This window comes from Channa argus, chromosome 2 (assembly GCF_033026475.1).
Source record: "Channa argus isolate prfri chromosome 2, Channa argus male v1.0, whole genome shotgun sequence".
NCBI classification, from domain to species: Eukaryota; Metazoa; Chordata; class Actinopteri; order Anabantiformes; family Channidae; genus Channa; species Channa argus.
This window is the reverse complement of record NC_090198.1, coordinates 20934847-21079025: the sequence shown is the minus strand read 5'-3', so window position 1 is coordinate 21079025 and position 144179 is coordinate 20934847. Positions and strand designations below refer to the sequence as shown.

Here is a 144179-nt window from a genome sequence, read left to right as displayed (position 1 = left end):
GTAAAATCACTTTTCTTCATTTGTTTTTTCCCTTTCAAAACATCTCCATTTATACTGTGTTATATGATTATTAATTATCCTCACCATGATATGATAATTTTGTGACATAACAAATAATTTTTTATACTACTACTTTTCCTTTTTAAATAATTTATTTTTCTTTTATTATTTTTTTTATTGGTCTTGAGTTTTAAACCTTCAGGGGGCAATTGATACTCATAACATGAATTTTGCATATGCCTTTGATAGTTTCCCTCCCCTCTACCTCTCTCCTGTTAAAGATACAGGAGGTGTTGGTGTGTCGCGCAAGTTTCACATCAGTACTATTTGTTAAAGAGCTGTTGTACTAATATTGCAATACAGTTTGAGGAGGTTTATCTTTTCTGTAATTAATGTGTTTTCGAAAAAACCTACCTAAAAAGTTAAGTGAGATACTTAATTTTTTTAAACACTTATATGAATCCTTAAGTATTGCTTTAACGTATATTGCCCTTCACTGTAGCAGTTACTAAAGAAATGTCACATTAAATGCCACCTGTATGTTCTGGAAAGCTTCAAGGCAAACCTGTTCCCCTTGGTTTTCCTGTTTTTACTGGTCACGCTGTCTACTAATTAGATAAGCCTGTTGCACAATTTAGTCACACAAGCATGGCAACTCTAACTTCACTTTTATTGAGCTGATTTGTAAGTGTAGGGGAGTGAAAAATGTATGTGGCCTTTAGTTGAACCTAGTTTTTCTCCTTTCTGTGCAGATGAAGCTGCAGGGAGATGTCACAGCACAGATGACAGAAATCCAGAGGCTTAAAGGTGGGTGTTTGGCCAGAACAGGGAACACTTCAACACACTAGAAATATTTGATCAATATTAGATTTGTAAAGATAGAAAGTCTCTTTCTATTTAAGAGACAAAAACTAACCTCCAAAATGTTGTGTGCTTGTTCTGTTTTACCACAAACAGAGCAGCTAAAGGAATTGAAGCAGGAATTCATGAAACAGGAAGAGCAGCTCAGAGAAGTCAAGAGGAATAGCACAACATTGGAAAGAAAACTGGAGTATGAAAGGTATGCTTAGACCTTTACAATTTCCCATCAGCTGTAATACCTGCCACTCTAATTTACCTATTTCAGAGAACTAATATTTGGTGTCTAAAAGACTTCCCATGTGCATTTTTGCAACTTAAACTAGCCACCAATAGACAGTTATTTTTCCCTTAAATATTTAGATGAGATTTTTTTTAATGTTCTTTCGTCATTCTTCATCAATTAAGGTGTGATTTTGATTCCCCAGTTTTTAGAACAGAATTACAGTATACCTTGCCCAGCTTTGTATTGTAATTAGACATCATTGGCACAGTTTCATGATGTGGTGGTAAAAAAATCCCAAAGAACGTGTAATATGATTATGTGTTATCTAGTTTACAGTGTGGACGTCAGATTGCACAACTAAAAGACGAATATGAAGAATCCAAAAAAACACTGTTGGAAGAAGCATCAAAGCTAAGACAGGTTAGTATTAATACAATCTCACCATAGAAGATTGCTAGAGATTGTGCTGGATATCCCTCTGACACACATATTTAGGATTGAAACATTTATTACTTTATTACTGTGATTTTAAAATGCTGATTAACTGATAATGCCAGCAATGCTCACTAAATTCTCCTTGGTGGCTCTATTAAAACCTAAAAAAATTGAAAGTCCCTAGTCTCCTCTCCATTAACTACTTGCTTCTTTTTGTGATTCAATTTGGTCATTTTTCAGAGTGTAATGGATGGCCAAAAGGGAGCAGTAGCAGGTAGACGTGCAGATGGAGCACCTGCTGTGGAGATTGGTGGAGAACGCCATACAGTGGCCACTCACCGACATGACAGTCCAGATTTAAAAGGTAAAATTGATGCAGTGGTGTCAAAGCTTTTACTGGCTCTCTTCTTATTTTATGTACTTACACGCTAAATACAGTATTTGATTACCAAAAGAAAATGTAAAACTTTCAGATATTCATATAGTAATTTTGTTCTGTTTCACCTCTTGTTATTCATCTCTATAAAATGTGTAACATGGACATAGTGACTTCACTGTTAATGAATTAAGTTATATTCCTTCTGTTTTGTTACAGATGAGATGGGTAAGCCTGGCAGTGATGCAGGCATGCCTGGTATTGAAGACAGTGAGGTGGGAAAAATCGATGATGTACAGTTTGGTAAGCAAACGACCTAAAGTTTCAAGGGCGGTTTTTACATTGACAAACCCAAAGGGAGTATAGGAAGAGATAAGTCACATAGAGCAGTAACTAGCATATTTATATTTTAAATATGGACCTGTACACATTTATTTATAGATTTTCTGTAATAATGAAATGAGATATGAGAGAAATGGCAACCCATGGGAAAATACATTTGATTACCAGGTACTTATAACACTGCAGGCTGGATGTAGGAACATGCCACAACATGTCACTCAATGTGATGTCTCATTAAATACTTTTTGGGGTCATGGCTTCAAATTCATACTGTATTTCTGGCATTATTTTCTAGTGGTGTGGGCAATCCACCTAAAAGATCACATCACAGCCTTATTAATCGCAATCATTATTTAAATTGCAATCTTTATTTACAGTTTTGAATGCTAGTTTCAAAATATACTGTAAAATACAGCCTGAGTAGAACTTGCATAGCTGCATATTAGACTATATCATTCTGTTGGTTTGTTGATGTTGTAGCGAGGATCTATTTGCATGAAGTTATCATGACATTTGCAAAACAGGAGTAGGAAATTATACAATGAAACAATGTCTACACTTAAATTGAAATAAAAGCTTGTGGACATCTTAAAGACAGCTCACAATATAAGCCTGTCAGACTTTACACTTCTACTTTTGAAGCTTTGTGACATGGCTGTTCCAATTTTTTACAGCTTTGAAGAAACCAGCCATCACTCAAAAGCATGACGAGCCCTCTGAGTTAGTTGTCGGAGCTGGTGCTGGACCTGGTGTTGGAGCAGCTGATGGCCCTGGGGGCCAGGCCCTGTCCCTGGACCAGCCTAAGCTGCAGCAGGAACGACTAGAGGTCAGAGAGGCAGCGGTTGCACCTCCAGGCATCATTAAACAGGCAGATAAACCAATTGTGTTTGAAGAAGACAATAAGGCGGGTATCAAGGCAGATGAGCTGGGAGAACAGCAAAGACAACTTCAAGGTATAGTGGGAAAATTATTATCATCTGACCCTATATACATCACTAAAACATAGCTTTATTTAATGCTTTTATATATGATCTGAACATAAGTTAAGGCAATAGCAGAAGGCTAATCTAGGCTAGCCCTTGAAGGCTAGTCTTTCAAATCTAAATCAAGAAACTGTACTTAGTGAAAGGACAGTTTGGTATGCATTTATTTATTGTTTGATTTTGGTCATAATTGAAACTGTACCTAAGTGTCTTTTGTTTGTTTGTCAGCTCCTGATAATGTTAAAGGTGGAAGTGAACACTTGAAAGAGATTCCTTTGGTACCCAACCCTGCCCAGGTTCCCAACCCCATCCAGCCTCTCCCTGCCAAAGACCTAATTCAAGCAGAAGCAGTACATCACCGCCAAAGTGAGTTACCCCAGAACACTTAGAAAAAAGGAATTCTAAAATTGGGGCTGGAGGTGGAGGTTAAGTGGTGTAGTTATATTTATTTTATTTTCTTTATTAGCTCATTTAGTAATTTAAGGCAGGGGAACAATAACAGGTAAATGACAGATATTCTTGTTAGTTCCACCGTTGTGCTTATGTGCCAACTCCAAGTACAGAGTAAATACAGTTGGTGTCAGTTTCCCTTTGCTGACTGGTTACAATCCTACTTCTACTTATTTTTTTTAATTTTATTTTTTAATGAAAGTTACAACTTCTAACTGAACTATATCAGACTATGGGCACTGTCAGGAAGTAAAAGAGTGCAGAATTACAGAGAAGCCAAAAGCCACACAGGTGATAGTTTTCTTGCTCCCTGGCTTCTGGTCTGCTCTGCTGCTCGTTTTTCAAATGTTCTGTTCTTTTGTTTTGCTTGCCCATCTAATATGTCACCCTCAGTAGTCCTGCTGCTTAAAAAAGTCAAGGTATTCTGTTCATTTTTTTCTTTTTCTAACTTTCTGCTTCTGATCTCTACATATTCGCTTCTTATTATGGGAAATAATACCCGACATGCACCAGATGTCTCTGTTTTGGCAGTGGTGCTTACTAGATATGAGCAATCTGAAGATGTTATCTGGCTCTATGCATCTAGAGTCCCACTCACTCATGTAATGGTGAACAATGTGTTGGTCTAGATGGGAACATAAACTAGCCTTAACTGTTTGTGGGAAAGAGGCCAGACAGCGATTATAGATTGAACATATTTTATTGTGGTTAATTTATACATTGTACATATATTATAATTGGCAAAGAAAACTGTGATTAAGTCATTCTGAGTGGCCTAGTTGGTGCTTATTCTATTTGTTTATTTAAACATCCATGAGGGACGGCATTAAAACAGCCTGGTGGTTTTAATGTTGTTGTGGACAGGGGTCAGTTTGGGTACTCTCACTCGTCTGCAGTTACGCAGCAAGCTACCATGCACACCAGTTGGTTTCCTTGTGGTGGCAGATCAGTTTATCTAACATGAGCAACCTTTGACAATATCCTAATCTTCCATATTAAAACTCCAAAACTATTGACTTGTATTACAAGATTGGAGAGATGTTAACAGGTTGGCGCTGTAGAATCCAGGTTTTTCAAAAGATGATGTAATGTGCACATGGCCAAAATCAAATGTAACAACTCCTTGCCTTCTCCTTTGTCTTCTCTTTAAAGACATTTGTTTGCTTATAGCTTTAAAACTGTTGTTATCCTTCTCCAATACTTCAAGTTAAACTCAACATTTTTAATCAGGCCTTACCAACTGTAATTAATACAGTTACCCTGGAGTTGAATCAACACTACAACACAATTTTTGGATTGTATAAATTTTTAAACTGATTATTCAGTTAGGACGCTTTCCAGAGTTTGCTCATTACAAGGGAACCACATGTATTTCAAATCGGCTCCACAATCGACAATATAAGTAGCGTTTCTTATACTCTTCATGGGTTCACTCAATCCTACATGCATTCATTATGCAGTATTTCACCCATTCCTCCCTGTCTTCCCACAACTGCCTTCGCTACCCTCCCTTCCTGATGGGGCCCTTCTCTGCCTCCTGCAGGCCGGTTCTTTGATGAGAACGAGTCCCCAGTAGATCCGCAACACGGCTCTAAGCTAGCGGACTACAATGGGGATGATGGGAACGTGGGTGAGTATGAGGCCGACAAGCAGGCTGAGCTGGCCTACAATGAGGAAGAGGATGGTGATGGTGGGGAGGAAGACGTACAAGGTGAGCCAGGCCTGGGGGACTGGACTGTCTGTCCAGATGCATATCCACCATTCCTCCCTTGCTCCTTCCCTCCACCCTTGTCCTGCTGCCATCCCCTGCATTTGTCACAACAGTTAGAGTAGCTCACAGTAACCGAAGTTTTGTTCCTGAATCCAGTGTAAACTACAGATATTGAAGAATTATGACAAATATCTTCATGGTCAGAGCAGGACTGCTGTATATGTAGTTCAGGATGAATAAATGATATGTGATTAGAGATCTTTAATGTACAGGACTGTCAGATATATATTGCATCTCATTCTCCCATGAATAGGGAAAACTTGGCCTAAGGACTTGCAGTTCTGCGAGAGTAATTCTGTTTCCATCTAGTATTTTCTGTCCTGCTTGTGCTTCTTTTTAACCATGCCACCTGTCTATGCCCACCAAACATCTGACCCACATCTAGACCAGTAGATAAATATAGCTCACTGTGTTGTGAATGTCTGTGTTCTTATGTTTGTTGGGAAATTCTGATTGACCATTACATTAGAATTTTAGTATTTGATTTGAGTGTGACGGGGGCAACTATTTCTTTTAATCCTTCTAACAACAATTACCTCCTTAGTGATTAGAGTGTGGCTGTGATTTGTCATTTATTGAGTTTGTACATAAATACAGGATGTATCTTTAATGACCAACAAGGAAGCTCATAATATGCTAGACAAATGTTTCCTCCCAAAATTCTATCTATACTATTTTTTTTTTCTGTTACATTAATACATTGTTTATGCCAGTACTACATTAGTACAAAGAGTGAACCCTCTCAAGGTGAAACTTGACACTATAGCTTTGAGTTATTGTTTCAAATTGCATTTATGCTGGAGTAAATCCAAACAATCCAACTGATGGCACTGTACCATTACTATAAAATACACTGTTAAAGACGAGACCCATGCTACTGATGTGATTGGACTCATGGCATTGGCACAGATCTAGTTAAGATAAATTATCCAATAATGGAGTTTGGTTAAAGCCCTTTAGTGTATTGTCTTTTACCAAATTGCTAATATTTGTGTTGCTTTCCTTTTTTTCAGATGATGACGATCGAGACATGCAGGGGGATCGGGCTGTGGATTATGGGAAAAGACATCAAGCTATTGACATTCTTTGAATGGAAACTCAAATGGCTGTTATTCATTAAAATATTTCAGACCTTCCTCTACAACCAAGGTCTCTCTTGATAAATAGTTTGAACATCATTGTGTTTAAGAATTTACAGGATGCATCCTCAATGTCATGGACTCTTGAAAGACCGGCATTGCACCTTTTTATAAATTAATTTTGAACAACACAACATAATACAAAGGAAAAAAATATGGCATTGTCCTGGCTGCTGTTGATTTGCTAATGACTAAGTTATAACAGTTGATATGATATACAGAGTTTTGTTATTTGATAGCTGCCCCAGTTGATAATGGAGTCATCAAATGGGCCCTGTTGACTGACATCAGAAATTTAGGGTTGAAAAGTTTTTTCTTTTTGCTACTTTTGTTTTCAGGTTGCTATTGCTTGATACAAACTGTTCACCAGATGATTAGGGAAGTCACTAATTCAACATTCTGCCTTTCTAACATAGTTTTGGGACTCTTATATAGATTTTGTTTTTTAACAGCAGTGGGAATGCTTTACAAATGCCAAGGATTCTTCTAATGGCCTATTAAACAAATTTCTTTTCTTTGTGACAGATACTCAAAATTGCTCCTCATTCTGTTTTTAATGATGCTATTGCATGCAATTTGAAACTTTTTATTAATCAAACTGAGCAAAATAATGATGCTTAAGCAATACTTAGAGCAAAGTCGGTATTCATCAGTGTGCAAAAATTAACAGCACATATGGAACTGACGTACTGTACACATGCTTCCATTAATATGATCTCTTGTACATAAAGTAGTTGAAGTCTTTATCATTTGTACTGAGGAAATCTTACTACTTTACCTTTTAGGGAAATAAGTGAACATGAAATCCATTGTTTGTGCAGCCAGGAAAATTGATTTCTCATGGAAAGGCACAGTGAATGTAATGTTATTTTATTAAAGGTGATGCTTCATGTCATTTGTCAGTTGTGACAGTGTTTTAGACTCGATATAGAAAATAATGGTCTTTTTAATTGCAAAGATTTATGTGTAAAGTGCCTTTAGTTTCTTTTCAGTCAGTGTTGAAATAGAAAATGCAGTAGAAAAAAAACTTTATATAAACACCGCTGCACGTATCAAAAAAAACACCACAAAGACAGCTGTGCATCTACTGTACCTGTGTCAGAGCTGGCAAGTGCTACACTTCGCCACGGACTGGTGTTTTTGAGAGGTAAGGGGGTGTGTCTGTGTCCCATACGGGTATCTGCCTTGGAGAGCCTGAGCAGAGGCGGGAAATGGCGCCTGGTAACACAACGGAGTGTCATTTCGGAGGAGACGGCCCTTGAGTAGCGAGATACGGAGTGTAAACCACGGAACTCACGAAAACAATCAACGCTTCTGCTGTGATGGATCAGCGGCCTTAAGTCGTTATTCCCAGATACTGCAGATCACTGTAAAGTAAGTCGGTAACGCTAACGTTAACCAACTCTGTTAACTAACGTTAAAAATACAATTTTGTGTTTTCTTTGGTGTTGCGGTTTATGTAATGTTGGCAAACGATAGGACTTACATTTTCCTTCCCTCCCTGTGCAAATCTGATGGAGTGAAGCAGGTTTTTAGAAGGCTAGGCAGGGTTTAGGGTGCGCTAGCTGTGGGAAGCGACGTTACATGGTTGAGTAATGTAAAGGCAGCTAAAACACGGCCTTCCGTGGACCTGGCTAATTCCTGGTCAAGTCGCTATTTTAGCTGCCTGCTAGTGCTAGTATCTAACGCCAACGTTAGATTAATAAATACTTTAAAAACTACGTGTCATCTAAAATACAACGCATACATTTTGTTAATAACGTTACACAACGTTAGTGAGCTGCCAACCAACTATTTACCGATTTCAGATTTAGCGTTAGTCCTTTCTTTCCTCGAGGCTAACATCGCTCATTGGCATAACGCATAACTGACTTTAGCTTGCTTTGCATTAGCAAGCTGATTGTATTTTTTTTTTTTTAACTCTTGCATCATCCGAGTGAGGTAGCTAGACCAATTCGTATAACGTTAGCGTTAACCCCGCCACAACTGAAGAATTAAATGCCCTCGGCACGATTAGCAATTGATAATGCCGACTGTAATAACCAAGTGGTCATGAGTTATGTCTATAAAGTGCTAGCTAGATGTAATGATTAAAGACGTCTGACGCGTTTCGCTGTCAAATACCGTTATCGTAAATGTCTAATTGGATCAGACAGTTGAGTCAAGCTTGTCTGCAAACTTTAATGCCGGTTAGCAAACTCTTGCTCCTCTCTATACTTAATCATATTATTTGCCAATCTCGTGATGGCACAGTCTCTTGCTAGCAGTCTGTTAGCATCATTTGGGCTTTGGAAATGGAGATGTTAACGTTTGCACACCAACGTACCCCTGGTGTCGGGCTGTATTCGCGGTCCACCGTTAAGCTGCCCGTGCCGCTGGCACGATGTGACACCTTTTAGAAACCGTATGCCTATGTTAAACCTCTTCATAGCCCCTGACGACCTTTTAGACGTTAGCCTAAGCGAGCTAGCCGTTTCATTAGTTAGCCGCAAAGGTTGGTAAAGTTAGTCGTGGTCATTTACAAACGTTGTCTTCCGAATGGTTGTGCCAACTGGACCAGATGTGTCATATGGCTAAATGTATTATTTTATTTTCATATATGCTTTGTCAGTTCTTTAAGGCAGTTGGCTAACCTTAGCCGCGGAATAACTTAACTGTTCGCTGGGTGGACGCGCTGTCGGAAGGGCCTCGCTTGTTTTTCCACGGTTTCCATCGTTAGCACTTGCTAGCTCGCTCATACAGTCTCCGTCGTATGGATGTTCTTATTTCCCGCTCACTTTCTCGTACCTAGCTGTGTGCACGATCCTTGGTTAGTGGCTAATTACTGATTAAGGTGGATGTTCAGCAAACGTGCAGCGCTACCAAGCCAGGCATGGGACGGTTTCAAAATACAGTTACAGTAACTTATGTGTGCATAGAAATATGGCACTACATTTTTTATTTTTTTTATTTTGCAGAAACTGGGAAACCAAATGTGACACCATGTACAAAACAAGTCAGGGAAGGCAAAAAGATAATGTTATTATAGCTCAAACTACATTAATTTTACTGTGACGACAACAACACATCTGTAAAATGTCCATGGCTTCATTTCTTACTTTACTCAGTCTTATACCTTAGACCACCTGTGGATTATTGGGATTTGTTAGTTTCTTAATACTGCAACATCAAATATTCATGTAGATTGATTAGTGATATTCACTGTCTCTCCATACATTTATAACCAGCATATTTATTGCAACATTTTGGAAAGTGTCCCTGGTATATAGTTCACTCACTATGCTTTGCTAAAGAAAATTGAAAAAACATTTTTTATGTCACTGCATTGTTGAATTGCATCATTTGAGCAAATCAGTTAGAGAGTTAGCAGGACAGTAAATACATTATTTTCTACACTTTAGTTGTAGTTGTCTCTATCCAAATGATAAAATTACTTTGGTTATGTCGGCAAATATGCAACTTAACCACTAATAGAGGGCTTTTCCTATAGTAGTCTAAATAAGGAAGAAGTGAAATGGTATTCCTAAACTGTTAACAAATTACAGTGTACAGAGTTTTTCACTCAAGAACTTCATTATTGATAATCATGATCTGCTAATTTCTTTTATACTCTAAGCAGTCACAACTTTGTGGCTCACCCCACTTTAGTGTTTCAATGTTACTTTAATGTTACCATGTGCTTTTTTTTCCTAATACACCCCTATGTAAATGTAAAGCAGATGTAGGGCTTCTCATTTACAGTAGGTGACATGTACAGTATGTATTCGAAAGGTGCTGTGTTTGTGTTCGGGGTTTTAAACAGGTTGTGGATATGGTTAGACACATTTAACTGTTATGTAAGTATAAGGGACTGGCTTGCCTGACTGACCTGTGAATAGTTAATGTTTTTGTTTTTTTTTATCATTATTATTCTGCACTGACCAGTGAAATCTCTGTTATAGTGTTTTTTTTTGTTTTTTGTTTTTTACTGTAAGGATAAAAGTAAACCCAGCTGTGGCTGCTGTGATCCACTGTGATGTAAGCGAAAAGGGATCTTGAATGCAACCAGATGTTTGCAGAAAATACACCAATAATATTCCTCAACACATAACTACACTCCACAAACTTATGCATTTCGAAAGATAAGTAGTTGAGATAGTTAGATCAACATGTTTGTCCACTAGAACAATAGAAAAAAAAACAGTTTGTTTTCTTGCCTGAGGACATGTGTATTGCTTTTCTTACCTTCTTCTGGTGACTTATCACTATGTCTAATTTTCCTAAACAGCTTTACATGCGACTGCGAAAACGATGAGGCTGAGAATGCGCAAAGCGTCTCAGCAACCAAACCCAAGTCTGGCCAGCCGTCCATTGCGGACCAAGCGGAGGCATTCAGAAGTAGAAGAGGACACTCCTACCAGTGGAGGGAGAGGCTTGTTTTCCACCATCAAGAAGTTAATCAGAGGAAATGCTGTTAAGGTAATTATTTCTTTAATCACATGAAATTACTTTAGTTGAATTTAAGTGGTGCCGCTTCTGAAAGCATAGAAAATACTGTAGCTGGTCAAGTTGTCTTCCGTGAGCAGGTTTCTTTTACCAGTGTTGCCTAGGCGTTTTGTTATTTGTCTGTTTCTGAAAATTATATTTTAGCAATGTGCTCTCCATAGCAATGCCTAGGCCATCTATGTGAATTGTGTGAATCCGGGGTGGATTATGAGATGTAAGAAGTATCACACTGTAACACTGGACTGAGTGGTTCTGTATTTCCAACAAGAGTGAGATTTCTTCTATTGTAAAACCACCTGATCTCACACCAGTTTCAGCAATTGGTATCTCAATATAAAACGTTATTCCTATCATGTCAGTAAACTTAGCATCCACGTTTAGTTCTAAATCAGGAGCTTCGGTGATTAAATCATGTAGTGGGAAATAAGTTGTGCAAAAGTCATGTAATTTGTACAACATGTTTAATTGAACGTAAAATTGAATGTCTGTAGCTGTATATACAGTATAGTTTTTGCTATGTATACTGACAGACATTTATTTGATGAGTAACCAAGTCTGATTACATTGTCAGGTTGTAGCTGCAGTTTTGGAATATTAGTAAAGCTCATACTCAAAACTCTTCCGAAGCTACAGATTTGGGTTTTACTAATAATTTTGTAGTTTAATTAATTAGTTAACATTAAGAGTGCTAAAAATAGATTTCCCAGGCAAATTCAATAATTGATTTAGACCTGATAAATACTACTTTATAATAATATTTTATAATAATTTATTTTTTAATGGGGAAAAAAATAGCCAGTGTAGTAGCCAGAACTCTCAAAAACTTGAATTGTTGTAAGTTATGCCATTGTGCCGTATGCCATATTTATTTAAAAAAAAGTCTGGTGAGTCTTTGGTGAGAGAAATCCCGTTATCTTTTTTTTTTTTAATTTTAAACTTTTTGCGCCTCTGTCCTTAGTCTGTGTTAAATACAGTGTTTCTTATGCAGAGTGTCATGTTTCCTAGGAAATGTCTAGTGGAATGCAGCAGCTTGTCGGAGAACTCAGAATAAGGTCTAATTTTAGCCTCTGGCTCATGGAGTTGGTGTGCGGAGACAGGAGGTAGTAACAAGTGGAAAAGTCAACTCTGAAAGGAGCTCTTCCTCTGGAAGGAGCTGGGGCTTTAAGCTTTTTTGTAATGGTGGCATTTTATGGAACATTTTATGTTCCTCTTTGCAGGTTCTCAAAGTCCTAATATAGGTCTAGTAGGATACCTTTTCTCTTGTTTACCTTTTTAGTCTTAAACAGCTGATTAAAAAAGTAACTTTTTAGAGTTCTCTGCCCTTTTGGCAATTTTAATCTTGAGGCCTTCAAAGACTGTGTCAGAACAGTGATCAACATTAGGACCATGCTGGATAGGTGTACAGTACTTTTTCCAGGTCATAATGAATAAAAATTAATAGCTTTAAACTTTTATTTTCATTTTATTTTTTTAATTTGACTTTGGTTTTACTTTATACGGTAGAAATCAAGCCAGTGTTTCAATTCTCATGGTCTCATTGATTCACTCAAAATGTGTGTCATAGTACAATCTTGGAACTGTTTTATAGAAGATTTTACTGTTTCACATTTAGTTGTTGAGGGACTTTTTTAAATTTCATAAATGTAACAGTTGGTAGGTGTTATTTACAACTTTATACTTGTCTTCCATAGCCGCAGGAAGAAAGTCCACCCAAGCAGACACGCCTCCACTGTGATGTGGACAACAATCTGATCACCTCTACAACCCCAAACACAAATGCCCCCCGGCGGGCTGTAAGCAGGGTTAACAGGAGAGACTCCATCAATGGACGTGAGTGGCACTCCGTTTAAAGTCATACTACACCATTGTCAAACTTCTTCATTTTGGATGTATAACTTAAAAATGGCCATTAGTTACTATTTACTATTAGCTTAGATTCAACTTTTTTCAACTTTTATTTATATAACGCCAATTCACAACAAAGTCATCTCAAGCCACTTTACATAACAAAGTCAAGATCATATAAGTATGTAGAGGAAACCCAACAAAGCAAACCATGCAACATTGAACACTCTAAACTGCCAGCATCATAACTAAGCAGGTTCAGGTTGACTGAGCACCTTTAACTATAAGCTTTATCAAAAAGGAAGGTTTTAAGCCTAGTCTTAAAAGTCCCAAATCTGGATTGGGAGCTGGTTCCACAGTAGAGGGGCTTGATAGCTAAAGGCTCTGGCTACCATTCTACTTTTGGAAACTCTGAAAATCACAAGTAGGTAGTAGTTATGCCATCTAAACTATATTGTTAGACAGCACATTTCTCATATTTCTAGGCCCAAATACAATAATTTTACTTTTGTCTTAATTTAGAAGTAGGAAACTATAGGACATCCAGTCCTTTATGTCTTTCAGGCATGCTTGAAGTTTGAGTTATTAGTTAGTGTCTTCTGGTTTCATGGATAAATATAGCTTGGTATTCTCTGCATAGCAGTGGAAGTTTATGAAAAGTTTCCTAATAATGTTGCCTAGAAGTGACATACAGAGTGAAGTGTGTTGCTCCTAACACAGAACCGTGTGGAACTCCATAACTAACTTTCATGCATCTAAAAGATTCACCATTCATTATTAACATGAACAAATTGCAAATGCGGCACTAAGGTCTAGAAAGACGAGTAAAGACACAACTCCATTATCTGAATCCAAGAGAAGGTCGTTGGTGACTTTCACCAGTGCTGTTTCTGTATGGTGATGTACTCTAAATTCTGAATGAAAATCTTCAGACACGTTATACCTGTCTAGGTGGTGACATAAATGTGAGATTAAATATCTGTCTATTATTGGCTAAATCACCTGAATCAAGACAAGGTTTTTTTTTTTGTTTTTGTTTTTTTTTAGAAGTTTGATTACAGCAACTTTATATGCCTTTTGATAGATCAAAACTAATATGAACGTGTCTATTAAAGATACATCTTCAAGCAATTTGGTTAGAACAGGGAAGTGTTAGTTTTGAAGAAGCATTGTTGAAGTTAGCTCAGCAAGGTCAATGGGTAAAAAGCTGTATATGAGGGAATGAGTCTTTTTTTCTTTTTTTTTTTTTTTTTTTGATGATTCTAGAATTATACATGAAGATCTATCTGTAATATTTGTGGGGAGGATCTAGTGAATTTATTACCCTAATAGATAAAATTTTATTCATGAAGTTATTGCTGCAGAGAGTTAAGGGAATACTAGGCTCAACAGAACTATGGCTCTTAGTCATCCTGGCTACAGTGCTTAAAGAAACCGGGGGTGGTTGTTATTGTGCTTATTTGAGACAAATAACATGCTGTTCTGGCGTTACAGAAGGCTTTTTTTTTTTAAATATACATTATTAAACGTTTTTCCAGGCTACATGGGATTCTGCTTAATTAGTAGAGAGCCACTTCCTTTTACCTTTAATGATGCCTGCTTTAAGCTGCGCATCTGTGAATTGTTCCATGGAAGTCGTCTCCTCTGATTCACTGGTTTCTTTTTTAGAAGGGCGACAGTATATAGTATCAGATGCAGTGAGGCTGCGGAATCATCAACAGGTTAATCCACTTGTACAGGAGCAAAATAAAAGTAGCTACTTACCATTGTATTTACAAATGGTGGTAAAAATGATGAAGAAATCTTTTTTTTTTTTTCATTTGTTCACAGAGTTTTCAGATTAACATTTGTTGCAGTGGAATTCTTTTCTAACTGCCGCTTAGCCCAGTATTGTCAATTCAAATGTTAGAAAATGGTCAGACAAAAGGGAAAAGAGAATCATGAGGAAATCATCTTCTTCTTTTTATGTGCCTCATGTGCCTCCATCTAACACTGTCCTCTGCATCCTCATCTCTCACACAAACTAACTTCATGTCCTCTCTCATTACATCCATAAATCTCCTCTTTGGTCTTCCTCTAGACCTCCTGCCTGGCAGCTCCAACCTCAGCCTCCTTCTAGCGATATATTCAGAGTTTGTCCTCTGAACATGTCCAAACCACCTCAGTCTGGCCTCTCTGACTTATCTTAAACACATCTAACATGAGCTGTCCCTCTGATGTCCTCAGTCCTGAATCATGAGGAAATACTATTAAATAATCAATTTCAATGCCGTATGTAAGGACAAAGTCTAGGGTGTGACAGTGAGGTTTATTTACACTTTGGGAAAAACTGAAAATTGAATTGAATAATTAAATGCAGTTGAGGCAGTTATTGTCGTGAATGTTAAAGTCACCCACTATTGCTATCGGTACTAAGCACTAAATCAGATAGAAAATCTGAAAATTCAGTCAAAACTCTGAATAAGGGACTGGAGGACAACACACAATAACAGAAGTGATTTTTGGGTTTTCCAGTAAGGGTGTGAAAGGTTAAGAGTGAGGCTCTCCAATGAGTTATAACATTGTTTTGGTCTAGGGGGTGGGGACTGGGACTGATGCATTCTTCCTGCTGGAACCAAGTTTTAGTAAGACAAAATAAGTCAATTTGATTATTATTTATTAAGGCATTCACTCACAGGGCTTTAGACGAGAGATCTGATATTTAATATTTAAAAAGAGTTTCAGTTCTGTATAAGTAGTAGACTTTTATTAGGTTAAATATGATTAACTCCCCTTGTGTTAATTTTTTGTTTAAATGGTTTAGGTGGTCGGGGAACAGACATAGTCTATTGGGCAAAGAGCAGTGTAGTTAAGATCATAAAATTCATTAAAATATAAAAATTCCCTGGGTAAAAATTTTAAATCCATAAGCGCAGCATATTGTCTGTTGGTAACGTCAGATTCCATAAACTTCTCAGGCTGCTCATACCTGTTGATGTTGTTGGGGGTAAGAGCAGAGCATGCAGGAGAGGTGACCACATCCAAGCCACAGGTGTTTCCAATGGTTAGTTGGAGACGGAGACACTGTGGAGAATGTTCTCAGTCAACATCCGTGATCCCAGAAAGTTTGGGTGCATATAACCCTTTGTTCTTTTTATTCTGCAGAGGCAACTAATCATGACAGGAGTAAGGAAAAACCCAATGGCAGTCTAGAGGAGACTATGGCTGTTGAGGTGACGACCAGTCCTCCCAGAACCACCCTTCTTGGGACCATCTTCTCCCCTGTTTTTAACTTTTTCTCACAGGCTAAAAATGGTAAACACACCCTTACACAGCCTGCACTTACTTGAGGATTAAATAATTCGTATTTAGATACAGTGAATGTTGTCATGCTGCAATCTCTATGACATAGTCTGATGTGCATTTTTGTCTTTTCTTTTCTTGATATTAAATAAATAAATAAGCAAGCAGAAATGTTTATTTTTGTTTTTCAGCCTCTTCAGGCTCAGACTCTCCAGATCAGGCATTGGAGGCGGAGGAGATAGTCAGGCAGCTGGACATGGAGCAAACTGTAGAGATGTCCACTAGCACAGCCACATCCACACAGGAACTGTGTGCCACCACTAACTTTTACTCTAGTGTATCACAGCTACGACCTCTGCGACCTCCCCACATCCCAGAGGCATCATCCACAGAAGAGGAGGGAGAGCTTGATGCTGATTCTGATCTTCCACCCCTTACAGGTTGATACTAAAACTAAATGGCTGCTTTATATAGCGCCTTTATCCAAACCTATGAAAACATTAAAAATTTTAGTTCACGCTGAGGTAAAAATGAAGTGACAACTGCTGATTATCAGTTCTCTAGTATCTTGAGTTGTTTTGTTACCGTTTTGTCATGTTGGTGTTTTTAACATTTTGTTATTGTTATGGTACCAGCTCCAGGCTCCAGTCCAGATTTGGCATATGTTGAGTCTCCTCCTACCACTGTACCACCAGAGGCATCCTATGAGGAAGAGTGGGAAGTCTTTGATCCGTGAGTCAAACACATTTTTAATTAGATAATTATTATACTTAAATTAGTGTTTGTATTGACTCCACGTGTTTCTGATGTATTGATTTTGTAGGTATTTTTTCATCAAGCATGTCCCTCCACTGACAGAAGAGCAGCTCACCCGTAAGCCCGCCTTGCCACTGAAGACACGCAGCACACCTGAATTCTCTCTGGTCTTAGACCTGGTCAGTTTCATATACAAGAACTTCTTTTTTTGGTTTAATTATTGAATCTCTGATGAAGCTTTGAAAGTGTTCACAAATGTATATAAATCTTTTTTCTTTTTCTTTAGGATGAAACGTTGGTTCACTGCAGTTTAAATGAGTTAGAGGATGCAGCACTTACCTTCCCTGTTCTTTTTCAAGATGTCATTTACCAGGTAACTACTACCTCTGCAGAAATCTTTATTTATTTCGGCTTATCCCGTGAGTTCAGGGTTGCCACAGCGGATCATGGTCCGCATGTTGATTTGGCACAGTTTTTATGCCGGATGCCCTTCCTGACCCAACCCTCCCCTATTTCTACCGGGTTTGGACCGGCACTGCACAGCTGGGAAGGGAAACGGGCTGTTAGGGGTTCAGTGTCTTGCCCAGAGACACTTTGACAGCTGGGCCCGGGGATCGAACCACTGACCCTGGGGTCTGTGGACAACTGCCTTTACCAACTGTGCTGCAGAAATGTTTTACTTATTTATTTCTTTGCATTATGCCTGTAGAGGGGGCTAAAGTCATGGAAGTTGCCAAATAGACAAACTAGTTTTAGGACTGTGCAATGACTGGCATACTGAAACATACATTTTTTTGCTGTATTACATGTTACAGCCCTTTATTTCCTTCACAGCGCTGAACTGCATGATAATTTTTCACACACATTGTTGATGATAAATGTTGGCTTTACCTGTGGTCATATGTCATGTGCAGGTGTATGTGCGCCTGAGGCCGTTTTTTAGAGAGTTTCTGGAACGCATGTCCCAAATATATGAGGTAATTATAACCTGGCTACTCGTATTCATACATCATACATCATGCGTACATCATTAAATCACATTTGTCACACATCACTTTCTTTAAATGTTTTTCCTTTCTAGATTATTCTTTTTACAGCCTCTAAAAAGGTGTATGCAGACAAACTGCTCAACATCTTGGATCCCAAAAAGCAGCTTGTGAGGTAGAGTGCGTTTTATGTTCCTTAGTTGTAATTGCCCAGCAAACTTATGCAGATTTGAATAAAATTAGGTTTTCTCAAAGTATCACCTAAAGTGCTGGTGTGTGCTGCTTTTGAGGTGGCAATGTTGTGTTTATTCTGAATTATTAATTTCTCTGTTCTTATCCTTGATTAATTTTTCCCCTCCCCCCTTCTTTCTTTTCATTACCTGCTGAAACTGTAGACACAGGTTGTTCCGTGAGCATTGTGTCTGTGTCCAGGGAAACTACATCAAGGACCTCAACATCTTAGGCAGAGATCTGTCAAAGACGATCATCATCGACAATTCACCACAAGCCTTCGCATATCAGGTGAACTTTTAAAAAAAAGTTTTACAATGTTTTTGTGTCAACTTGGTAATAAATACATTCTTTACAATGTAAAAGCAAAACAATTTTTTTCCAATATCTCTATTAAGAGTTTTGCTAAGGAAAGATTTTGGCCATGTGATGAGGTAGAGCTATTTTTTTAATAACTTTGATCAGTTATTGATGCACACAGCATGGACCCACTGAACATTGAAGAAACACAGAATCCTCTGATTTATTTCTGCAAAGTAAACATAGGATGATGTTGAGTAATTATTGTAACTTGCTCTGCTTATCCAAGCAGATAATGGCAAGTTTCTTTTTGTGATCAACTTGATTTTTAGACATAGTGGAGGTTTTTATTTCAGTCCACTGTATGCATCGTGTACTCAAGAGCACCTTTTTCCTGTCCCATCAGTTGTCCAATGGGATTCCCATAGAGAGCTGGTTCATGGACAAGAATGACAGTGAGCTGCTAAAACTGGTGCCCTTCTTGGAGAAGTTGGTTGAGATGGTAAGATGTACCAAGTACTTCTAATGATTGTATTACACAACAGCTACATTAATGAAATTGTATAAATTCAGTAAAAATAATCTAAGTTCTTTTATTCCTTCTTGGTATGGTTTTCTTGTCCACTAAACTTGTCAGAATGAGGATGTGCGGCCACATGTTCGAGAGCGGTTTCGGCTCCATGACCTGTTGCCCCCTGATTGAACTCAACCATGGCATCTTAGACCGGGACAACATGAAAAGACTCAACAAAATGCCTGTAAAAAGGCCCTCTTGGGGTTACAAACTACAACATTGCCATTACTGTCAAATTTTAGCCTTTTTTAGTTTTTTTTTTTTTTGTTGTTGTTGTTGTTTGTTTTTATTTTTACAATTCGTTTTTAATCCACCATTGCTTTTTAAAAAATACTTCAAAAGAAAAACATTTTTAAAAATCTGGGTGACATTTTTTAAATATCTAAATGTATAGATGAAATTGCGCACTATGAACAAGCCCATATAGACTCCTCTTTTTGACTGACTCTGGCTGTGGAACCTGGATATCTTCTCCACACTAAATTTGAGAACTTGGTGCTGGTGTAGTGGTTATGAAAGTGCCACCTGGTAAAGAGGAACTCCACCGTGACTGAGTCCCGGAAACACAAACCAACCCTGGTGCTCACCCTGTTGACAAATACCAACACTCTGTGGCTACAGACCATTTTCAGCCTGAAAAAACTGGTCTAGTGTGTATGTTTACTCCTAGCCACACACGCACACTCACACACTCACTCACTTATTTGGTGTTTGGCAAACGTACAATCTGTAGCCTTTAAAACCATATGCATTCCTTTGTAGCGAAGTCCACTTTCTATCGTTGGTTGCAGTTTTTTTCTGGTAAAACTGGTGTTCTTGTGTTTTGGGGAAAATAAGTTTTAAGAAGTTTTACTTCTGTTGGTAAATATATTTTGAAAGGGGTCATGTATGTTTAATTGTTTGCATTTTTTAATGTTAGAACACAGGTGCATATTAATGAGTCCATTGCATAGTCAAATGAAATGCAATTAATCCAGGACTTAAGTATAGTTCCTAAATCAGTGTGTTGACTTCAATGTTCAACTCAACATGGCTCCCTAATTAAATGTTAGGATTAAGAATCTTCTTAACTGTAAATCTGACATATTGTAAAGGTTTGAGGGCATTCATTTGCAAAGTGATATGTGTCATCATTAACCTTTCTTTAATAATAGTATTTGATTTGTTACTTGTCTATAACCAGTATTGTCTTTTACTCCTAATCAAGTATTCTGGCTAAATCTGAACTCTGTTTCTTTTAGTTGTAATGTGTAACTTGATGGCTAATATCAGTAGCATTATGACTAATGTAGCACATGTCTGCCTGTGTATCATAAAGTCTACCCATGGTAGAAATATATGGCCAGACCATGTACCAGCCATTTCTGGCACCAGCAACATACGGTTTTACCAGTCAGCTTCAGTGACTGCTCCTCAATCCGTCTGTCTCATACTTTTTACTTTGTACTTTAAGCTTTTGTATTGTTTTGATGTTTAGCACAGTTTAAACACGTGTTTAAGAATGGTAACTAAATGAATGTGTCTCTGCCCAACACTCAAGCCAAACTGACATTGAACTTTTTTTTTCTCTCCCCAGCCTAATTTATTGAGTAGGGAGATAAACAGTAGGCGGAGGTTGTGATGGCATATTTACAAACGAGCCTTCGAGGCAAAGTCTAAAAGATTAAACACCTTTCAGTGGAACAAGGCTGTCTTCTGTCATGGGTGTAACCCTCAACTGTTAACTTGAATATTCGTGACAATTTGACATGCATTGTTGACCTTTTTATTCATTTGTTTGGTTTGAATCGAAGTGCATTTTATGTTAAAGCAAATGTGTGGATTTGTCTGGGTTAGCTGTGCAGTGCCATACAGTTCCTCTCCTCACAAGCCCCCCTCACCCCCAAAAATGCTTACATGGAAAGTGACAATCAGACCTCAAAGCTCTGCCGACACCTGGAGACACCCACACTTTCTCTCTTCCCCCAGCCCACCCCCCAGTGAGCAGTATGTGTTGTGTATTGTGACTCAATTGAGTTGTAGTCCCCTCGGCTGACTACATGTGCTAGGTGAATCCCACTGTGCCCTGCTCGGACACTCCCTGCTGCTCATTTAAAACACAGTTAGTAGCTCTGCAGAGATCAGAGTTAGTTTGTACAGGGCACAGTGGTGCATTCTTAAATGCAATGTTATGAGTGAATATGCTCAGACTATGAATGTAAATTGTACATGGGGTTAGGTGTCTTTCTGAATTCCTTGTTATGTTCTTTTCTTTCCAACTAGAAGTTGAGGAGGGATGTTGAGTAAGAGAGAGAACCGCATGGAAGAGAGAACTTCCAATTGTGGTAGTCCCCTCCCTCTCATCCTCCTAACTGCCATTTGTAGTATGGAAGCCTCACCTAGAGTGTGTGCTGTAGCCCCGGTGCGTTTGTCACCTCAGTGGGCTGTGTGATGATCATAGCTCGTTCCTGAAGAATTGGTGGGAGGTATTTGATACTTTTCATCCAGCTCATTTTTATGTGCATTACCAGTTTATTGTACACCTAGTGTTGTACAATACATGCAGCTTCATGTTTGAAAAAATCCTTAAAATAAGGAAAATCTTTTGTATTTTTGATTTCAAAAGGCATGTCATATCTACTTTTTAAATGTATCTATGAAGATTTAACTTTACATCAGATGGAGTGTTTTTTTTTTCCCTTTCTTATAAATAACTGTGTTTAGTTTAGCGCAATGTCACTGAACTGTTAAACTTAGCATGTAGAGAATACAGCTTGCTTTGTGGGAAAGTCCGGAATTAAATTTTAATCATGGCACTTTTTCTGCAGAAAAGACCAATTGTGTTTTGTTTTTTTTTTTGTTTTTATATATATATTTTGTTTGTTTGTTTGGGACATCCGTTAAGCCATTTTATTTGCAAGAACTGCTATTTGTGCTTAAGATGTATTTAAAATGTTTTAAGACATCTTTGTTAGCCACCAGGCTACATGCTGTTGTAAAGTGTGTACATATACAGTTACCTTGACTTTCTGAACAAAGTTTTAAAGTTAAAAACCTCTTGCATGCTCTTTGTTTTTATTTCTCTCTATAGTTAGAGGTTAATCTGAAAATTTGTCAGGAGAAGAGGTTTAGTGTTTAAGAAAAGGGAAATTTAAATGTATGTTCCTGAGTGACGCATTAGTTGTAGCACAGTTTGTCACATGTTTGACTAAACAATGGGGTCAGACACTTTTTGATAGTGGTGAATACCCCCCTCCCCCAACAGGATCTGCTGTCATGTGTTGATCTCACCAGAATGCACTGCAATTTTTATTGATAGTAAAAACTTACATGATTATTCTTTGTCCAGATGTAAAAGTAAATACAATTCCTTTCACCTTATCCTGCGGGTTCAGGGTTAATTGGAGTTCTGTGGTTTGAATGGTTTTCTAAATGTTACCATTTTTGCCTCAGCTACCTTCTGTTTCGGGCATCTCTAACAATTTCCTCTTATCTAAATGGTTCTTTAGCACCAGTAAGTAAGCTTTATTTATATTGCACTTTTCACAGATAAAATCACGAAGTGCTTTACAAGGTGCAGTGATATAGGTTATATACTATAGAAGTTATAGGTTGTCCACCAGTGTGTTTGCAGCAGATGTTATAGAAATCCTCCAGTGGTCAGTCTGGTGTCTTGTGGATCCTCTGACAGGACTCAGGTTTCACACGGAGGAGTTCATCTACACACTTAGTTAATAATTCAGCGCCACTGGCCGTGCTTGTCGAAACTCCGAAACACTGCCTTCTTTTCGCACCCACCTTTTCCTCTTTACCGGTGTCTTTCATTACGCGGCTTCCAGACCAGGTGTCGAGTTGCAGGTGGACACGGAGGCGGGGCCCAACACGGCGTTTGCACGCAGAGGGATTATCACCTGGTCCTGATGAACAGAGATGAAGTGTTAAAGCATAACCCACGGCCTGCTAAAGGATGAGTCTGTGCTCAGTCCGGTTTTTCTATCTCAGCTGATTTTCTTTTTCCATCAACATAATAGAACAAAGGAGTATTTTCAGTGCGTGCCTGCTTGCGTTTGACGTGAGACTGACAATGTGGTTGACACCAGCAGCTTGCATGGTGTGCGTCCTATTTGGTAAGTACAAAATAGGATTTCACATATTTGTTTTAAGACTGATCTTTAGTAATGTAGCAAATTAAATTGTCAATAAGAATTTAGTGTTGCAAAATGCTTCAACGGAGAAACCTCTATGGTGTTTATCCATGTTTTTAAGCATAATATAAATGGTTTTAATAACTATTATGAGAAATAAGTAATTGTAGCAAACGATGTTTTGTTTTTCCTTCTTAATAGTGTGTTCTGCCTATATGTGCGTAAAATGAAAACTTAACGCTTTTTCATATTTCCGAAATGTTTATATCTCATTGGGAATTAACCTAATACAATATGTAATACAAATAAATCTCAGTCTTTGTTGTGTTGTGAATTTCGCAAAGTGTAGCTATGCCTTCTGTGTTTCTGATGTTCTCCATATCAACAGGGATCACAAGTGATGTCAAGCAAGTTTATTCACAACCTGAATTAATACAAAGAGATGCACCTGATGAGGACACAAAATTGCAGGAGGACATCCAGGAAATCATCAATCAAATCCACTCTTTGTCCAGTGAAAATAAAAATAACCGAGCCTTCACATTCTTTTCCACGGTTGACAGTTTTAACATAGATGGATACTATAGTGTATTGAATAACTTGTATACCATCTTCCAACCATTGCTGAAACAGAAATTCATAAATGACCTTCCTAAAACTTTAGTGTGTCTTCTGTCGGGGAGACAAGACTGTGGACTGGAGGCAGAGCTGACAAAGACTGTGTCTCTGGAGTTAGGAAAGCCACTTCTGACATTTGTGTCATCTCTGAGATCCCAGACATGCACTTCAAACAGCGATGCGCAGTCAGACAGCTTCTTCGGGTACTACCTCGGGATGGGGAGATCTACTGCGCCATCAGATGGATTTCAGCAAACTTTGATTAACATTTTCTCAAGCATCCCCCTTTCTGGGAATTTGATAAATGCTGTGAGCAACCTTGTGGATTCAGCTGTAGCGTACATCTCAGAGATTTTGGCAACATTTCTTCAAATACCAATGGACTACATCAAAATAGCTTTACAGTTTGGAATACGAATACCATCTTTAGATGGACAAGAGACATGTGAGGAAGGTAACACCCCTCCTCCCCCCAAATGTGTTGTGTAAATATAGTATATAGTACATTACAATGTCTTTATGCCGATTTGAATGTTTCCAACTTGTTTCACAGGAGATCTCAAGCAGCTCATTATGTGGTAAGTCATTACTGAAAATTACAAACACCTTTTGTCTATATTAACAAATAGTCAAGATTTTTCTCAGGTGTCCATATGTGAGCAAGGTATTGCTTGCTACAATCATTGCTCCTGTTAATTCAAGCCTTCAACAGATCACTTTAGTGTAAGTGATGTCATTCCTCTCTCCATAAAGAGATTTAAAAGTTATTCTGAAGAGAATATAAGGTGGCAGCCTTTCAAATTATTCACATTATGTGGATTTCTAGCTACCAACAACCTAAACCTACTTGGCTAAAATAGGTGATTTCTGATTCTGATAATTAAAACTAAAGATAAGCCGACAAGCTGACAACAGCCTCCTCTTAATATTTTATGAGAAGTTTAACAATGTTGTACAGACACTCCACTTCATTAAGAGGCACTGAAAGTAAAGATAATTTGCGGGTTTACAAGGACACTGTCCCAGGGCACCTTGAGTTAGGATTTTCCTTCACGTCTCATAGCAGTAAAATAAATGTCAGTTTCTGTGTTTTATAATTATCACTCCGTCACCGCTATTTAAATGCCTCTGTTGTTTAGGGGAGTAAACAACAATGTGAGCTGGTCCTTCGCTAACTCCATCATTGACATCCTGCTGGAAATCTTCTTGGCTTCAGATCAACCCTTGTGTACGTATCCCGGTCCAGGTTGCCAGAATCCTTCGAGAGTCCCCTTCCAACGCAGCTTCTCGCAGTTAAAAAATGATACTAAGAACAACCAGGACATCCTTCTAAGCTGTGACCGTCACAATCTGGCCAGGTTCAATGACACACTGTGTGCTAACATCCTCAACGGATCAAAAGTGGGATTCTCTACATCGGTGCACATCCTCTGCCAGGCGCTAAGCTCCCTCAGCCCTGCCCAGACACAGCAGGTGTGGAGCAACACGTGTTATGTTATACAAGCACTGATGTCTCCACTCCTCAGCCTGTCATCTGACTGCAGTGATGGGGACACACCTTTTTCCCCTGCTTTCACTCCTGCCTCTAAGACAATTTCGGCACCTAATCGAGTTGCCAGAGAAGCACCTAACCTCAAACAGCTTGCCTGTAACTACAGCAACTGGTTGGAAAACAAGGTGGTGGACACCATCCTTGTGACAGTGTGCAGCGACAATGAGCGTGAGAAATTTGTGGAGCAGGTGTGTAACAATGCTTTGCTGATGAGGAAGTTGCTCTCAGACCAGGTGAACAGTTGGCTGTATGTGTTCTGCGCCAACTACTCTAAAAATCCTGCGCATCTGGTGAGTGAGTTCTGCGTCTATGATCAGTGGATTGAGCAGCCCACAGTCCCGGTAGGCCCGTCCCTACTGGAGTTCTGCATGATCCTGGACAGTGTGAAACTCACTGAACTTATGTGCGAGTACACTGGATTCTTCATGCTTCTCTTCTCCAACCCTGACAATCTTAGGTTTATGCCAAACTGCACGTACTTGCCCTTTCCATCACCGCTCCCTGACATCAATTCTTTCATGCTAGAGTCTTGTCGCTACTCAGAGTGGAATCTGATGCACGTTTCCACAGACGTTTTGTTACAATGCATCCACCTTGATCAGAATGGTTTTGTTAAAGAAGTTTGCTCTAACAAAACCTTTCTCTACAGCCTGCTGCAAAATAAGGCAAATAGCTGGCTTGAGAATCATTGCAATGCTTCTGTTACCTCTTTGACCCCTGAGCCAGTCTTACCCTTCAGCATCACAGACTGGTGTGACTACTACACATGGGGAGACCGACTGGTCGATGATTCAGTCGTCGGCCTCTGTTGGCAGTATGATCAGCTCGCTTTTCAGAAGTATGTATGCTGCAAATCATCTGTTTTTGAGAAGCTGTTGCAAAACCCTCAGAACAAATGGTTGATGTCAGTCTGCACGGAGACAGTGGACACAGAGGTGTTACCACAGGTGAGTATTTTTACCTGGATCACATGGGTTTGTGCATCCCAATTATACAAGTCAACTTGTATGCAAAAAACCTTAAACTTAAAATTTCTAATAACATTCTTAAGATGCAAAAAAGACACAAATGTGACAAAAAGTGAATTTTTGGCCAAATCCATTTTACCAGTAGATCTTATTCTAGAGACATAGGTAGGTTATTGGACCAACAATGACTAATTAGAAGAAGGAACAAAAGAGACCAAAAGGAAATGACAACCTATTTCTGATGACTCTGATAACGTTTGGTCTGCCTGTTCATGCTTTGGATACAACTGACTCAATTTCCACAGTGCGTGTAAGTGTGCCATGCATTGCCCCCTTAGAAACCTTCAATCTAGCCATTAATGGATGCTGAGAAAGCCCGTCTTTGCGTAGAATAACAATTTGACTTCTAGCACTTTTTCTTCGTTCGGTTGCCATGTGCCCTATTTATGTAGTCGGCAACATTCAGCTGGAAACTCTATGACAGGTGAACATGGCTGTAAGTTGAGGCCTCTGATCAGTAGGCCAAATCTGACCATCATTTGAACACATGCTTCAGCGAAAGGGATGAGTAGATCTGACCTTTTGTACAAGAGCATTAACAGGGGGCTAAACACTTTTTACTTTGAACGCGGACCTTTAAAATGGTGTGAAATCTTAAATATTTCAGTCCTCAGCCTTTATGGTTATTTTCAGGTTTAAATAAAAAACTAAATACAATATTTGTGATGCAGTCATATATATGTTCTATATACACAATGTTAACCCATGTTAACAGTTGGAGGATGGGGAAGCCATCTTATGAGGCATATGTTTAGCCTGATACTGTGATAACAATGCATTATCTGCTTACCTTTTTTATTTTTTTCGCTGTTCAGATTCGATAGAGATGCAGCAAACGTTAGACAGCACTGACCTACTGTGACGATTTTCAGAAACATGGCAGAAAGTTAAAACACAGACTTCACCTCACCAACAGAAACACATAAGGATCCATACAACTTGTTGTACAAAAACAATAAGACAATGTGACGTCAATTTCACATTCTCTATACACTAAAAACTTAATCATTAGGTAGAAAACAATTACGTTAAAGTCTTACTTTAAAACAACACAGTAATAAAGAATTTGATGTTGTCTGTGCTTTAGGTTTGCAGATACTCTGAGTGGTCCCGTCCCATCATCGTGGACATGACTGAGCTGGCTCTCTGTGCTGAGATTGACGCCGTTAACTTCACCTCCAAAGTGTGCAACAATAATACCGTCCTTCAGAATCTGTTAGCTAATCCGGACAACACCTGGTTGATACAGCACTGTATCAACATTTCAAATCCCACAGTATCTCCTGGTGGTGGTGACGGGGGACAGGGTGGTGGCTCGACTGGTTTTAATCCCGCCGAGCAGTGCCAGTACCCCAGCTGGAGTATATCTGTTCCTGATGCTGCGCTCCTGACTCTCTGCTGGGAACACGACCAGGCCAATTTTGTGTCTTCTCTCTGCCCTAACGCTGCGCTTCTCAATCTGCTGTCCCAAGAGCTGTCTAGCAAGTGGGTGAGCCGCATGTGTACCACATACACTAACTACACAACTACCAATAACAGCACCAGCACCACTGCGGAGCCAAATTTTTGCCTGGCAAGAAACCTGGTGAGGCGTTTCAACTGGACCTGCTCCGCTGATTTCAGCTCAGTCTGTCAACCTGGGGCCAGCCAGAACATGGCCCTGCAGATGATACTTCGCTGCTGGGCAGACAGGATGAAGTCCAGGGTGGAAGAGCTGTTGACTCCAACTGTGGCCACAGTGTTGGAGCAGGCAGCCAGCACCACTGTTGTAATCCTGTTGGCCCTGGAGGAGGTCCAGAACGCCTCTCTGCATGTCATAGAGAACATAAGACTCGGTGTGTTAACGTCTACAGTCCGTTATCTTGACAGAGAAGACAACTTTGACAAAAAGAGGGTCCTGCTGCAGTGCTTTGGGGTAGGCAGTAATTCTTGTAAAGTACCAGAGGTATCAAAAGAAAAATTAGTGGGGGTTATGCAAGAACCCCAAACTCTACTTCAGTAAATGTACTTGAATGCAGTACTTCCCACCACTGTTTATGCTTTAATATTACTGGATGTATTATTACTGATATAATCATGTTACCATGTTACCATTTCATGTTACCATATATGTATATGTGCAAGTTCAATTAGTTTCCATCTTGAACAGTTTATTTGACTTCATAGTTTATAAAATGGCTCATTTGTACAAGTCACCGTTATTGTCTTTGCATAATGGCTGTACGTGAGTCTACAGCTGGTGTATGGTTACACTCCTGTCATCAACAGGATGAATCTCTTCCTCCGGGTGTAATCTCTTCTGCCTCACACTTGATTCGGCAATGATACAAAAAATCTGTACTAAATATTATGTTTCCATTAATACTCATAGCGTGACCATGTTAAATGTATTTCCCTTTTAAAGCGAGTACTAACCAGCTTGATGCAGACAGCAAGAGATGTGACCAGCGAGGAATTCTTTGTGATTAAAGTAAGATTCAGTACATCATATCCTAAATGTGTGATTATTATGGGATAATTCTCTTATATTGTAATGTTTCCAGGAGTACTTCAAAATACCACTGGGCAGCCTCAGACCAGTGCTCAGTGCAGCTCACATCACCACCATCAGGCTGATCCTTCAGTACTACGGCATAAACAAGGATGCGCTGCAGGTGAATCAACATGTGACATTATACGCTAACCACACATGACAATCTTTTCTGTTTGTTGCCAGTGTACTCAGTTTTCTTTTTCACTTCTGTTTGCCAGTTGCCCAATAAGTACCTGTCCACAATGATCACAGTGCTGCTTCAGACCCAGCTGGTAAAAGATGTCAGTCTGTTCCCTGACCTGGCTCCTCTGCTGGTTTCAGCTAGCCCATCTGACATCCAAGCTTTGGCGTCAGTGCAGAACAACATCAATGTGTAAGTGGCAGTATCAGCTAGTCATTTGTTAATGATGCAAACTCATTTGTATGGAGGCCAGTATAGAGTGATTACTGGAACAACCAACGTCAATAGTATTTACAATGTTTTTAAGTTTGTTGTATGAACTTTAGTCATGGAAGACACACAGATAAACCTCTAGAGTAAATCGGGTTAATGCACGACGTCATATTTCTTTTCAAGTTGAGACATTTAACAAAAGCTTGAATATAGTTTATTCTAATAGCCTGCTTACATCTAAATGTTCTGCCAAATACCTGTGAAAGGCATACAGACGGAGAGCCAAAAAAGAGAAGCACTCATTTCATCTGTGTCAAACTAAATGTTTACAATTTATGTCTGTGATAAGTCTGCCAAGATGATCAGGATTTATTTCAATGGTGCGCAATCGTGTAATTTCACTTTCCTACACACATTATGCTTCCATCTGATGACAGCTCTGGTATCAGGCTTCTGTGAGAAGTGATGTGTCATTGCACCTTGAGGTGCCAGGAGCATGCATTATGCATAGCAAGTAAAGGAAACTGGTTCACTTACTAGATTTCAATCTAGAAAGAGCTTATGTGTGTGTAGGTATTTGCAATTGATTAACCAAGACAAACAGCTACAGTGCCAGCCACGGCTCTCAGTCAAACATAAACATATATCCATCTGAGATTAAACAAAATCAATCGGGTGCAAAACAAGAGTCTTGAAATATCACAAATACCCACAATGTTACTTTTTGTATTAATGAATGAGTCTATTGTTTTAGTTGTTTCCACTGGGGATTTTATGCTGCAAAATATTGATACAATACATCATTTTATACAACTGTTCTTTAGACAGAACTGATATGATTGTCCTTTTTTGCCCCATCAAAATTGAAGAAATTATTTGCAGTAATAGCCAGTGTTGGAATGTTTTGGGTTTACTCCCTTTATTCTGAAGGTAGATAACACAATGGCATTTTTCCAGTAAGTTTTCATCACCGGCCCACAGCAGAAACACGAGCATAGAAACCCAGTTGCAGAGGTAATAAGCAATAAAGTATATTTACTCAAGTAATGTTTGACAATTCAGAGAAGATATTGTATTTTTACTCCTCTACATTTATTTCAGAGCTGCAGTTACTAGCTGCATTTAGCAGATTTTGCTTCCTTTACAAATTGATAAACTAATAAATGCTGATGGATTATTATGGATTAACTACCTGTTAGTAGTAAATCAGCCCCACCTTTACCAAATCTTTTGGTTTCCCATGTGTTTTCCCATGAACCTGGACAAGACTTTGACATGTTATTAACAGCATTAATTCAAAACTGTTTCAAAAACATTGTCTTCGTAGTGGAGCGCTTTTACTTTTGTACAAAAATCAAATTTAAACCATTTATTTAGTACTTGACTAAAAAATATGAAGTGGTGCTACTACTTGTGGTGGTGTATTTCTTTTTTGGGGGGAGGTCAAGTACATGTACTAAGTTAGACTTTTACCACCTTCACATCTGCCATTCTGTGACTTTTTAATTTTATATTTATGTTTGGTTTTCTTGAATTCAATACGCAAAGTTTGCAAATAAATGGGTATATCACAAAAGTAACTTCTTTTTTAGGAGGGAGACCATTAACAGAAACTTGGGTCGCATGACCGTGGACCAGCGGGAAGCTTTTGGCTTGTGGTACAGCAAAGCTTTGTCCCTGTCCAACTTCGCCACAGGTGATCCGTTCCTTATCAGGGACACTGGAAACCTGATCGCCTACCTGCCCTTCCACTACTTCCAACACCTCACATCTGCTCAGGTAATGTTCGGAGCTCTGACACCTGGCTGGGAAACCCGAGCAGTCACAACCCTTTGAGTTCGATTAGCCCCAGGGCACAGCAGCGCTTCACAAACTGGTCTAAAAAAAAGCACAGACTACATCTTCTGTCTCTGTGACCACCAGTGTGTGTCATAGATGCTCGTAGGCAATGTTCAATAAGTAAAGACAGGAATACATGCATGGTTACTGACCTTTTCAGCACCCAAACATTAATATGAAAGAAGGTTTTAATAAAATAGGTTGATGTTTTAGTAAATACGCTTTCTTGCCTGCTTATCAAGAGAAACTTGGTTACCATTCTATTGACTGTTTGGTAAATATGAAGCAGCCTGGCTGCTCAGCACAATAAAATACTGTTTTTACATTTCAGTTTTTGCATGTGGCAAAAAAATAAAACATCAGTCAGCTAGCCCCCACTTTCCCCAGTCTTGATGCTAAGCTATGCTAACAGACTGCTAGTATTTTTGGTCTTTTCATGAACCTCTTAATAGCAAAGTAAATTAGCGTAAGGCCAAATATGCTTGAAATTTTTTTGATCTATCTGACTATATGTAATCCATCTTAATTTGAAAAAAGTGGATATAATAAATTTTAAAACATATTTAATTTCAGCAAATTTCTATCATCTTATTTATCCACAGCTACTAAATGGGCTGGAAGTGCTGCAGAGAAACACCCTCACTCCACTAAAACAGGAATTCCTAGCTCAGAGTCTCATCAGTGCCTACAAAAACCTGACGGCCAATGATTTTATCAGGTTTGGAATGATTGTACCGTCCTGTGCAATGTCGACTGTTAATTTCACATTAGCTCAATACATGAAACAGTAGGTTTAACTAATAATTTGTTGCATGAACAGATCATGTGCATTTTTTTTTCACAATTGGATATTTTTCAGCTGAATGCATTTTCAATCTGTCACAACTCACTGTCTGCCTGGTCCACAGTGGTGTTGAAATTACATGTGCTGCTAGTAATAAACATGTAATATGCAGTATTTATTGACAAATTTGACTCTGTAATTAGGATCAAATTTAAACAGATACTGGAACATAAATATGATGTCTTGTGGGCAGTAGTGTTGGTGTCTTTAATAGTCACTGGCAGCAACAGATTTTTAAAGGATAAATATGAAGTAGTTTTGATTCAGTGACTAAATAATAAATAAATAAATAAACAATTATTATTTAATACTACTGCTATAATACTGCTTAACATCTACTGAGGTTATCTTGTTAACTACTGCACTAGTAGTATGACTATGTCCTGGGTTTTTGTGGACTTGATTATCTTACAAATATGTGTTGTGTAGATCATAGTTATTGAATTTTAAGGCGTTACTTTTACAAATGTTATACAGACTTTTTGTCAAAATGAATATTTGGCTTTTTAGAATGAAACCTCTTGTCTGCTCCCAGATGTGTGTTGTTAAACATTGTTGTGTATTTTAGGCTCGGTAATCTCTCGTGCCTGGCCGACCCCAAGGACCTTCTGGTGTACAAAGGCACTGAGGCCTTCAGCGTCATCCAGGACATCGTAATGAACTGTTCTCGTAAGGGAGCCAGTCTGCCCAGCTACCTGGTAGGAACACAAATTTAAGTAGTTAATTTATTGTTTTTCATATTAGTGCTTTCATTTGATCATTTCATGAATATTTATCATTTATATACCATCTCTGTTCTTGTCCAGATTTCAAATGTATTACTCAACAGCACAGAATTAAAGGTCCCCTCCTCGCTCAGCCCTGATCGACTGGCAGAGCTTGCCCACCTCCTGCCCTTGCTGGGTGTGACTTTCCTGCAGGGTCTCTCACCGTCACAGCTGCTTGCAGTCCTCCCTGTCATCAACTCTGTTTCATTCAGTCCAGCACAGGTAGAGGAGCAATATGCAACCTCAAATGTACAGAGGATGATATGGGAAGTTGCAACCACAAGCACAATAAGCAAAGACATTATTTAGTGCAGTCAGACATAGTGACATGTTATTTTCTAAGATAAATGTCAAGATCCTCTTCACAAGCCCTTTGTTGTTCATGGTTGAGTTTCTTGGCAGCTGGTTGGGCTGAGAAATAGAAGACAAGCAGACCCCAGCACACTGATCACTGATGGGATTAAAGACCTGAATTTTACTACACCGTCAGCTGTCATCTGACCCAGAGCCTTTCACTTACTCCTCGGCCTCACAGCTGTTGCTTTTACAGGTCATAAGGAGTTTTAAAGATGGTTTGACAGGTCCATGATGACAAAAAAAGTCCACAAAACAATGGGGCCAAACCAAACACAAACATCAGAAGCATTATATTAAATTCTTATAGATGATGAAGCAACGGTGACAAAAGCATCAAAGATTTGAATATATAATTGTGAATGTAATACAGCACTGGAGCAAGTGGATGCAGAATATATGACAGTTATGTTGTTTACTTTGTTTATTTGCTGTCATTCTGTATGTTTTTCCAGGCTTCCATAATTATAGACAAGCTGTCTTCACTCACCACAGTGAGTTATTTTATGAACAAATCACAACATGAAGTTATTATGGAGATGCTCTTTGTATTTTGCACCTCACACCTTGCCCTTCCCTGCCCAGCTTACTGCTCCAGGCCAGCTGCAGGAGTTTGGTTCCCTCGTCGTGGGAATTAAGACAGAGAGCTTGTTGACCCTCACCTCTGACAGGCTGCTATCTTTGCTGCCAGCCGTGGCCCAACAAACAGCAGGCCTCAGCCCGCCACAAGCCAATGCAATCTCCACCAAACTATGGGTACAGTATGAGTGGAGAGACATTCAAATTGTATGGCTTTGTTAGAAAACAAGTTTCGATATGAAATGTCAAAATGGATTAAATAAATAAACTGAATTGAAAAGCATTTTAAAGACATTATAATATGATTAAAATGTTGCTGCTACATACTGTTCTTTGTGTTATTTTACCTCTGGCCTGAACAGGGCTTCCCAGAAGTGGTCAGTTGGCTGGATAATGTGGATCCTTTGCTGTATTGCACACCGCTGGTCAGTGTCCTGCCCAGGACCCGTTTGCTTGTGAACAACATCACCAATACGTCCACAAAACACTGGAACACACAGCAGGTATCACACAGCCCTTGCAGGATCAGCACATTTTGTTATTATTTGTCAAAGAAGAAAAGCGGAAATATATTAAATACCATTCTGTAAAAAATTGTCACAATGCATCTTTTGACTTAAAGCACCAGTAAAAAGTAAAAGTAAAATTAGGTATGAATGTAGAAGAAACGTGCTTACAGTGTTTGAATATGTAAAAGAATCAGCCTGACCTCTTGACTATGATCACTCTAATTAAATATGCATCTGCTGTTCCTGAGATCCTGAGAAGATTTGTATGAAGGCTTAATAATTAGCTGCTGAATTATTAATCGAAGAAGGAAAAACAAAAATGTTTTCATCACTGACACTGTGAATGGAGTTGTGAACCCAGCACAGACATACACTCTACGTGTCGGATTGCCCTGTGTCTGATATTTCAAAGCTGAGAGAGAAATGGCTTAGATTTACTGTAACTGTAACAACATAATACAACAGACTTTTCCACTTTTTTGTTTCTGCAGGCTAAGGCCATTTTCAGAGAGGTCCTTAATATCAAACAAAACCTAGTCAAAGAGAATGTTCTGTAAGTACTGTGATAAATGTGTTTTCCTTGTGCTAATTCCTTGTCTGTGTATCCAAATGTACAAGAAACCCTTGCAGCAGATGCTTCACACTCAGCAATATTTAACAGCTACATTTACTTTTGTATCTCACCAGGAGTTTGGGAACCCTGGGTCAGGGTATGAGCTGCAAGGTCTTACAGGAATACATTCAGGCAAATTCCTCACCTTCTTCTTTGAGAAGGATCCTGACTTTCCTAAGGCAGCAGCCCACCCTTCTTCACACCTCACTGGTAAAATGACCCATATGATTTCAGTAAATAGTTTTTTCTTTTAATAATACACGGGATTTATACCACTATGACTTTTTTACGTGTCTCTGTCCGTCTCTACAGAAAAAGTGTGTGATCGACGCGCTGTATAAGTTTGATTTCTTTGCTGAACTGCTTAAAGATCTTGGAGCTGAGATTGCCCTGTCCCTACCGTGAGTTTGAAGTTAGCATTAATCACGCTGCCATTATTGTGTTACCATCAGTTTTAAATGCAGGAAATCGATCATCAATGTAAATTAAAAATGTTTATTAAAAAAGTATAGAGCCCAGAAATAGTGGTAAAGTTCATTGTGAAGTTACCTTTATTAAAACAAACATACAGCAAAGACATATTCCTTTTCATTGACAGTAAATGGCTGCACAAAAAAAATGTTTTTTGTATCAAACCTGACTAAAGGATTGAGGAACTCATCGTACAATTTATTATTTGACATGAAAACTGGTTTTCAAAGGTTTCTACAGCAGTTCATGAATCCTATTGTTCCTGTGTGTTTGTGGGGCTGCTTACAGGGTGAGCAATATTAAGAAGTTTACCAGTGATATGATGGACACTCTAAGGAAGATGATTGTTCAGGACCCTCGCCACTTTCTTATGCTGCCTAGGACGAAACAGGAGATCCTTGTGGACAAAGTGGTGCAGAGGATGGTTAGTGCACCTACGCTGTGAACCCATAGTGAAGTAAAAAGGCAAGGAAACAGGAAAAGAGTTTGTGTCTGAAAACAACCTTTATCAGTGTGGTGCTGGTTTTTTTTCTGCAGGGCATATACACAGGGGTGTTCACAGAGGACGAGTTTCGTTCACTGGGCGTTATGGCATCGTTTGTAGTGGACGAGGTTTTCAACCAACTGGACCGTAACTTCTTCATCAACAATCTGGATTTCCTCAGAGGATTCTGCTACAGCAGCAGCAAGATGGACATCATGGCTCGCATCTTGCAAGAACCTGCCACATTTGGGTAACGTTACCTAAAACTATTGATATTATTGAAGAATATTATTGTTCCGAAGTTTAAATTGAAAGCTTAATACAGGTTATACAGTTCAGCCAGAACTTTTGTATGGGATTTTATACTGAGATGCAAGTTAAACCTTGAAACCTCATAATTAACCTCATAATTAAATGAGAGAGGTTTCATGTGACCAAAAGCTCTTTGCATATCAGTTTACACACAGCAGGAAACCTTGGAAATATAATGATTTGTTCTCCCCACAGTGAAGTCAAGAACTGGAACCAAACAACACTCAGTCAGGTGGATCGGTTTCTGTTCTTCCTGCCTACAGACAAGCTCCAGGAGATTTCTCTGGTAGGTTGTCTGTGTTTTTTTGTTTCTTTGTATTTAGTGTTAAATTTAATGTCTTCTGAGATTAAGCAGTTTGTACCTCAGATTGAGGAAGATTTGAAATTCACTCCTTCATGTAACAGATTTATTATAGTCCAGAGATTGTTACTTGATCCTATGACCGGTGAGGCCAAAGACAATGTAAATAAATCCCTCTGAAGTCGTATCTACAGTGGGTGTCAGGATCTGATAGCGAGGTTCCTCTTTTCGAGTGAACAGCTAGTATGAACAGCTAGTTTTCATATGTGTGTTGTTTGTTTTCCCACAGGCAGTGATGACTGTGGGGCGAATAGAGAAGCTGTTCATGAGCCAGCGTCAGTGGGAACATGGGTTTGCGGGGAGCCGCTGCCTGGACAGGAGCGAGAAGCCGAAAGTTTTTGAAAAGCAGCAGTTTATTCTTCAGTTTTTTTTGGGCTTCCTCAAAATAAACATTCAATCATGTGAGCAGCTTTTTGTTCAATATAAGTTTACAGGCAGCAACTATCTAGCGTAGTTTAGTATAAAGACATAAAAAACAAACACTGTATATACCCATATAGTTTTTTTTACAACTATATATATATGTATATAAAATACATACTACATACTGTAGACACTGTACATTTTGCACTTATTGCATATCTGGTTAAATACTAAACTGTGTTCCATTGCCTTTTAATTGTACATGTGTAAAGACAATAAATTTGAATTGCTCTAATGTAGCTATAGACTTTTTGTTGGTCGGGATCAGAAAAATAGTACAGTTAAACCATATGTTTTACTTATAAATTCAAGTTGTTTATGTTATATGCTGTACATACAGCCATACGCTGTAGTTCAGCAACATTTCCTGATAAAGTATTTGTGTCTGTTTCCTTTGTTCAGCGACTCCTATGGTTCCGACCTGTGAGATTCTGCAGACAACAGCTCCTGCTGCCTGGGCATCCAACAGTCTGACAAGCATGTCTTCATCGGCCTTCACCAACTGTCTCGAGCTGATGGGTCAAGACCTGTACCTTGCATCCTACCAACGCAACCAGGTGCTCAAGAAAGTCAAACAGGTGGGTTTTATCTGTAGTCTAAATCAGTTTATTTAACAGGTGTTATTTTCCATATCTCAGTCCAGGTCGTAATACTGTGTCTGCTCTGTCTTTTTTGGGTCCCTCTAAACGACTTGTGAAGATGTATGGCCCTGTGTCCTCCTTCTCCCAGTCTCTGATCGCTCAGATGGGAATGATAGCTGTAGACTTGACTGTGGATGAGCTGAGTAGCCTCCGACTGACTGAGCGGAGGAGCATCGCTGCTATGGGTGCCATCAGTGCCTGGACCAACAGACAGGTAGAGTCCACTTTAATATATTACGTACATATATTTTACTACCCTAACATACCAAAACACATGTCCATTTAAGCATTTTTTATTTATGTTGTCTGAAATCACAAATCAATAATAAATATTTTTAAAATTCTGTGTTTTATGTGTGTGTGTGTGTGTGTGTGTGTGTGTGTGTGTATGTGTGTATATATATATATATATATATATATATATATATATATATATATATATATATATATATATATATATATATATATATATATATATATATATATATATATATATATATATATATATATATATATATATATATATATATAATATATATATATATATAATATATATATAATATATATATATATATATAATATATATATATATATAATATATATATATATATATATATATATATATATATATATATAATATATATATAATATATATATATATATATATATATATAATATATATATATATATATGTGTGTGTGTATATGTGTATTTAAAAAAAGCTTTACGATATTAACAGTATGCAGTCCTTCATCCTATAGTTTAAGCAACAGCTGTCAGCTTGTCAGGGGTCTTTTTGCTGGCATGTGCCTATTAATTCCCAATTGCTGATTAGATCCATCTGATGTTGTGCTGTCCTGAATACATGAAATCCAAACACAGATAAAAAATTGTTTTTTATATTGTAACCAGTAAAAATAAAAAATATTACTTACAGCTAGGTGTACCTAATAAACTGTCAGTTTAGTGCACGTTAATGAGCATGTCTGGATCATTACTGTGGTTTTTATTCTAGCTGGCTGCACTGTTTACCACAGTCTTGAACTCCACCAAGCAGAGTCCGAGCCAGCTCGACTCCAGCACACTGGTGGCAATGGGACACATCGTGTGTGGAGCTAAATCCACAGAGATGAGTTTATTCAATGCCGTAGAGTTCAGGTGAGCAAATAACAGCAGATAAAAGCTTATTCTTAGCATCTTCTGTCTGAGCCCTGATGTTTACTCCATGCCATGCTGTGTCTCCGCCTGGTGGCTGCAGTAAGGCGGTGCTCTGGCTGGGACAGTTGCCACTCTCATGTTCAGAAGAACAGCTGACTGTTCTTGTTGGGCTGCTGACACACAGCTTGGCTTTTGGACCCATAAGTTCATGGGGAACTGATGTCTTTATTGAGATTGGAATTCTGGCAGGTACGGTTCAGTCACTGTCTTTAGCTGAAAGTTTATAAATCAGCCTCCTGCAATATGTGCTCACTACTGACATTTTACATATTACTGCTTTTCCTTGTTTTTTCTGGTCAGAATGATGCATGTGCAGGGTTTGACACTAAAAGGAAAGTTTATCTGAGCTCGCTTTGAAATTTGAATATGTACAAACCTGAAAACATGATCAGTACAAAAACTAATTCTAGAAAAATATAATAAAGTGTAATGCTTAAAGAGGCATGGATTTTAGGAGTATAACTTCTAGCACAAGTACAGTAAGAAGTGGCATCCTGTTTTGAGATGTATTGAGCGGTTAAATTAATTAATTTAACTAAAGCAGTTAAAAATAGCTGATGTGCTACTAAAACGGGTGTGGACTTGTAAATTAAAACCATCTTTTTTCTTTTATTGGCTGCTTTACTCTCTTTTTGCACTTTTTATAGCTGGTCTCCCAGACATGGCCATGTCTGCTGTGGTGAAAGAGCAAATTGAGGGAATCACACCTACGGCTATCTCAATGATACCACCTAATAAGTTTGCTGTAAGTCCACAAATTAGGATGAATTAATTGGAATAGAAGTAATTGAAATTAATAAGTTATGGTAAGACCTGTCAAAGCATAAGATATGAGAGAAAACCAGTAGAGATTATATGACCTAGAATGATTTATTAATATCATATGATGATTAATCGATATTTGTAAGAATACAGTTAATTACATTATACCCGATAAGCAACTGAATATTTATGGAAAGATAAACCAATCAAAATAATTCATAGATTTACCTTAAGAATATGCTAAAATTGAAACAATCTCATTAAGAGTCTAGGAGCTTTCTGCTAGAACAGACGTGACGGAGCGTGCTGGTGTCACTTTGTCTTGTCTTTGTCCACCTGCTCCTCTGCTTCTTCATTTCCTTAAGGTGGTCTTTACCCAGAGACAGATCAACATGTTCTCCTATGAGCAGGCTACCGCAGTAACTAAGGAGCAGCTCAATGTTCTGTCAGATGTCCAAAAGACAGCTTTGGATATGGTGCTGACACCGTGGGAGGACAGGCCTGTAGACTTCAGAGGTAAACCACTGACCCCTGACATCTCTGAAACTCTGTCATCCACTTTTCCTGTTAACACACATTTTAGTTTAAGTTAATATTGCAAGAAATGGAGTATTAAAGCTACAGTATGCAACTTTTTTCAAAATGTTTTCTAGAGATATGTTCTGAAGCCTATCTCATTGTGGAGAGGTGCTGTTAATGAAGTCTGACTTTCATTACAGAAGTGGCAGAGATACTGTGATCACTTCTAAAGTTACATAAAGGGTTAAGCAAAGTACGGTGGAGCATAGAAGAAAGTAGAAGAGCAGAGCAGCAAGAGGAGGGCTGGGTAAAGCAGAAGGGTTTGATTTCGAGTCTAATGATAGCTCTAGCTTAAGTTGCATTTTAATAGCTTTAATTTTTGCTTCTTCTTCTTCTTCTTTTCCTTTCGGCTGCTCCCTTTCAGGGGTCGCCTCAGCGAATCATGTGCCTCCATCTAACTCTGTCCTCTGCATCCTCTTCACTCACACCAACTAACTTCATGTCCTCCCTCACTACATCCATAAATCTCCTCTTTGGTCTTCCTCTAGACCTCCTGCCTGGCAGCTCCAACCTCAGCATCCTTCTACCGATATATTCACAGTTTCTCCTCTGAACATGTCCAAACCACCTCAGTCTGGCCTCTCTGACTTTATCTCCAAAACATCTAACATGAGCTGTCCCTCTGATGTACTCATTCCTGATCCTGTCCATCCTCGTCACTCCCAAAGAGAACCTCAACATCTTAAGCTCTGCAACCTCCAGCTCTGCCTCCTGTCTTTTCTTCAGTGCAACAGTCTCTAAGCCGAACAACATTGCTGGTCTCACCACCGTCTTGAACACCTTTCCTTTCATTCTCGCTGATACTCTTTTATCACACAACACACCTGACACTTTTCTCCAGCCGTTCCAACCTGCCTGCACTCGCCTCTTCACCTCTTTTCCACACTCACCGTTGCTCTGAACCGTTGACCCTAAATACTTAAAGTCCTGCACCTTCTTCACCTCTGCTCCCTGTAACCTCACCGTTCCACCTGGGTCCCTCTCATTCACACACATGTATTCTGTCTTGCTGCGGCTAAGCTTCATTCCTCTGTTTTCCAGAGCAGACCTCCACTTCTCTAGATTTTCCTCCACCTGCTCCCTGCTCTCACTACAAATAACAATGTCATCTGCAAACATCATAGTCCAGGGAGATTCTTGTCTAACCTCATCTGTCAGTCTGTCCATCACCAGAGCAAACAAGAAGGGGCTCAAAGCCGATCCTTGATGCAGACCCACCTCCACCTTGAACTCCTCTGTCACACCTACAGCACACCTCACCACTGTCTTACAGCTCTCATACATGTCCTGCACCACTCTAACATACTTCTCTGCCACTCCAGACGTCCTCATACAATACCACAGCTCCTCTCTCGGCACCCTGTCATACGCTTTTTCTAAATCTACGAAGACACAATGCAACTCCCTATGACCCTCTCTGTACTTCTCCATCAGCGTCCTCAAAGCAAATACTGCATCTGTTGTACTCTTTCTAGGCATGAAACCATATTGCTGCTCACAAATGTTCACCTCTGCCCTTAGCCGAGCTTCCACTACTCTTTCCCACAACTTCATTGTGTGACTCATCAGCTTTATTCCTCTGTAGTTACCACAGCTCTGCGCATCTCCCTTGTTCTTAAAAATTGGTACCAGTACACTTTTCCTCCAGTCCTCTGGCATCCTCTCACTCTCCAAGATCTTGTTAAACAAACTAGTCAAAAACTCTACTGCCACCTCTCCTAGACACTTCCATACCTCCACAGGTATGTCATCAGGACCAACTGCCTTTCCACTCTTCATCCTCTTCAATGTCCTCCTCACTTCACTCTTACTAATCTTTGCTACTTCCTGCTTCACAACAGTCACCTCTTCTACTCTTCGTTCCCTTTCATTTTCCTCGTTCATCAACTCTTCAAAGTACTCCTTCCATCTTCCCATCACACTACTGGCACCTGTCAATACATTTCCATCCTTATCTTTAATCACCCTAACCTGCTGCACATCCTTTCCATCTCTATCTCTTTGTCTGGCCAACCTGTACAAATCCACCTCTCCCTCTTTAGTGTCCAACCTAGCATACAAGTCCTCATATGCTCTTTGTTTGGCCTTTGCCACCTCTATCTTCACCTTACGCTGTATCTCCCTGTACTCCTGTCTACTCTCTTCAGTCCTCTCAGTGTCCCACTTCTTCTTAGCTAACCTCTTTCTCTGTATACACTCCTGAACTGCCTCGTTCCACCACCAAGTCTCCTTGTCCGCTTTCCTCTTTCCAGATGACACACCGAGTACCCTCCTACCTGTCTCCCTGATCAAATTAGCTGTAGTAGTCCAGTCATCTGGAAGCACCTCCAAACCACCCAGAGTCTGTCTCAGCTCCTCCCTGAAAACTAAACGACATTCTTCCTTTTTCAACTTCCACCACTTCGTCCTCTGCTCTGCCTTAGTCCTCCTTATCTTCCTCACCACCAGCATCATTTTGCACACCACCATCCTGTGTTGTCTGGCTACACTCTCCCCTACCAATGCTTTACAGTCACTGATCTCTTTCAGATTACAACGTCTACATAAGATGTAGTCTACCTGAGTGCTTCTCCCTCCGCTCTTGTACGTCCCCCTATGTTCCTGCCTCTTCTGAAAGAAAGTGTTTACTACAGCCATTTCCATTCTCTTTGCAAAGTCAACCACCATCTGACCTTCTGCGTTCCTGTCCTGAACACCAAACCTGCCCATAACAGTCTCATCACCTCTGTTCCCTTCACCTACATGCCCATTGAAATCTGCACCAATGACAACTCTCTCACCTCTGGGGATGCTCTGCATCACTTCATCTAACTCACTCCAGAATTTCTCCTTCTCTTCTAACTCACATCCTACCTGTGGGGCATAACCACTCACAACATTGAACATCACCCCTTCAACTTCCAGCTTCAGGCTCATCAACCTGTCTGATACTCTTTTCACCTCTAGAACATTCCTCACAAAATCCTCTTTCAATATAACTCCTACTCCATTTCTCTTCCTATCTGACCCATGGTAAAACAACTTGAACCCTGCTCCTAAGCTTCTAGCCTTGCTACCTTTCCACCTGGTCTCCTGGACACACAGTATGTCCACCTTCCTTCTCTGCATCATGTCGATCAACTCCCTAGCCTTCCCTGTCATAGTACCAACATTCAAAGTCCCTACTGTCAGTCCTACATTCTTAGCTTTCCTCTTCTCTCTCTGCCTACGAACACACCTTCCTCCTCTTCTTCTTCGTCTTCGACCAACAGTAGTCCAATTTCCACCGGTACCCTGTAGGTCAACAGCACCGGTGGCGGTCGTTGTTAACCCGGGCCCCGACCGATCCGGTATGGAAGCCTTTGTCACGATTCGCATGTTTGATTTGGCATGTGTTTTACGTCGGATGCCCTTCCTGCCACAACCCTCTGCATTTATCCAGACTTGGGACTGGCACAAGAAGACACTGGCTTGTGCCCCCTTGCGGTTGCATTAATAGCTTTAATTTTTGCTCATAACTTAAATAATACCGATATCACACCATGTATCTGTCTTGAAAGTTATTGCCAATAGAAACTCTACAGAGAAAAACCAAAACCTTACTTCTGGCATGTAATTCTTTAGTTTATTTGTTTATAATGATTTGATTTTCATTACCAGCTGTAATGACTCCTCTCAAAAACAAGCAAATGCAAAATCTTAGACCGCTTCTGAGTTTAGTTATAGTTGAGTTTAGTTATAGTCTAGATTTTGTGTATAATTGTAGAAAATCTTTTATTAGTTTTGCTCATATAAAAATGAGACAATCCTGGTGTCTCTAAATGTCTCCTAAGACAGGAATCAGATCATATTTAGCGTGGCTGTGCTTTTTAGTGTATTTGTTTCCCTGTTTTGCAGTAGGGAGATCACTGGGACTGGCACTGAGCCACAGTCCTCTGTGTCTCATACTTGGATTGCTGATGCTGCTGATTGTCCTACCCTGCCCTGACCCAATCTGCCCTGGGACATGACCCCACTCACCCTTGCTGAATCAGGAGACACCTCTTCACCCACATAACCAAGATGATCTAATTTATCTGCGCAATACTTCTGATATGAGCAGTTCTTTAAGTTTTCTGTATAATGTATTGTATGATAACTTATTATGTGCAGTTAACGCTTAATATATCCACATTCAGCACTGAAGTAAACAAAAGAAGTTTATTAATCAAGAGAAGAGAACAAAATACACTTTCAGTGTTTAATCAGTTTGCAACAAGTCTACCCAACACCCACTTAAGTATTTTTTTTACACTTGGTTTATTTCTCTATTTATTTTTGATAAACCCCTAGGAATCTGTTTTGTCCTAGTGTGTCTTTCTTAAGAGTGTGGCGCCATAACCAGAAAAGTAACACCAAACATTTTTGGGTTTAAATGTAGTTATTATAGAATTAGTATGAGCAAATTCTGCAAAGTTATATATTTTTGTGAGATTATATATTTTTGTCAGAGTAACAGCTGTTTTATTTGCTACATTTATAAATGTACCATGTATTATCTTTATTAGATAACAGGTACACAGTGCTTAATAAGACCTAATTGTATGAGTAGAGATGGATTGCAGTCTATTATAACTGAGTTTTATATTGTTGTGCAAACTTTATTTTACGATAAATGTAAACTTAAGTATTAAAGCGCACCTCTGCCTATGAATGCCTTTCTATTTTTCTTACGTTACGTTACGTTATTATGGAGTCACTTTGTGACTTTGTGTCACTTTGTGACTCCATAATACCATAATACAAAGTGCAGATTTGTGAACTATACACACTTGTAAAAATACTTTTAAAGAACAAAATATTGTGAACTAATTTCACATGTGTGCTGTAAACTAAGAACATGTTACAGTAATTAATTTAAAATAAGGTAGGAGTGTAAATAGGTCTATCTCTGGCAGGGTACTAAAGTTAGGGAGTTTGTGTGGAAAAAAAAAACAGCACATATGATAAATGTGTACTGTGGTCAATGCTGTTGTTGCTGTAATGACATAGGTAGTAATGGTATCTTAATCTTTATTATTAATATTCTGACTTCTGTATTCTGTATGTTGTTTGGCCCCTAACTACTTGTACTAACACAGTTCAAACTTTAAAGCGTTCAGGACATTATTGCTTGTGTACGGCTTTTTAAATATCTTTAATACTTTTTACGACTTTTATACTTTTAAAAATGATTGCTTTGACGGCGTCATCGAGGACATCATCACTGACATTACATAATTGTCTCTGAAAGTTTTACCTTTGAATTTTTAGGGCTAACTGGCCTTGAAGTTTGCCTAACCAGTATATAAAGAAGTGACATTTTGTTTCAGCTATTTCAGCAAAAACAGTTCAACTTTGGAAAAAAGCCTTTTCTTTTTGGAAATGCTCACACTTACTAACACACTAACAGACTTTTTGGTATGTTACTAGCCCTAAATGGTGACTGCTAGAAACATGGTTCCAACTCTAACATGTTAACTTAAGCACAGTGAGGAGGGGGCTTCTTTTTTACTTTGGTAACGTTATGTCATAATTGTTATGAATGCCCGTCTATGGAACCCATGTTTATACTGCAATATCTGAAAAACTACACATGGTAACGTTATGAATATTTGTGGACAGATTCATAACCTTGTTATGTATATAAGTATGTCCTTTATAGCGCCACCATGTGGCCACTGGTAGAGACTGGAGCATAACTCCACAGACCAACCTACTTTGATGAAACTCTGGTCATAGGTGCAGGATTCCACCCTGCAAACACCTGTGCAATACCAAACCTGTTACCAGGTATCAGGTTTGCAGCTAGGGAGCACTAATGGCTGAAGTTAAAGCCCTATATCTCAAAAACTATAACTTTCACAGTACTTAAAGTTGGTACACAACTGCATCATGGTGCAGTGCTTCACATACTTGATGTTTGTAGCCGCCATGTCACCAACTGGCCATTTATGAAACTGCAATTAATGTTTCCACTTCTAAATTGTTCAATCTTGTCAGTCAGACAGGGGAGATGGCAGCAAGCAGCAATAACAGCATACTGCTGCTGGAGCATTAAGAAATTGCAATTATGTGTTTTCGCATCTAAGCTGTTTAGTGCTTCTAATCAGGCAATCTGTGGAAGTGCAATTGTGCGATATTTTGTCTTGCCTTAGTTCCATTTTTACATTATTCGGTTCTGCCAGAAGCAGCAATGGCTGCCAGCAGCGATAGAAGCATAGCACCACCTGCTGGAGATAATTCTTATAGATTTCCTGGAAATAAAACAAATTGTGGCCGTTTGTGGAACTGCAATTGTTCCGATTTGTTTCATGTTTTTACACTTCTACATTGTTCCGGGTTTGTAGTCTCGCAGCGGGGAAAGTGAGAGCTGCTGGCTTTCAGCAATTAAATGCGTTTTCTATAGGAAATGCCCATTCTAGTTTGTCTTATGAATCTTCTTCTGCAAATGAACTAAAGCTTTTATATAATTGTAGTGGGGTAAAAGTATCATAGAATGGCAACAGTAAGCTAAGTACCTCAAAACTATCCTCAAAGATGACAGTCTACTTGTGTAAATGTACTTTAGTTATTTGCCATCTGCGGCCATTTGTTTTTTCTCGTTACACGACCCAGAAGATATAATCATCTTAATGTTTACTATTTAATTGAATTAAAAAAAACCCGGGTGCAGTATCATGTTGCTAAAGGAGGACATCAGATAAGCCCACGGAAAGGAAGGAGGGAGGGAGCTGTTCCTGAACGTGGCCAACGGGCTGTAGCACCGACTCTACTGCGAGCCTGTCAAACACAACCCACACAGCCAACATGGCGGACTGGGGTGAGAAACTTAAGTTGAGAAGGATAGCTGTCGCACATCATCCGACTGTCACTGTGTTTGTTTTACGAGCCTGTTACTTCGTTATTGTCAGGCTTGCTCGCTAGATGCGGATTGGGCTAACGAATGTTGTGTTGTCGTTTTTACAGACGCTGACTACTTCGAGCCGGATGAGCCGATTAAAAAGGCGGCAGCGCTGGACAAATGGGAAGGCGAAGATGAAGAAGAAGATGTTAAGGTAAATCAACGTGGCAAACACTCTAAAGCTCGGACTTGGCTTCAAGCTCATTCTGACATCGTTTAGCGAGCGGTAAGATCGTATCAGCTGGGTTGAAGCATTGTCGCCGTGACTGTGATGCCATGCTTCACCGCGGTTTGTGGCTGCCTGTCAATCCTAACCCCCGAGCCCGTTTTAGCATTATGCTATCTCATGGCTAAGTCATGTGGCTCCATCAGGAAGCATGTAGTAACTCCTAGCAGTTAGCTAGCGATAGATTGCTGCCCGGGTTATAGTCGTAGTAACGTAAAACTAACACCCCTTACACCAGTCGGTCGCTTTCTAGCTGACGATCGTGGATCGTGGGCGCTAATAGTGTATGTTATAGATACAGTCTGACCGTTAAAGGTCTAACTCATTTCGGGGGATATATGCTATATTTGGATAACGTAGCATAAAGCTAACCCCTTACCGGCCCACTTGGCTAGCTAGCAAAGTCACTAGCTTCCATGTCAGCTTTGCGTTATGTTGGTAATTTTGACTATAGATTCATCAACGTGTTTGTGGTTTGTAGCGCTTTGTAATGTAGACTAATAAATCATTACCACCTTGCGCACTGTATGTAATGTAGGAAATTGGCATTGGTGCTCCGTTCTTAATTCCCACCTCTAACACACGATTCGGCATGAAGCGGCGTTAGCTTGCTAGCCAACTTTAGCCCCAATCGGATGAAATCATCTAGGTTGATGACTCAACTTAGCCGAGAACTAGGCCGAGAACTTTCTGACTTTACAACAGCCGTATGGTGGGGGACTAGTGGTCAGTTTATACAGCTTAACAGGGGGTTATTACCCCATTTCTATCCAGAAACCTCGGTTTATTTACATAGGAAAAGTGCTGGCTAAGGCCCCTTCAACAATTGTTCAGTTTTCTGTCACGGATGGAAACTAAAGCACCTGCATTGACGCAGTCTCTGGTACAGTCTGTAGGCTCATTCAAGAAGAAGAGACAGTGTTTGATTGGTCTCACAAATTATTTATAGTCCCACGTGTACAGTATTGTGTTTAGGCACGAACAAATGCCACAGCTGTTTGTCGGAATTTAATAAATATGACGTTTGTTACTGAGTTGGTTATTTCATACACGGTCTGTGTAGTATGGAATTTTTCAGACAAGAAGTGAGTATGGAAAAAAGTTTACATTAATTTGAAGACATTTATTGTGTGGATGTGCATGTTATTATGTAGAACACCTAAACCTTATGCTTTTTGTTCTCAGTTTGCTTGTGTATCCTATACCCTGTTATGTAAAGGTCACACATTTTTTTTTTTATCTACAGGACAACTGGGATGATGAAGAGGAGGAGGGGGAGGAGGAGGAGAAAAAAGCAGAGGTGAAGAAACCAGGTAATTGTCAGCTGTTTCACAAGAACATAATTCAGTGTTGTATGTTTATCCTTGGAAAAGCTGACAGTTTGTTCAGCAAAGGTACACATTTTATTTCTTTTTTCTAATTTTCAGAGACAAAAGTTTCTGAAAAGAAAAAGTTGAGTGAGAAGATCAAAGAGAAGGAAAACCGTTTAAAGAAAAAACAACAGGAGCTGATGGACAAAGAGTTGGAGAATAAAGTAAGTTTAGCTCTTCTAATTGCTTTTTTTTGTGTACATTATACAATGTATTTTTCTGTAATATGCAAAAAAAATATATTTTTTTTGAAAGTCAAATGTTTAAACTTGTGATTGTGTTATCACAGCAACCAGAGCTCAGTCCTGAAGAGCAACTAGCAGAGAAGTTAAGAGTGAAGAAATTACAGGAAGATGCAGACTTGGAGTTAGCAAAAGAAGCTTTTGGTGAGTAGCTCTTCCACGACAACACCACTGTTCTTGTGTACAACGAATGCAGACCTTTTTCAATGGGTGTATGCAATTGCTATTTGATGTTTAATTTAGACAGGAATAGATGGTCTTTACGTATTCCTCTCTTTGGTTTTTCTACTTTTAAAATGCTTAGATGAAACTCAAAATTTCAGCTTGCTTATCTACTTATTTTTGGCTGTGTCACACATGTAGACCCGAGTTTGTTCACAACTTACGTTTCAAAATAGTTTTGAGAAACTGCAGTCTTTTAAACTTGCAAACAATAGATAGTCATTTCTTAGCCACCTGTATTATTTTCCTGTTGTGTCTCATATTTGGGTTAGCACTAAAGCAGAAGGAGCACTGATTGTTGTCCAAATAAGGCGCGTTTATTCACCTTTAAACACCCTTTGGGTGGGCGACTGTGGCACAGGAAGGTAGAGCGGTTGTCTACCAATCTCACAGTTGTTGGTTCAATCCCCGGCTCCTCCGGTCACATGTCGAAGTGTCCTTGAGCAAGACACTGAACCCCAACTTAGTTGCTCCCGGTGAGTGTTGGCCAGCTGCATAGCAGCTCCCCCATCGGTGTATGAGTGTGTGTGTGATTGTGAGTGTGAATGGGTAAATAAGAAGCAGTGTAAAGCGCTTTGAGTGCCAATAGGTAGAAAAGCGCTATATAAGTGCAGACCATTTACCATTTACCATTTACCCTTTAACAAAGCAGTTATTTGAAAGATGTATTACAAAATCTTTACATAATGTAACTGTTTATAAAGTAGTATTTTTTTAACAGCACACCACCTTACATTTTAATGATGCTTAGTGCTATTCATTTATTTATTTTTTGAACCAGGTTCATTATGAGACATTTGATTGTTGGAAAATTAACTTCACGGTGCTCTGGTCGACAAGCTAAATGATGTTGAAACAGTTTCTAAAAAAAATGACAAACCTCATCATTTGTTATTGCTGCATCTTAGCCCCCTGTACTTTCCGGCTTAATCCTTTTGAGCTAGATTGTTGGTGTAAACTTAGTAATACAGTCAACACTTTTCATCTGTAAAACTGTCATTCATTACAAATAACTAATCTTTTCTCAGGTGTCAGCAGTACTTCAAACAGTGGCACTGGAATTGATGCCATGTGCCCATCTTCCAAAGAAGACTTCACAGAGTTTGAAAAATTGCTGAAAGAAAAGATATGCCAGTTCGAAAAATCTGTGCATTATTCAAGTTTCTTGGATTCATTGTTTCGAGAACTTTGTATTTCATGTAAGCCCAGATTATTTTTATTTATTTTTTTAACTGAACAATACAATTAAATATTTCAGTCAAAGCATGCATGACTATTAACCTTTTTTTTCTTTCTTTCTTACAGTGGAAGTAGATGACTTGAAAAAAATCAGTAATTCCCTCTCAGTCCTACTTAGTGAAAAACAGAAACAAGAAAAGGTGAGTGCCTTCATGCTTTTATTCTTTTAATTTTTAGACCATCTATACGGGTAACTTGTATTTAGTAGAGGGTGCTGTGGTATGTCTGGTGGATTTCAACATTTACTGATTCAACAACAGTTATTTAAGTGTAACATGCCTATGATTGAGTTCTATACCTGAGTAGTTTGTTGCATTGTATAGAGTCCTAACATGAAGTTAGAAAGTGGTTTTGCTGTGTAGTTTAATATAATGTATATTGTTTTAAAGTGATTTCATTTTTTTTCCCTTGACAGCAAAACAAAGGAAAGAAAAAGAAGAAAGGTGTCTTGCCAGGAGGTGGTTTGAAAGCACAGCTCAGAGATGACCTTGACTATGCAGAGTTTGATGGTGGCTACGCCCAAGATTATGAGGACTTCATGTGACACTGGCTCCATCACCACTGCCCTTTCTCCCTCCCAACCCTCAGAAATGCAGCTGTACCTTCTCATGCTGTCCAGTGCCATCCTGGAAAATCTGAACTATGTGTTGCCCCCTTCATATTGCTTCATTAACCAGAGGGACTCTACCAGGAAGCATCCAGTCTCACCAACTCTTTACGTTCTTACAATATGGAATTGCCTTTTCTGTCTCATTCAGCCTCCACTCACACAAATAATTATGTAGTATCTGTTGGGTGACCCAACTTCAATGGAGAATACATTGTAACTGCTATTGTCAAAGAGTTTTGCAGGGCTCATTTTTAATAAATGTTGCTCCTGGTCAAATGGCAGATACAGTATTGCAGTTTTAAATGTAGTGACATAGAAACACAAGGTTCTATGCAAAAAATCTTTAACCAGAATGTCATGTATATATTATAGGTCTCACTTACCTGTGGATAGTTATCTTACAGGAAAGTATATAGTATCTATAACGTTGGTTGCCAAATGCAGAACAATTCAGTACATTATTCATTATCTCTGAAGAGGTTGCATTGTTGGTGATTTGAGACTGACAACATGTAAGTAGTAGTTATTTTACAGAGAGCACATGACATTCACTAAGATAAAAGGGATAGACAAGTATAATAAATGTGACTTTAAAACCTCAGCCATTCTCTTAATACATCTCTGGAATATCCTTGAAAATTTGGAGCAAAGAGTGCTTATAGGTATTTTTTGTGCATGACACATGTAATTTACTAATTTGATTTCTACTAATGCAGAAAAACTATGGATCAAGCAAGTGGATTAACTTGCTACAACTGGGCTCCTAATCATTGCTTCTGCAGGCTTGTATCAAGTGTGATGAGGAGCGGGGGCTTATGGGCTTCACCCCACCATGTCTTCATATGGGCTACAGTTAGTTGAAAGGGGCATATTTCTCCTTTTCTAGCAGTTGACCGGTTTCAATGTTACATGGACAATTGGATACATTACAAAGTGGAAGATAAGGCATCCGCCTTGTTTTATAAGCATCTAATTTAATAAATCACTGGTCAAAAGTATATGTGGTTGTCCTTGTTTGGAGATTCTTTCACTGATTTTTAAGGCGTGTAATAAATACTCTATTTACAATTTCAAGTAAGTATTTAGCACAGTAAATTTGCAGTGTAAAAGGAAAACTATTAATGGGGGCGGGGGGCTGCGAGAGTGGACTAGCATTGCTTAGTTACATATTTGGGGATAAATGACAGAGCTAATGTCCACTGGTCTCCATGTAATCAGGAGGTTTATTGGGGTTTAGCTCGTAGCTTTTGAATGTTTTCCTGTAGGATTTCTGGCGCTTCGCCTACGGCTGCTGCGAAGTCCATTAGCCCTCTCTCGGCGTCTTTTCTGCCTGCTTTCTCCTCTCACCACATTTGCCCTTATCTGACCTTGAGGACTCTGCAGTGCCTGAAAAACACTCTGGCGGTTTGCCTCATTATCTCCGCAGGTGAATGTCAGTGCTATGCCTTCGTTGCTCTTCATGACTCGAGATGTGCCATCAGAAGAGCCATCAAAGCAGCGTCCAAGTGCAATCTCTTTGGCTGTCCGGGGATCCTGGTCAGTCACTGTGTAAATTCCATAATTATGGCCCAGGGGGTCAAGAGGTGCCAGCATAGTGAACTCATTAGTGTCATTGTTCACAGCTAAGGGCAAATGGTTGACTAAATACTCCTGAAGCTTAGCATTGACATGATCTCTCTTGCAGCTTCCTTGTGGAATCACCTTAACCAAGGTACGATCAACACGTTCCTGATCATACAGCATTCCACTGCACTTGAACTCAACACACACAGCTGACACATTGGTGTGATCCATGTCACGGATGCTGCGAGTGTCTCGGAGTCCATAAAGCTGGCCCACTGTCTTGGGATGGGTGCCACCCATGTTGCGAGATCGCACATTGATCTCATGTGGGCTGCTGAGTTTGACTTTAATGTAGCAAGCCCTGTATTCCATGGGTTTGGGCCACCAGTTCAGGTAGTCCTCAGTCCAGCTCATTGGATCATCTTCATTGAATGGCACTGTGTTGTAATCGTATCTGTCTCCTTCCACTCTTGAGAAGCGGAAGTGTGCTGCACTGAATGGGGCCTCTTCACATTCTTTCAAGTTCTCAAATGCATACACTGGACCATTCCCTTCTTCTGCTGTGTTGGCACTTGGTTTCGCTACATTGATGCTGAATGCCGTCTTTTTTAAGCGCGAGTCTTCGTGATCAGATCGCCTGTAGTTCAGTTTACCCAGGTAAGGCTGGGGCACTCCAATGAGGTTGGGATTGAGTTTAGGAGCAGACGGGACAGCCTCCAGTTCCTCCCCTCCAAGGTTGGCCATGACATAGGCAGAGTAGGCATCAGTCTTTAGCTCATCACAGAAGGCAGGAAGACAAGCACCGTTTGACCCAGTGACAACACTATCAAATCGTCCCCAGGCACGTGGGTTAGTGGAGTAGCCGGCTGTGGGCTCCATGTTTATGAGACTCACCACAACTCCCCCAACTTGCTCACTGGGCATGTAGCGTTCACTGCGGAAGGCCCTTACTTTAACATAACACCGGCGGTTCTCAGGGACATCCAGGTTAAACAGACGTCTCTCTCTGATTTCCATGTTACCAATCAAAAAGGTTCTCTCTTCCCTTTTGCCTCTTTTTTTCTTTTCCATCTGCAGACTTCCCTCCTCCTCCCAAAGGCCAGTGCCAGGGTTCAGTGACCATAACTTTATGTCGTTGAGGTGTTCAGACATCTGTACCTGAGCAGAATCCAGGAACACTTTCACTTCACCTGCATTCAGTGGCTCATTATTTTCCTGACCCCTAAAGTCAACTGAGAACATTCCATAGGTTCTCAGTGGTAAGGTATCGCCTTCATCTCCTATAAAGTTTAGATCACTTTGAGCAGCTGCAGCTGTGGAAACATCCCTTGGGTCCAAGAACGTCACACTAGCATTGACATTACCTGTGAACACTTCTCCATTCTCCTTATAGAAAGAATGAGGAGGAATCTGGATTTGAACCATTGCTTCCTGGCCCTCTACTTCGCCAAGCTCCAAAATATTGGTTTCCGTGGAGCTGATGGTCACAGGAGCTTTCTTTCTTAGAAGTTTGACCTCATGGTAAACAGATCCTCCTTTGGTGTTAAATGTAAGTACCTTTGTGGTATTCACAAATTTCTGCATGTTGTCCACAAATGTCACGACCAGCCTCTCTGTGTCTGGAGGTACCTGGATGGAGAAGGTACCTTTGTACCCTGTGCGACCGATTCTGACTCCATTCATAAAAATGTGGCCAAACCTCACTGGCTCCCCACTGTCTGCAGCAATGGCCCTACCGTACACAATAGCCTTTGTGTCCACACATTTCTGGCAGCCACACTCAGTCACCACCATGGTGGGCAGTTCGTAACCCTGGCATGTTATCTGCCTCTTCTCCAGCTTTTCCGCACCACAGCAGTATGCCACTTTGTCTTTGCATCTGATGCCGTTGTCCAGCTGTCCAGCACATGTACTTGAGGGGCACTTTCCCACATCATAGTAGAACGAATCTGTGCCGTTTTGGTAACAGTCGTGTGGAAGCCGAATAAAGTGGGATTCAGGGTGGGGGTTACATGAATGTTCATCCTTACCTGTGTTTGAGATTTACAAATAAAATTGTTGATTTAGTTAGATAACTAGATTAAGAACACTGCCACCCTTCTGAATTAAAACAAAGTATGTAGCCCCCTTTTACTACTCAGTGCTGAGAACCCACCTAAGATTTTCAGTGTAGCCGGTTTGGACTTAATAGCGCCTGATGGACCACTTGCTGTACAGTAGTACTCCCCTGCCTGCCCTGGATGCAGCTCTTTTAGTACCAAGGTGCTCTCAGTCTGCCTCTCCAGGAGACTGTTGTTGTGAAACCTGTTAGTGCAAAAAGCAGAGCCAAAGGTGTGAAATACACTACATTTTTCAAAGTAAAAAATGTAGGCCTGTTTGTAGACTAACAAGTCCTACCATTGGTACTTGTCTGGCTGTGGTGTTCCTGCCACTTTGCAGCAGAAGGCGGTGGTTTGTCCCACCCTCCTGGCCTTGCTCTCAGGGTTGCTCAATACATAAAGCCTCTCTGAAACATGACATTTGGAAATAATAACCTCTAAGTTTTCTTACATAGTTAACAAACACCTTGTCAGTAAATATTGCAGCACCTAATAATTTTTCATATTGTAATCTGATGCAGTAATTATGGTTATGTAAAGTAAAATGGAAGACATTCACTGTACCAGTTCTTTTCAGCTGTAAACTGAGGACTGAGATGCGTTCAGCACTGTTGGGCACAACAACCTTAAGAGTAGCATGACCCTGCAGGGTGACTGTCAGGGTGGTGTTGCCATCAGGGCAGATACCAGGGATGCGAAAATGTCCGTTATGGTCTGTGAGGGTGAGGAGTTTGTTATAGCGAAGAATTGCAGCCCCTTCAGCAATGAGACCACCAGCTCTACGCACGGAGCCCAACAAGGTGTGCTCTTCACACATGCATGTGTCACACTCAGCATTTATCCTCCCCATCAGACACTGTAGGGAACATTCTGCAGAGCAGAAGAAACCAAAGTTTAATAGTGCATGGATTAGCTGACTTAACTGAATTGGAGAAGTTTAAGCCTGTTTAACTTCATTATGGTCAATTCACCTGTCTTTGTGCATTCAGGGCCCATGCATTCTTTGCCTTCTACCTTAGGCCCAGTGCAAGGCAGAGAAGCAGACTGGCAGCTTCTGGTGCGAAGCTGGACCCCAACTTGACCACAGAGGGCAGGACATGAGCTCCAGTCTGACCATGGGCCCCAGGTACCCTCAATATGCACACTTTGCCCTGCTGGAACATAAAGTATAAAAAAATACTCAAGTCATTACCCTCAAAGAATATTTGAGTTATGCATACTACCAGAAAATAGTGCAAAGTTTTGTTTTTACATTAATACCAAATATTAGGACATGAATAAATATGAAAGGTATAACAAGACCAAACCTTTAGGACATAGGAAGCGGACTGCGTAGTTGGAACAGTTGCGTTCAGGACCTTGCTCCTCATTGAGGCACCAGAATCCCAAAGTGGGGTCTGCATGGACTTTCTCCCCAGTTTCACGGGCTGGGACCCATTCAGTGGTCCGGGCTTCAATTGCCCGTGGAGTCTCACATACCCGGGCACGGTAATAGAATCGAATGGCTTCCAGCTGCTCATAGTCTCCGTGACCTCCAGGGTGATCCACATTAAACCACGTGGTCCACTCGTAGTCTGAACATAGAATCCACAAACAAGCACGGCCTGAATGAGCAGCCCAAACTTGGTGTGTTCAACACACCTTGGAATATGGATTTTGTTTTAAATGTTAAAAAGTTACCATCAGAGTGGAAAGCAGCAGGCCCAGACTCTTTGTTGCCCTTTCTCCATGATTCTGCAACAGATACATCGAAATGTGTGATTAATGCCATAGTGCTAGTTCGTCAAATTTGTGTGCATTAGTATCTGGCAGGTTCAGCCAGTACTTGGTGCCGGAAGGCAGCTCCCCATTCAGGTCTAGGTTCACCTAAATAAGAGTTATATAAACACTATTTGTTTTTGCCTGTAGAGACACATTATAGACATAAAATTAAATAAAATATCTCCCAAACTGGTAATGGTGAGTATAAACTGAACAATTTATCTGAACATCATCTTCTTTTTGCCTCAATGTTTAGCAGCTGAGATTTCAGTGTGTTTCATTAAAGTACCTCTAACCTGCAATACACAACTTTGCATTGTTTTGAGGTGAACATTTGTTATGGCATGTATAATGTGCATTGTGTGGTTTGTGGTGTTCATTTCATACATATGCTCAGTTAACAGCCCTGGAAACTCAGAATCTCAGCATCTTGATGAGAGACCCACCTCGAGCAGTAACAGTGAACGCTGCGAGTCGCACGATGATGAGAACAAGCCTTAGTGACATTCCCACACCCAGCTGCAACACCTGACCTTCAAACTTTCGCCTCTGGTAACTCCTGTCGGAAACTGCACAGAAGAAACTACTGTTCAGAAGATGAAGATTGCATTGCAATATTTTTTACAAAACGTACGGTCCATATCATCTTTTTCAAAGTGATATGTTTTGAAGAAACTGATGCAAATAAAACAATAGTTAATTTCTATTCATCTTTAAGGATCTGTTCCATGCTTTTTGAGGTCATAGGGTGAAAAGGCATGGCTGTACAGAGCCCCTGACTCAGATTACACATCTGTGTTAGCCATCGCCATTTGTCAGGGGAACACTCAAACATTTCTGCATCCACTGGTAACACAATCTAAACACCCACTCACAGACAATAGGTTTGCACTAGTGCACTTTAAGTTAAAACAACAAATAAAGAACAAATACTGATGAAAGAATGTTTGGATTTTTTGGAAAGGAATTATAGGCAATACATTAGAAGTCAGCGACTGTAATCAAAGCTATTAGCAGATATTAAGTCATCTGGAATAATTTAAGATCCACATTATAAATGTGGCTACACATGTAATAACCAGCCATTTGCAGGGCAATATTCCAACCTTTGCCTACACAATTTAACAAACACAGAAGAAATATATAATTGGGACATGGTAATGTCCTTCTATCTTACCGTCTTGTTGACTGCACTTTCCTTTTTTGTACAGGAAAGTCCTTAACTGTTTTTTTCTCTCCTTTTATGTCTATCTCACATTACACTCCTCCACCTCTGTTCCTCACTCTGGCTCAACACATTCCTTCAGTCTCTTTTATACCTCTCTGCCTCTAGGACCCCTCCCTCCTGTCAGCCACAGTGTCTTTTGATTAGACCATTATCCCCATAATTTATCAGCATCATTGTACGAACATGACACATCGTGGGCATTAGATTGTGTCTCCCAAATGTTTCAAGTTCAGTATAGATATAGTCATACTGGGACAGTGGATTCAAGTTCAAGTTCTGAGGTTCACATACACAAGAATCAATTACTTTTACTCCATAACATTCAGAGGAAAATATTTAATGTAAACTTTAGTTAGAAGTTACTTTTTTCAGATAATGACTCTTAATATAAAATCTAATTGACTTATAAATGATTAAGGATTAACCACCTGACAATTGATAAAAGTGGTTAAAATGTTAGCAACTGTACCATTTCTGTTCCATATCTATTTGCCAGGTAACTTTAGCTTTACCCTTTTCTTTCATGTTTTTAACATAACTTTTCTATGCCTTTGAGAGCTTGTTGTGTAGATAGAGAAACAAAGTGGTACTTCTACTTGTAATGGACTCTTTTTGTTTAGTTTTTTTTTGTCAAATACTTTAACCTTAAATTTGACCACTGAGTTGGAGAAAGAAAAACGGGATGTGGAGCTAATTTTATAAATGCGTTTGTGTCAGTCATGCCTCTGAGAGACCATAGAAAGTCTGTTTCTTCCCACACATAAGATGATCTCATGGCAATCACAAGGCAAACAAGGAAAAATACTGAATAACATTATCCTACTTCTTTCTGTTCCTAGCGCAGGTGAATAATGTCAGCAACGAGATTAGTAAGTTTTGCTCAGACATATGTACAGTTTATCTATGACAAGGGAAGAGGCGGAACCAGTAAAAACAAAACCCGTATGACCTTTATGTTTCATTAGCAGAGATACGTTAATTTGGTGTGAGGACAGAAGTATCGAGAGGGGTGAAAGGAGGAGCCAGTAAAGATAGTACAAAAGCAATGCTCCAGACCATGTACCTCCTCATCTCAGTAATGATTTTAGCAAATGTGTTCTTTAAAATTGTAAAGTTAATCTCGCATCAACAGAACTATCTTATTATTCTTTTCATGTTTCAACAAAAGGTGTATTTTTCCAATATTTACCAGCAGTCCAGTGAGGATACCTCCATGGATTTTTTTTTTTCTAATCGAAAAATGACTTTATACCATCATAGGAGGACAGAGGCATTAGAGGATCATGTGAAAATAGGAAAGTAAGAGAACACACACACAAATCCACAAAAGATTGGTCTCTGGGCAACAGGAGGAGACAGTCTGTGCTCTGACAAAGAAGAGTCAATAACCTAAAGTGGTGAACAAACTAATGCTCCAGCATATATACCTTTGATGTAGTTAGGCACATTTACATTTATGCAGTAACTACACACTGTGATACTGCTACTCTTATTTTACAAAAACAAACATTTCCCATCACTGCATTCAACTGGAAAATAACAGTATTCTCAAAAGTGAAGCAACCAAGTTTATGAGATGAATGAATCTACCCAGTTATCTCAGGCTAATCTTAACAAGAATGTCACAGTGTTGCGATGCATTTGTAGGTTTTTTTGTCGAGGGTCTTTTTGCAAGGCAAACCAATATTATTCTCAATGAATCTCTACTGGTATTAGAATTTGTCAGTTTTTAATCAGAGGTGTAATTCTTGTACTGAAAGATGACGTCATGCCCCAAAAGTCAAATGCATTGACTTCTACTGTAAATGTCTTGGCAGTTTCCTTGAATCTGAATCACTTCTTTCCCCTTGAACAGACCTACAGGAAGTGGATGGGCTCTGTTCCTCTGTGTGAGGCCGGGCCCCATAATGACAGTAGCAGGAGGTGCTCTACATATTTTTACTCTGCCTCAGTCTTCTCTTTTCTCAACCAGCACCACTAACGTTGTGCTTTGGGCTTAGGATGTGCTCACATCCCTTCCAGTCTATAACAGTTCTCATACACAAACTTTTTTACTGACAAAAGAGTTGTCAGCTTTGAATCCACAGTTGTAAAGGAGTCTCCACAGTCTGTATACAAATGACAGTAAAGTTTGGATAAAGATATTGTAAATCTAGTATGAAATTATGAAGCGTCATATGGGATTAACCCAAACTTTGCAGTTTTGTAAATTATGAGGGCTGTGGATTATGTCTTAAGTCTGTTCAATGCAGGAATCATTTCACAACCAGTGAGGACAAATAACAACTAAAAACAATAGATAAAAAAAATAATAATTCACAATAACCCCATAAAAACACCTTTGAGTCTGTGCCTCAGTGGAGAAAAGGTTTGTGCTTATTTCTGCTAACTAACAGACAAACTAGGGAGAACTGTGCAGCACAAATAGACTGAGGGCTGACAGGCAGTTCTCCTACTTCTGATGGAGAGTGAACAAAATAAAATGATTAACTATAAATATGGCACACAATTACAACAGCAGCACAAACTGTAGCTTCTACAAGTTTGAATAAAAACTGAACATTACAACCACGTAATCACAGAACTGTTGCATCTTTTTTTTAAACCTGGGTGAACCTGATAAGTTCGATACAAATGTAAATGGTCCCCCCTGAAAAAGTCTCATTTACAGTATTTTGAAGAGAAATTAATACCAATAAGGACTTAAGTAAGAAAACAAAAATACTGTGGATTTGCATGACATTTCTTATTTTACATGTTCACCCCACCAGTGACCGACTAATGCATGTTTTCATATGAAAAACATCAGCTTTACCGTATACATAACATACAGCCAAACACTTAATATGTCTGTTGACTGTTGACTGACCCTCAGCCACAGAAATAAACTGCTGCATGATATGCGACCACCCCATTATCATTACAACCCAAGTAGATGGGACCCACAACTTTAAATATGCTGTATGTTAAGCTGGATACAAGCAGAGGAAGGGGAAATGCTTTTTACATTATGGAGAACATATGTAGAGGTTATGCCTTCCCCTTCATGTTTTCTGGCCGGACCTGGCTTAGTAAAGCATGAAGACATGCTGAATTCAAGGTTAGATTAGAAACACATGGGGCTGACCTGGAAGACGGATGATAGGTGCTCAACAAGGTCATGGTTTCCCTTCTGGATCATGGTTTGGAGACAGCACTTAAAGGTCTGCAGAAGAAGTATATTTGACTTAGAGGAAAAACATTCTGTCCAAACATAATTGTGTTCACATTATTGTAACAAATTACTGAAGTAGTGTTAGTTCAGGAAATCTAATTTTAGCTCCTAGTTATTAACATTTTTGAGCTGAAAATATCCCTGTTGAACAGAATTCACGCATCTGAACTCTGGTGTTAAAGCTGTTTATTCTTTTTGCAGTGCACTGCCTCTAGTAAGAAGATCAAGACTCAACAACAGAGCAGGTAGCAATAAAATGAGCTTTACTTGGTTCAGTGTGTAGATGTCAGCAGAGGCAAACAAATCTACAGTAGACACGATGAGGTGGGGAAGAAGACATGCAACACTATAATCACAGCACAGACAAACCAGAATTAGCTGCTGAAGGGCTCATTATCTGGAATAAGCATCAGCTGTGCTGGCAGGTGAGGCCCAGGTGACTGAGGACTACTACTGGACACGCTTAGTATTACAGATTAAGATACAGTATTTCTGTCTTTCAAGAGCTGAGAAATGGTTCTCAATCCTGGTTGTCAACGGCCCCCTGCTCCACTTCTAATTATCCCCGCACTACTCACTGCTGATTACCTGCATCAGATGTGTTCAGTTAATCAATAGTAGGAAGATAACATAGAGAGGGGGAAGACAAAGTGAATTGTCATTGACTGAATTTCATCGTCCACCTCCTGTTGTAAAGTATCGTGTAGGGAGCAGAAAGAAATGCAGAACAATGCCACATGGCACACAATGTATTGCTACAGTATTTCTTGAGTCAATCAATTGTACACCTAGAATATCCTCAATATTTGATCTGATGCTGAACATAGTCCAGATTTTATACATCATTAACTCAGTTTATGTAACATTTTCTAGAAAACACACTAGCCAGCTGTTTTTAAAAGAATATCTATTTTTTGGGGGGTTGGGGGGCTAAAACATGTTTGTCCTCAGGTATTCTCCTTTCTGTCTGCTCTTATATATGCCTAATGCAAAACTCAACAATTCAAAGCTCAAAAGCTGGAACAAACACACTCAATCATGAGTGTTCCACAGGATCAAATTGAATAAAATCTTTCTGGATTTAGATCTATTGCACAAGATGACCCCCAATCAGATGACTCACTCAGAGCCAGAAAGTTATTTTCAGAAAGACACGATAATGCTCCCTGTGAAGGCTGAAAGAAAATTCTAAATGGTCCACTGCTAGTGATGTAAAACACCAGAAGCTTCTCTTTCTGTGCTTCTCTGTAAGAAACATGCTCCTTTGCAAAACCCCCTCTCCTTGGAACAGACACACTGATGGTAAAACCATCTGCATTCATTTTTTTTTCTTTCCTTTGTTGATAGTAAAAGTGTTAGGCTAAATGTAAGGTTTCTTGTGCTCATTCCTTCACACCGTCACGCTGTTGACGTATAAAAACTGTTGATTTGCTAAATCCAGGGACATTCTGACAAACTAGTGTAAATTTACAGCAATTCCAACTTTTACCACAGGAAAATACAAAAGCTCTTCAAAAAGACAACACTCTACCAGCTACTTGTCAAATCACAGTAAAAAAAAAAAATCAAAATGAATACAGGAATCAAAGGATTCATCGTGGCATGAAAGAACAGCCATTAGACTGGCTGGGATTCCAGTGTTAATGAGGAAAACTGCAGCAGGAGGCAAAACAGAGGGAAAACAGTTTGTTCTTGCTGCAGCCAAGAACAACAGAGGAATGAGCCGGACGGAGCCGGACTTCATGTGGTGAAGCTACAGTTATCACATGTTGGATTTTATTGTACTCAACAATAATCACACAGCCATGCATGAAAACCATGTATTAAAAGTGTAAACAGTGAATCTGAAGTTGGTTGGAAATTCTCAGTAAAAATGTTGAGTTGTTTGCGATTCTTTAGTTGAAAAAAAATCACTTTGAACACGGTAATATACAGTAACAATATGGTTGCTCTATAGGTTATGGTTATCTCGTACTGTTTTGCATCTCATTAATCTGATTTTGTATGTTGTTCTGTGATATGTTACAGGGCTTTGGGCTGTGCCTGGTAGGAAGGTATCTTCTAGTCAATGTTAGCTACAGTGAAGTACAGTTTAATGGATGAATCATCTAACACACAGTAAAAAGGACATTAGCACATTTGATGCAACAATATATTATTAAACATTACAGTAGATCCATCTATTTATCTTGCACAGCCAAACCTCATTGGTGAATTACAGAAGAATAAGATTCCAGTGCCACACAAATATCCTCGTAGCCTATGTGGGAAAACATTATGCAATCACATCTGGTGTGTGTTTTTTTCTTAAATATATGACATCACTGTACTCATTACTTATCAGACCAGTTGCAGTTGCAGTAGAAAACCTGAAATTCCCAGATCCACAGTGATTATTATTCAGTCTCACGATACAAACAAGAACTCAGCCACCAGTGTTTCAGTTTCCTAAACATACTGTAGCTTGAGATGATATAGATCTGTTAATGTTTATATCTGGTGCTTTGTTCTCATCTGTGGAAGCCAGAACACATTATACTCTGATTAAATAGTTACCTCACGCAATCTATTGCTCGCAATTACCATTTAAACCCTGCTATGAATTAGAGTACTTTGCAGAGTGTAAAATTGGCATGTTGATCTAAGTGTTACATAATGCAGGAAATCTGCAATGTAGACTATCAGGCTGCATAGACATGTGTTTGCAATGGGAGCAACAATCTTGGCTACTGGGTGGAAATAGTAGATGTTTTTTTGTTTTTTTTCTAATTCAGAAAACAACATTTCTAAGAAAAACCTGTTGAAAATCATACACAGTCTTCTGTGATTTTATGGAAGGAGTGGCAATATAATAATAATAATAATAATAATAATGTGTCTGTCAACGGTTAAAGTTTTTTTTTATTGTTGTTTGTAGGAGTAAGTTCACAAAACTATCACATGTGAGGATGTGGCCTCATTCCCAACTCTTTTTTTCTAGCCGTTACACAGAATAAGATATTGTCTTTGCCAAAGTCATTCAGCCAAAAGAAAAACATGTATCAAGCATGTGGTCATTCTTCAGTCAAATCCAAGCTGTTCATATGAATTTAATTAACATTTCAGTCTCCTAGGATGTATATTACATGTGTAAATTTGGATTTCTTTTTTAATTCAGTCGGTTTTTGATTTTTAGAAGAACATTAAAAACAATAGTTTATCTAGGTGTCAATGTATAATGAGGACTGAGCTGAATCTAGTGGACATTTACAGTATTAATGAATTTGTCCATGTCTCTTTGCTTACCAGCCACATACTGAAAGATTTGCTTTGCATCCATTTATCCTCCAATTACAGGAAACCATAAAGCTAGGAAAGCCATGTCTCTCTGTCTCTCTCTCTCTCTCACACACACACACACACACATGAAAGGTAGTTAAACAAGCAATGCTATATATCAAAATAATATTATTCAAAGTTAAATTGCCATGTTTGTTAAAAGGTAACAAATGGCTCTGCTGCTCTCTAGTGGTGGTCTGGTTTTGATCTCAATACACTAAAACAACAGGCAAATCTGTTCAGAGATTCATTTAATTAATTAACTGTAATTATTTGCTTATTTTCTGTGCGCTTTATTTCTGTTATGGGACAGGAAATCAATTATGTAAGGTCAAATAATTATTAGCTTTGAAAGCACAAATTAGACACATACAGAACTCAAGTGAATTGCTTCATCTCTTCACTTGTTCTGTTCCGTATGCACCATTTACATTAATGTTATGTCTATATTTTTTTTCAGTGTTACATCTGTGAGACAGTTTTATATTGATTGATTGATTGATTCCTTTTAGCTGAGCATTTTGTCTTTGAATTTAAAAAGATAATGAGCAGGGTGCTTGTAATACCGCCCAAAACCTTAGTTCCACTCTTTTATTTCACCAGTAGGTGTCTCTACTTTGGCAGTGGATTTCCACCAACACCACTCACTCTATCACACCAACACCTACTGGGACTTCATAGGAGATCCATCACTCAAGTTAAAAAATAAAGAATAAAAAAATCATTTCACTCCCAGCAGACTCCAAATATAGAGTATTAGTGAAAAAAGGTTGCAGTGATTGAATGTGCTCAGTCAGCTCACTGTTCTGGGAGAGACCACATGCACATTAAACCATGATGGCTTTCTAAAGGTTAGCATGGGTGACTGTAAAGGTCAACGCTGGCATTTCCTATGAGTGGAAGTATTTTAAAAGGAAGAAATGTCTTTGTTCCATTAAACATTCAACAATATGCTTTTTCGTCTGTTGTTGGGGAATCAGTCATTCTTTCCTAAAGTGGTTATAGTAATCAGCCCAAGCCGAAAAGTACGAAACTAGTGTTAACAGCTTCCAAGTGTAAACATGTGTAGACTGTTTATACTTGTATGTGTGAGCTCATGTGAGAGGATTTTTGTGTGTTTCTCCAGGTGTGAACATGCCACCCAGTCCTGAGTAATGAATGTAATTAACTGGTCACTGTAGCATATAGCCTTTACATGCCATAAGTAATAGACATCTCGAGAAAATCACCGGCTAATGGGCCATTTTCCTCCCAGCAGGGACACTAAATGTCTCATCTCAGTTTTACTAATTACCCAATTAAAGCTTGTGTGGCAGATTTGTTTTTCCTTACTGTCTTCTGCTTCTATTTGATGGTCCTTTCAGCAATTATATCCCACCAATTTTTAAATTGAGGTGAGGGAGGAGCTCAACATGCAAAACACATTAGTTTGTAGACTTTGTTACATTTTATATTTACTTCTGCAGCTGTTAAATAGTAAAATAGTAGGCACGCGGAATCTCATTACAAGGATCCATAAAACCAATCGTAGCTGCACGGAAATGGATTATACTGTGATTGTTGCGACGGATGCGAACCTATGCTGCAGACAAATGGCATTTAAACTAAATTACATAAGCATGACAACAACTTGGTTGTGGCCCAAGGACGGAGCCCTGTGGAATCCCTGACTCTTAGGACGTTGATTTCTCACTGGTGATAATTGCACATGGTTTTAAAATATGTATATTATAATACTCCAGATTAAAACAGTAGGTGAAAATTATAAGGAGAACAGGTTGAAGATGATGTGGATCAATGCAGAGGGACCAAATTGACATCTTTCATTTTTTTTTTATCTGAAATAATTGAGCAGAGAGCAAACAGTGAAGACAGACGGTAATATAGGTGGTAAGGAGCGGCTGGTAAAGGTGATGACAGAGCACAGAGGTGGCTGAGGGACATATGAGGATGTCCCATATGTTCTCAGCTGTGTGGTGTCTCTCTGTCAGTAAAAATGGATGAGCAGGAACTTGGGGGGCAGAGGCTGATCTGCAGGAGAGCCGAGGTGTTCGGGGGTTAGATAGACTGGACAGATGCACCCGATGGAGCCATGAGGAGTGTGAGGAGAGGAGCAGCTGGCAGACAGGAGTTTGGAGGCTGGAGACTGGTGTGATAATTTCAGATCTGGGTGGCAGTAGTTCGAACAGTGGGACAATAGCTGTTGGTGTTAATTTGTGTATAAAATTGAAATATAGAATAAATTTAATGATTTGCTTTTTTCACAGCAAATCAAAACAGCTTAAACTCTCTATGGCACATGACACTACAGACTTATCAAAGCCTTTTGCCCTGTATGGACAACATTTGACAATTAGTGTAATTTTATGTAAAGTTATGTTATGTTATTACAAAGATCATTTTTAGTGTCCTCAGATGACATAGTAACCATGTTTGAGCAATGGACAACTAACAAGCCATGATCAGAAGAGCTTAAGTCCTACTGATGCTGAATGTAATACCAAGAATTCTGAACTGGATTCTGAATTTGGAAGCCGCTGTAATGAAATCAGAATATGTGTCACATGGGATCATTTGGATGATTTTTATTAGGAGCTTGGCTGCAACATTTTGAACCAAGTGTAAACAATTAAAAGAGGTCTCACTGAGGCATGAAATAAACACGTGGATAATAATCTCCAGTTCAGCATGCGACATAATGGGCCTGAGCTTAGAAATGTTCATTAGTTAATAAAAACTACGGAATTTACATGCTGGTCAAGGCACAAAGCCTGGTTCGTGTAAACACCTGACTTATGAAGGGCGGGTTTAATGAAAGAGAACCCCGACAGGGGCAGAAATAAGAACTTATTTTTATTTGATTTCATAAGCCATACAAGTTTTTATGGAGTTAGGACAGTTGTGTGAAGCAGATGATGGAGCAACATAATATAATTGTGTATCATCTGCATAGAAATTGTCAGTTATTCCTGTATCTGCCCAAGAGGAAGCAAGTCCAAAAAAGATGTGGAACCCAAGACAGAACCCTGAGGGACACCACAACATAAAGTTTGAATTGACAACAGTTTTGAAATGTCACTGTAAAACTCCTAGCCAGACGTAGGATGAGGACTCCTCCAGAACTGAACCACAGATAAAACCCCACTGTCTCTGTCTGCCAACCAGGATACAGTCATCTACCGTATCAAAAGCAGCACTGAGATCCAATAATACGAACACGAAGCATTCTGCCGCATCAGTGTGCATTTAAAGGGCTTTTTGCAACTCTAAAAAGAGCAGCTTCTGTTGAGCGCAGCTGGGCTCATTAATTCACGTCTTTCGTTTAAATTCTCCTTCATCTGTAAATGTGTAGGTTTCAACTTGCTGGTTTGCAACAACTCTTGTCTGTCCCTCTGTCTGTCTTTCTATCCTCCCCGTGGGCCGTTAGCTATGCTGCACGTCTGTCGCAGTCCCAGCAGTGCGTAGCAGACACAGAGGAGAAAGAGAAGAGGCCATCTGGACTGGGTCACACTGTTGCAACGACCACATGGGATGCAGCCAGAACTCCTCTCCAAACCATAATAACCGTCCGGGGGGGAAGAAATAATGACAGCGGCTATGGGAAAGTTGTCCCTCTCTACTTACAGTGGCGCTCTTTCTTTCTCGACACCCCCCCTCTCAGGATCTCACCCTTTCTTCACACCTCTTGAGATAGTTCTGCTAACATGAGTTGATAATTCCTTTTTTGTGTTGCCTCGTTTATTCATACTTTGTCTTTGCGCTACTGGCTTGGCTTCATTCAAGAGGAAAGCAGTGTATCTGTAAAGAGTGAACATTTGGGAAAGAGCCTTTTGTTGCTGATTTGAAAGAGCAGCTTCCAGTCTGACAATTGGCAGCATACCGATAGGGACAAACAGCGATCTGTGTGCGCATTCACCAACAAAATTTCCTAGCAGACAGGCATGCTGTAGCACTCATCACATACAAACGCATGCAGGGAGGGATCGACTTAGCTCCTGCTTTGTTTAAATCTGTGTCAGCGAGGACAAGAAAGCACCACCAGTGGCGATTCGCCTTTTTAAACATGCATTTCCATAACATTGGAACAGTTGCTGCCACAATAAAGTACACCTCTCTTTCCTCTCTGTCACAGTGGAGGTGCCCACTGTGAATGCTGTGTTTTATTTTGTGTCTAACACTCTTAACCTGCAATCTTTTTTGGACCAGCATCCGTCCTGTCCCTCTTTGGAAAATGCTCACTGTAGATGGGAGCTCCAGTGGACACCTCTCTGTGTCTCTTTCTCCCTCTGTGTGTAAGATAATGAACTCTCATAAGCGAGTGGGTCCCCCCCCTTTATACTCTTTCCATCTGTCTTTGCTGTGTGACAGAGACAGTGTGGAGCAGGGAGAAAGGATGAAGTGCAGACAGGCAGTAATATCATAGAAATTGAAGCCCTTGGACTGCACTGCAGTGCACAGGTCTCAATAATGACAAGGTTAAAACGTAACTCGCCATATTTCTAGCAGAAGGGGAAGAAAAAAAGCTCTTTTTTATGGTCTGATGCAGCGCAGCATTGATCCATGTCTGAATAGAGATGGAGCCTATTATGTTGGAAATTATTTTTCAAAGCTTTTCATTTTGTGCTTATAGTGTCTCAGTATCAGCCGCGACTGATTGAGTGCCCTGCCGCGCTGGAGCCACAAGTCTGATCTGAATGCAGCCTGGACCTTGGTGTCAACAAACCAAAGACTCATATTCTCACTTACTCTCACCCCTTTTATCTCCATCCTCTCTTCTTTTCATCTCCTCCCAGCAAACTCTATCTTCCCCATGTCCATGTCCTCAGTCTGCCACTGGCTTTTCATTCATGTAGCAGATCCCCAGTTCTTAAGATACATTTGTCTTTTTGATTAAATGCTGTTCAGTAGAAGTCAAAGACTCTCACATCATTGTGTGACACAAAGCTGTTTGTGTGGGAAAACAAAAGCAAAAGATTAATTAATGTTTCAAAATGTTCAATAACTGTGCATCGTTCAGTGCTAGATTTATTCCCTTTGATGACAGAAAGTGATCTTCGGCTTTCACATTTGAATTTATTTCTGAGATGCACACAAATGAAGTGTTTAATTGCATATTTAGTTTCATTTTCTGTATTTGACAGCTGGAAAATACTTGGTGCAAATTGTCTTTGTGTTTACAGTGTGTTTGTGAAGTTGTGTTTTTAGTTTTTATAAATTTTGTGTCTTTGTTGTCAAACTGATGTAGTAGTTTTCTTATGTTGTATATTGAAGATAATATTGTCCTGCATAAATGACCTCTTCGCTGTTATTATTTCCCACCTCGTCCTCACCTCGTCCTAAGGAAAGTTTTTTGACTTTGCATCGGGAGATACAGCCTTTCTACATTAGACTGGTCATTGACTGTATGGGAAGAACTGAGGTAAATCTTTTATTCAGCATGTTTAATATGCTTCTTTTATGTGTGGGGGTTGAGGACTTATTTAAGAGCAGGTAACTCGCTTATTTTTATATTATAGAGTTTGTCTAACTGCACACAAACACACACAGGCACACAATATACAAAATCGATTTTTATTAAACAACTGGGGTCATAAAAAATAAATTATTCCTTTGTATTTGCTGTTATCTCTCATTTCCTTTTTCTGTTTCCTTTGACATTTTTTCCCTTTTTCCTCTTGGATTTCCTTTCCTTTTTCCCCTTTTCTCTTTGTTTTTTTATAGATTTTCCTACCGTTCTTTATTTCCTCATGTTTTCACACATTTACTTGTTTGATCTTTTCTTTTCTAGTGCCTATTTAGTTGTTTCCTAATTTCTTATTCTTTCTCTCTTTTCCTGATCTTGGATTAGTGCATGTCTTTCCTCTTTCTATTTGCTACGTTACTTTGTCCTTTCTTTTCTTTATTTCCTTTCCTTTCCCAATTGCCTGTCTTATCTTTAATTTTATTTCCTTTTGTTCACTTTTCTCATTTCCTTTACTCTTTTCTCTTACTTGTCTCTTCCTTCTTTGCTTTTCTTTCTATCTTTTCTCTCATTCTACTTGCCCCAGTATATTTCAGGCCACGTGTCCATCAATCAACAAGACACATCAGATGAATCCTCCTTTCAAAAAGAGCAGAGCGTCCTCACAGCTGTGTAGACGGATAAATCTGTCCTCCTTCACTGGAGCCTGTGTCAGGCAGTCAAGTGCCATGATGATGTGTGTCTCCTTCTCTTTTGTTCTTTTGCCATTTTATTTTTCTGATTGATTTTAAGTGGGTTTTGCAACTCAGCAGTCATTGGGCCAAACTTAGTTTGCTTAATTCCTGACTTTCTCTGGTCTGAGCCAATTGATTTTGCGACATGTTTATATTCCTGGACTGTACTGATCAATTTATCATGATGGATTTCCAATTGTCAGAAGCTGCAGTTTGTAAGATGCTCCTTTATTACCTCGGAGACTGATAAACTGACCTGTGGCCTTCAGGAATATCATCAGGAATAAACATTTTACTGTACACACACAGCACTCACTGTTTAATATGAAAGAATGAAAGTTTTATCTGTTTTATTGCTCTGAAAATCCTGTTTTATAAAAGATGAGACTATAAATTGGCAATGATAGCTGTTTTATTGAGCTCCTCTGAGAGTAAGAGTGAATTTGATGTAACTGAAAGGTGATGAGTGAATGATTGGATGTGACAGTAAACGTGTAATTGGTCCCACATGCACAATTAAAGCAGCATATTGCAGAATGTCCCTGACTCCTCATTAAAATAGACTGTAAAATTTTTGTTTCATATTCTGAGAAGTCAAATTTAATTCTCCAATTTTCTCATTTGATAAACTGCACTTGGGGGGCCTGATAAAAAAATACAAAATTCTTTGCAGTGTTGGATGATAACACTGGGTGTGGGGGGGTTCAGACGAGGTGTAGATTTTTAATTGATCTGAACTGTGCGCCTTGTGATGGAGGTCACAAGGGGACAGTAAGTCTGTCTACAGGAATGTGTAAAACTGAAATGCATTATTCGAAGAAGGGGGGAGGGGCAGGAAGAAGGGAGATCAAGTCTGTGGTTTAATCAGGCTTTGACCTTCAGCTGACCTTTGACAGTAGTAAGAACAGCCACATCTGCTCCTGTGCACTTTCCCCACATCTCTTGTTCACCCAAGCACTTGATGATTTTAGTTGTAGGTTGTGACCATGGGAGAATGAATTTCATTCATTCATCACAGCAGCTATGCTTTGCTTATCTTTGAGATTGCATGGGCTTGGAGCCAATCCCATCTGACACTGGGCAGGAGGTGGAGTGCACCCCTAACAGGTCAGTAGTCTATCAGATGGCTGACAGAGACAAAAAGACAATCCTTAAGAGCAACATTTACACCTACAGGGAATTCAGAGTCATCAATTAACCTAGCCTGTATGTCTCTGAACTGTGGGAGGAAACAGGAGCAGCCAGAGAAAACCAACACTGGCATGTGGATGAAGTGTAATGAAGTGTAATGTCCCCATCCAGTTGGCACGGCAGGTTCAAACCTTTGAACAGAGCAAAGCTATCTGATGTTTCCACTTGCTTCAAGTATTTGTGCTAAGCTAACAGTTAATAAGCATGGAGCTTTTTATAAACTGTACAGTACAAGTCTATCCAGCTTTATTTCCGTATCAAAAATTCACAACAACCAACAACTCAATATACTTAACATAAAGTCAAGAACACACAAAATTACAGTGAAACCCCAGGAATTGTCCTTGACCATTTAAAAGGCGAATGTCTGAATTGGTCTAGTTTCACACTCACTGCAGGTCTGACATGGTAGGAACAGTTCATGGGTACAGAAAGACCTGCACACAGAAATGAATCAAGAAACCTTTCTTAGAATTTTTTTCCTACATTATTTTAATAAGCCATCTCAAAACAGTGCAAGTGCAGCGGGGTTAGTTATTTCTGCTGAAATAGCATATTTAGATACTGATAGCTGGATTTAATATTTTTGTTGTCCACTGTGTAATGACTTATTTTAAGAATGTGATAGTTTGACCACAAAGATGTGTTGTTTGAGTGAATAATTAGGTTTTGTTGCATGTTTTTAATGCAACAAAACCTGATCTTTATCTTCTTTGTTAACTGAAAATGTGACTTCACAGTAGACACAAATGTCTAAGCAAATGAGGAAATCTGCAAAGCTGGGATGACTGTGTGATATGCTAACTGTGCTCAGCTCAAACCCACCTCTACAGTGTATCAGTGCTGCATGCACCTGTAGGCTAGATTTTTCTTCTTTTTTTTTTTACACCTAAATTGTATATACATTTACATAATTGCATTTGATGACAAGGAGAGAGAGGGTAGGACAAAACAAGAAGCAGCAAAAGGAGAAAGAACAAACACAGAAATGATAATAAGATCATAGAAAATAAGAGCGTTAGAGATTAGAGGGAGCAAAGACACGGTTCTCTGGAGATCAATTAACTTTTTATTTTAAAAAATGTGACAGCAAAAACATACTAATTATGCAAGATGAAAGCAACATAATTACCTGTACAGTTTGCTGTGGCGTTACTTTAATCATTCAACATTTGGAATAAGGATGCATTACCTGCTGCACTTTACTTATTGCAGAAGCACATGGAGGTATGTGTGCTAAAAATGAACAAGCAGAATATACCAAGGTTGTGTTGAGTCCCTGTGTTCCTGACTTTCCATCTCCATGCGAACAATGCCAGTGTTATGCATTATGAATAATTCAACGTGTGGCTCTGTATGGAAATTATATATGATATGCAAAGATAATTTGATAAAGGCACAACATATTCATTTTGATGTTATTTAATTTCACTCACACACATACTGTATGATTAATTGCATTTGTGCAAAAATGTTGCGGTATCATTTAATTACTCACACCGGTTTTTTAGTGCAATAGAGGAACGGAGAATCTATCTTATGCGATTGTGTTGCCAAATAGATGAGAGAGAGAGGAGGAGGTGAATGGGTGCATGTGGAAAAGCATTGCTTGACGTTAAGCTGCACAGCAGTGAGAAGTGCAGGGCTTGCAAGAAGAGAGTGTCAGACTGGAGCTTGAACCAATTTAGATTTAAATTCTGGGTCAATTTGGTGGAATTCACCCAGTGCTACTGGTCTGATTCCTGCATTTGACTGTCTTCTTCTTCAAGGCAACAATGGCTGAGGAGGATATTGTAGTAACCTAAACAGAGCTGCCACACAGAAATGGTGTATTTCCTGCACAGTTGTAGGCAAAAGTCAAAAGAACCTGGAGAAATTACGTACTTTCCTGATTTTTTAAATTAACAAATGTATGGGAAGGGAACATGTGATTCCAGCTTGAAATCTCTATGTGCATGTCTAGAAAGCGGTTGAAAGACAAGGAACATTTTCATTTAAATCTGTGTCTGCTAAGCAGAAAAGCGAAGCACGGATGATAGTGAGTGGCAGTGCACCGCCCCACTCCGCAGTACTGATGCACAAACAAGGTCTACATGGAAAAGCATCAAATGGAAACATTCCCTTCATCACAGAATGTCTGAATTATGCAAACAGCACCTGGATAAAGCAGTGATGATTAAAACAGCTTGTCAGTTGCTAAGCAGGGGGGTGGAAATATGAATACGAGAATGAAGGAAAGAAGACTGGCTTCTGCAACAGTACAATGATCCTATGCACTTTTAAAAATTCCACACTGAGGTATGTCAAGAAACACAAAACTTGACTGAAAATCTGTGGATAGCTCTTAAATAGAACCCGAGGGAAACTACAGGAAGAGTGAAATTTCCTACACTGTACATAAAGAACAAGAGTCTCTTAGCTACAGTATATTATTAGGTGGCAATATCTGCCACTGTTAGGTTTGTGCAATGAAAACCTGTAGCTAGCTGTAGATAGCTGTTCGCTATCAAAAATAAAGCCTGAAAAACCTTTTTTATGCATGCACACAGACTGTGCATTAAATTATTTTTCATAATGCATTTAATAAGCAAATTTTCTAAAATCCATTAACCCTTTTCTCAATTATACTCCAAGACCTGCAAAACACTAGATTTCGAAATGAAATGCACACAGTGTTGACTGGTGCCAATTAAAAACTGAAAAAAACTGTAAGACAAAACAGCCAAACAGCTTGTGGCATCTAACAAGTTGAGCGCAACAAGTACATGATCAGCTGTGTTGGTATATTTGTGAGGTTTGGCTGAGGTCAGTGTAAATTCATGTGTGTTAAGAGGAAGAATAAGAGTGACAAAAGTGTTCTGTGGGATTTTTTTTCCCTCACATTTGGATGCAGCAAAAACATCACCACCTGCTACATTCAAATCAAATGCAAAATCATATAAATGCTAAATATCTTCATGATGCTGACATTTTAGCCACTTCACCTTTAGACATCCACTGCTGTGGACCCCAAACTGATGGGTTATTCTAAAACCCCATCAGCATCATGTTGATAGCAACACAGGGTGCCGCTTTGAGGAAGCATCTACAGGTTACAGGTAGAGGGGTAATGTCAGTGGATGCATAATGGTGGCAGCAGGGCACCAAGCAGCTTCTCAGGGGAGGGTTGACAAATCCCCACATATTGATTAGATGCAGGAACTGGTGGACACATCCGTCCAATCTGATCACCTCAAAGCTTGGGTGAGATACTGCAAATAAGGAAGCAGAAGAGGAAGCTGGTGCAGTATTAAATGTTGTGACAAAGACAAATGTACTGCGAAGAGAAAGCGTGTGTCTCTCTGACAGCCTTATTGCTACTTGGTTTACTGTACACAGCCATATGCAGCACTGGATGACTGATTGCACTGTGAGGGTTTATGGTTGTTGCAATTGGAGCATGTGTGTGTGCGTGTGTGTGTGTGTGTGTGCGTGCGTGTGCTCCTAGTCAGTGAAATACAGGTCCGCTCGTATTGACAAAGTAAAGAAAGCACACTCTCGTCAGCAATACTCAGCAAGGCATTCAATCACCACCCAAATGACCTGGATGCTCTTTTCCTTTGGGGTTCAATACACACCCACATGCACAAAAACATGGTGACATGTACACTCACACACATACACACACACACACACACACACACACAAACACAAATCTTGTCTGAGGGATCACATGTCTAGAGTGCTTGGAGAGATTATCCGATTTCATGACAACACACGAAATATCTAAATCAAGATTGAATTGGAATTGTGAAGTTTATGAACACTTGTTTTGGTGAACTATAAAAAAAGCGATTTCCTTCACTCTTTTTTAAAATTTTTAAAATAGATTTGTTCTTCATTGTTTGGGGCCCCATTTACTTTGTGTACAACTAAAATAAATTAATGATAATTTGAAAACAATCCTGGCACAAGTCTAAGCTCGTAGTTGTTTAAACCAGCCATAGCCTACTTACAGCGTTGTTTTTGGGTGCAGTTATCAGTTCTTTTCAGAAAAAGCTCTAAAAACCAACTTTACTCGTTTAACTAGTGAACGCTGGTGCAACATTTCCCTCGGGAGTTTGTAAAGAAAAAAAAAACAGTGAAACAGAGTGAATATTGGACTTGAATTTGTTGAGTGGCTAGAAACATGACTCCAAATGAATGATGTGCCGGATGTACAAATAAGCAGCTGTCTACTTTAACAGTTTTGTCACATCAACATAAGAAGTGTTATAAGATTTATCAGTTGCTTGGCTGGCGCGGTTTATCATCAATGTTGTGTTTTCAGTGCTCAATCCGATCAGTCGAGACAATCAGATGCAAAATCAAAAATAATTTTTTATTGCCCTCATTAAAACCTTCTCTTAGCTACAAAGTGCCACTTGTACATTTATTGAAGGCGACAATACAGAAATGAGCATAAAGCGTTGCTGTTGCTTCAAATGAGGGAATGTTTAAAGATTCATTTAACAATTATTCAAGAAAAAATATTCCTTCTGTTTGCCAACAAAGCCATTAACATTATTGGTTCTCCCACATAGAGCGATTGATGTTTGCGACAACTTAAGACTCCAGAGAAATGTAACTGTAATAAAACATCAATAATTTTTGAAGATGCAGTGCTGCATTAAAAGCCATCAACAGCAAATGCAGATATGTTTTATTCAACCTTATTTAGTATCATTTTAGTTGAAAATTATGCCTATAAACAATTGTATAAACATTAGAAAACCCATTAAAACAATGTCAAGTGCTAACTCACTCACCTGAGGTCAAAAGATTTCGGGAAGATATTTTTATTTTGAATAGAAATAAAATTGAATTGAATTGAAGAATTACTGGGAAACACATTGAGTGAGTGCATGTACATGCTGCTAGGAGTGGTTCTGAAAATTCCCTAAAACTGCCACATGAGACCCATCAGGCCTTAAAGGTTTGCATGGTTACAGATAAAATGATTATTTCAATCCTACATCCTAGATCATTTAACCTCCTTGTTTGAAAAAAGTGAAATGATTATCTGTCTCTATTTGGAGAAGATTCACTTATCCTGAACATTTGTTAAAATTTGATCAGATCAGAAGACAGATGGACATGGTGGCAGCGAAGAAGAGTATGAGAAGTGATAATGTCGAGGCAGCTCCAGCATTTTTGTCATTTCTGACATTTCTGTCACATAAAACACAGGTTTGTAGAGACAGAAATGTCAGTGGACACAAGAGACAAAGCCTTTTTTCTTGTTTTTAAATACTCACCAGGGTCAACCTGAACAATTTAGTACAATTCAAACACCCTGCTGTAACCCCCATTTTATAGTGTTTCAGTTTGGAAAAAAGTTATATGTTTATCACTGAAGTCATATTTACGGGTGTTTTACTGGTTGGCATTATAACCATTGCATTTTCTCTATTTATTGTAGGGGGATCCGAATATTAGGAACACATCTAAATATAATGCTTAGGTGCACCTAATAAAATGCTTGTCATGTTTGTATTTGTTTTCTTGCTCTGATATAATATTTAAAAAAGAAATCGGGTTGGGTTGAATCAGATAGACTGATTTGAAGTGAGCTGCAGTGCCTTCATCTGACCGTTAGGTGGCACTGCTTTTCTTTCATGTGCATTGAGTTATTGTGTGTGTGTGTGTGTGTGTGTGTGTGTGTGTGTGTCACCATCCATACATTACCAAGTGCGTTGTGCCTATAGGCTGAGACAACAAAGAAAAGGCCTTTGTAAAGCGTCTCTGAAATGGCTGCAAACACAACACAAAGACCAGTCGGGTGCAACGGTTTAAAGTGAGATGGAGCAAGTAAAATCATATTTACATTGTTTAAATTTGGTTAGTTATGTATAAAAAAAAAGAACATAAGACCATCATATTGTCTTATTCTTGCTGTCCTCTTAATATCATTCTGTTTGATTTGGTTAAACTCTTTAAACCAATAGATCCCTGTGGTGAGCTCACTGCTATTTTATGTTCGTCTATTGATTGTTTGATTAGCAGCCCAGCAGGGTCCGCCCCTTTCATGTCCAGTTGAGAGTAATGGTTATTGAGTGAGCTGTCAATGGTAGAGAGGAACATTGACCAGAGGGACATGGTGATGGTGGTGTTTGGGTGAATGGAGGAGCAGCAGCAGCCCTGCTGACCTTCACCTTCCACTCTGTTCCACTGATCTGAACAGACAAACCAGCAGCCATGGTGACCTCCACCTGTGGCCAACCATCCACCCACCTCTCCACCATAACCTCACTATTTATCAAGTGAAACTTGGAAAGCAGGTCCCATGTTTCAGGGCAGAAATGGGTTCATCCATTAGGCCAACTATCCCTCATCCTCAGGGTGATGATGCAATTTAGAGCAATGCAGTCATTTCACATGATCCAACCTCAGCACTCAAGCACAGGATTACAGTGACCCCTCAGGGCAGTCCTCTTTTTAATAGGTTGTCAATAAAACAAGTTTTCATACGAATATGTTTGTGGTCGTAAACAATTAATCAAAGACTTGAATATTGTTTTGTTGATGTTAGCATGGCCTTCCTGTAGTGGTAGATTCATAACAAATAGAAATATAAAATCTGAATTTAAATTGGTAATGAAGTATGATACTCTTTGCTTGATTGCTTCTAACTCAAGACATAAATACATACTGATAAAAAATAAAACAAATTCTATCTAATGTAAGAATTGTGGCCTATTAATACAGGATTAAAGCAAAGCAGATGAAGCAGAGGAAACTGATCCTCCTGAGACTCTTAAGAGGCAGAGAAAGAACATGAATAATGAAGGTTTAACAGGATTATAGTGACCACAGATGTTTGGATGAAATTTATCAAGTTATGTTGTATTTGAACAATAAAACACCCATAGACTGGGCAATCAGTTTGCAAAAGTTACAACAGATAGCTCCAACATTGCATCATGGTGAGAAAATATATTTCAAATATTGTTTTTCCTGCTTAGGGTCAGCAAAACAAGCTTTAAACACATGACACCATGACAATATTAACCCTATAACAGTATAATGGCTGTACTGCAGACCACTGTGGGTTTAACCTTTGATTAAAAATTTGACACTTCGACACTTTGCTTTGTTGGGGCAGCTTTAAACCATAAAATCTATAAGCAATTCATAAACATGATGTTGACCATAATTGAAGATGGTAAAAGACTGTGGACTTTCTCTTGAGCTGGTGGAAAACAAAAACATTCAAAGTTTGTCAGAAGAAGCATGAGTGTCAGTATGAGATGTTCCTCTGAATGTGTAAATGTGCAGCCATTTGATCACAAGTTCACATATAATGCTAATGTCCTGTTTACAGCTTGTCTGTTCTGCCCCCAAATGGGCAAAAAAAAGCAGCCACTGCAGCTTTAAGGATGGTGAACATAGCTTTATTAAAACACCCCCTTAGCCATCTTTAGAATAACCCATGACACCAACCTCCACTAACAACCACCTCTATCCATTAACTTCCTCCTCAGCTGCCCAAAGGACAGCTGGGCAAACACTGCCCTATTCCCCACGACCCCTTAAGTCGACCTCACCAGCACCAGCTCCACATTTAGGCCCCCCTTTGCTCCTTTAGTTGGCCCCTTAGTTTAAACGGCCCACCTCGTCAGCCAAGCAACTGGACCTGATGCCCACCCAGGCCCCCCACTGGGAGCGACGTGTGAGATTCAGACATTCAAAACACTTGAGAGCCTGAGCAAATACAGAAGGTCACTCCACACTATGAGCAGGGTCAGCTTCTTTAGACAGGAGCAGCTCAACAGACACTGCTGCCAGCTTTCTATCTTTCTATCTATCTTTCCTTCTTTTTCCTACAACTACATACAGTGCACATAGCAGGATAGATACCATTTTATTCCTTTGTTTTCGGTTGGGCAGTAAAAACAGACGGCTTAAATCGACCGACTTTCTCTCTTTCGGTTCTTTTCCTCCATCTCCATTCTCTCATTCTCCGCTTCACATGCATGATCACTAACAACAACCCACGTCTGGTTTATTCCCCAGTGAGTGCACTCCTTAACCCATCCAAGGCTCATGCAGCCAGGCTTATATAATCTGCCAAGTACAATTTTATGCACATAATAAATTAAACACTCATCCTCAAAGAAACATCTTTACACTTCTGGAGCTGACATGTCTGAGCTTCTGTTTGAGTGTTTAAAATGTACTTGTCTACGTATGTACATAATGACAGGTAAATGCGGCTGGAAAACACTTCAGGCTGGTGCGTTGATTGAAAATAAAAGGTCACAGAACTAATTGTTAACGTTAACGATAAATAAAAATCCTCACACTGTCGCAATGTTACATTTTTACTGCAACAAACCACTGTTAAGCAAACACTCAACAAGGCTTATCTCATCAGGTAATGCTTTCAGATCCACGTGTCACAGCACCACCTCCTCCACCCCCCTGTCTTCTCCCTTTCCCCTGTTTCTGTGTGTGTTTAAGTTTACCTGGAGCAGCAGTGCCAGTCACACCTGAATCCAATCACCTTCCTTGAAGACAGCTGTTTATGTACCGGCCTCATGTGCTCCACAAGTCCCCAGATTGTCTCAGTACACATGTGGCAGCAGAAAACTCAGGCCTTTCAACCTGAACTGTTAGAATGAACCGTGTTTCTTACCCTTTGCAATACCTTTGACCCCCCCTGCTCTACTCGACTCTCTTGCTCTCCCCCACTGATAAAAGAAGAATGTTTCTGCTATAATTCCTCAGTTTATTCATTACAATAAACCGCTGAGGGTTACAAATTGAACCTATGCACAAATTTAGAGGACGCCCACCTTATGTAAAACCCTTTCAGATCCCATAGTTTCCTCAACTATGTAAGTAGAGGTTCTACTTAGTAGAACTATGTAGGTTTGCATTTAAATCTGCAAAATTAAAGAATAATAATTTATACTGACAAGTCTTTACCTAAAAGCTAATTGTCTCATAATCAAATCTCTCACACACACACGAGTCAAATAATAATCTGTCAAATTATAAATATGAACTAGAAAAAGCATTTCCAACAAGAAAATTCACTGTGAATGCTTTAGTGCTGAAAGGATTTTCCAAGCAAAGCTGAAAAAGTTGAAGTTTAACAATTGTCCGATCAGTAAACCTGGACCTATTACTGCAGGTAAACTACAACCGCAAACTCATTTTACCATTTAAATGCTAATTTATCAAATATTTATCAAATACTCTGAACGTGTGTTTCCTGTGTGTGTGTGTGTGTGTGTGCGCGCGTGTGCATGTGTGTGTGTGAGAGAGAATCTCCATTGTGTATCCACTGTGAAAAACACATCTGAAGCTCACCATGTCCATCCTTCCCAGCACAGAAACTGCCAGAGTCACTCCAGTCCCCGGTGTGTCGCCGTGCCCTGGGGTCTAATTAATACAACACATTGTGCATCCATATGGCTCTGTGTGATTAAACAGACAGAGAGCGGAGGGGAGAGAAAGAGGGAGAAAGACAGGACAGGATGGGGCGGGGGTTTCCTCTTCGATACGGATATATTGCTCCATTGGCCGTCTCACTCTACCTGCAACAACACCAGTCTGTTTGAAGCAATCAAAGGGACAATGAATACTATCTGTTTCCCGTCTTATGTGCTATGAAACAAGCCTTCCTCAAGGCCAGATACTGATATTGGAAGAAAGTCCTGTTAGCAGACCACAGTCCCCAAGTGGATTTCTTCCCACAGTAGGTATGGATTAGAAGTGTGTGATGGCTGGGGGTGATGAAGAGGGACAGGTCTGCAGCTAAATGTAGACCAGGAGAGAAAATAATACCAGTGTTACAATATATTGTAAGTATAAGTCACTGAGAATGTAGATTTTTGCATAATCCGCTTTAAACTGAAATTGTAGACAGAACTAGGTGCTAAAGAAAAACTTATGTCATCACACAAAGTGTAATAACCGTCCATCCGGTAGTTGCCATGACTTTTCACCGAGCACCACTACCATCCTTAGAGCCATGCAGCATGTCATTCCAGAAAGATTGTTGCTGTAAGATTGGATAAACCATAAACCTCTACTTTCTTCGACCAACAGTCCTCAAGGAAACTGAAAAGAGTTTTCAGGGCTGTCCCACTTTGAAATCAGCAAACATTGACGCCTCCTCTGTGGCCTTTTTGAGGCATGTTTGTAAGTGTAGAAACATGCCTCAAAAAGGCCACTCTTTAAGTGTGCAACTCAGCAGAGTTTTCTCAAGGGAATATCTAAGATTCATGGTGTTAAAATATTAAAAGTGACGACAGGGGAAAACCAAAATCAAGCGTTCAATCTGTTTACCTCAGCTCAAAAATCTCAGCTAAATATCTCCAAACCCTGCATGTTTCTGCACTGATGGATACAACTGAAGGTTAGGTGTAATTTGAACTTCAAAGCACCACGCACCATCTCTCCCTCCCTACTGCCATTCGTTGCTCCAGCATCCTTCGATTTTCTCCCCTCCCTCAGATCCATCCACCCAACATCTCCTTACTCCCTTTGTCCCACCCTCCCTCTTTTCTTTGTCCTGCTCTACACATCATTGCCGTCATGTGCACAGTGATGCAATATCTCTGCCACTTCCCCTCCCCCACTCTATTTTTCTTTCTTGAGGGCACTTGGGTGTGTTGTCCGTGTTAACTGGCAAGTGGTCGCTCAAATGCCGAGTGTGTGCATGCATGCATGTTTGACTGATAACTGAAGACAAACTTGAGGGACGGGAGTGGCTGTGTCACAGATGATGACTTTATGTCTGTGCTTGTGAGCCCTACACTCACTGCCAATGAAAGGGCCACCCAATTTATCTCTCATACACATTTAAATGTGTTATATAAGGGCAGTGATACAACCCGCATGGTCGGTTCCTGCAGAATGATTCCCCCGGCACACATTGCAATCACATCAGTCCTCTTTTTTCTTAGAAACAGTCACTCTATTAATGCTTTCAGTGCCATGTCTCCTGTGGCCTCAGCATGTTAATGCCCACATTCTCCATCAGTCACTCTCCACCATCTGACACTCCATCCTAACTGGAGCCACAGGCAATAGCACATGGACGAGCAAAGCAGTGGAAATGTATTGCCTTTTTCAACTGCACAGGCTTTCACCCAAACACACCCACAGGAAATAGATGTGCATATTATACAACAGAGGTTCAGCTTAGCTATTTGCAGATCCTACATGTATAAAAAACACTATCAAATATGCACTGCGCTTAACTTGCTTCTCAGCTGCACACATGGGGACATGCGACTACCTTATGGATGGCACTAGTTTAACCATTAGGAGCAAGTGGGAGGCATCATCTTGTTCAAGGACACTTCAAACCACCAACCTTGGGATTAGTGGATGGTCCGTTCTATATGCTGTTATATATTCATCTATTCAACAATACATACATAAACCCTTCTAAACAATCACAAAAATGTTGACTTCAATAGCAAGTTTTTGGAGGATTATTTATTGTGATTGTCATAATGACTAATACAGTACACAAACGGGAGTGCACAGGGTCAGGGTGCAGCAGATTTTAGCAGAGTGTAGCAGAGTAGAGGAAGGTCTGGGTGCAGCAGAGTGTCTTAATTTAGAGTCTTATGCTACTGCCAGTAAGTTACATTTTGTAGATTTAAAGTTGTACTTTTATCATAATAACATGATAGACATGCTTTAAAATTGCTAGACTGAATAATAATGTAAAAATGCCAATGGCAGTGACAAACCAGACTTTGCTCTGCAGGTCCCCTTAGCTCTATAGTGCTTTTTAGTCTATTGTGTATTAGTAACTGAATTGTGTGTGTGAAATAACACTGAATAACACTGAAATTGACTGTATGTGACCCTATGTGATGTCACAGCAGGGACGTCACAGGAAAGGTGTGTTACGGCTGGGAAATCTGGAAACAATAAAAAAAGTGGAAGCCGGAAAAAAAGAAGCAGGGAACATCAGAGGTCGGCGGGTATGAAAGTTGACTGGTGTGACTGCTGCCCTCCCTCCCTCTTGGTTGCTCCCTTCGAGCCACTAAAAGGCGTGTGGTGTGAGAAGGCAGGAGACAGCTGCACCCCCCTTACTCCTCCTCTGGGCTCTCTCTCTCTGGGAAACCGAGGTCCCCTTTCTCAGCTTTCTTTAAATGCTCTGGGGTCAGGAGGAGCCGGGGCCCAGTTGAGGTGGTCGATCCGGGGGTAGAGTTTCACTACTTTACATGGCCAGTCTGGCCTGTGTGTGTGTGTGTGTGTGTGTCTGTGAGAGGTAGAGAAAGGGGAGATTCTTGTGGAAAATCACTCTTTTTTTAAGAGGAACCTGCTGTAACGATCACAAACACCCTCCTGCTGCTATAATCTCCTGCAAAACACAAACCTTTCATCTTCCAGAAATACACACAACATATTTACACACCAGTGATGTCTATATACCCACAGTCAATCCACAGAAAAAATGTTAATGTGTTGACTGGTGTGACTAACAGTTAATGCAGTCACATAAAACTCACTTTAATATTTGATGTTTTTATAGGGAAACACTTAAAATAACAAACAGCCTCAGGAAATATTTTTTTTTATCAAACAGCTCTCGTCATCACATCTAAACAGAGTTAGAAATTAGCTTTGCTTCCCAACTGCCTGAAGAGATCTGTAGTATTTTAGCAATGAGTCAGGCCATTAAACCACATTAATGTCATGCACATACTGAGAGAGGTCAGCACTTGAACCATGGGAGATGCAGTGACAGTAAAAGATAGTGAGAATTTTCCTAGATTTCGTGACCATTCATCTTAAGATAAAATTTGCAAATCAAAAGTCAATGGCTGATACCTGCAACACGTATAACTCCTGCAAGTGATCATACAAATTGGAAATTCTCTTTTTGCTTAGAAATGCTTTGGGTCAAAATATAAAACTGCAGAACAGACACTAAATGAATTCTTTACCATTAACCTTCATTTCCTCCTAACAAGTGTGGCAATGCCAGGCAGGTTGGTTTAATCCTGGCTGCTATGTTTCTTGACACGTGACATCTACAGTGTGAGGTTCCAATATATGTACCAAACAGAGAGACAGAAAAGCAGAAAGACAAAGAGCATTTACAAGGCCTGTGCCTTGAAGTTCAATCCTGCATTGGTTTCATTGTGATTAAAGGTTCGGCACCAACTTTCATTTACCAGGAGCTCTGGGCCTTGTGTGCCTAGCAGGAAACAAGTTAATTAATGTTCTCCACAATAAAACAGGACAGAGAAGTGGGGAGTGAGAGGAGAAGCCGGCACCAGATTGATCTGCTGTGTCTCATTGTATCACTGGAAGCAAGAAAGAACACATACCTTTGCTGTAAGTTATGCTTCAGCCACACTCCCATGCACACACACAAAACATGCACACATACAAAATAAACACAGATTCGGGATTTATAGTTACTAGAACTAGTTTATTATCACCGTTATTGTTTTTTTTTTTAATCTTCAATCAGTGTTGCACAATGAACCCTAAACAATACAAATCACTAAAAATTGTCTATTTCGCTTGTTACACAAATGCATACACACATACATACAGTACACACAGTATATGTGGATATGTATACAGATTTGTAATTGCGACACCTTGAGGAGAGGGAAGAAATGTACCTTGTGGAAACATACAGTAGTGATCCCTGACAATTATCTGAGAAAGCTTTTTAAATCATCTCAGACTGACCGGAATTTAACAGTAAAAGACGACAGATGGTATGTGAACATGCGCTGACGATGCAGATTTGTGCTCCCTTTATTCCTTTCAAATGCTCTGTTAATAAATCAAACGCAGGTAATGAGGCTCGGTTTACATAAGCGTAATACATACTGATACTGGTTTCAGGTGGACACCACATTTGAACCCTGCAGCAAATTTAAAAGAACTGCCGGGTTTAGTAAAAACAATTTCCTTAACGATGTATGAGAATTAAGCAGCAGCCAGGCAGCTTTTCCCTTCTCTTGCCCTTTGTTGTGTTTTTTTTTTTTTACTAAGCTTTAGACCATAAACAAAAGACAGCAATCCTTTAAGTATAAAAGCAAGAAAAGTATCTCTGACAAGCAATAGAGTGAGTTAATCAAAGCCATTTATGAAAAACAGTTTTGTGCAAAGGTCAGGGCATCAGGACAAAGCTGGTGTGTTTGAGGTTATGCCTGTGTGCATAACAGCTTATTGAAAAAAACATCCTTGGTCCTTGGTGGAGCCCATTGACGACAAAGCTTTTCACTCCATTGCTTCAATGTTAATGCATCAGAATCAAAAATACTCATTCTCAAACACCTAGATGATTTTTTTTTTTTTTTGGCAATTTCATAGACATTTCAGAATTTGTGTTGTCTTCTTTGGAGCAAATATTCATTTATGAAAGCATAGGCTCAGTTGGAAATTTGTGATCTGACTGTGGAGTTTTTGGTTTGACTACTGTCAATTTGTGATGAAGAAACTGAATAAATAACTAAGAATGTTTTTTATTTCCCGCATTTCAGGGACTTTAAAGTCAACTGAAACTTCACAACTTGATGCAGATAAAACAATCAGGCCTTCAAAACAGCCTTGTCTAACACTTCTCATCACCAACGTTGGAGATGGTTTCAAGATGTGAAAATTTAAATGCTGGGCCAACAACATAACTTAATCAAACATCCTGTCCAGTTTCTTTACAATTCTTCAGGGAAACCAGCAACACAGGGCAAGAGCAGGTCATATATTTGTACACCTAGATGGTTTTATAACAAGTTATTTGCTAAAATTTCCCTTTAAGACTAAATAATCTTTTGCTGAAGGGCAATCTGTGAATCAAAAACATACATGCACATCCAACCTGCTGTGTGATGCTCTGCACAGGAAGACACCTGTGTCTTAAAGCATGATGTTTTCACTTTGAAGCTGTTATTGAATTTTAAACGCTAACTTCACAGAAGTAGCAGGTGTGGGGGGTCGATCCCACCTGCAGAAGCTCTTTATGTATTCCAGTGAGTTGCCAAATAAATGATGACTGAACATGTTTAAATGGTGTTAAGCTCAAGACGGAACAGCAAAGATGGTTTGTGAAGGAAAGTGAAGACAACGGGACTTCAGACTGGTGGGAACAGGATGAGGCGACAATCAGCGGGAGCAAGATTTAGAGTTGTTAACAGAAAATGTCACTCAGCCTATTTTCATCAATACACACCATCAAAACAGATTGAACCAGTGAGACAGGACCATCAATAGCACCATATTGAGACCACAACATTATTTTGCCGTTATTTGGCTAAATATCACAGTGTTACCATAACGAGTCCAATAGGGATTAACTAACACTTTTCATTTCAGCTAAAATCACACGTTAGCGCTTAGTTTCTCATGCAGATCTACTATACGTTTTTCTCAACCTTTAAAAGCGTTGGAATCAATCTGCTTTCTTGACAAAGGTATATAAAATATAATACTGATCTCAAACAATAAAAATACAATTACATTGAATCACCATTTGACAAGAGTATAAATTACTTGGAAACTCTTTACACTCAGCATTTTTTGACATGTACAGTCATGAGGGTCTCAGAGCAGAACACCATAGAGATAAATGTATTGAAAATGTAATCAATTCACAATCATATTGGATGGTCATTTGGTGCCACAGCAGTCAATACCACATAATGCCAAGGACATTTCAAGAAGAGACCAGTTGCATGAGACTTTTAGGAAAACGACAGTGGGAATAGTTCCTGGCCATCGAGATCAACCACTGACTCCCAGCATTGTACTTATATCTATAATAGAACTTAAATTTCCATCTGATTTGATATGGTTACCTGTGTGCAGTTAATGCATAATAAGAGAAAAAACTGCACAAGCAGGTGTGTAGTCTAAGAACGTAATACACACAGTAGAGCCAAATACGGTCACAATCACCCAGCACATGCCCACTTCAGGATGCCTTCTTTGTTAGAACCTGAGGGTGTTGGAAGAAGTATAAATGAGCTGCACATCCATTATTTTTTATTTTAAACTTTAGATGATAATAGATTACTGTGCTATTTTCCCAGTCAAGTAATAGTTTCATCTCTAAAATGTCAGAAAATAGTTACGGATCACATCACTTTCTTAAAGCCCAACACAACTTGTTTTGTCCGACTTACCCTCCAACCCCTAAAATATTCATTTTACTATCAAATATAATATAGAAAAGCAGCACAGTTTCACAATTTAGATGCTTTCATTAGTTAGTTTTTGGCATTTTGTTGAAAAGTTACTTCAAAATAGTTTGATTAATTTTCTGCTGACTGAATAATAATTAATCGACTTATTGTTTTCAGCTCTGGGGATGAATCACACATCAAAACCACAGTACTGAACAGGATTAGTAATCCAATAAAAATCTTGTATTCCAGGATTTACAGGATTGATCAGTACATCTTTCACTAAGAATAAAAAACAAAACAAACAAATAAAACAAACACATTTGCTTTGTAATTTCCATTAAGTTAGTAGTTTTTCATAGAAACTGTAACCTCATACTAATGCATAATGTCACTTTAGAGGCAGGTGAACTATTTTCTGAGAATATTTCCATTTCCATCCACGAATGACACAATTAAATATTTTTCCTGCCAACATTTGAATGATCGACAAAGACGGCATCCATCAAAGCAGAATTTAAAGATGAAAATCTTGTAAAGTTCAAAAGGCAAAGAATGGACTGCTAATATACATTAAACGCAAGTATCAGAGAGTCCCTGAGCACACTCTCCTTATCCAAAGGTCAGGATTCATGGGTGAGGAAACGACGAGGCTGGCTAACTGACAGGGGCAGTTTGGAGATTTTTGCACTTCCCAAGGCTGCGAGATATACATGACAATGGCCCCTTTTTGCACTAACTGCGACAGCGAAGGAATTTTCTGGTCAGTCACAGAGAACAGCTTTGAGGCTTCCATTAAATCACACAGATTCTAAGATTTATCACAGAGCAACACGGCTACCTGACTTATTAATGCCAAATTAAGTAATCATGACCGTCACTGCAACAATTCCAGTGAACCATGTTAAACAGTTTGGCACTAAACCTGCAATTTCCTGCACAAGGAGATTAACTCTTAATTAAACCAACGGACAGAGGACGGGGGGAGGAAAGGAAGAAAAGCACATCACTTATTTCCCAAGTGAAACTACCCTCAACCGATGCAAAAACACTGATTAAGGCTTCTGCTGCTGCAACCCTGTAAAGGAATGATCACACTAGTAGTTAATAAATATCCAAGCAGGAAACATTTACTGCAGATCAGGCTTTTCTTCTGCTATTTTGACAAGCACCATTATAGTTTTTCTTCCCACACTTGTTAGATGATATTAACACCAACGTGTACAAATAAGTAAATGAAATGGAGAAATCTGCAAACAAACAAGCATATACAAATACATTTAAAAAGCATAAAAATACAGTACCCGACATGACTAAAATGGAAAATGTATATATTCTGGTTTGCATAACCCATTAAACCCGTTATTCAAGATGCTAGTTTTAACCCAACTAGCTCTGTAATCCCACTATTTGAATGGCCTCAATAGTTAGAGATATGTGTAAAATAAGACACACACTCCGTGTGTAGCTCTTTTTAAATTAGCTTAATCAATACCTGACCTGCACGTACTGTTGTCTGTTACTAAACTAGACAAGCGTTGTTATGTTTGCTAACACAAATGAAGAAAGCTCATGAACAAGCTGAATGGATTGAACCAAACTACCATTTGAGGGGTGATGTGAAGAAGTACGGTTGAGTCAAAACCTTAGATTTAAAATAAAAGGTAATTTAGCACAATATATTTGTGACTCAAGTGAGTGTGACGAATGAAAGTCTGGAAATACAATGAGAAGGATTACATCAGTTTTGTTTTCCACTTGGCTGCACATTAATAACATCTTAATGACAAAATGCAAAATATAGTAGTTAATGTAATGAGTTAAGGAGCATGAAAGGCTAATCAATGCCCGAATATTATGGAATTATTTTCTTGTTGTAATTGTAGGAGCAACGTGCTTCACTTTCTCACTTGACTTTAATGAAAAATAATGTTTCCATAAAAGATAATAAGCACCAGTGAGAAAAATAAAGAGAAAAACAAATGTGAGGATAAATAAAGTTGCACAGTGAAATACACTAGAAAGTCAGAACGATAATGAGCTGTTTTAATAGTTACAGCATGAGATAAAGATTCAAAAAGTTCTCCCTCCATTTGTGTTTGTGTCCTTTCTCTTCTGTCTGTCTCTCATTGTAACAACTACAACAGAAAATACATACGTGTCTGTATTCACCTAAATTATTGTTCTGTATGTTTCCTTCACTAAGACCTGAGAAAAAGGCCAAAAACAAGGTTGAGGTAGGTAACCATAATGCATCAGAGTAAGTCCTATACAGTACGAGCACGAAGAGAGAACTAGAAAGAGAAGCCCTACGATCGTCAAGTCGCTCAACGACCATCTATGTCCCTCAGCTCTCTGTCTGTGGTCATCAGTTTCCAGCGTTATTATAACCACAGTGTTCCTGAAGCACTTCAACTAGTCAATGTTGACAGAAGGAAGAAGCCTGAGCAGCCATTGTGGTTTTGGGGAGAGACTATTCATAGACAAACATTATTGGCAACTGTGACGTCTCCTGGGCACAGGAAGTGTAAACGGCTACTATGCTTCTTTAAGATGCCAATAATGTGACATGAGAACAAAATTACTAAGAGCACTGCAGCAAAGTATTTAGAAAAAAACTTAAGAGATACACTGCTGTTATTTTAATGAAAAAACAGTTAAACATTTTGGGAAATAGCAGACTTTCATGAATTTAGAGAAGCGATCGACACTGCTCTCAGTCAAGGAATAACTCGCATACACACGTAACCCTTGTAAAACAGTAAACAGTGTTTTTGCGCTTGGGTTCTGTATGAATTAAACAAATAAAATGTGTTTTTAATAAGTAAGCTTTAGAGGCGCTGATAAGTGGCTTCTGTTATTGTTACATACTGTTCTCACATCTGAACACAAACAATGTAAAAGTAACAAATTACCAATATTTCCCAAAATCCAACTATTAACTACTTTAAGTCATTACACACACAATAATGGAGTATTTGGGGACAATGTGATAGGATTTGTGCTTCATATTCTTCTTTTTTACATTCATTCAGTGGATCTGCACGCAAACACACATGCACACAAAATTCAATCCTGGCACTCATGTTTGTATATTTTATATTGTCCGATTGTCCGACATTAGGTGTCACACCTCATTCAGCAGTAAATAGCCTTGGGAAAATCATTGGTAATGCAGTGTATCTCTAATGGTTTTTTTCATTCAACTGAAGCAACTATTATGATTTTTAAATTAAAGAAAAAGGTAAAAAATATAATACAGCATAATTCATACAAATCCTTATCATAGCATAAATCATATAACAGTGTTATCAGTCTGTCAACTTGCATGAGGTACTGACAATGTATCTACAAACAGCATATTCATCAACAGAGGAAAACAAGGACTTCACAAAGGGGGGAAATAGGGTTTTTCATTATGCAGTAGAGACAAACAACAACAACAGCAACAACATTAACATTGTTATCTTGAGGTAGAACATTAACTTCAGCATTTGGAAGTGCTTTATGTTGGATACTTGTTTTTTTTTCTCGCTTCAACAAGCAGGAGAAGAAAGACGATTCTTGACATCTGAGGTAGTGCGGAACCTGATCTCGCAGTTTCCAAACCAATCAGTTCCTCTGCATGTAAAGTAATTGTGAGCACAGGGGAAGGTAAAGTCCTTAAAAGCTTCCCGCAACACATTCATTCCGGCTGAGGTAGGTTTTTGTTGAATTGTAACGTTCACACAGCCAAGTCAAGTGCCTGTATGAAGGCCAAGAACTCATAAAAATGTTACTATCACTGAAACAAAGTCCTGAGACAGAATATATTGTATCCCTGGAAGAAGGCTGAGGTGTTCTGTGAGCATGAAGGTGGAATGATTGATAGGTCAGAGTGGGCAGCAGGAGTCTTTGACATCCACATAAAAGTAGAGATAAGACCAATAACTTATAGCCACTTTAACATATAGATGATAAAGATATATGTTTATATTTATATATATTCATAAACTTAAAAATAAAATCATTATTGTACAACAAGGACATTCTGGGGCCTCTATTCTGTGTGCTGCCCAACACCAAAACATTAACAAAAGATCAAATTGTAAAAATAAAGAAAATTTACCTGGCCTGCTTAGCTATAAAGAGCTTCACAACAGAAGAGAGCTGTTTAAACCCAGGACAAAATTATACAGTCCTAGATCTTCTAGAACGTTTTAACTTACCAATAAAAAAAATCTTTGCACAAAAAGACAAAACTACTTTGAAAGGAAAAACTTGCCAACCTGAGTGAGAGACGAGTCTATGTGGATACTGGACAGTGTCATATTAATTAGCCTTCATACATGACTGGCCTTGGTCCTGTTGAACCACTTCCATTGCAGGAGGCTCGTGGAACTGAGTCTCTGTGTCCCGCTCCATCGCAAACTCATCCAATGGTATCGTAGACAGCTGGGTGTCATTTAGTATGTAGGAGTCAGACTAAAAACACATACAAAACAATAGCAGGTCAGCTGATACTTACAGATACTGACAGAAAGGAAACATGGGATGAGGAGGGATAACAACGGATTGAATTCTGCAGCTACATGTCAGTTTTCCAATCACCAGGCAATTTTGAATAACCTTGTATTTTAATAGAAAACCTATTTTTGGTGCAGCTACTAGCTGTTTATTCTCTAAATTACCTTACTGCACTGCCACATTGGATTATTTAGTGGTACAAAAAAGTTTTTTGCCTGTTATATTGTTTTGTACTGTTTTCTGTTATACAGTTAGTTTGAAATAAGTGTCTTTCTATTGTTTTTGTTAATTGTCTCCTAATATCGCACCAGATAAATTAATAATTTAATTTCTGCCTGGAGCAGCAGTTTTCTGGGCTAGTTGGAAATTAACTGGAAAGACTGAGTGAGAGCTACAGTCCAATTGAGTTAAAACAAAAACTATACAGTTGTAATAAACTGTGTCACATTTATATTTGTTTAGTGATCTTAATATCAGGACTCACTATACACGTGCCGTGTGTGCCGGGTTGCGTAAAAAGTCTTTCAAGCTCATTGCTGTCGACCACTTTCTTTCCTGTTGTACTGCCGTTGACTTCCATGTTCCTCCTGGCAGACCCGTTCAGCCCAGAAGCCCTCTGTGAAGAGGAGGACGATTCCAGCACCACACTGTGCCCAGACTGAGGGGTGGCCTGAGGTGTCTTACACATCATTAACCTGGGGATTACATAACACACACACACACACACACACACACACTTATCACCCTAACCCTCGACAACAATCATTTGTTGCTGTAGGGGATTTAGATATCATCTTTGTGCTGACCTGCCACGGTAGCTGAAGACTAAGAAGAGTACACAGAAGATGATGCACGTGACTCCAATGTGGATACCGATTATGATGCCTGTAGTGGATGTTTTGCTCTGTTGATCTTTCTCACAATCACACGGAGAGTCCAGCACTGAGGAGATACAACACACTTGACAAACTGTCACCAAACATTGCATAAACCAGGCTGCATCAAGAAAATGTGGACTTAATGCGTCTGTCTCAAGGCTTGAACAGTCAGTGTTCCTAAAACAAAAGATGATGCATGTAACGCAGTGAGAATAAACTCTGACGTGCTTTGATTGCGTGAAACATTATGTACAGTAGCTACTTTGTAGCACTGTTAGGTTGTGTAAGACAATCACCAGATTTCTCCAATGCTTCTCGAAGTGAAATAAATCGCATTGTTGCATTGCCGTCTCCGTGTTGGTTGTATGCAAGGAGCTTTATCTCATAGACCAGCGTAGGATCTGGACAACGAAAGGAGAGAAAGAAATACATATAATGAATGAGGCTTATAAATGGGACAGTACGCATATCAAATGGACATGTCACATTTTTCACGGTGAGTCATATTTGAAGATGCTTTTAGCCTTATGAAAATATATATTTAGTCAAATTTCTTAAGTAATATAGTTCTATTTCTGCCAATATTTACAGTAGGGGAGTACAATAATGCTTTTCTTTGCTAAAATTAAGTGAAGATAGCAGCATCAACATGTTTTTTATTAGCTATGAGCGGTTTTAATTCTACATTTATTTTCTTTCCAAGGAGGGATTCTGAGCTGCTTACTAAGAGATCTAGATCACATGATCAAATATGGTTCCTGTAATTAAAGATTAAAATGATAATTTAACACTAAAATGTCATGTCTCACCCAGGTGAGTGATGTTGTACTGGGTGATGTTTCTGGAGAAGGTGATGGGACCAGTGAACAGTGGTGTGTGGGCTCTCCTGTAATATAGTCTGAAGCCTTGATATTGGCCCATCTTCGAGGAAGGCTCCCATGTGGCTTGGACAATGCTGGCATTCACCACCTTGGTGTAGAGGGAAGGAGGCCCAGGTACTGAAACACAATGCAGACTGTCAACTAAAGTAGTAGTATGATCATAGTAGTTTAACAATTGACAAAGGTGTGTATAAACAACAAAATGTAGCTAAAATCTGCAAAATTAACGTGAACTGGGGTAACATGATAGCAGGGTATTTAGCTCAATGGAAGTTTATCTACCGAAATTAATAAGCTTGAAATATTGCATGTTTTCATTCTGAGGTACTCAAATCTTTAGCAAATCTCCAATTATTTTTTTTATAGCAATATAATGCAATAATGCGTTGTATGCATAATGCATATATATATATAAATAATACATATGATATATATGTTTTGTATATGAATGCGTGTGCTTTGCTCCTAACTCACCCTCCCCATGAGTTCTCACTGTGACGGTGTCCGATGGTTTGCTGGCCCCATGGGATGTGTAGGCCTTGACGTAGAAGGTGTAACTGGTGGAGGGCTCCAGGTCCCTAATAACCTGCTGCACTGTCAACTTACTGACAGCCTCCTCATATTCCATTTCCAATGGGTCTGAAGGAAAGATAATGGAGGTGGAGGAGGAGCAAATGAAGTAACAGAACACAGAAGTGAGGGTAGAGGAGAGGAAAGGCAAATGACAAAAGAAAACAGAGATGGGAGGAGGAGAAGGCATTTAAATGGCGAAAAATAAGATCTGAAAGGAAACAATAAATACAATCTGTTTCTGTCCTCATTTTATGGTTATTGCCCATTTCTCTGGTAATAGCTAATCTATTTTGGCCTGGGAGCCTGAATGATGATGGGTAGGTGAATTGCAAGGGTGGGGTAAAGAGATAGAGGGGGAAAAAGTGGGAGTTATAGAGCATGTGTTAAAGCATTTTATTGCTCTTAATCCAGAGGCACCCAACCATAACCACTATCTACCGCCAGCCCTCAACCAATTCCACCATACCATCTTGGAAAGGTAATTACAGCAAATCCTGTTGGTTGGCCCCCAGGGCCCTTAATTATCCTTCTCATAGAACTACTGAGTAGAACCGCAGCTGGTGCTACAAGACTCTGCCCGCACACTGTAACATGCACACACTCTCACCTGTAATGGTAAACCAACACACTGTACGTGCAGAAACAAACATACACATGTTCATGTGTGATCATTGCAACAATCCACGCATTAACTGCGTGGATGACAAAAAACTTTTTTTCGTATTCCACCTGTACAGTGGAGAATGTGGATATGCACTTTAGCACTAACACCCTATACACGACTATATTTGTTAGGATTCGGATGCTTTTGCAATTTGTGCTATATGTGGTTTTTGTTCCTGTGTGAATGCAGTTATTACAGGTGCCAAATGAATGCAATGAAAATGTAATGGGAAACACTAAAGACAATATGTTTAAACGTATCACGTTTGCCTGTGACAATATTATTCAAACGGGAGATTTGCAGCATTCGCAATTTGCATTTAGCTTACATACTGTTTTTGTGGAATGGGTCTTCATCCTCATAACATCTGTTTATCAGGTCACATACAGTATGTAAATATCAGTGTGCTGTTGGCTTCTCATTGCCATGACAGAGATCACTGATTATGTAGTGATTCACCTCTGTTTAGTCTCTTGTTATCTCTTCTGTCATGGGTTTTTTTTCACTGATTTCATGTGACAATGCTTTGTCTTCTAATCATTTTAGAACTTGATTTATTCTAACTTATTTTTATGTAATTCATTGCATGTTATAGTTTGAATCTTCAGTGCAGCATCACCTGAAGTCCTACGGATGTGGACTACATAACCAATGATGTCCTGAGTGTTCTGATTGGGCTCCATCCAGGACACCTGAATGGTGGTGGGTGACAGAGCTTCGGCCTGCACACGAGTGGGCTCCCCAGGCAGTCCGTTAGCCCAAAGCACTGTGAGACGAGCGCTGGCCTGTGTGGAGCCAGCACTGTTCTCAGCAATACACTGGTAAATAGCCTCATCTTCTTGGCTAATGCCATCTATTGTCAATGTGCTGTGAGAGCAGGAGGAAAGAAGAGGTGAAACAGGAAGGAAAAAAGCGGGAAAGAAAACAAAATGTAGAAGTTTAATTCCTTTAAAATCAACATTGAACATAAGAGTTGATTAGGTCTGTATGTGAGAAATTTTTAGTCCAAATCCAAAATGTCAGTTCTTCTGGTGATTTAATTAAAAGCAAATGTTATTAAATGAAAGTGTTTGCATTAAAATATACCAAATCAAGAGCATGAACAGTGATTTTTGTCTGTGATAAATTGTTAATGAACTGTTATTGGTTTTTGTTTATTACAAAGCACTTAAAAAGTTCACACCAGCACCAAGGCAGCACACAACAACAGAACATACCAAGTTTTTAATCTGCATCTGGAGCTATGCTGGTTGGGTGAAAACGCGCATGATAGTGGTTGCTTATGTATATTCTTGTGGGGAAAATCCGGGGTTTATTCAAATAAAATGGCTACATGATCAATCAAGTATGGCCATTTCAATTTATTGTGGGACAGTGGGAATATTTAGGGAGAAAGACCTCAAAGATACAGTATCTTAAATTCAAGAGAAAAACAAATGTAGGGGAAAAACTGCAGTTCATAGATGTGACCTACCAGCATGCAATAATCCAAGTTTATATAACTATCAGAAATTTATGTAGTTAATTGATAATAAAGTGAAGTATTTACAGTATTTACACATTGACTCATCTACAGTAATAAAATAACTTAATTGTTTGATTTTTTTCACTTTGAATATGGAGTAGGATATTTGGGATATGTCAGGATCTCATTAATATTACATTTGTTATATTGGGAGTACGTTGAATTAAAAAGTCAGGCTGGAGTAAAGAAGCCGTGTCAGTTAATGTCAAGAATATTTAATAAAACTATTATATCTTCTCCGCTGAGGTACTTGAATAAATGCATCTAATGGGCAATTACTGTAATACTGTAGTACCTCAGATAAGGATTCAATAGACCCAAGAAGATAAATGTGACATATGTCAAGTGAACAAAGTACCGGGCTACAGTTGAGTGTGTGTGTGCGTGTCGGTGTGTTTAAACAACAACAAAAAAAAAAAAACCTACATCACATATGACTGACAGCATCAGCAGTATATAAATGTAAAGTATATCTTCACTCATGCAAATTACATCGTTTCAAACCGATTCGTCATCAACTGGAACTCCCCTTGGAGTAGATAAATCAATTTCAGTGTTTAAAAAAATGGAATTTGCCGACATCAGTAAAAACCTTTAATGTCTCCATGCACATATATATACCCACATACCTATGTGTGCATGCACGTGCACAGACACACGCACGCACGCACATCCTCCCGCACAAAGTAAATTATTTTTCTCAATACCTCCACTCTAAATTCTTTCTTTCGACAATCACTCCTGTATCATTCCTCCACCACTCTGCTCTTTCTATCCATCTTTCCATCTCCGCTTTTTCCTCTGTCCTCCCACCTGACTGGCCTTATGGTATATAAATATAAAAATGAGATTGTATGTGTACATGTATGTGTCAATGTTGTGTAGGTGTTATTAGAGAAGAACACAGAATCTACACCTGTCACTGGATTTGCACTGTTGCAAACAGAAAAATACAGATTTACTATACATACACTAAGTGGCAAATTTCTCCAGGCCATGCCCAGGACATTTCTGCTCTGAAAAATACTTGTGCCAATAAATACTGACAACACAGATAAAAAAAAAAAAATGGGAATATTGAAGGGCTTCGGTTGTAGTGTTGCCAATTTTCTTTACCTTAACATGCCCTTTTTGAAGTTTGCCCTGGTCATGGCATTTTAACATATCAGAAGCAAAAACCTTCCAGGTTGGGTCTGCATACTTCGCTTTAAATTAAAATAGTAGAATTTATTGCCACAGGCTCTCAACGTATCCTGCAGCATCCCACTAATCTTACTTGCCATTCCTAAGAACCAGTCAAGAAGATTGTAATTCTGTTATGACAGACAGTAATTTTGTTATGAAATCAAATCCTGTGACGAAAAGCGTACTGAAAGCACAACATGTCAGTCTTGTACAGTGTACAAGCATCTTGTCACAAACTTGACGCTGAGTTTGGAAGGATGGATCTGAAAGGCCTGTGCAATGCTCTTTGGGTCAGAGTACAGGACCGAGGAGTGAATCATTTAATTTCCTTTCCAAAATGTATGTGCTTGGATACAACTACTGTACGTCTCTAATCTGAGTCAAAGAAGCTGTAAGGGAAAAGAGTCATTATTCTCTCTGGTCTGCCAGGTGGATTTAATCTGTATAATTATGAGGTCAAAGAGGCCCTCTGTATTTAACCCTGTTTGAGACATCTCACCTGTGACCCCTGAGGTGGCAGCAGTCACCAGCCCTCAGCTCGTTATTCAAACATCACATTTCTGACAGCCTTTCATATCAGTGATGGATAGAGTGTTTGCAGACAGGCACCCCGACCAGATGCCACAGATGCCACAAAGAGGCCCCCAGGGACACATTACTGGATGCTACTGGGCCTGGATAGGCACTCTCAGTGACTGAGAGAAAGGCAGAAAATTTCACAGGGTGCTGCTTGGTTCAGAAGGTATAATAGGTCACACAACACCATATACTGTATGTACATTCACATACCATATTATATACACACATATACCTGCCATATTCACACAGACTGATCCTGTTGATATGAACTTAAGAAATTCTACATCTACTGTCAAAAATTCTATCCTTACTTCCAGGATAAATGTTTGAGTGGCATAGACTTTTTATATAAAAATGAAAAGTAAGTAAAGCCGTTTAGGTTTCAAGCTTTTGTACATATCGATATATAAATACACACACACACACACATTTCTTTTAGGTTTTAGTAAATGACCACAGCATGTTAGCTATTGACGCAATGTAAGTGTTTTTTTCTATTACTTTATTTGAGTTTAATTTGTTTGGGTTATGACTTAAAGTTGGAATCCACAATGCACACTTTTTCATCAAATAAAGAGCAGAACTTTTCTGTTTATAGTAGATGCTTCTTTTGTATTTTGTTTCTGCAGCCAGAAATATAAACCCCATTTATTCCTGTACCAGGGTATTCCTCAGTAAATGCCTGACAATTGTTGATGTTTAGAATTGAACATAGAGAACCAAAACATACATTTATTCAGGAAAATTATCAAGTTATTGTATTATTATATAATGAAATATTTTAATCTGCAAAAGAACAATATTGTGTTTATAAAGTACTTTGAATATGCATATGCACTATTCAACAAAGATTTCAAAATGACATGCAGTTAAAAGGATATCTATCTTTTTTGATTAGATAGTTTAGTCTCAAGTTTTAGAGCAAATCAATATATATATTAATATGCAGCAGCAGAGCAGAGCCCCCAAAGATCCATACGATGTGGGTGGAAAAAAGCACAGAAAGTCAAAGAGAAATTGAAGAAGATATTTGGGCTCTTTGCTTGTCTTACATGAGTTCCAAAGCCAAGCTGTCCTGTCTTGACAGGTTGACACCATCATTTAGGCATCAGTTCAAGGTCATTTCACAGATTGATAAATAAGGCCATGGGCCAGCAGAGTGGCTGACAGTGGGGCCTATAGTCTGTTGTTCAGCTGCTTAGACTGTGTTTACTTTCCCTTGTTTCTGAACAGCAACCCATCAAAAGCCAGCATGTCCAGTCTGGATCTACCAAAAGTGAGAGGGAAAAAAATACAGAGACAAAGAGAAAGAGGTGGGGAGGGGGAGGGGGGGGGGGGAGGGGGAGGGAGAGGGGAGGAGCAGTAAGATGTCTGTGGCCTGAGAGGAGGGAAGGGCCCAGGGATATGACTGATTACAGGCAGGGTCAGAGTTCAAGGCCAATGCCCAGGCCCCAGCTTTCTGTAATAGGAGCAGGAAGAAGGGTGTGGGGCGCAGAAGGGGGCCACAAAAAAGAAAGGCAGGTCTTAGAGGGAAACAAAATGGAAAAAAAAGATCCTTTGAAAGGATTCTGCAACAAAATTTCCAGGTTTGTGAAGTAGTCATTTGCTTCAGATTTGGTCATGAAATATAAAACAAACCACAGCACTGACACACATTTAAATCATGTTCTCTGTATACAATACAAAATCTTTAGAGACAAATGTAAACGGATCTTAAGCTTTCTAAATTATTTAAGAGAATGACAGTAAGTTAGAAAAATACTTATTGGATGTGTCACTTACTGTTTGTCTTCATTTACTACAAGGGATAATTTAATTTTCGTCATAATCAGCTACAGTTTCGCTTGTAAATCAACACAGGCTGGCTTTCAACCTAATGGCTATTACTCTGATGTAAGATCACAGCTTGTATGTGTTGGATGATTACACATGCCAGCTTTATAGATTTAAAACAAGTTCCTAAACATACTGTAATTAGCAACACCTCTGAGAGGCTTTAAATAACCACAATAGCATGTGTTACAAAAGCTTGGTCACCAAAGGCTAATAATGAATGAGGTAACAATAAGCTTGGAGTGTGTGTAAGTGTGTTTGTGTTTGTGTCTAACCATGTATGCACATGCTAATATCATGATCTGTTAAAATGTGACAAAGACAGCAAACACGTATCTTTACTTCAAGCAGCAGAATCTATTTACAGAAGCAGCCAATCAGTTCTTCTCAAACATAGTCTTCTGCTGTATTTCCTGTAGCTTTGTTTTATGTGTGTGTGTTTTGTAGAGTGTGTGCGGATGAGTAGACTGAATTTCCATGTTTGAATTTAAATGTGCATAACATGAATGCTCCATTTTGTGCCCCATCATCTCCACACATCTAGGGTCCACTTGCTTTTTGATTAATGTGTGTGTATGTATGTGAATTAAATGTACAATCGATTCCTTTTCGTTCCCTAGTCCGATTTGATTTTGAAGGTCATCACAAGAGATGGCTGAGGGTGAGTATATTTCAACACACACGCATTCAAATCTCTGCTAAACAAAGTTTGTATATGTTACATATAAGAACAGAATCATTGTGCTGCCTTGAGCTGTTGAATTTCATCTGCATAATATTACTTTTGTTATGGCTGAGCTCATGAGGTATAGCAAATTGCACTCCATGCCACATAATTTTACTTTTCTTCAGGGCTTCCCGTACACTAGAAATATCAGCACATGGGCTTAAAATTTTACAGGGTGTAGTTATAGCTCAGCGGGAGAGTACACTGGCCACTAATCACTGTCCTTGATTCTGAGTATGTACAGTACACAACAGACAATTAAACAAAAGTGTCAGCTGTGTCAATATGCTCAACTAACTTAACATTAAGAAAGGTGCATTTTGTAGGAAATGCAATAATGAGTTAAAGTTTATATTGATGGAAAATACAAAAGACAGACAGGACAAGAATTCTTCCATCTTCTTAGAATAATACATCCATTACTCGCTTATTCAATACAAACAACATTTGCAATAATTTTAGTAATCACCGGTCACCTGTAAAACATCAAAATGACACTGATGTTGCAATGTAGATATTCCCTGATTTTCACTATACCAGGGGATGGTAAAGTGAATATATTTTGTTGGTAGTCAGACTAAACACATTACTGTAGCTTAGGCTTTGCAATAAATTTGTAATTACCGTTTTATACTCCTTTCAAACAGAAAACAAACTCATAAGAAAACATCACATTAATAAATTACATTTTTTTCCAAAAGCATTTGGAAAATCCAATTAGTTTTCATAACCATATTTTGTTCGAGACAGCGTTAACACTCTGGGCAGAGGTATTGTAAATTTCACATTCAGCAATTTGTAATATTATACTGGAGAGTACAATAATGAATGGGATTGTAATGTTTCACTGCACAGTTCAGATACATACAGTAGAACAAATTCTTCAGATGCACATGAAGCAACTCTGTTTTCTAAATGGCTCACTGAATTTCCTGCTCAACTAGCTGACTTTATGAGCCAATTAGCTAATGGTTGATGTCAAGCTTAACCAATTACAAAGCGGGGTTTGTGATGCATGAGATCTATATTATAGCAGGTCATACACTTAAGGGTGGCAAAGAGAAACACTCTGGTGCTCTCTATCCACTCTGTCTTTCTCTCTGTCCTCACTTGTTCCTTCCTGCAGACTCATAATTTCTCTTGTGACTACTTCGTATACAGTATTTATCCCTTTTTTCTATGTCTAAGCCTGGCTTCTCATCCATTTTCTCCCTCTCTCCTTTACTCCTATGTTAGTCCCTCACTCCATCTCTCTGTCTAATATAGACTGGTAGAGGCAAGTGGGAGTAAAGCTGTGAAAGTGAGTGATTTAACTTGCTGCAACAGGGTGCAAGTATAGATTTTTCTGCTGCATATTTAATGCATTCACTTCGTATATCTTTTTTCTTTAATGAATAATAACAACATACATGAATGGTAGACTGCCAGGGTCAAACAGAAAAATTAAGCTTCGTGCAGTGATTCATAAAAATTTACTCAAAAACACATTTGCTGGATTGAAAGATTATAACAATTTACAATTGTTCACCCAGCAGTATCCGCAACCGGCTGTGCACTTATACCTGTTTCAAGTAATGCCTTTTAACTGTGCACAGAAAAACACTGGAACACAAGAGACTTGAAAATAAGTCAGTCATTCTTATGTAAAACCCAGATGCAGCATGTCTGAGATATTATACAACGAAAAGGCGTAACATTAGGAGTGGAGTTGTACTGGAGTGTATTATAAGAAGAGGTGGTTCTAATGCTTTGTCCCCCTCATTCATTTTAAAGATTGGATTGCATTAAATTGCACAGGTGGTCATAATGTTATGCCTCATCAGTGTATGCTAGTAGTAATCAACTTTTAAAGTTAAAAGTTAAAAACTCCACAAAAAGACCATGGTAGTAAATGACAATTAAGCCAGGAGAAAAGATAAGATGCAAAATAAAACTCAATGTTTCAGCAATGCTGCATAAATTACTAATCCATCTGCAGCCTTTCGAGTTTGAGGAGGTAAGAATGGGGAAAAGCAGATTTTGTTGCTTGGTCCTACTCCTCATTACATTCCTGGGCACTGTCATGGGAGGGCGTCTAACATTTAGTCAATACGGTGCTCACATACAAAGGCACAAATAAATTGAGGCTCATGTCTTGGCAAGCATGAATTCCTGCAGATGTAGTGTTAGAGGCAACAGAAACTCTGAGAAATTGAACATGACATCAATGATCACATCAAGGCAACATCGATTGCCCTGACATTTATATTACTTTTACGAGTACAACTTTGTGAGGATACAGTGAGTACAGAGATCAATGGCAGAGAAAGCTGGGCTGTGCTAATGACAGTTTGCAATATGTAGAGATAAATATATGTGGCTTTCACACTTTCTACCTGCTATATGGGTATACACAGTATGTTTTTCACAATTTGATAGGTGAAAAGTTACCATATGGCTTATATTATTCTAAGCAGCATATAGCAGTATGTCTGGTTAATGTGTTTTCAATTGGTTTTAGACAAGCAGAAGTCTTTGGTACAGATGAATAAACTAGGTTGCATGGAGATTATTGAAAATAAGATTAATTTAGAATATGAGTAAAGATGTCATATAAGGGTGTTTTATTAGCAAGGGGTATTAGGCTTATTACTCAAAATATTTAACATGTGACTCCTTACTTGTTAGGAGTGTTAGGCTTTGACAGAGCGTTAGGCTTTGAAAAATGGATGTCTGATGGTCTGAATATGCAAAATTTAATCCATCACATATGCAGCCACAAGCTTTTTTAGTTCTTTGTTTCTTGTTGTAGGCTGCTGTTGACAGTTTTACTAAAACCCAGTATTAGTTGTTTAGCCATTGAAGGGCTACAGCCATACACCCAAAATCAAAGTAACGGGAATATTTTCAGCTGCTGTAGGTACTGTAATGTAACCTTTATTAATATAGTGGTTGACTAAAATCAGGGGTTGCCCTAAGCACTTTACAAAATGCCTGCAAATGCTCAGTTGTTCCTGCTTGAACAAATGAGTTTGAAGTTTGGTAGGCACTTCCATTGTACAAGATAGGACTATGAATAATAAATGCAGAGCTTCAACTGACTCTTTGCAGTGGTGACAAGAAAAATTGTTTTAACACATTGTTTTTGGAGGGAGCAACTGTAGTATTAATACTAAAATTGTATTAGTAACTTTTTATGCTGCTTGTTACTGTAAAAAGTAAAATGACAATAATGCATTACGGTCCATACTGTTAGCAATTGACACCAAAATCACTGTTGATTTGCAACTGTGTTTCATGTATAACGCACATGCAAAAAAATTACTAAATTAATGCATTTGAATAATAATAATCATAATGCATACTAATAGTAAAACATGACAAACTAAACCGGGGTCACAAGCAGAAGACAATACTTCTCACAATTTACTTCAGGATGAGTGTTTTGCTTTGTTGCCACTTTCTTTACTCTTAGGAATATGTGAATACATTTGCATAAAAATAAAAGTCAAGTTGTTTTTTTTTTCTTTACCTGTTGTTGTTCCTGAGTTTGACATGTCCCCCAGGCTCTAGAATCTGCCCGTTCTTCAGCCAGGTGAGCTGGGGCTCAGGCTCGCCCTGTGCTTGGCAGGTGAAGATGGCGGTGGTGCCGACGGGCCGAGCGATGGACTGCGGAGGCTGAACAAACTCTGCGGGAGCTGAAGAAGAAGGGAAACAGTGAGTCAGATAAACTTTGATTCCATAACCATAGAGCAGGAGATAACAGGAGTTGGAGATGTAAACACTTTAGGCTGATAAAGGAGACTGAAAAAGAAAGTCAGAATATAGAAATGAAAATATATGAGAGGCTAAAATATGTCCAGTACATTTTGAGATTTACTGTAATATGAAGGAAAGATATACAATATTATGATGTATGGAATGAAAACTGGAAATCATATAATTCAGGGTCTTTTTGCACAGTTCTAAGAGAAATTAGATCAACACAAATTCAAGAAACTACAAGACAGAGAACAGCAGACAAGTGGGAGCAAGATGATGCGAGTCCTTCTCAGCACTGCTGAAGATTTAACGAACAACACATGATCACTCGAAAATTAAGAAATACAGTTTATGGTCTCATCATATACTACTAACAAGTGAAAATAACTTTTCAAATGAAATGGTTCTCTTAGCAGGGTCATTCCAAATTTGTATTCCTGAGTTGGTACTTTATTTGAGCTGATGGACAGAGATTTATGATCCCCCCTGCACTCAGTATTGTCCCAGCTGTTATCAGTGATTAGAAAACCTGAATTATTTATGCCCATATTAACTTAGAAAAAATTTAATGGTAATTACAATATCTCAGAGTCACCACAAGAGACAAAAGCCAGAACACAAGGCTTATAATATTGCCTGGAAATGTCAGTTTAAACTTTCTTTTGTTTCATTCATTTATCATTCTCAGGTGGGTCAGAGCAACTGCACTCCAATTGTAAAGTTACAGCTGTTTGGAGAAGAGGAAAAATGTGAATCAGTGTGGTTATTTTATCTTAAACTGTTGTTTAAGAAACTAAAGTCATGTTTGGCTTGTTTTTTTAGAATCTCCCTTATTCCCTTGTTTTTGATTTTTAACAAATCCTATAAAAAGACCATAACCCACAGCACACAGATGATATCAGTTTTGAGGCTTGTCAATGCAGTGCTACTATACAAAAGACAAAATCTCACAATCTGAGATGTTATCATTGTTTCTATTTGTTTAAAATTGGAGGAAAACAATAAAGAGAGGTATACATATTTTATAGAAGGACATTTAGATTGCTCTGCATGTTGCATTCTGATTGAACTTTAGAAACAGTTATATTAAAGGATTCTGGTTTAAAAATGTTCACAATACAGACCCTAAAGCTATTTCCTTTAAATGCTAGAGACTGTAGTTATTAGCAAATGTGACTCAACTGTTTTTCTTTTTTTAGCTGAATTATGACTTTTATTATTAATGTAAACGAAGCAACGTGTACTGTAATTAACAGCAGTTCTGGACAACGTGTGGTGTCACTGGCAGAGAAGAATAAGCTGTATCAGCATTTGACTGTTTATTTTTCTGCTATTTTACACGTTCCCTTTGTTCAACTTGTTATTCCCCAACTGTTGTGTCTTCCTTCTTGTTTGCAGCCGAATAGACAAAATGTTTTCTGACACTTCTTCAACGTTAACATTTCCACCCTCCCATTAGAAAAGCTAAGGGGCTCTTAGGCACTTGAATGGAGGCTGCTGACAGTGTTTGATGATCCTTTCATTTATCTCTTTCACTTTCTCAGCTTCAGTCTCTTTCTTTTTGAGCACTGTCTTAAAAGCGAAGATCAGAAGGACCTCGAAAAGATATTGATTTGCACCTGAAAGGGTGGTTGTTAGATCATCAGTACCATCCATCCATCTTGCTTTTTTAACTCTTACACATTGACTCTTCCTTGTTTCAATTTTTGTACCTCAAAGGAACCATATCGAAACAAATTGATTTACTGTTTTATTTCATAGGACTTTTTGTTTACTGCATGTTAATTTGGAGTTATTGACCACAGGACCCAATTTTATATTCACACAGTGGCTTAGTTACACTAAAATAATATGGGGACTCTTTAGAGACATATAGTAAAATGAAATGAAATAGGTCTAACCCACATTTCTTTGGAGATAGGAGTACACCTTTGGTTCTACAAATCGATAACAAAAACTGAAGACATTGACATGTAATTAACATTGTTGGCTTGTCTCCTTTGTTGCTGCTAGGCTAAGGGTTTGACAGGGAGATTATATGAAATATTGATTAGGATCAATACTGCTACTGGCTGAACCAAAGTCTTGTCCATCTGATCAATATGCAAGTGAGGTAGATGCTGTATGTTTCATGATTACTGACAATTCATGCACAGGGCCACCTACTCCCTGGCCATATTGTATTGGTCTAACTCATCAAACACATACAATTGCCACATATGTCCTACCATTGCCACATAATATATACCTGATTTCTCTGATGTCTTGTCTTGGGGTTACAACCAGAGAGAAAATAGTTAAGGATTGTTCCTCTTTGATGGAAACCTGGACACAAAGCCATCAACATCTTATCTTGGCCAGGTTTGTTCAGCCAGTATAACTGATCTTAAATGTGTTCTAATGATCAAAACCTTCTTTTTGCTGGATATTGCTGTCACAATAAATCACAGCCTAGCCTTGTATATTTTGTATATCTAAACACTAGAGCCATAGAGTTGCAAAGCATAAACATTTTATGCTCTTTTCATTGCAGAAAGATGCATTTACAGAATTGCCTAGATGTGTCTTTCAAACATGAAGGAATATTCACGATAGTAGTTCATGCCAACTTGGTCTATGATTATGCCATGAGGTTGGAAGCTCAGCTAAATGCAGCAAATTACAACACGAGTGCAGAGATATTTTTGATGTCTTGGTGGCAGTATAAAGAGCTTACTAGTATCACCCTTACACCTTACATACCAGCAGCAAGCATTTTAACTCCTGGCTTGAAAATATGTAATCCATCTGAAAAAGCATGCTATGCTTTGGTTGACATTTTAGGTTAGATTATTCAAACCCTTTTAGTGTGACAGATTTGGACCAGTCACCAAGTCTGATTTAGTCCGCCCACACAGTCAAGTGATGCACATTTGGAAAAGACTTGTGGAGAAGATACTGGATAAGCTACAGGCAGTGCTGGCTAGTGGTCTGTGATGTTATCATGTGATAGTCAGGGTGTTTGGACACCCACAGAATTAAAAAGGATTTAACTTATTACCTCACAGCTATACAGTATGTGTGTGCTTTTAGTTTGTTGGTAAGTAGCATGTCCTGTTAGTCCAGGACTCACCTTGGACAACTAGATGTCCCTGAGCAGTCCTTCGCACACGGGTGCCTGGTTTGTTTGCAGCACAAACGTAGACCCCTGAGTGCTGCACACCAACATCAGAGATCATCAGGTTTCCTGTACCAAGTACCTGGATTCCTTCAACACCAATGGGACGACCGTCTAAACCAGGAAATGAGAAAGGGAACAGTTAAAAATTATATGAAAGAATTTTTAAAGGGCAGCACAAAAAGAACCACATGTACATGTACAGTGTATGTTCATATTAGATGAGAGTGAAGTACAGCAGCAGTGAGCACCATCTTGAATAGAACCTGGGCTGATAGCAAGCGTTTTCTAAGGTTTTACAATGAATGTGTGTTCTTATTGTAAGTGTAGCTTGTAATTACACTTGAGCGGGAATAGTCTGACAAAGGCTTGGAGTACAGTGCTTTAAAAGTTACACAGCAGATGTAGCTGTAGCCACCAGGGCACCACAAACTCTTAACTGCAATTTCTAATCTCCTATCTCCTTACACAATTCATAGCTGCCTCTTTTCTGCTCTTACTGTAATCACATGATAAGCTCACACTTTGCCATGCTCCTTATCAGCAGTCTCAACCCCAACAATGATTTCTGTCTGCCTCTGATATTAGTTAGGGGGGCCAACGGAGTATTTTAATCCCATCTATAACTATCTGTAGCCTGTGTAAATGTACGGTCAGGATTTTATGCATTAAAAGGCCAGGCAGAGAACCAAGGAGATGTGCACCATGCTGGACACAGAGGCAGGAACTCCGGTTAGAGACAGAAACCAGATGGTCGTTCATAGTTCAAAATTTTATTGTAAAAAAGGCAAGTCAAAGAAAGTTTAAACCAAGATTTATGATCAAATATATGAATATCTTTCTCTGAATAAAAACATCTCTACCATATTTGTTAGCGTAATACAACCCCAATTCCAAAACAGTTGTGAGGACGTGTAAAACCTAAATAAAAACAGAATGCAATGATTTGCAAATCTCATCAACATATATTTTATTTACAATAGAACATAAACAACATATCAGATGTTTAGACAGAAAAATTTTACCATTTCACGGAAAATATTAGTTCATTTTTAATTTGATGGCAGCAACACATCTCAAAGAAGTTGTTTACCATGGTCTAGCATCCCCTCTTCTTTTAACAACTGTCGGCAAACATCAGGGAAGTGAATAGACCAGTTGCTGGAGTTTATGGGGGCCATATATTCCCATTGTTGTCTGATGCAGGATTCTAACTGCTCAACAGTCCTGGGCTTTTGTTGCTGGATTTTTCATTTTATGATGTGCCAACTGTTCCCTATTGGTGAAAGTTCTGGACTGCAGACAGGCCAGTTCAGCACCCGGACTCTTCTCTTGTGAAGCCATGCTGTTTTGATGGATGCATTTTGTAGTTTAACGTAGTCTTACTGAAATATGTGAGGCCTTTCCTAAAGAGACATTGTGTGGATGGGAGCATATGTTGCTCTAAAGCCTCTGCCCACACCATAGGCACTAATGCACCCCCATAGCATCAGAGATGCAGCCTTTTAAAATTTTGGCAGATAAATAGCTGGATGGTTCCTCACCTCTTTAGTCCGCAGAAAAGGGTGTCCATGGTTTCTAAAAACTATTTTAAATGTTGAACCATCTGACCACAGAACAGTTTTCCATTTTGCCATTTTAAATTTGGCCCAGAAAACACAGCAGCATTTCTGGAATGTGTTTACATGTCTTCTTCTTTGCATGATACTGCTTTAACTTACATTTGTGAATTGCACAGCGAACTGTCTTCAGACAGTGATTTCCGTAAGTGCTCCTGAGCCCATGCAGTGATGTCCAGTAGAGAATCCCAAAGATCATGTACATCCAGTTATAACCTTCAGCCTTGTCCCTTGCACACAGAGATTCCTCCTGATTCTCTGAATCTTTTGATGATATTATATACTGAAGATGGTGGGATCTTTAAACTCTTCACAATTTTACATTATGGGACATTTTTCTGAAATTTTTGCACAATTGTTTGGTGCATTTTTTCGCAGATTGGTTAACCTTTGCTTATCTTTCTATTTGAGACGCTCTGCCTCTCTGAAATGCTCATTTTACACACATTCATGATACTGACTCTTTGCCAATGCTCGTCCAATTGTTTTTGATTTTCAGCCTTTCCTTTTCCAGCCTTTTGTTGCCTCATTCCAACTTTTTTTAATTGGATGTGTTGCTACCATCAAATTCAAAATGAATATTTTCCATGGTAAAATATGTCAGTTTCAACATCTGATATGCTGTTTATGTTCTACTGTGAATAAAATATGGGATGGGTTGATGGGATTTGCAAATCATTGCATTCTGTTTTTATTTACGTTTTACACATCCTCCCAACTTTTTTTGAATTGGGGTTCTTCAACATAAAAAATGCAGAAAAATAAAAAAAACAAAAGAAAATGGAATCTGAGTTTCGAACTGCCCTATTATCTGCCATCACTGCAGGAAACACACATTTCTTACCAGATTTTTAAAAAGGCCATTGTCTGTAGAAATAAAACCTCCAGAGTTTTTAGAGGGAAACAGACAAATCAGACAATAAATTTAATAGAATAATTAGAATAATACCACACTCAGAAGATTACGAGACGGACAATATTTGTAAGTAATGATGACGATAAATTGAGATAATATAATTTACAGGCCATGTGCTTGTGCTCGGAACCTGTCATTTGGTTTCGTTGTTATTCATGCATTTATACTTTTTTACTATTAATGCACTGCACTGATAATTAACACTCCGGTGAGCTTTTATCTCTTCTTTTCTAACTCTTTTCTACTACATTTCTTTTTTCATTGTCATGCCCTCTCTATCAGTTTCTCCCTGTCAGGCCCTAATTAACTTAGTGTCAGAAAAGAAAGAGCACATGCTAGCAATCTGTGGTGCTGTTCAATGAATAGCAGCAAACAGACTCTGGCATTAAGGAGTGACTGATGTGAAACTATCAGATTCATTATGCTGTTTCTCCCAGCCTCCTTGCCGTAATCTAATACATACAAATCCCGTTGGGTTAGCATTTCATTCTAGCAACTTTGTGTAAGCCAGTGCTCTGAATCTGATTATGCCCCAACTGCTTGGGAGGGGGACCCGTTTAGATTTGGTAAAGCTAATCTTATTTGATAATAGTTTAAGAAAACAGATACCAGAGTGAAAAATTGGTCACGACAGACTTTAAGTGATAGTTGAGAAAAAATTCACATGAGGAGAGGGAGCAACTAATTGTATCTGTCTTAGCACCCCATAGCAATTACTCAGAGGCTCTTGGGTGGTTCAAAGGACATCCAACTTCATGAGGAGATCTGTGCATTTAGCAACAAAGTCAAACATAATGTTTAGCCCTAAGGCCCAGTGTACTATGCCGCTGCAACATGCATACACAATACATGTTCTACTAAATTAAATGTATTCTGTGCACACATACATTATCACACAATGCAGGACAGATTAAAGCTCTGCTGCAAAGGACATACAAACACATTAGAACACAAACAAGCCACACAAAAGATGGAAATTTCACACGCACAAATCCAAACTGCACATAAGGAAAAATTCTAGCTTCATACAGTAAACCTTCTGTGGCCTTTTTATTTGATCTGATGAGGATTTTTTCTCACCTAGTCTGCTCCAAGACACAATGGGCCGAGGGTACCCTGTGGCAACACACTCCAAGATGGCAGTTTGATGAACAGTGAGGGTGAGGTTTTCTGGACCAACCAGGATCATAGGCTCTTTGTAAACAGATGACTTGGATACTGTTTAAAAAAAAGACAATTGGCACAGAAGATGTAAATGAGCATGATGTATGGCATCCTTTAATTAAATATCTCAAGTTTACATTAACTCAATATGCTTATCTTTAAGATAATGCATATCTAGGAGATAAGCTGTATCTAATATATGGTATTGTTTCTATTGCAATAGATTTTCCAAACCTATTGCAGGAGAACAATAGGTTTGGAAAAGGCTTGGAATATGCAGGGTAGATAAGCAGAGGACAAAGCACAAATTGTATTGGAGTATGAACAAAAGACCAGAACACAACATAGATTTACAGCTACATTAATCTACAGGTGTAGGTGTGAAAGCTTCCTTCCATGTGACAAAAAAGTCTGCTCGTAAATAAACAGTAACAACCTGAAACAACGAGATCTGCCTCAGCGCTGTATTTCACTCCTGCACTGTTATGGGCAACGCAGCAGAACTTCCCACTGTCCTCCTCACGAACTCCTGTAATCTGCAGAACACCTGTAGGCAGAAGAGTGTACCTGCAAGAGACAGACACAGAAGAGATGCAAAACAGAAGCAAATAAATACAGGGATACCTTGTTAATGATCTATAAACCTATGATCTTTCTGTCTGGCTTTATTGTTGTTTAATCTAACCTCTCGTCCTTTGTTTCCACTAGACGGCTGTCTTTTTCCCAACTAATAACAGGTTCTGGCAGACCATGGATCTGACACTGGAATCTTGCTACACCAGACTCCTCAGCATGGACTGACTCTGGTTGGACATGGAAGTCTGCCATGGCTGTTGAGGAAGAGAGAGGAGGACAATAACACAGAAGAAGAGCAACAAGCCTTGAAGCAAATCTGTCTCTTTTGTTTTATTTTATATTTTTGTGTAAGACTATTTTGACTATGTGTGTTTAGAGTGTTTATGACAAAATTACATCCAACTGATTAAATCCTCAACTCCAAAGTAATATCCTGAATTACTGCGACTGTGGCGGAGGAAGGTAGAGTGGCTGTCCACCATTCCTGCAGTTGTTGGTTCGATCCCCCTTGGGCAGGACACTGAACGCTCACTTAGCTGCACCTGGTGAGTGTTGGCCATCATCGGTGTGTGAGTGTGTATATGTGATTGTGAGTGCGTATATGTGATTGTGAATGCATATATGTGATTGTGAATGGATATGCGTGAATCAAAAGCAGACTAAAGCGCTTTGAGTGGCAATAGGTAGAAAAGCACTATATAAATGCAGAGTCCAATTACAATATTGTTATAGCATTAACTATGCAGTTTACTGAAAAAGATTGTTAAGAAAAATTACAATCAGTTCAGATAAATATTGCTAAAGACAGCTTTTATACAATATGCCAATGATGATTTACTTTACTATATTTAATACACAGTAAGGTTTAATGTTAAAAGCAGTATTCCTTGGTCACCAGTTTCTAAGTTGATCTCTATGAAAAACAGCATATGGATTTTCTGTCATATGTCAACATTAAGTATGGAAGTCTAGCATGTATAAAAAAAATAACGCTAAAAGACAACTTGTAAAGTCAACACAGACACACTTACGGGAGAACTAGTATCAATGCATACAGAAATCCTCATTCAGCTGCACTTCACATATCGACTCCATACAGAACAAAGACGGCATCGAAGGTGGAGCCAGTGACAAACTCAATTAGAGAGAGGCCCTCTTCTACCACAGCTCTCCCTCTTCCTTTAACAGAAGTGTACTCATTTAAATGTCAACCATAATTAACATGGACCAAGAAAGACCTATTTGAACACTGTTAGCATAACAGGAGGTACAGATACTTTATTTCATAACTGGCTGGTCCTCCTGAGCTATATTACTTACATACAAACAAATAGTAAGAAGCACTACCCAGAAAGCTAATTTATGCCTAAAACATGGCTGGCTGTTTGTCTGTTCGTCCTTTCACTAATGCCGTTTGCTAACACTGCTTCTGAAGTGTATATTTGTGTATATTTTTTTCTTAGGCTACACATTTGTCTATATTTTGCATAGAGTGTTGTGAGTTTTGATTGTTTACTGACTTGTCTAATATTTTCTTTGAATCACCTATGCTGACATATCAATTATGTAAGTTTAAAGAGACAACATACAATTGAAAATGTCAGAGAAAAGACTGTAAAAGAGGTACAAAGAAATGGATACTCACACCGAGTGGCCACACTTTACACTGCAATTATTCCATTTCAGAGCTTAATGAGTAGTGGGGTATTCTCCAACACGACTTGACCTTGAATCTGATTGGTTGTATAGAGCTCAGATGAAAATTTAAACATGCTAATTTAGTATTCTTCCAGGCGCAAGTGACAGTTCACTCATCCCAAGCATTGAGTTCTCTGTTAAAAGAGATGGCATATTCACAGTTTCTATAGTTTTGATTGTTACTCAGCCTGCTGACAATTTCTCAGTCTTATTCATTTTATTTTGCCTCTCCACTACAAGTGTCTATCTCAAGGGACCAACTGTTTTATTTCAATCTGGGATATAAAATGTAGCTTGTCACAGAGAACCTCTTTTTCACCAAACCACTATTATAGTGCATACATATACAGCTCACATTCATTTATTATATTTTACTTTACTGAAGTTGTAAAACACTGAAAATCACTGTAAATCATTTTTCTCTAGAGTCTTGGCCTGTTGTATAACAGAGCTTGGGCAGAGACCAGCAGAGTGTAGCACTGAATTACAGTCATGAAGGGTCTCCCATTGCAGATCCAGAATAGCTAGGTGTAAGGAAACAGGCAGGAATCCTCAGAGTGCAATACAAATAAAAACAGGGACCTCAGATTGACTAGTGTGATCAAAGAAGCTCGCTGTCTTGGAATACAGTCTCAAATTAAGATACACACATGTAAGGACACTGCTGTTTGTACTGTCTGTGTGTAGTGGGAACACTGGGGACATGGAGAAACAAAATTGCACTTGAATGCTGAAGAACAAAGGAGGAGCAGTGCCTATAGGGGTTTTCTCGTGCATCTCTGCCAAATAGTCATGGTGTCCGCTGCTGATCTGGCTGTTGTGTGTGTCCACTGACACAACCCCCCCAACAGGCCCCACCCTTGGCCCTCATGCATAAAACATGGATTCTCTAAGAGGCCCATACCCCTCCAACTATGGACGTACTCGTTGAATCAGACAGAAATAGAATTTAAAAAATAAAATAAAATCACAATACAGATACATATGCACAAAAGCCCATGCAGTAGGAGATAAGGAAGAAAACTGCCATTTGGAATTTGCAATGTGCATGCACTTTTTATAGCTAGAGAGATTGCAGCGTCAAACTCAAGCTCAGCTAAAGCACATACATATAAATAAATGCAAAGAGCTGCTTCAAAGGAAACACAATTATATCAATGCCCCTCAATGATGTAGGTTGGAGCCAGAGGCAATGAGGCACTCTCACTCATCCCAACACACACCCCCAGCAGACCTGTTCCTCTATTGTTTTCCACTCTTCCTTTGCTAAGCGTTGACAGACACTCACACATTATTAAAAACTGTCCACTACCAGCATGACGCTGCTGGTTTAAATGGAGCAGGTCTAATTACTGCAACAAGGGAGAGAAAGGCTGGGATGCATACTAAAAAGAAATCCATACACAAGTGCACAGGGAGGAGATTGCTCCTTGAACATATGTTGACAGTTCCTTGGTGACAACCACAAAAGAAAAATGAGCGAGGGAGTTATATGAGGGAAGGTCACAGACAGGAAATGTGAAGCGCTGTGATTTAGATGGGTAGCTAAGCTGTAAATCAGGTCTTGTCAAAACTCTGGTCACTTAATAATAGCCAACAAGTGAGTGGCACTGCCCTGCTGGGTGTTTCACAAATTATACCCAAATAGACCCAAACGGAGTCAGGATCTAGCAGGAACTGACATGAAAATCTGTTTTAAAGGTCAAAATTTCACATCCTGACTCTAGAATCTCACAAAGACTTACAAAGAATGAAATATGAATGCTATTGCTTATATAATATGACTGGTTATTAGATTTGAGAGCCTGTGACAAAATAAAAGGGCAGTCGATACTGATGAAATTTAGTTCCACACTACTGGTAATATATATCAGCAATTTTATCTAGTGGGGTTTCAACCTTTTTCATATGAGTGACTCAAATCTACCTAATGACATAATAAAGTAATGTAGATTCAGTGATGATTAGTTGATTGGCCTCTTGAATATTTTTGCCTAATGGCTTTTTTAATACTCTGTTAACACACATAAAGACAAAGAACATACTAAATAGGGTGATTAAAAGCCCAAACTACCACTTTCTGTGACTCCTACAGCAGTGATCAAATCAGCCTATCTGAGACATTTTCATCTTTTTTTAAACTGACCTGTTTTTCTGTGATTTATTGATAGAGGTAATGATGCTAGCAGAGGGACAGACATCTGACAGCATCATTCAAACCTGCAGCTATAGTGTGAAGCTTTAGTGGACATCCATGTTATAATGTCTTTGGCCTCTAACACCATGAGTCCTCAAGCCTGTGACATCATTAGGCGCATGCTGTTCAAGCAGCACACCCACCCCACATTGGGGCAGGCAAATAAATAATAGAGATAGTATTCCAGCATGGAGAGCCCACACAGCCTTTAAATAGGAGTCCCCGAAATAACAGACACTGTATTGAGACTCAAGAGATGATATTTCCTTCTTTAATGCCTTAGCACATCAACACCTTCCTGTGTCACCACATGCATCAGTTCAGCAGCACATCTGTGCCTTGGGCTCAAGTGACAGATGTACAGACAGCAGGCCTCAGGAACAAGGCCTTTAGATATCTCAAGTGGCTTTCCTGCCAGTATAGACGGTCCTTACAAGCATGTCCCTTTTCTTTACTTGCAGTTCAACTCTTCATTTTGTTTTACTTTAGTAAGGTGTGTGATATATGTCCTATCACCAACTCAGGCCCCTCCACCATACACCACACCCCATCATCCCTGCAGCCTCTTCTCCTCCCACTCCATCACCCCTTGCCGTGCCCCAGTAGCCCCAATTCTATGCTCTAAGCCCCCAAAATCTACTTCAGCATGCACATCCTAATTAAGAGGCCGATTAAAGCACAACAGATGCTGAAAATTAAGGGATTATTTAAATGATTCCCAGGAATTTCTTGCGTAAGATTAGAGAAGAGCAAGAAAGAAAAAAGAGAGTGACAACAATGGGGGAAGACAATGGAGAAAGGAGTGTTGAAATAACAGAAAATCTAGAGCCGTAAAAGCAGAATTTAACTGCCAGTGTTTTTCCATTTTCATTCAAACTTGTTGGTATGGTCTCATTAATAATAAAAAAGTGATTTAGTGTGTGAGAAAAAAACGGTTTTGTATGACTTAGAGACTAACTGGGTATAAAACTGCATAGATAGGAGAATCAGAGACCTCACCTAGAGGTACTTTGTATTTTCCACACTGCCCATCACAATTTAGAAAACAGATGTCTGGGCCACATGTCTTTTTTAAGTTAACTTTTCCAGACTTGGTACCACGATGAGTCCTAAATGAGGTTTTCAATCTGGGCTTCCTACTGTCTGAAGCTGGCCTGCCTGGTGTAAGACAGCAGAGGTGTGAGAGTCCGGATTTCTGTGATTTATAACAAAATGTTACAACAATACTGCTCTTAAATCAATACACAGCCTACAGTTTATTTCAAATTCCTGGTTGTAAAGTGAGACTCTGTTCTCCCATTAGCCTGGATTCCTCTAGTTCAAAGAGTTTCATCTCTTCTTAACTTGCCCCCCTCCTTAGTTTGTCCCTCTGCCAAATTACTACCTTATTAAGGACACTGCATCTGGGATAGCCTCCATCCCCTTATCAGGCTAGCCACTTTCCCACTAGCCTCAGTCAATGTTTTTTCCTCCAGAGAATCTCTTCTAAAAAAACTCAATAGTCATAATGGACTTGTTGGACAGAATTTGAGTACTTACTGTTATCTAAAACTTACAGGAGCTGTAGTCATTAAATGCTAACAAAATAATTGTTTTATATTAGATAATGTTTTACAGTCAAATGCAGTAATATATATTATTTAGCATATATAAACATGCTCAGCTTTTAAGAAAATAGTTCTTGACAAAATACACAGGGAAATGAAAGCTAGTAGAACAGAAGCCAACTTTAAGTGGGTCAGTATTTAGCCTCATTATAGACTGATGATTTCCTACCTTTTTTCTTTAACTCTAGAAATAGCTGAGAGTAAATCTTTTAAGTCAGTTCTCTTGAGCATTACTTTAAGGGTCTATGGAAGAATTAATTTAGTCTTAGAGATAGAAATTTACATAATTTTCTCGCACTACACTAATACTGTACAATTCTTAGGATAAGCAGAATTTGAAAAAACCAGAAAAGATGAGTACTTTACATCTTTTTGGTCAATTCCAATATTTTTTTTTTTATCATTTCCAATCGATTATTATTATCATGAGTAATGCATGTTAAAAAAAGGTTGACACTCTGCTTTCTCAGAGACCAGAGGTCAAATTAATATTGTCAATACCTCAACATCCAACCGCCTGCTTTGGAATTCAAGAGATGCATCTCCTATCATCCTACAAATATATGAGCTTAAATGTACTGTACATGAATTATGTGCCGTCTTTTGAGCTCTTTAACTGTACGCTCTGTACGAAATCCCATCAACTGCTTTATATCTTTCCTGTCTTGTCATTTCTTTGTGTCAGGGAGTTTGAGATATTTTAAAACGTTCACAGACATCTGGGCTAAAATAACATTTATATTCAAATGGAAATGCCATTAAATTCTTCTTTAGTCCGTCTCCGCCCCTTGTTTTATGAAGCCAGAAAGAAGTGAGCTTCACAGACAGCAGTGGCTCTGAATAACAACCTGGACAGACATTTGGCATCACAATTCCCCTCAGTCAAACACTCATTACTTCCCCCTCATTAGATGACAACTGTTGGGTTGGGAGGCCATTTTAAGGAGCCCACAATGAAATTCTCCTGAAAAGTCTTTTATTTATGCTCCTGTTTCTTGATCGTACACTGCTGGTGGAAAGATCTGAAGTCCAGAGAAATTTCTCTGATTAATATACCTTAATGTGAGTTCCTTTCTATGAGAGTAGCATGCCGTGCTAACTATGCACCTGACAGTGATTTTGAGGGGGCCTGGTCTGAACCAGGGGTAGATGGATGACCCCACATCTGGCACTCCCACGGGATATCTGAAAGACACAGGGCGGGACTGGTCCATGCGCTCCATTGCATCTTACAGCGCCTTGAACACTGGGCTCCGCAAATGGCCAAAACGGCTGTGTAAATCTCACGCTTTTGCCACTCCATCACAGACACAAGAGAAGCCCCTGGTGGTTGTGAGAGGGAGGTCCACTATACCTCAGCTGCATGGTTCCCATTGGGCATTTATCTGTGTCTCAGCTCAGTGTCCCTGCTGATTTCCACATCTTCACATCGCAGTCTCCAAAATGCAATCCGTTTAAAAATCCACATAAACAAATCCATCAACAGAGGAACAGCTGCAGGTCTGAAGTCTCAGGCTGTCTAATAAAATCTTGACTAGGCCTGACAAATATGGCTTAATGTATTCTCGCATATACTAATGTAGCATATAAACTTATTTTGTGTTTTCGGTAAATTAATGTTTATTATGATCTTTGGCAGAAAACTGTAACAATGCCAATTATCACGAGTAAGCTTCTATTACCTCAATAGTACGATATGTGTTAGGATTTGACACCCCACCCCCCAGTCATGTAGTGAATACTGTATTTGACTACAACCCTGAGGCACTACCCAAGATTACAAAGCTTTGTAACTTTACAGGTGAACTGGGAGGTAGACTATCAGATAAGGCAAAGCTAGAACATTCAATGTTTTATCTATATATTGAATATCTGTTTAAACTGGCAAACACACAATGCTCGCAAATTAAGTACTTGAGATAACATTACCAATGATTATAAGCCAGCTAACTCATATGGCTAAGAATAGTGTCCTGTTTACCTTTCCAACAAATACAATAACAACTCTGCTTTAGTATTTATATCTTCCAGTGTGTGGATGTCTCCTCACCAAATGCCGTATACATGTACATATGTTACAAAAAAAACAACAACAGCGTAACTGCACATCTTCTCGGTGGAGATTCTCAGTCATCCAGATTAGGTTGTCCCAAAAATACTATTTGGTAGCAACTGGACTTCCTCTTAAGGAAGTTTCAGTTATCATTCAAAGAATGTCTTCAGTTCTGTAGAACCTAAAGCAAGTCAACATTATTTGCCTTCATCTTTGTGGTACAAGGGTTCATGCCCAATCCCTGCATGCTTCACACTTATCTAAAACAGGTGGACAATTTATTTGTATCATGTAGTATAACATTGTGCACCCACTATGCAAATTTATGTCTCAGTCCTGGTCAAGTCTATTTAAACTAAGCAACAAAACAATAGCTTGAACCACATAAGGAGCTAATTTTTATATGAGCACATCCTCAAGCCTTCAATTTGGCAGCATATATAGTGTCACAGAACATAAACAACAATCTCTCTGATTAGCACAGTGATGTGTTTATCCATATTGTGCAGGTTTACCCTTTCCTATTTCTTATTTTTCTCTTTATTTTTTCACGCATATAATCTTTAATAAGAACAACCAGATAATTATGGTACTTAAAATGAAAGTCATTTTATTCATTTGTAAGAATTAGCTTTAACAAAGGGCTACTAATTCAATGTAATGTCCCCACCACCTTGCACATTTATCTTATGACAGATAAGAGTTCATCTGTGAATAGAGAATGGGAAAATATAATAGGCAAAAAAAAATCCATATGTTCCAAGCATATGCATCATACCATAGAAGAGAATGGCTGTGGTCATAAAGCAGCATGGTGCAAATGGTTATTCATTAAAAAGTCCAAGTTGGAGCGTTTATGTGAATAAGGTGCTGACAGAATCAGGCTCATTCATTTCTGAGGAATTATCCATGTTACTTGGATACAAGCCCTGGGACACACACACTCACTTTTATACCCAGGTTAGAACATGAGGACACACTCTTATTTTTGCATGAAGGCTTATATACAGCACACACACACACACACACACACACACACACACACACACACACACACACACACACACACACACACACACACACACAAAATCACTCACACCCTTCCCCGGTCCATCAGCTCAACTGACAGCCGTAATGAGTTTCTTCTCTGTGTAAGGCAACTAGCACCCACTCAAGGGAATTTTTCAGGCTGAATTGCGGCCATTAATCACAATCCTGGGCAACACAGTGCCATCACGTGTGGCAAACATAGATGCATTTGTCGGGGGCAATGGGTCTACAACACAGTAAAAAAGAGCTAGTGACAAAAATGTGTAAAAAGACAAAGAGAGTTGATTGACAAAGAATAAATAAGAAAGACCATAAAATTTACCTTCACAGACAAAATATTTCATTTGTAAATTATCCGCTTCTTTTTTGAGGGCAAATTTATGCTTGGCCCTTACTGGGCCAAATGGAGGGTTAAGACAGGGAGTAGCAAAAGACAAAAGCCTAGATGTTCTATTCTGTAATAACAGCTCAATTACTAGGAAGAAAAATGCATCAATCAAGACCAACAAGCTGGGTGGGACATACCAAGTACTCAAATACATTCATGTACACGTTATTGGAAAAAAATGTGTTTTGAAGATTTAATTTATAAAAACAGTATCATGGAGCAAATAGAGATAATGTGAAACAAATACAGAATAATTTAAGATCAGTCCTTGTGCAGCCCTTTAAGAGCATGGGAAACTCAACATAATGACAGGAGAAAAAAAGCTGTAAAAATACAGAGAAATGCCGTTTGTAACCAGGGATTGTCCGATAGCCACTTCCATTTTGAATTCACTTCAAATATGGTAAAGTACTTCAATTTGTTAAGCTCTGCAGCCAAACTATTGAATCTCACATCTTCTATGTTTAGTTTTGTCTATTTTGACTCTCTCTGTACAGACATAAGCAAACCAAAAGAAACATTATGTAGTCAAATTCATGATAACTCAGCTATGCAGCTGTAAACAAATATAGTCAACCAGTTTTCTTGTCCCAAAGTCAAAGAAAAGATTGCAAAATGTAGTATTTACTGGGGTATCTCTGGCTTTTAGGACTGTTTACCTCACTAAGCTGCACAGTGTACAGTGTATTAATATTTTTTATTAGCTTCATTTACATCTCATTACTTTGCATGTATACTGTATTATTATGTGTAATAGCTATTGCAACACAGAAATTTCCCTCCGAGGATTAATAAAGTATCTATCTATCTATCTATCTATCTATCTATCTATCTAGGTATGCAAGATGTCAGTGAAGACCAGTGCCCTGTCTCAGCCTTACTGCCATGATTGCTTCCATCTATAACACACAATTATATGACTTGTAGACACAACAACAACAAGTGCAATGATTTCTATTAGTGTCAGTATTAGACTTATCTGGTAAATGGCCCCTCAATTACCACTAAAAAAATAAGAACTATGGTGATAACTTGATTGTTAAAATGTATATTCTTGAACACTGAGTTCTATCTTTTGTTACACAAAACAATTAAATTAGTTTTACCCAAGTAAAAAATAAAACAGTGCACTAAAAACTAAAAACCTAAAAACATTCAATAAGAGATTTACATGGATTTGCCTTTGATAAGTGGATTTGACACAGGATTCAGATTTGATAAAATACAACTGAACCCCATGCCTATTTGTAATGTCAAGATACTGTCACCAGCACATCCTCTTATTGGGACAGCTGGAAGCTCAAAGTCTGCCTCTTATTATATTTCTTTTCACTTCTTTCAGGCTGCCAGCTGACTGTGGTCACCAGGGACATTAATGCCCCTTGCTGATCCATGGATCCCAGCCACCACCCCCTCCCCCATCACCAAACCAGCTAATCTAGATGAATTCATGCTAATGTGCAGCCAGTCAAGTTCAGCCCACCTCCTTTTGTTTGCACATGTGCAACTCCTCCAAGTGCAGGCCCTGTCATAACCACTTCATAACCACTTAGTGTTACAAGACAGTGGGTGAGAAATGAAAGCCCTTTGTCTCTGGCTCTACCTATAGTGTGTGTGCAAACAAAGACTATGCAGATACTTATTATGCCATGTCTGTTCTATCAGATAATGAAATGCCAGGATTTGAGTAAACAAAGAGTGCCTCTGGATTTACATCCACTGAGGAAAACATTTTCTCTCTAGGAAAAAAATACTTTGAAAGCTAGGTCTCATGAACAATGGAATAACATACAAGCATTGTCTATATAGTGATTCTTTACTGTAAATCAAATCCCTGCTGTCAATTAACTATCTAATTGCATAAATTGCCTTAGGGCTGCAACTTATCATTATTTCCTCAATTAATCTTTTTGTTTATGAAATTTCAGGAAAGGACATTGCTTCATTTGTTTAACAATCAGTCCCAAACACAAATACGTTTAGTTTTTTATCAAATAGAAGGAATTGAAACCAGAAAAATGTTTGGCATTATTAATTAGAAAATGTCTCAAACAAATGATCAATTATCAAATCTAATTTTTGTCAAAATCCAATAATTTTATTTTAAAAAAACTATCTGATAATTTCTTAAATGTTTTCAACTCTAGACCAACTCTCTTTTTTCACATCTAAGAGAGGCTCTCTGACTGTCATGCTTTCATCTTGTCTATTCCCTGCAGTGGATGGATGGTGCACTACTATAAGCTGTAAGACATAAACACATATCACAGGCTTTTCCAACCTGCCATCCGCCAGCTAAGCCTCTAAAAATAACTCACAAATAATGCCTACGCTGGCAAATGGAGAGGGCTATTACATTGCTAGCTTAACACATAAAACCACTTCTATAAAGACATAAGAGCTGAGATACATTCATAAATATGATTAAAGACTGCAGTTGGATAGATGGTAGTGTTTATATTATGACAACGATATCTTATCCCCTGAGCAGAAACTCAACGAAGGTTAGTTTCATCCCTTATTATGGGTCCTAAAACTCCAAATACATCACTTAAAGTGGGAATAAAATGAAATTTGTAAATAAAAAAGTAACATGTCTTTGTGCTAAAGGCATAGATGCTGCACACTTTTTTTTGTTCTTCACAAGCACCAGATCTAGGTATATTTACAGTCAGTGACCATGAAACTGTGCCTTGGTGTGCACATGTCCATGTCAGTGCATTTATTTGATGTTAAGAGTAGGTAATGTTCACCTTACACTGATGAATTACGAGCACAGGGTCAGGGGAGCAGTTTTCCGGCATGTTCTAATGGCAGAGGCATGCTTCTTCAAGCCATGCTGTTACTTTGCATCCTGCTGCCTGTCGAAAGCTGCCCTTGAAACAAAGCTGTCGAGGTCAGGAAGTCACAGCACAGGCAGAGGAATGGAATGTTCCTTCGTGGCTCAAGGTCCAGCCTCCACAGCCAGAGGGGCCCAGAGATCATTTGAGACCACCGACACATGCTGGACCTACGTATTTTACTCCCTACATCTCCCTACTTTTGTCCTTACCTGCCTTCTTTACCAATTGAGACATATTTTACTGTGAGCTTGCTCTGCCGCACTAATCATTAAAATTAATGCTGTTAAGTCATTGTTACATCATATTTAAATGAACATGAAAACATTTTTTTTTGCAAATGCTGGCAAAGTGAATGGAAGAACTGTTCATTACAACTACAACTAATGATTATTTTCAATTTATCGACTAATCGGATGAACATTTTTCTGATTACACATTTTGTATATAAACTGTTAGAGATGTTAACTGTCATGTATGACAAAGAAAAGCATAAAATCTTAATTTGTCAGCATTTGGCGCTACCAAATCTAAAAGCTTACCAAAACACTGAATAGCAGATTAAATCATTTTAGCTCCAATACTGATGTTTCTGAAAACCATGTTCTTAATTAATCAACTGTTTAATCTTGAAATGCCAGTACATTTACATTTACATTTAGTCATTTAGCAGACGCTTTTATCCAAAGCGACTTACAAGTGAGGTACAAGGCAAGCAAAAATTTAAGTCAAGGAGAAAACATCAAAGCAAAGTCCTATCAGAAAAGTGTTCACAGTTCACGAGATACAAGTGCAAGAGAGCAGAAAGGATTTTTTTTTTTTTTTATATTAAAGATTTAAGTGCATAGGAAGATGCGGAAGAGTTCAGTTTTCAGTAGTTTTTTGAATATTGGGAGAGAATCAGCTGAGCGTGCCGCAGTAAGTAGTAAGAATGTACTAATCACAATTTTATAAAGCATTGATATGTTAAATACGTCTTTTTTTCCAAACCAGTAAGAAACAAGTCAAAATCACTTTACTATGACAAAAGTCAAAATAAAAATGGGCAAAAGAGCCGAAAATCCTAAGACCTGAGAAAGTGGCATGAAGGGCTGTTTAGAGTTTTGTTTGGATAAAACGCTTCTATTTATTAATTTGTACCATCCTCCAGTCCCTTATTCAGAGTTCTTGACTGAATTTTCAGATTTTCTATCTGATTTAGTGATAAAGTCATTATCGTGGGTGACTTTAACATTCAACTTAAAACCGGAAATATAAAAGTTAAAAAGGAAGTGGCGTTCCATAAATTTAGAAGATTTGTGCTTGGCCTGGAAAAACTGTTTAATTATATATAAAAAAAGTCCTCCGTAACGCCAAAACAGCATATTATTCATTCTTAATAGAGGAAAACAAGAACAAGCCCCAATTTCTTTTTAGCACAGTAGCCAGGCTGACCAAGAGCCATAGTTCTGTTGAGCCTAGTAATCCCATAACTTTTAGCAGCAATGACTTCATAACTTTCTTTACAACTAAAATTGTAGCTATTGGGGAAAGAATTCACCAGGTCCTCCCTCCAAATCCTACAGATAGACCTTCATGTGTGCCCCAAAGCCCCAATCCCTCTTAGACTGCTTTTTACCCATAGACTTCGCTGAGTTAACTTCAACTTTAACCTCATTAAAACTAACTACATGTCTGTTAGACCCTATCCCGACTAGACTGCTAAAGGATGCTTTACCCTTATTAGACACATCTTTTTTAGATATCATTAATCTATCTCTACCAACTATGTACCACAGGCCTATATTTAGCTGTAATCAAACCGCTACTTAAAAATGTTTGACCAATAACCATCCTTCCCTGTATTTTATTTCTTTATTTCCCAATATCCTTGAAAAAGTAATTGCAAACCACTTGTACATTAATAATTTGTTTGAAGACTTTCAGTCAGGAATTACAGTACATCATAGTACAGAAACAGCACTGCTAAAACTCACCAATGATCTTCTCTTAGCTTCAGATAATTGACAATTCTCTATACTTGTTCTGTTAGATCTTAGTGCCCCATTTAACACCACTGATCGCAACATTTTATTATAACCTTATCTATCAGATAGATTCCAATTTGTTAATGTTAATGATGAATCCTCCATCTACACAAAGGTTAGCTATAGAGTTCCACAAGGCTCTGTATTAGGACTTATACTTTTTACTTTATATATGTCTCCTTTAGGCAACATCATTAGAAAACACTTAATAATTTTTTTTGCTATGCTGATGACACCCAACAATATCTATCTATGGAACATCACTTAATCAAACTTCAAGCATGCCTTATTCTTTCCTTTCGGCTGTTACCTTTCAGGGGTTGCCACAGCGAATCATGTGCCTCCATCTTACCATATTCTCTGCATCCTCTTCTCTCACAACAACTAACATCATGTCCTCTCTTACTACATCCATAAATCTCCTCTTTGGGTTTCCCCAAGACCTCCTGCCTGGCAGCTCCAACCTCAGCATCCTTCTACCGATATATATACAGTTTCTCCTCTGAACATGTCCAAACCACCTCAATCTAGTCTCTCTGACATTATCTCCAAAACCTCTAACATAAGCTGTTCTCTGATGTCCTCATTCCTGATCGTTACCATCCTCGTCACTCCCAAAGAAACCCTCAACATCTTAAGCTCTGCTACCTCCAGCTCTGCTAAAAGCATGGATGTCCTACAATTTACTACTTCTAAACTCAAACAAAACTGAAGTCACAGTATTTGGACCTCAGAAATATGTTGTCCAGCCATATTGTTACTCTAGATGGCATAGCTTTGTCCTGCAGTACTACTGCAAGGAGCGATTTTTGACCAGGATCTGTCCTTTACATCCCATATAAAACAAATCTCTAACAGCCTTCTTCCACCTATGGAACATTGCAAATATTGGGAGCATCCTGTATTAAAGTGATGCCCAAAAACTGGTCCATGCATTTGTTCTTCTAGGTTGGACTACTGTAAATCGCTATTGTTGAGATGCCCCAGGAAGTCCTTAAAAAGCCTGCAATTAATCCAAAATGCTGCAGCAAGAGTACTGACTGAAATTAGCAAGATAAATCATATTTCTCCTTCATTATCTTCTCTCCTTTGGATTCACTCCTTCCCATAAAATCTAAAATAGAATTTAAAACCCTCCTTCTTACATATAACGCTCTAAACGGTCAAGTTCCGTCATATCTAAAAGACCTCATAGTACCATATCATCCCTGTATACCACTTCAATCTCAGAATGCAGGCCTACTTGTGGTTCAAAAATTGTGATCTTGAATTTCCAAAAGTAGAATGGGAGGCAGAGCCTTTAGCTATCAAGCTCCTCTCCTGTGGAACCCGCTCACAGTTCAGATTCGGGAGGTAGAGACTCTTGCTACTTTTAAGTTTAGGTTTAAAACCTTTCTCTTTGATAAAGCTTATAGTTAGTTGTAGTCATGCTGCTATAGGCTTAGACTGCTGTTTCTTAGGTCCATCTAAACGCAGTAGGTGAAAGTTATTCTAATTCTTCTAGGCTGGTCTGTTGCTTGTTTTTGTAAGGGCAGGTTTGGACCACCTTAATTCACTGCCCTGGGGCCATCGGACAGGGGGATGGGTCGCTAAGGGAAGGAGCAGGAGGCTGAATGTTGTAGGAGGAGATCCATAATGGGAGGAGAATAAAAAAGAGTGGGAGGGGTATTCTGCCCTAGTGCACACAAAAAGGTCACCATTTCCCCAGATAAATCCCTTTCTCCATCGTCCAGTCCCTCATGACCTCTGACACCTCTATTTCTGAGTCAATGCTGCAACAGAGAGAAGAATAGGGGGGAGAGAGGGTACAAGGGGAAACACACCCACACAGAGTCAGCAGTGACAAAAGGGGGCCTCAGCCACAGCTAGCTGAGATGGTCAGGAGAACAAACGCTTAGGCCACCGTCACAAAGCAGAGCCACTAGAGGCTGCACATCTCCACAGTCTCTGGCTGTTCCCAGCCACTCCACTGCCCTGCAGTTCACAGCTAACAATAAGTGCTGCTCTGCTCCGTGAGGTACCCCAACACACACAAACATGCACATTAGCTAGAAGAGGGAAGAGATGGCTGAGGCCCAAAGTAGAGCTGTTGCCTGCCCAGCGCTGACTGGCCTTTGTCTCCGACTCTTCTGCTTATTGGCTGCCACAAAAAGATTCCTGATCCCTGCTTAAACAAAATGGAAAACTACATTGGGGGGCCCTGTGTGTGTGAGAGAGAGAACCTGTCAACAACTGAGGGTCTGATAATGTAATATCACTATTATCTCTGCTACTATCAACAAAACTAATATCCACCAACTGCTCCACCCTCTGTCTGTCTTTGTTTTTATTGCACATTTTCAAACATACATATCAAAATGTCTGCCAAAAGAGAACACAGGAAGAGGGAGTTTTGGTGTTTTCATTGGTGGATGGTACAGACCCTGTAAAGGCTTTTAACTGCACAATCTGGCTATAAAGGCTCTGTTAAGTGTAGTGAAGCGTGGTGAAGGGGCAGGAGCGAAAGGTAGCCAAGCCCCTAGTGAAGCCTTGAATCATAGGAACACCAGAAAACACACAATTCAAACCCAACTGCTGTTGTACTTCCATCTTCAGGAAGATCTTTGAATGATAACGTTGATTCCCTGTTCTTTGACCTCAATCTAAGATTACATGATGTTATTTTGCCTTTTGTCTTCAATTCAAACACACTCTTCCAAGGGACCGGGTAAACTAAAGATTAAGAAAAGACACACATGCTGGCACTGATTACTAACACATGCTTGTTCGAGGCAAAACCCTCGGAGAGGAGATCATAGTGGATTTATCCAAATCAAAACAGGTCGATGCACTATTGCTGTGCAGATTGTAAAGTCAGACTCCAGCATTTATGTCTGGTCTGCCTTGTGCAACCTTTGGCTTGACCTGTGCTCGCTTTCTTTTCACTTTTCACCTCTATTACTAAGGAATTCCTCCCATGAGCCTTACAAACAGGCAGAAAGAATTTTAGGCCCCCTTTTCATTTGTTTGTTTCAAAATAGCTAGGGTGGTCAAGAGACATTTGGAGACTAACACTGATTTCAAATGAAGGTGCAACAAATCAAATACTGAACTTGAATTTCAGATGTTTTTTTTGTTAAGTTTTTGTCCAAAATAATATTATATAAAATAATATAATATTATAGAAAAATCTAGCACATCCATTGACATGGCGAAATACACCGATCAGGCAAACAAAGTGGGTGGTGAAGTCATTTGGTTGCTATCATTAGAGGCAGTTCTAATGTTTTGGCCACCTCGTTCATTTTTAATAGGGTGGCCAAAAGATTAGAACCAGCTCATCATATAATAACTCCAGTACAACTCCACCACCCACTTTGACCTTAATATTAAACACACAGTTGAATTGTCACCTTTCTGACAGTTTCAACCTAAAACTGAGAAATTATAACCTTGTAAAAGTATAATTCATGGTGGAGCAACTGTTTTGGATTGCATGAAATTGCACATGTGGTCATATTGCTATGCCTGATCAGTGTATAGTCAAATTGTTTCCCCTTCAGTTTGGAACTTTCCTGACAGTTTCTGCTAAATCTAGAAAGACCCCTGTTTTTTGTTTCTCTTGCTCCTGCACTGAAAAGTATTCATTGAATTTCTTTACAGTATTGAGAGATGTATGCTACAGCAGCACTATGGCAGCACTGTGGCACCACTAATCTGGGGCAACTGTGGCACAGGAGGTAGAGCAGCCCTCCGGACACATGTTGAAGTGTCCTTGAGCAAGACACTGAACCCCAACTTAGTTGCTCCCGGTGAGCGCTGGTAGCTCCCCCATTGGTGTGTGAGTGTGCGTGTTATTGTGAGTGCAAATGGGTGAATGAGAAGTGCAGACCATTCGCCATTTAATACACCAAAATCTGTTAACTACTGTAACCTTCGGTTCCTCAAGCTTTAAAGTTCTAGGTTCCCAACATTTTTTAAAAATTTTTTTTTACTTCCAGCAGCTAGACCATTTGCCTGAAGAAATCAGATTGAATCAATTTTTTTTAAATTTACTGATTTTCTAAAAATGTATTCTTTTACTTTTTTTTGTAGTAATCTTTTTCTTGTTTATGGTTTTAAGTTAATATATATAATATAAATTTGTTATTGATTAACACATAAATAAGGCCCATAAACATGTCCTAATTGCTCTATCCCCTACGTGTTTCAATTTACGTTTTTGTGCTTTATGTAATCAGTACATAAAATCATTGCGCATTGTGTGCCTATTTTTTCTCCTGTAAAACATACTTTGGGACGGATCAGTTTGTTTTTTAAACACCACAAGAAAATTGATTAAAATACAAACAAATAATTAAAACCATTCTATGTAAACATGGAGACAGTTTGCTGAGAGGAATCACCCAGCTGTTTCACCACTCTTCAATATCTCTCCCCCTATTTAGTAGCTTGATTTGCCAAGTGATGTTGTTTACATGGGCAGGTATTTTAGAGCGTAAGGGAGCCCGATCTGCTCCATTCAGTATCCCTCATGCCTCATAGTATGAACAGCTCCCCTCTAACGGGAGATTGGTTCTCCATGCATGTCTGTGCTCTGTGCCTAGCTCAGATCCTGTCAGTAAGAATCAGGATTTAAGCACAATAGGAAGGAGTGTGCGCTTTTGTTTTACTAGCTGTCCATTCTTAACATTTAGCAATAGAGGGGAATTAAACTCATGTAATTCTGAAGCATTTGTGCCCATTCTGTATTCAACCATGCAGCATTATCATTACTGTAAACAATATAAACAGTAATTGTTGTATTTAATTGTTATATTATTCTGTTATAAAGTAACTCAAACCCTAAACCTTTTTAATTAGACAAATCAAAGTCTTACAGAAATCAAAATGAATACCACAAATATCTCATTGTTACTCACCCCCATAAAAAGACATAAAGTAATCTAAGACAATAAGGCATATGGCAGCATGGAATCCCTTGGTGATGTTCCACTGCTTCAAGGTCAATGATGTGTCATCTTCAGAAATAATAGAGACTCACCCTGGGCCTTCCCCACAGGACAGTTGGACAGGCTTAAGCATTTGTTAATGCAAATGTGCAGAGATGTCATTAGAGGCAGTCAGTATTGCTGTTTATTCAGCTCCCTGACACAAAAACAACCCACAGAGGACAAACAGCATCTATAGGCATGAGCTAGAGAGGCATTCTTTTACCCTTGTCTTTGCTCCTATATAACCACACAGTATGAGAAAAGGATTTGCTTTGAACCTATTCTGAAAAGCAGAGTGCTATTTTTAAATAAAAAGACAATAACATCTCATCAATCATCACTGGTAATTCTAAATAAACTAAAATAATGCATACATAATCAGGCAATGAGGGCTGTGCATTTAGTCTGCAGGTGTACAATATTAAAGCGGTTTCTAGAGTAATTACACAGCAGTAGAGAGAAAAAAAAAAAAAAAGCTCTTTCTTCCCGAACCACTCGGATGACACACTGGCAGACAGATGGAGGGGCGTTGATCACACAGCAGGGGGAAACACTTTGACTTAACATCAGCTCAAATACCTGGCCAAAGGAAGGAACTGGGCAGATATGCACAACTGCTCATTTGTGATCTTCTTCCTCTTATTGCAAGACAGGAATTTTAATAGAGGAATGATATCAGTGAGAGGAGTAAAACATAACTGTTTGCTTTGTGTCATGAAATGGCAATATAAACATGCAGTAGATGATTTTTGTAGGAACTAATCTTGATTTTACAAGGATTAAAGCAAAACAGAGAGGCTTCGTGTTTAAATGTCAAAACATGTTTGTATGGCATTTAGTTGGCTCATCTATAAGACTAAGAGATGACTCGCTTCATGTCAAGCGAGCAGAGAAAAGCAAGGGTAGGAGGGGAGATGAACTGTGGGCGGGGTTTGGCTCCTAGACAAAGGGAGCTACGACAAGATGTGGGGATGGAGCTTCAGCATTCACCCCAGCAGGAGGCCATTACAAGGGTGGGGACAGGAAGGTCGGAGGGTGATGGAGAGCCTTCCAACACACAACCATGCACAAATACAAACACTCATGTAAACTAACATAAGCTCCCCATAAATCACTCTTACTATCTGCTGTCTAAGTCTGAGGAGCTGCTAGTGACACTCACGCTGTTAAAAGTAGCATGTTGCAGTTTCTACACAGTAGGTTCTGTCCAGTCAACATCACACTTATTTGCGTTTACAGCTGTGAGGACAGTTAAGTTCCTATTTCATTCTTTACAACCCCCTGGGTTCTTCTTTTTCATTAAACTATCAATCATAGGCCTATCATTGTAATGACAATTTACCATGACAATTTAAGAATTAATCAAGTTGGACCTGATCATCCAGCAGTGAAAACCTCTATATCAATATAGTATATATATATCTATATCAATACTCAAGCAGTCCATAACAGAAATAGCATGTATAATGCAAAGTTATTAAACTTGCATTTCTTTTACTGTTTTTTTATTTCTTTTTTTAGCTCTTTTTGTGTTTGCATTGACTTTGCTTGTAGTTAGCACACTTCATATTGTGTTTGAAATTTTTTTTTAAATGGCCCCAGAGTTCAATTGCGGTCTCCCTATATGAAGGAGACTGTGAAAAAAGAATATTTCCTAACAAAGCTTCAACTTTTTCCAATTAATTCCAGACAAACAGACAAAAGAAAGTCATTTCAACTGATCCTTAAAGCTATTTTGTAACGGGGGCTTTTGTGGTGTGTTGCTTGGTGACGAGGGTTTGCTGTGGGAGGAGGTGCAGGAGCCCTGTCTGGTTCCACTGTACCAGCCTTGTCATTCATCCAAATGATGAAAAGCTTCCTGAACCTAAGCAAATGAGGAGGTCCAAGAAAACGGCGAGAGAGAAATCAACCATTATAGAGATAAAAATTTGGGAGTAAAAACTGTTTCCTAGACCGACTGGTGATTTAGAGTGGCAATGGGGAGTCCATCCTACACTGGCCCCCGACAGTGAGCTCACACAAATGGTTGTCAAGCAAATAAAAAGTGAAATTTATGGAGGGAGGTAATGTGGAGGCTAAGATAGACGCTTTATCCATTGGGAGGGCTATAAAGAGGCTTCAGTAATCACACCACCCATTGCATCACAGTGGTACAAGTCAGGGCCCTGTTGTAAGAAGGACTATAACACAGCAAACTACCACAAAAACACAAAGAAAGCATCAACATTAACAAACAGTTGGAACAGAAAAAGAAACAAACACAAGTCTTTGAATTTTGTAAGGAGGGCTTTTACTCATTTTGCCCATTCTTTTGTTACACAAAATGAAAACACTGTCTGAAATAATTTATGCCCAGTGCAGAAGTGCTGGACCATAAGAGACTGACATGGTACAGTGATCGTTAAAACCTCTCATAAATATGGTCACCTCCAATATTACGGTCCAATTAGACTTCATATCAAAGACCTAAATCATAACAGTCTGATAAATTGAGGCTTGATTAAAGGAAACATTTCTGTACTGAAAATGGAGGCTAAGGAATACAGGACTAAGTCACTGAAACATTACTCATTCAAGGCCTCACTAAAAGACTGCTTAACACATCCAAAAAGGTCAAACGTCAGGGGTCAGAATGTGAGTTTTAGGAAAACTCTTGTTCCCTCCCAAATCGATATAGGTCAAAAGCTGGAAAAGGTCTGCAGAATAATTTCCTATGAGTGATTTTGAACTTGAGCCACCAGGTCAATAATGTGCAGGTCAGCATCATTTACAAAGATTAAATTCATTTTTACATAAATTTTTTAGTAACACAGGAGTGACGGAGGATTGCATAATTCATAATGAATTTGCATAATTCTGTTCTTGATGCCCATACAGTATTGAGTAATTGAACTAAAAAAGATGAATACACACACACACACACGCGCGCGCACATGCACCCACCCACCCACACACGCGCATTCCATTTGTGAATATTGTATAATTTGAAACCAATAATATTGGTGGAACGTCTTTTAGAACTATTTTCAATAAAACATGCAGCAAAGGCAATCTTTAAGTTTGTTTATCTGTTAGTGAACACATTTACAGCACAACTTAAACTTGTACATTTTGATCCATCTGGTCAAACTGATTCTGCGCTTTTGATTTTTTGATTGCGTGTTCCAAAAAGTACAAATTTAAGAGAAAAACTGTGAATGCTACTAATGATGAAGTCACTATTAATAAAGACGATGATTGCTGTTTGTAAATCTATGGATTTTCATTATTGCTATGTTCTTACAACTGTGTCAAACACAAAAAAACTATAACACAAAAAAAAGAGGCCATAATGATAACTTTTCCCTTGAGGCAGAAGCAAAAATGTGTTAAAAATCCAGCTAAAATCTGACCTTTAAAAGCAGAGTCTTTGGTAAGGCTTTAACAGATTGTGTTTGACCATGCCAGCCACTGAGCTAAAGTGACTTTTCCTTTTCAGTCAGTGAGACATCCATGCTAACCTCCCTATCCCACTGAGTGGAAAAGCTGTATTGGCCACAACAGCACAGCAGTATGCTGTCTATACACAGCCTGGGAATCAACAGGTTTCTGCGTGGCTTTGTCCATCTCTGTGTTACAGAAAATATATGGAACAGTGCTTTCAAAAAAGCCTTAACTCAGCACAGTGTGGAACAGTACAGTATCACTACAGCTGCTGCTGCAACAACTCAGCGTGTCCACGGAGGAATGTGCACATCCTCAATCCCTTTGCTATAAGTAAGTTAAGACTAAATCTGTAGGAGAGGGAGCTTGAGAGTCACACTGTCTCGCTATGATATGATAAAAATGTTGTAACTGAACCGTGGAAACAATGCTAGGAACTGAACAACAATGACTTCAAATAAGAGATTTGGTGGTCAAGCTGGAGATAATTTATCTTGACGCCCCTACCTTGGAGTGGGCAGCTGGGTTGTTTCGGGCTTATTGCACTCTTATAAAGAAGCTTGGAGACTCTCAGCATGAGTGCATGTTAATACTAAACTCAAAGGCTTGGATTTCTAAGAAGCACTGTAGATGAGCATCAGAAAGTTCTTTATACTCAAAGAATGAAATTAAAATATTTAAATGACTTCACAGCCAGGGATATTAAGTGCATTTACATGCACAGCAATACCACAGTGACTGGCACTGGACAGAAATGTGATAACTGTGCCTGCAGTTGTAGTTTTTGCTTTTGTGATGAATAGATTATGAATTTATTTTTAGATATTTACAACACAATCAGACCTAGACAAGGAAAAAAACATAATTTGGGTTGATAAAGTATGTATCTTATATATATATTAATCATAACCATGCCAACCTTGTCTCCTGCAGTTTAAGATCAATATTGAACTGTTGAACTATTGAACTGTTTTTTCAATTACATTGTGGTGGCAAATTACAAGTTAGATCTTGCTCAGAGAGAAATGCAAAGACTAAAAAACAAAAAAAGAGACTTACTGGCTGCCTGAATGCGGGCCTTGCGGCTCAACACCAGCCCAAAAGAATTCTGGGCCATACACTCGTAGTCACCCTCATCAGATGAGCCATCAGATTTGGTCTTCTGGAAGTGCCTGATCAGGAGTGTGCCATTGCTGAAGGTGGTGTGATGCTGGTCCTGAGTTAAAAGTAAGCCATTATGCCTCCACTGGGTGGTAATTGGAGGGATGCCATCCACCTGACAGTGGAGCATGAGTGGCTGCTCCTGTACAGCAATGATATCACTGGGCTCCAGGGTGAAGGAGAGCTCCGCTTCGCACATCACACCTGAAGAGATAAACACACAGAAGGGATATATATATATACAAACATACATATAAATATGTATATGTATACACAAATATACACACACACACACACACACACACACACACACACACACACGTAACATACATTTTTGCAGTTTAGCTTTGCAGTTTAGTTTTAAGATCCCATCTAAATTTTTTGTGAGATAGGGATCTTACTTACGTTGATCTGTTTGACTTTTCTACATGCAAAATAAAAAATTGTAAATTTAATTTTCCCAAACTGTATTTGCATTTGCTAGATGATGATGATGATTGTCATTATTATAACCCGGCTCAACTTTCACCCAGTGTTTATTTAACACTTATGGTTGCAGCTATAGGCAACAAAATAAACCACAAATCAGGTCACTGAAATTAGCTTATCACTTTAACACTGATTAGCATTTATCCAAACCACATAATGCAGAAGAAATTGGTGCTAAATGTTAATTTTTAAACAGCTGATGTATGATCTTTGCTATTAAAATCCAAATCTAATTTTATGTTCCAAAGTGCTCCTACTCAGAAATCTAGATGTTTTGTTTCTGACAGGATATTGAAATCAGTGTAATTAAACATAGTTGAAAATGAGAGCCAACTTTTTTTTTTAACCATAGCCGTTACTGAAAACAAATGTGCATCTGTAGTGCAATTAAGATCAATTCAGATTAGAGGTCTATGCAGATTGCATGAGATGAAACCATAGTTACAGGTAAAGATGTTTCAGTAATATATGCGAGTAAAGAAGCGCCTGCTTAACTGTTTGTCATAATGTATCTTGTAACACAAATATATATCAGTCCCCCCCAAAAAATTATGTGAAATCCAAGATGAATCAAACTTTAAAACATTTATCATATTGTCTAGCACGTTGTTTCATAATCCTGTTAGATTTCATTTCATATACCTACTTCATCCTATGCAGGGTCATGAGGGAAAACAACAGTTGGACTTAATAATCATTTCCATTTCATACCTCACACCCAAACAAAAACAAAGAAATATCCTTGTCACATCGCTGATAGCAGCTCACCAGGCCATGCAACTCATAAATTAAAAACCCTTGACTTAGCTACCTCCAGGCCACACTCTCAAGGGAATTCATGGACTATTGACTGATTGCACCCAGAGCATGAGTACTTTTTCTATTATAAACACACACATACATGGCCTTGTATGTGCACTGCAGTTAACCAGTGGCAGCAACTTTGATCACTATGCTCCCTTTTTCTTTTTCACCTAAGATCCATAACAACAACAACAAAATAATATTCAGGCACCTAAAGCTCAAGATCAGTGATATTTGTTTTAGCGATGGTTTTCACATTTTCGTTCAGAATTTTTTTTGGTAGTTTCTAAAGGTAAAGATTTGGGAGTAGGAGAATAATAAATAAAGGATGTAAACAACCTGACCTGACTTTAGACTATAAAAGAGGAGCTTAACGTCTCTCTTGGTATCATGTTTCAGCTGCTGATGGACTAAGCACTACCAGTCTCTGCCCCAGGCCCTGGAATCTGGTGAGAGGGGGCTAGGAGAGGGCAAAGCACAGGGGTCAAAACAGAGGACCTCCGGCTTCATCCCACAAATTCCAGTCGAGAAAAGCTCCCCCTTAGGTGCAGCCAAGGAATTCATTGACACACTCCTCCATGAAGATCACATATGGAGTATAATGCAAAAAAACATTTCCCGTTCCTCTAGTTTTTCTCTGTATCATCTCTTTATGTGCTATTCCCCTCCCCTTTTTTCACTCAACAAGCACAGTAAGTAAAACGGCCATGGAACCAGAGAAACATCAGTGCTGCCACTTGTGAAAAATAAGGGGGTGGTGGTTGAGAAATATTTAACCCTTAGTTGGAAGGCAGCAATCCTGCTGCTTGGACTACCGCTGTCTAAAATGATGCTGGCAAGAGAGCTCCATCTCCTTTGGTCTAACAAAGATCATGTTTTCACAAAGGAAGCAGCCAGCAAAGAAATACAGCAAACACAGAGCCTGCAGCCGCACATCCAGTCAGTCACACTTTATGTTTTGAACCAAACAGCGATCATTCCCAAAGAGAAGTCGTAGGTAAAAACTGATAAAATGCACAAATTTGAGGATGTAAAAAATAACAAAGTGCTTAACATTCAACTTTCCTTTGTGTAGTCAGGAATATATTGTACGGTTTTTATTTTCAGCTGCCAAAGACCTAAGTCAATGATATCAAGCCCTGCAGGATAATAACAGTGGATAATAACACTTCTGGGTTTAGTGTGCACAGTATCGATGATTTGGAGTTGATGAGCTGATGAAACAGCTTTACTTATGTTACTAGAGTTGATGAGGTGATGAAACAGCTTTACTTATGCTGTATATCCTTCCTCAAACTACAATTAATAATTTTCTCCCATTAGCTAGAACAATGGGAATGTTCTTGGGCTTTCCAATTGAATAAACACATGTTGCAGTGGTTGGCAAATGCAGTTCTGATTTCTGGTTGGGTAGAAGGTTTACAAATAACAGTGTGTAAGAAAGCTCATTTTCACCACAACACTCAATCGTAAGGTAGATCCAATGAGACAAAAAAGATAGGAAAAAAACGGGCAGCTGGACTGTATGTGCTTATGTTAAGGTCAACAGTGAATGCTGAGCATCAAAATGATGAGCAAAGGGCGAGAAACACAGCTATACAAGAATACACCTATCTAAAGAAACACATGTTCATAGACATGGATTTTCATGGTTAGATAAGGACACACATGCACAACCTCTAATGCTCTTTCCATGCAGTGGAAAAAAAACTCACATGTAGGATTACTGGGTGAGACCAGAGACAAATGGCTAAGTGTGGCTCATGCTCTGGCTTATCATTGACAGATAAGTGTGACTGGCTGGCACAAAGGTTTACTGCTGCAACAGTAAAGAGAGGATCACACACCAGCTACAGACAGATGCAGTTAGCAGACACCAGAACCATAGTCAAAGCTAAGTGAGCTTAGGACACACCATCGCTTCTTAAGGCAGACCTGAGAAAATATAAGGGGTTATTGACACAACTACTGGGTGTGACATTCTATTATAGCCTTTTAAAGGCACTGTGTTGGTATTAAGGTTTAGCATTACCTAAGTTGGAAACAAATGATGATGATGATGATGATTATTACTAAGTAATGTGCCAACTAATTTGTAGTGGATTATAAATAATACCTTCTTTTTCTCTTCACTCTCTCCATGTCCATCTGTTGCAGCTCTTTGACCATATATTTTTGTTCAAGATAACAGTAAGTACAGTATATTTTAAACAACTAGCTAAACTGGTTTTACTCCTGCAACACCCTGTTGAGTTTCTTACAAGTGTAGAATAGTGTGGTGTACTTTTAAAAGCAGCATTATCCCTACTAAAAAAATGATGCACCTATCGTGTGTTTCCCATGAGTGGTGAGTATTAAACAGGCATGGAATTTTATTGATTCCAGCATGCAGAAGTTATTTATATGGAGTGTATGTGAATGGTCAAAACCACCTGCATCTCTTTTATGAGGGAGCTCTTAAAATGAGCATACACATAACAGCTCAATTTAATTTCGATGTCAATTTATAAACAATATACAATCTGTCTATAATCTCCAGGATGTAGCAATTCTTATACTTGCATTCCTCCTGCAGTATAGGCTTCTGTTTGATAAGTTATCATTAATTCACTTTCCTAGGTATTTTACCTGTCATGATGAACACGCAGTATCAACTACCCTGGTAATATACTAAAGAATTTTGAGAAAATGTTCTGGCATGATAGTAGACATAAGGCCCCTCTCCTAAACAGTTTTCCTGAATGGCCATCACCTGTATTATCTTTTCCTATAACCAGCAGCATTGGATTCAAATGAAATTATTACATTTTCAATAAGCAGTAATATAAACAGTCATTAAAGTTCTCAGTATTTTTCTCTGAACCTCTCTGAATTTACACTAAAACTGTCCTCCTTTCTGAATCTTAAGCACTACCAGATAACTTAATCAATCCCTTAAAAGCAAATAATTCTATTTTGATGAGTGACAAAAAAATCATATCATGAAATCTTCTAAATTATTCATTGTGTTTTGCCTCAGGAGTTTGAGTTCTTCTGTCTCTTAGACATCTAATGCCAATATTGGTCTTAATGCTTCTGTCACTCCTATTAACTCAGCATATAAAGTCATAAAAAGCACATTTATCTATACTGAATCTAATCTCTGAGGCTGACAAGTACTTAAAAGAGCTTCATTTCCTTAATGTGATGGGTAGATTGGAAATACATCTATCACAGAGCCGTTTCTGAAGTTTTTGTTCCCAGTCCTCACAACGGGTCTTTATAATTTCAGTGGGAGATACTGAGGTTGTTGTGTGAAATGAAAACTCAGGTCTATCTCCTGCCTGTGAATAAAAAAAGTCTCACATGAGAAAGAGAAACTGTCAATCACAGTGAGTCGAAAATAATATTTTAAAATGTGGAGAGGGACAGTCTGTACATTTAATCTGTAGAATTATTCTCCCAACACCAAATAACCACATTCTTAATTTGTCCACAGACCTATAACCAATGTCATTTCACTCAGCCATAGAGTGGCTCTACTGTGGAACTGACCAGTCAAAAACTCCATCTCTTTTAAATGCCCCTGATATGAAATGAAATTACATCAACATATAAAAACATTTTTTATAGCTTTAAGACTTTGAACAAACAACCAAATATGCTAGCCGATTTTAAAAGATTTGGACAAAAGTCAGTAATTCATAAGCCTGCCTAAATCTACACCATAATACATTTCTTGAGTATCACAGATTTGAGCCGGGTTGTCTGTTTAGTGCTGCGTCTGTAATACTGAAAACCATGTGATTACGATACGATTAAAAGTTGATCTTATTCTGCATCCTTGCTGTCACTGTTACACCTAATTTAAAGGTAGATTTAACAACTTAAAAATCACTTCTCATAACCGTCTCCACAACTGTGAAGGGTTTTCTGCAGTAGTACAGTGTTTATATTCTCGTAATAGTATCCTATAAAACACACATTACAACAACTCAGAAACTCTGCTGATTACGTCGCACGTGGCTACCGTGTGTTGTTGCTTGACGCATGGACGTCCAGTGGCTCAAAATCAATGGATATTATGCGTGAAGTATCGGCAATACGCTACTGATAACCTGCCAAAGAAAGTTCAGGTTGTGCACAGCGCACTGAAAATAACTTACTAACACACTATATATGAAACTCCGTAACCTATATGTACAAATTCCGCAGTACGCACAGCTCCAGCACCAGCACCGCTCTTCACACTGTCACTTGCTGCCGGAACACTAAGGGACACTGTGGCGGGGCCAAGTTCAGGGTTACCGGTCAGTAGCGCACTATCGCTGCTTGCGGCATGCACCGGGCTGACTGCCCGCGGACACCCTGCACACAGCGAGCACACCATGCAGGGCACAAACTCTGCGATCCATTCCAGCATCAGGATAAAGCCACTTACCGATGAGCGCATTTAGGAGTATTCCCAAAAAGCACGGAACAAGGCGAAGGCGTGTTGTTGATGCCATTTACACACTTCCAAAAATGCACCAAAATATTCCAGCACTTACAGCAAACAACGTGAGATGAATAGATGATGGGTAGAAAAAAAACACAGAGATAGCAAATCCAGCTACTACATGTTCCGACCTATAAGGCTCGCTGGGGTCGAACAAGCTTTCGCCATTTTAACCATGTATCAGGAATCTGTCAGCATCCCTCTCTTGCTTTCTCTCTCTACCCCTCCTCCTTACTCTGCTGTATCCCTATAGGACTGCAGCTTCTCTTTCTCTCTCTTTCGTTGGACTTTCTATAATGCATTCACTACAGCCACTTACCATAACCTTGCACCACCACAACTAAATGTCTAACCGAAACCCTGTACTAACCCACAACCTAAAGTTCACCACAATTCTGAATCCAAGTCTAAAACCAATAACTTGGGAGGATCTGCCACTGTCCTTTTAGTGACGGCATTGAGCTAAAATACATCCACACAACCCGAAACACACACACACAAACACACACTGCTCTCGGGAACAAAAGAGCCGACTGAAGGCACGAGAAACCTGCAAAATCTGCAAGATTTTTGCACGACAATAAAATAGCTACTATTGCTATCACTAATACTGCTATTACTGTAGCTAGTAATTACATTCGAATAATAATGGTAATTCATCATAATAAATAGCAGCCATGTCGATGACCATAATAACAGACCAATGATGTAATCGCAGACTAATGATAATTTGTTTAACCACAGGCTATGTCCACAACATAGCGCCTTCCAGAAAGCTCCAAAACATTTCTTCTATTGTTAGCACCTGAGGGCAAACTATATGAGAAATCAAATGATTATAAATATCAACCATAAACCCACTTGTCCTCCACATTGCATTACACGGCTGTTAGTTAAAAAATGACTTAATAAAGAGAAGAGTAAAAACGACATCACGAAATTTAGTGTAATGGCTGTGCGTTATTTAAAGCTGAAGGTTCAGCACAAGTGGACCTATGATAAAGAGCCTAAACAAGGAGGATCTCTGATACTTAATTACAACAAAGCAGTGGTGGGTTAGCTGTACTCGAGCTCCCCCTAATGGACTAAACATGCACATCAAAAATCGATTGATGCGAAAAAAAATACTGGTCATTGAGAATGATCAATTTAGGGGGCCTGGTGGTTCTGTGGTAGAGCACTGGTTTGGGATACGGAAGCCCAGCCGCCAAGTGCCATCCTGGTGCCGGCAGGAAGGGCATCCGGCGTAAAATCTCATGCAAATCAATGTGCAGAACAGGTTTCGAAGGTTATTAGTTATCCCACAAACTAGAATCCTACACGCTTTGCCACTCACACTACTAATTATACTTCTGATCTCTGTCATTTGTATTCATTAATTAACAAATGTAATCATTTAGACAATGACTCCAAATGCTTTGTCTGCCCAACAGTCCAAAACAAAAACACTGTTTATTACTTTTCTGCTAAGGAACCGGTGAAATAAATGGCTAATTGTATGAGTTTTAATGTCATGTGACATCATGTGAGTAATTGACGCAACCGAGCAATTAGCTGGCAAACCACAATGATTGGCTGCTATTTTATTACACCCACGTGGTTCCTGCTCAAGACGTTGGTTTATAAGTAAATCTAAAAGCTGAGGGAGGATGTTCAGATAAATAAGGCGATACTTTAAAGAAGCAAGAGAAAGCCGCGCTTGTTCAGCTATCCTCCAGCTCCCCATGGTGGACTAAAAGTGTAACGTTACTGTACCTCATGGCTGCCATCTTCTCTACCAACCAGCAGTATCCACACGCTCGTGCAGTGTTGCCAGATCGTGCAGTTTCCACCTTGTCGGGCTACATTTTCTCTATAGTGGCAGGTAAAAAAAATAAATAAAAGTTTTCAAACAGTATTCAACTTTAAGAGTGCTGCAGATAGAGATCATTGTGGCAAAAAACAAAAATAAAAAAACTGCGTGAGGCGAAAGTGAAACATGCAATGCAGGCACCCAGGACTGGAAACGTACTGTGGCTTGTAAGATCAACAGGCCCACAGACACTGCTCACGGTGCCACAAGTCGGGCCCCGTTTGTGTATTTGCACGTATTTGGGTAACATCGCTAACAAGTGTGAAAAACGCAGAGGTTCATTTTAAAACCGAAAGCCTTATACATTTGCTTTGCCAACAATGTATATTTCTGCCACTGAAGGATTAAACGTTTCCAACTGTTCCCAGCTAGCTGGCTGGCTGCCATCTTTGTTGTGATTAGGGAAGTTACAAACTGGAAAAAACAATTTTTATATATATGTGATTTACTGAACTGAGTATTTTTTCAGCCATTGGGATATGAGTCTCTTTTTTTACTTCTGGTTTAACGTTTTAAAGACAGAGAAGTAACATAATTTTTTTTTCTTAAACAATTTTTCTGGGTTTTTCAAACATCGCCATTGGTCAGCTTTTGAGAAATTGTAAAGATCGAACAACGCTAAATTCGTGACACAAAAAGGGCACAAACAGTGGCAAAGCGAGGTCAGGCCATTGGATCTGGTTGCTGCGATTTTTGTTTTAAAAAATAATAATTCAGGTCATTTAGATTTAAACTGACTGGTTGTGTTATACCAAAAGCAGTAAAACAAAAACAAAACCAAATCTACCAAGATGCCCTACATCTAGCTAACTACTAGCATAAGTTGCTAACGATATTTTTAAAATGTCACAGTAGCTAGTTAGTAACTGTTAACCCACAGCTAACAATTAGGCTTAATATGAGCGCCAAATAACATGCTAAACATTTTTGAGTGTTATTTTACATATACTCAAGTGACTTAAATGACAGTTCGCGTATTAGCACGTTAACGCTAATACAGCTAGCAGGACCTTTTATTAATGATACATTTCGGACAACCTCCCACGATGGAAGC

At 39.0% G+C, this 144179-nt stretch overlaps 6 protein-coding genes across 12 annotated transcripts in view; 4 read left to right on the top strand and 2 right to left on the bottom strand.

Annotated features, from left to right (window-relative positions):
* The window catches only part of golm2 (golgi membrane protein 2), an 11642-nt gene extending 4167 nt beyond the window's left edge, over nucleotides 1–7475 (top strand). The window contains exons 2-10 of one of the 2 annotated variants that reach the window (XM_067496328.1): nucleotides 753–807; nucleotides 958–1060; nucleotides 1414–1504; nucleotides 1760–1883; nucleotides 2115–2198; nucleotides 2912–3190; nucleotides 3449–3586; nucleotides 5214–5381; nucleotides 6455–7475. In XM_067496328.1, coding sequence (XP_067352429.1) covers nucleotides 753–807; nucleotides 958–1060; nucleotides 1414–1504; nucleotides 1760–1883; nucleotides 2115–2198; nucleotides 2912–3190; nucleotides 3449–3586; nucleotides 5214–5381; nucleotides 6455–6531 — 1119 coding nt within the window. In that variant the 3' untranslated portion in view covers nucleotides 6532–7475. The remainder of the gene's footprint in view (nucleotides 1–752; nucleotides 808–957; nucleotides 1061–1413; nucleotides 1505–1759; nucleotides 1884–2114; nucleotides 2199–2911; nucleotides 3191–3448; nucleotides 3587–5213; nucleotides 5382–6454) is intronic. The other variant, XM_067496329.1, reaches the window with a different exon arrangement.
* Nucleotides 7476–7759: 284 nt separating this feature from the next.
* On the top strand, nucleotides 7760–20241 carry ctdspl2b (CTD (carboxy-terminal domain, RNA polymerase II, polypeptide A) small phosphatase like 2b). The gene is made up of 13 exons (XM_067496330.1): nucleotides 7760–7954; nucleotides 10848–11038; nucleotides 12757–12895; nucleotides 16055–16204; nucleotides 16384–16632; nucleotides 16828–16924; nucleotides 17016–17127; nucleotides 17235–17321; nucleotides 17863–17925; nucleotides 18030–18109; nucleotides 18330–18456; nucleotides 18872–18967; nucleotides 19103–20241. Exons 2-13 carry the CDS (start codon nucleotides 10871–10873, stop codon nucleotides 19166–19168), a joined length of 1434 nt encoding a protein of 477 aa, XP_067352431.1. The 5' UTR covers nucleotides 7760–7954; nucleotides 10848–10870; the 3' UTR covers nucleotides 19169–20241.
* Nucleotides 20242–22211: 1970 nt separating this feature from the next.
* On the top strand, nucleotides 22212–44970 carry strc1 (stereocilin 1). Its single transcript, XM_067496327.1, has 29 exons — nucleotides 22212–23145; nucleotides 23552–24235; nucleotides 24335–24359; nucleotides 24921–26280; nucleotides 27449–28276; nucleotides 28766–28831; nucleotides 28905–29015; nucleotides 29113–29267; nucleotides 30881–31067; nucleotides 31730–31845; nucleotides 32540–32669; nucleotides 32778–32960; nucleotides 33548–33586; nucleotides 33678–33848; nucleotides 34034–34174; nucleotides 34672–34733; nucleotides 34868–35003; nucleotides 35106–35194; nucleotides 35553–35688; nucleotides 35802–35998; nucleotides 36256–36346; nucleotides 36651–36822; nucleotides 37247–37422; nucleotides 37544–37699; nucleotides 38501–38643; nucleotides 38744–38892; nucleotides 39351–39448; nucleotides 39831–39981; nucleotides 43921–44970. The coding sequence occupies exons 1-29, from the start codon at nucleotides 23103–23105 to the stop codon at nucleotides 44031–44033; spliced, it is 6108 nt and encodes a 2035-aa protein (XP_067352428.1). The 5' UTR covers nucleotides 22212–23102; the 3' UTR covers nucleotides 44034–44970.
* Nucleotides 44971–46454: 1484 nt separating this feature from the next.
* Nucleotides 46455–51852, top strand: eif3jb (eukaryotic translation initiation factor 3, subunit Jb). 2 transcript variants are annotated; one of them, XM_067496325.1, is made up of 8 exons: nucleotides 46455–46864; nucleotides 47011–47099; nucleotides 48418–48484; nucleotides 48599–48705; nucleotides 48831–48927; nucleotides 50034–50204; nucleotides 50311–50384; nucleotides 50660–51852. In XM_067496325.1, exons 1-8 carry the CDS (start codon nucleotides 46852–46854, stop codon nucleotides 50786–50788), a joined length of 747 nt encoding a protein of 248 aa, XP_067352426.1. In that variant the 5' UTR covers nucleotides 46455–46851; the 3' UTR covers nucleotides 50789–51852. The 2 variants fall into 2 exon arrangements, with proteins under 2 accessions (XP_067352426.1, XP_067352427.1); XM_067496326.1 differs by lacking the exons at nucleotides 46455–46864; nucleotides 47011–47099 and adding an exon at nucleotides 47136–48256.
* cilp (cartilage intermediate layer protein, nucleotide pyrophosphohydrolase) lies at nucleotides 50385–57466 on the bottom strand. 2 transcript variants are annotated; one of them, XM_067496322.1, is made up of 9 exons: nucleotides 57455–57466; nucleotides 56724–56846; nucleotides 56197–56250; nucleotides 55824–56090; nucleotides 55488–55670; nucleotides 55081–55386; nucleotides 54815–54923; nucleotides 54573–54721; nucleotides 50385–54447 (listed from the first exon to the last, which is right to left on the bottom strand). In XM_067496322.1, the coding sequence occupies exons 2-9, from the start codon at nucleotides 56782–56784 to the stop codon at nucleotides 52088–52090; spliced, it is 3489 nt and encodes a 1162-aa protein (XP_067352423.1). In that variant the 5' UTR covers nucleotides 56785–56846; nucleotides 57455–57466; the 3' UTR covers nucleotides 50385–52087. The 2 variants fall into 2 exon arrangements, with proteins under 2 accessions (XP_067352423.1, XP_067352425.1); XM_067496324.1 differs by having other exon boundaries at nucleotides 55488–55667.
* Nucleotides 57467–84834: 27368 nt separating this feature from the next.
* igdcc3 (immunoglobulin superfamily, DCC subclass, member 3) lies at nucleotides 84835–143455 on the bottom strand. Of its 4 annotated transcripts, none has more exons than XM_067496318.1 (15): nucleotides 141217–141769; nucleotides 135402–135707; nucleotides 112196–112340; nucleotides 111947–112077; nucleotides 111427–111564; nucleotides 107767–107925; nucleotides 104425–104590; nucleotides 95684–95931; nucleotides 94302–94466; nucleotides 93756–93944; nucleotides 93243–93347; nucleotides 92875–93010; nucleotides 92553–92763; nucleotides 91831–92026; nucleotides 84835–91454 (listed from the first exon to the last, which is right to left on the bottom strand). In XM_067496318.1, exons 1-14 carry the CDS (start codon nucleotides 141281–141283, stop codon nucleotides 91874–91876), a joined length of 2319 nt encoding a protein of 772 aa, XP_067352419.1. In that variant the 5' UTR covers nucleotides 141284–141769; the 3' UTR covers nucleotides 84835–91454; nucleotides 91831–91873. The 4 variants fall into 4 exon arrangements, with proteins under 4 accessions (XP_067352419.1, XP_067352420.1, XP_067352421.1 ...); XM_067496319.1 differs by having other exon boundaries at nucleotides 84835–91403; XM_067496320.1 differs by lacking the exon at nucleotides 141217–141769 and adding an exon at nucleotides 143029–143455 and having other exon boundaries at nucleotides 84835–92026.
* Between the last annotated feature and the right edge of the window lie 724 nt (nucleotides 143456–144179).

Coding starts and splice junctions, on each gene's coding strand:
- ctdspl2b (XM_067496330.1), top strand. CDS start 10,871: ATGAGGCTGAGAATGCGCAAAGCGTCTCAGCAACCAAACCCAAGTCTG. Junction 16,633..16,827: donor TGATCTTCCACCCCTTACAG/GTTGATACTAAA, acceptor TTATGGTACCAG/CTCCAGGCTCCAGTCCAGAT. Junction 17,926..18,029: donor GCATGTCCCAAATATATGAG/GTAATTATAACC, acceptor TTTCCTTTCTAG/ATTATTCTTTTTACAGCCTC.
- strc1 (XM_067496327.1), top strand. CDS start 23,103: ATGTGGTTGACACCAGCAGCTTGCATGGTGTGCGTCCTATTTG. Junction 33,587..33,677: donor AGCTGTCTTCACTCACCACA/GTGAGTTATTTT, acceptor TTCCCTGCCCAG/CTTACTGCTCCAGGCCAGCT. Junction 36,823..37,246: donor CAAAATAAACATTCAATCAT/GTGAGCAGCTTT, acceptor TCCTTTGTTCAG/CGACTCCTATGGTTCCGACC.
- eif3jb (XM_067496325.1), top strand. Junction 47,100..48,417: donor ATGAAGAAGAAGATGTTAAG/GTAAATCAACGT, acceptor TTTTATCTACAG/GACAACTGGGATGATGAAGA. Junction 48,485..48,598: donor AGCAGAGGTGAAGAAACCAG/GTAATTGTCAGC, acceptor TCTAATTTTCAG/AGACAAAAGTTTCTGAAAAG.
- cilp (XM_067496322.1), bottom strand. CDS start 56,784: ATGTCACTAAGGCTTGTTCTCATCATCGTGCGACTCGCAGCGTTCACT. Junction 55,671..55,823: donor CCGCTTCCTATGTCCTAAAG/GTTTGGTCTTGT, acceptor TTTATGTTCCAG/CAGGGCAAAGTGTGCATATT. Junction 54,924..55,080: donor TTTACAGCTGAAAAGAACTG/GTACAGTGAATG, acceptor GTCATGTTTCAG/AGAGGCTTTATGTATTGAGC.
- igdcc3 (XM_067496317.1), bottom strand. CDS start 141,283: ATGGCATCAACAACACGCCTTCGCCTTGTTCCGTGCTTTTTGGGAATA. Junction 135,708..141,216: donor ACTCCTAAATGCGCTCATCG/GTAAGTGGCTTT, acceptor TTATCTCTTCAG/GTGTGATGTGCGAAGCGGAG. Junction 107,926..111,426: donor TGTGTCTTGGAGCAGACTAG/GTGAGAAAAAAT, acceptor TTCCTGGTTTAG/ACGGTCGTCCCATTGGTGTT.